General features: G+C 42.6%; 6 protein-coding genes and 3 long non-coding RNA genes across 13 annotated transcripts; 4 read left to right on the top strand and 5 right to left on the bottom strand.

Moving 5' to 3' along the window:
* Window positions 1–2,856: 2,856 nt before the first annotated feature.
* LOC115409813 (uncharacterized) lies at window positions 2,857–10,891 on the bottom strand. Its single transcript, XM_030121091.1, has 16 exons — window positions 10,770–10,891; window positions 9,492–9,612; window positions 9,289–9,411; window positions 8,290–8,442; window positions 7,955–8,179; window positions 6,936–7,101; window positions 6,406–6,511; window positions 6,236–6,331; window positions 4,575–4,675; window positions 4,214–4,341; window positions 3,962–4,084; window positions 3,740–3,886; window positions 3,449–3,673; window positions 3,203–3,368; window positions 3,030–3,132; window positions 2,857–2,956 (listed from the first exon to the last, which is right to left on the bottom strand). Exons 2-16 carry the CDS (start codon window positions 9,609–9,611, stop codon window positions 2,857–2,859), a joined length of 2,082 nt encoding a protein of 693 aa, XP_029976951.1. The 5' UTR covers window position 9,612; window positions 10,770–10,891.
* A 3,274-nt stretch (window positions 10,892–14,165) lies between these two features.
* LOC115409771 (leucine-rich repeat and immunoglobulin-like domain-containing nogo receptor-interacting protein 1) lies at window positions 14,166–19,460 on the top strand. Of its 2 annotated transcripts, XM_030121050.1 has the most exons (2): window positions 14,166–14,297; window positions 17,149–19,460. In XM_030121050.1, the coding sequence occupies exon 2, from the start codon at window positions 17,161–17,163 to the stop codon at window positions 18,982–18,984; it is 1,824 nt and encodes a 607-aa protein (XP_029976910.1). In that variant the 5' UTR covers window positions 14,166–14,297; window positions 17,149–17,160; the 3' UTR covers window positions 18,985–19,460. The 2 variants fall into 2 exon arrangements, with proteins under 2 accessions (XP_029976910.1, XP_029976908.1); XM_030121048.1 differs by lacking the exon at window positions 14,166–14,297 and having other exon boundaries at window positions 17,143–19,460.
* On the bottom strand, window positions 17,646–35,188 carry LOC115409774 (uncharacterized). Its single transcript, XR_003934019.1, has 4 exons — window positions 35,033–35,188; window positions 32,195–32,198; window positions 29,519–29,540; window positions 17,646–17,656 (listed from the first exon to the last, which is right to left on the bottom strand). It is a non-coding gene; the product is annotated as an uncharacterized LOC115409774 (long non-coding RNA).
* vps72a (vacuolar protein sorting 72 homolog a) lies at window positions 21,137–39,975 on the top strand. 2 transcript variants are annotated; one of them, XR_003934017.1, is made up of 7 exons: window positions 21,137–21,486; window positions 23,741–23,893; window positions 24,501–24,621; window positions 24,710–24,886; window positions 25,063–25,207; window positions 25,462–26,109; window positions 39,965–39,975. XR_003934017.1 is itself a non-coding variant. In XM_030121051.1 (6 exons), the coding sequence occupies exons 1-6, from the start codon at window positions 21,370–21,372 to the stop codon at window positions 25,850–25,852; spliced, it is 1,104 nt and encodes a 367-aa protein (XP_029976911.1). In that variant the 5' UTR covers window positions 21,137–21,369; the 3' UTR covers window positions 25,853–26,279. The 2 variants fall into 2 exon arrangements, 1 of the variants encoding a protein (XP_029976911.1); XM_030121051.1 differs by lacking the exon at window positions 39,965–39,975 and having other exon boundaries at window positions 25,462–26,279.
* On the top strand, window positions 33,529–72,724 carry LOC115409770 (ras/Rap GTPase-activating protein SynGAP-like). 3 transcript variants are annotated; one of them, XM_030121046.1, is made up of 21 exons: window positions 33,529–33,602; window positions 33,755–33,772; window positions 36,860–36,963; window positions 46,093–46,181; window positions 46,341–46,462; window positions 52,850–53,003; window positions 54,722–54,820; window positions 54,963–55,202; window positions 55,297–55,632; window positions 55,767–55,911; window positions 56,540–56,684; window positions 57,229–57,465; window positions 59,185–59,386; window positions 60,743–60,933; window positions 61,634–61,838; window positions 62,620–63,195; window positions 66,309–66,818; window positions 66,902–67,063; window positions 68,458–68,669; window positions 70,429–70,501; window positions 72,607–72,724. In XM_030121046.1, the coding sequence occupies exons 1-21, from the start codon at window positions 33,553–33,555 to the stop codon at window positions 72,643–72,645; spliced, it is 3,909 nt and encodes a 1,302-aa protein (XP_029976906.1). In that variant the 5' UTR covers window positions 33,529–33,552; the 3' UTR covers window positions 72,646–72,724. The 3 variants fall into 3 exon arrangements, with proteins under 3 accessions (XP_029976906.1, XP_029976905.1, XP_029976907.1); XM_030121045.1 differs by having other exon boundaries at window positions 54,942–55,202; XM_030121047.1 differs by lacking the exon at window positions 70,429–70,501 and having other exon boundaries at window positions 54,942–55,202.
* LOC115409773 (uncharacterized) lies at window positions 63,780–73,320 on the bottom strand. The gene is made up of 3 exons (XR_003934018.1): window positions 73,182–73,320; window positions 73,085–73,092; window positions 63,780–63,795 (listed from the first exon to the last, which is right to left on the bottom strand). It is a non-coding gene; the product is annotated as an uncharacterized LOC115409773 (long non-coding RNA).
* Window positions 73,321–83,216: 9,896 nt separating this feature from the next.
* LOC115409811 (relaxin-3 receptor 1-like) lies at window positions 83,217–84,404 on the bottom strand. The gene has a single exon (XM_030121089.1). The coding sequence runs from the start codon at window positions 84,402–84,404 to the stop codon at window positions 83,217–83,219; it is 1,188 nt and encodes a 395-aa protein (XP_029976949.1).
* Window positions 84,405–90,924: 6,520 nt separating this feature from the next.
* On the top strand, window positions 90,925–105,827 carry LOC115409810 (zinc finger protein 516-like). The gene is made up of 5 exons (XM_030121088.1): window positions 90,925–90,976; window positions 100,684–102,185; window positions 102,837–104,114; window positions 104,204–104,268; window positions 105,461–105,827. Exons 2-5 carry the CDS (start codon window positions 100,829–100,831, stop codon window positions 105,509–105,511), a joined length of 2,751 nt encoding a protein of 916 aa, XP_029976948.1. The 5' UTR covers window positions 90,925–90,976; window positions 100,684–100,828; the 3' UTR covers window positions 105,512–105,827.
* A 163-nt stretch (window positions 105,828–105,990) lies between these two features.
* On the bottom strand, window positions 105,991–108,974 carry LOC115409573 (uncharacterized). The gene is made up of 3 exons (XR_003933989.1): window positions 108,963–108,974; window positions 108,506–108,507; window positions 105,991–106,106 (listed from the first exon to the last, which is right to left on the bottom strand). It is a non-coding gene; the product is annotated as an uncharacterized LOC115409573 (long non-coding RNA).
* Window positions 108,975–114,075: the final 5,101 nt, after the last annotated feature.

Raw genomic sequence — 114,075 nt, 5'->3', positions numbered from 1 at the left:
ATTCGACACACTCGTCCACGTCTGTCCTCGGTTTCAGTCCCAGAAAGCAGACAGCTCGGCTCCGCTGCTGCTCTCTTGAAGCTGATCTAACTTCGTGTTCACTGTCCGGCAGCTTCTCGATTACTCTTGACAGGAAAGCAAAATGAGAATAGTTTCACTTCTTCAGTTTTTTTTTGTCACACGTGCGGTGCGCTCCAGTTGTCCCAGAGCTCAGAATGTCGCATCCTTCAAAGAACTGGGCTGTAGTTTTCCACAGGATCAGAAAACAAGATGTTCTCTTCCAGTAAAGCCGTTCTTCCCCTGGCTGGTCTAAAGGATGCCGTGCTTTTAGCTTATATTTCGAAAACCAACGAGGAATTCCGACATCTGAAAACAACTGGAACGCGCATTTAAATCCTGGGGATCAGATCTCTATTAAGCCGTTTGTGCACAAAGCCATGCACATTTTGGAAAACAAACAAACAAACAAACAATTGGCCCATCTTGTTTGTGTGGGAAAGACTGCGAGAAAGGTGTGTGTGTGTGTGTGTAAGCTGACTAAATTGTCTGTCACATATTTTTCTACTCTTTTCTGTTGCAAAGTCTTCATCCCAGTGATGAACACAGCTCAACTGGGGACCATGGAGTATATTTACACTCTGAAGAGGAGGGAAGGAAAACCCTAATACAATATATGCAGTGTAGAATACGACTTTCTGTTCTTCATGGTCGACTTGGGTGCTCTTTTGCTGACGAGTCTTCAGTCTTTGAAACAAAACCCCAACGAAAGATAAGGATCCCGTCTCAAAATTAACAGAGAAGACTTCGCCCCACCCCCCTTCCCCCAACGCCCCGAACAGTTTGTATTCAACCGATCGTGACGCATGTTTGTATTGTATTGTCTGACTTCTTGGACGTCCTGTATGCCAGCTGTTTTTGTCCAAAAGCAAGAAACTGGTGTTCTCATTGTTGTATGATGACATAGATTTGTTGCTTGCAGTGATTGTTCTTAATCAAAGTGGGGTTAAAAATTGGTGAAACTTGAGTATGTGTTCTGGAAGTAAGTTAGTGGTGACTGTGCTCTCCTCGTTTACCTTGGACCCAGGTAACTTTTTTTATACACAAATAAATCTATATATAGAAATAATATATAAATATACAGATATATGCCTGATCCTCCGAGGAGGATGCTTGTAATCATGCAGTTCGTCTTGTCACAGAAGTGCAAGATCCTTTTGGCCGGAAAAGGGCAATATACTTGAGCAAAGGGAGCCAAAAACCGTGCATAAAAATGTACAATTTGACATGAACTTGACATGAAGGGGGAAGTTTAGGCAATACAGAGGATGCTCTCCCCTCCACCAGCCTGTGAGCAAACCCAAAGAAGGCTCTGAATCTGAAAGGACCGTGGTTTGTCAACTCATCAAAAGAGCGCCCTTTGTCAAATTGAAGCTCCTGTCCAAACTGTAAAAGTTTACTATCAATGTTACTGTGTGTGGACTCCTCATTCTATAAATATACATGTATAAGCTATCACAAAAAGGTCGCTGGTTTGAGTTTTTGTCTGTGATACTGGCAGTGAAAAAAAACAAGACGAACACCAGCTGAAAGAGACTCCCCCCCCCCCCCCCCCCCCCCTACCAGCGGCGGTGTGTTGAAGGTGTGCAGGACTTTTTCCTCTTTTTGTTCATGGCATGATTTCTGTCTATTCAACTCCCGAGAGCACACAGATCAGTCCCGAGCGAATCCTGAAACACGGACCGAGCCACGCCAGAAAACAACCCCGCCTCGTCAAACTGCGAGATTCCGCAGGGAGTTTCTGTTTGTGTTCTCTTCAGTTCCACTCTGACCTGTTTATTAACTGACAAAACGTTCTACTCTTAATGTGAGTTCAATTAAAAAAAAAAAAAAAAATACTCAGTGTACCGTGTGTAGAAAACTGTAGATGTTTGTATGTGCAAGTATGGAGTTTGTGCAACAAAAAGATCAAGAAAAACTGTTCCAAAAAAAGAAAAAGTTCAATATGACACAAAAAAAAATCTATTGTGCGTTGTCCTTGTGTTTTGTAAATGAAAACTGAAAATCTTGGTAAATTCAGTATTTATTACTTCTGGATATTGAGAATATTTTAGTGATGCTGAAAAGGTGCTGTATTTTATGTGAGAGTTGTTCATTATGCTGGGATTTGCACGCTCGTGCCATTTCTCCAGTTCTATGAAGAAAATGAATCATAACAGAAATAAAACTTGGAGAAAGAAAACCAATGTCATGGATTGCATTCCACTTCAGAGGATTTTTTTTCCCAGTTAGACTGATTTCAGTGACAAATACAGTTTGTTAGTTGATCCACAAAGTATAAATGTCTTAATCTGCAGTTTTGCACAAAAGCAGATTTGGTCTGTTATACTGACAATGAAGTTGGCTCTGAAAATGTAAGTTTCTTTAAAAGTTATGCTGGGGAAATATTTGATTTTAAATTCTTATATCAAGGTCTCCAAGCAAAATTTACTTGCTGCATGGACGGCTCATTTCACTAGTTTTGAGAGTAATTTTCTTTAATTTAGCGTTTCTTGTATTTGGGTGACCCTTTTTTGCGATGCATGAAAACCAACATTTAATATGTAAAGCTCAATCCAGTTCAGCCTAAAGTCTAGTTTCTTTGAGGCATGTTAATATTTTTGTACAAACTTTTGCAGGACGAGACTTGGAATGCTTAAAAACTATATATACATATTCTGCAGCTAATCATCCTGTATAGTGGATTTAATTCTTTTGAGCCAAGAGAAATTACATTTTCAGTCGAAGAACTTCAATGATCCGACTTCAGAGATCAGAAAAAAGGACAAACTTTATTCAAAAACAAATTAAATACTCCAGTCACATGATGGGAAAACAAGAGTAAAGGCCGATGCCACACTGGTTGCGTTTGTTCCGGGCCATTTTGATGTATCCTTTGTCTCCGTACTTCACACCCCAGCTAAAAATAAAACAGTCAAGTTAAATCCAGACGATGCTCGACTCAACATTTCTCACCGAGAGGCTGATCCGACCTGTTTTTGATGATCCAGTAGTCCTGTCCTCCCTCAGTGCCGTAGCCCACAGCCAGCACGCCGTGGTTGACATTGTGGGTGCAGGTGCGGTCCCGGTACACACCTGTTGGCCAGCACCAGGTGAGTGGAGTTCATGTCTTCCATTTTACGAGTATTAAGAACCAACCGCTCACCGTTACGGTAGAAGAGAAATTTATGGCTAGAAGCGTCAATCGCGACAGAGATGGGTCCAACGGAAGCCAGAGCCATTTTCAGAGCGTCCTCGTCCCCCTTTGGTAAGAGGTAATACCCTGAGCAGTTGGCGGCCCGGTACTCCGGGCTGTACTTGCAGTGACCACGCTGAAAGAGGATGGAATGAGCTGAATGACTGGGTTTCAGCTTTCACTCAAATAGATTTGCCTCGGATATTTGTAACCCACCTTCCCATCGTAGGGGTAAGCCGCGTCCGAGTCGATGCCTTCGTTTTTCATGACGTATTTAAACGCACTCGACATGAAGCCACCCTTGCACCCGTCATTGCCAAACTTGGAGGAGCAGTCCACGAGATTCTGGGGGCTGAGGGACATCAGGTACCCTTTGACCTTCTTCAGCTGTCCCTCCAGAGCGCCGACGGCACTGAAGGCCCAACAGGCGCCACAAGAACCCTACAGGAGAGGGCCTCGTCAGCACAAGAAGCAAGGCGGCGTTGCAAGCGGACGCCGGGACCTCACCTGCATCTTGACCGGAGTCACGAAGCCTTTTTCCCTCCAGTCCAGCGATTCTGGCAAAGAGATGTTTTCCACGACGAAGCTTGAATCCATGTCGAGGTCAGCTGGTATTCTGGTGTTGGTCAGAGTGCTGGTGATCTCCTCGTAGGTCTGCACACAGATTACGTCAGTGGGAAATGCATTTATCCACATGTATTTAATCTGCGTTTGAGAAAAACCGCCCACCAGGTCTCCCAGGTGGTTCATGGCCAAGTCAAAAGAGTGTAAACCCAGGGACATCTCCAGGTTGTGGACATTAATCATTTCCAAATTCTCCTCCCATATCCGTCTGCGGCCCGACTCCTCAATCTGGAACACAAACAGAAAACCACGATTAAACTGATGACTCCAGGGACTCATTCTTGGCCTTTTCGGTATTTATACCTACAAAATCAAATGTCTTCGGAGTCTCAACAGGTTCAAAGCCAGGGATTTTACCTGATGAGAATACGCTTTGTTGTGCATTTTCTTCCACAGCTCCCAGTGTCGATCCCTTCCTGAACTGCTGACGGCCACTGCTAGTCCACACATGAGCGTGAGAAGCAGGCTCCGAGACATTTCAGCTCCTGTGATGAAGGAGAAGCTGAAAGTTCACCATCAGATCAGACATTTTTTCTGACCGCAGGCCTGTAACCTTAGACTGGACATCTACAAGATCAAAAAACACATATAGGAAAAGAAAATCTAATGTTGGAGTGAACTCAGTATTTGGAGGCGTTTATTCGTGGGAATAATACACTGCCATAGTCACACAGCACTGTAAAACAAAGCTACAACAGCTCCAGGAAGTGACTCTCACCTCGATGACCGGGACCAAGAAACACTGCCGACCTCAGAACCCTGACCTGACCGTGAGAGCGCCTCCCATCACATCTATTTATCCTGGCTCTCTCTGCACACCTGGAACTCATTACAGCCTGATTTCCGCCAGGAGGTGGCGCCACAAACAAGCCGTGAACGCATCACGACAACTGCTGGGAAATCTGCTTCAGACTTTTTGTTGATTTTTTTTTTTTTGTTAAAGCTCTGAATTGTGTCCCCGGAACTCAAGCTGCTCGATGCTGCTCTATATTAAACCCTGTTTGGTGCTCAGCAGGTAAGAAGGTTTCAAAATAATTAACTCGGGAAACTTTTAATGGAGATTCATTAATGTCGTTTTTCCATATTATGAAACTCACTAAATCCCGTCAGTTTGAGGCTGAGATTCAAGTTTCTTTGTCTCGCTGCTCGTCTGAGATAATCCATAGTTTATTCAATGCTTTTCCATTTATTCCTTTTGCTTTGACACTTCACACTGACAAACTGTTTCTTTTAACACGTGCTGCTGCCTCCTGTAAGACTGGGTTGAGTTTCACAGTTTACTTTAATATGATTTTTATTTTCATTTTGTTTTGTTAGTTGATTAAAATGAACGTCACCCAGTTCATTGTACAAATATAATTTGTTTAAGTTGACAGATTATCAATCCTTTTGTCAATAATTGATCTGGGTAAATCTTATCATTCCCATCTTGCCCTGTAAATGTAAATGTGAGACATATTCATGGAGAGATTAATTTAAATATAAAGCCGAGCTACTTCTTGATAGTACTGCACACCATGGGGACAGTGATGCAACTAACTGACCTATCAGGTGTATTTATTGAAAGGAGATGAAGAAAATGCTAAAGGGAAACAAAATTCCACGCAGAAAGATGTTTGTTGTTGCAGTGAGGTAACAGCTACAAAATTATTTAGTAAATCAATGCAGCATCAACTTACCAAGTGGAAGAAATGAGTAACTGTAGCTAATTAAAGCACCAGAAAGCATGTTTTCCATAACTTTAATGATTTAGCCTCTCAAAAATGAGGTTCACAAAGTGCTTGGACAGACACACTCTTTTACAGCCCATAGCAAACAATAAGTGAGAGAATTCAGATGCAAATGAATGAAATCAGAGAGAGAGAGAGAGAGAGAGAGAGAGAGAGAGAGAGAGAGAGAGAGAGAGAGAGAGAAATGAAATTAACACAAAATGGCAAATGCATGACATTTGGTTATTATAGTCACTTCACAGAGGAATGTTCACTTGAAAACACTTTTTACACTGCACAGACATAACCTGTCTGCTATTTTAAGAAGTCCTCATCTATTGACATTATTTAGATGTGTCTAAAGCAAGAAAAATATATTATCACAGTACAAAAGGAACTCGTTTGAAGCTAAGAAGGCTTTATGGTTTGTGTTGAACTCATTAACACATTACAGCACATTATTGCTTAAATAAATAGAAACTGACAGAGCTCACTATGACAAATATTCAAAGTACCTGACAAGAAAAGCAAGCGTACTAATAAAGAAGAACAAAAAAAATATTTTCAGCATATTTGACTCTCATGTGCAGCTTAGACAGTAAAGATATATAAAAAAAGGAAAAAAAAAACCCACAAACAAGCTGTGTTCAGGCTGCGTGAGGTTTCTCACAGGGTTGGGTAAACTGCAAAGCTGGCAATGCCACACATGTTCTTCTTGTTCCTTGCGATCCGGATGTAGCCCTGCTCTCCCCACGCCGTCCCCCAGCTGAAACCAGAGAAACGCTCCCATCAGGCTAAAACTCCAGGCTGGACACGTTAAAGAAGGAGACATGAGTTCACCTGTTTTTCACCAGCCAGTAGTCTTGTCCCGCATCCGTGCCATAACCCACCACCAGAACGGCGTGATTTATTAACTTCGGGTTGCAGCTGGGGACGTTGTATAAACCTAGAAGAAGTAGAGTCACTGAGAGACTCAGTATGAAATATTTAAAGTCATCACTTCAGTTGGGGAAGTGCCAGATTGCAGTGTGATAATACCTGCCAAAATGACTATAACTGTGTATAATTTCACAGATTAGATTTATCACTTTAGAAATTTGTCGGGGAGTTAAATGCTTTATCTGTTGAACTTGTGAGGGAACAATTTTTCCAAATACTAAGTCATGAATTAGGACAATCTGGTGTGAAAATGTGTTCATATAGACTTGAAAAAAACAGGAAATGGAAAACTGACAGTGTGTTACTCTTTACCCACAAATGTCACACAAGTGATTCTGTACATACACACAGGAGCCAAACATGACAGCTCTGAGCTCCTCATTAGGAATATGATGATAGAATTCACATATTTGAGAAGGTTTTGGCCTCACCTCCTCTGTAAAAATGGAAAGACGACAGCCTGGCATTGACAGCCACGGCAACCGGTCCCACCGACGCCACCACAGCCTGCAGCTCGTCCTCGTCTCCTCGAGGAAGGACGTGGAAATTAGAGCAGTATGCAGCTTTCCCCTTGACGGAATAGCGGCATTTCCCATTCTGCAAACAGGGAAAATCAGACTTCTTCCATCATATCATCAAGCAATCATCACACTAGAATATGAGATTTGATGATTAGGTGGAACAAAATTGAAGCAAAACGTGAAGACATTTTGCATTTTGACTTGTGTGTGCTGATTGATTTGAGGGGCTGCTCAGATAAACCTGCTGCTCTGCTAAACAGGATCGTTAAGAAACAACCATGCTTGGCAGAGCAGCAATCACAAGTATGTTACTCTAACTAAGCATTTCTACTTCTGCTAAATGTTGCTCGTAGCTGTTATTGCTGTGGTGAAAATATTGCTGAAGGTTGTTGTTGCCCTGCTGCATGTGTTGCTGCTATGTGGCGTCGTTGCTGAACACGAGCTTCAGGCTCTTGAAGCCGCTTGACTTTTCACATAAGAAAAACCTGTCTGCAGATTTCATTCTCTATATTTGAACTATAATGGCACTGATGTAGATTGTACTGTTTAAACACGTGTGATGGAAAATCGAGCTTAATACACTAAAATATTAATCCGAATGCAAATATCCTGCAGAATACTGTGTGCATTTCACATGTGCAGTGGCACTGAATATGTAGAGTGCAAATGGCGTTATGCAAATTCTCACACCGCCGCTGATAAAAATGGATACGTTTGACACATGTTGTGACACATTTGTCTTAACATGCAGATTTGTGGGATTCAGTTATTGTGCAATCATTAACAGTTCATACCAAGGCTGGAATAATATTCCCAGTCACAAAGAGGGGGAAAAAATCATTACAGAAATCAAAAAAAGAGGAGGGAGCAGCGTAATAATTTAACAGGATATGCTCAGCCAGTCTGTGTGCGTTGTTCTTCAGCCTCACCTTGTGTTCGTAGGGGTAGAACTCCTCCGAGTCCACGCCTCTGTTGCGGATGATGTAGGTGTAGGATTTGGAGATGTAGCCTCCTCTGCAGCCCAGGTTCCCCTCGCTGGTGCTGCAGTCCACCAGGTTCTGTGGACTCAGAGGCACCAGGACGCCTGTCCTCTTCTTCATCTGACCCTCCAGAGCTCCCAGAGAGCTGAAGGCCCAGCACGACCCACACTGCCCCTTTAAAAAGCAAGTTAACAAAAACATGTTTGCTGATTTTTTTTTTATTTATTTATTTTTTTTTTGGACAGATTGGACTAATTTTCATTTTTTTAAATGTTGGTTCTTACTTGGTTCCTGACTGGACTGACCAGGCCCTTCTTCCTCCAGTCCAGACTCTGCGGTATCTTCAAACCACTCTCTTTCCAAAGCGTGCCATTTATGAAGGGAAGAGGCTCCTCCTGCTTCAACCCGTTGAGCTCCTCATTAATCTCCTCGACTGTCTTAACAGAAAAGAATAAGCTCCCGTGAATAAAGTAAAGTTAGTAAAAGCGTCTGCATCGCAGTGCTTCTTGGACCCTCTTGACACTGAAAGTTTACAGAAACAGCATGCCTCTACATGTTTGTGTATCGAAGGCCATCTTGATTTAAGTAGTCCTCTTCAGTAAACTCAGCTCGTATGGAAACGGCTTCACTGAGACGTACAAGAGCTCCCGATCGTCCTTCCACCACAAAATCTTTTCTTTGACGCAGTGAATTTCGCATTCTTCTCTGCTTTGACTTTGGAGTTGTAGTATTCTTTTTGCAGGTTTGTTTATCTTACATAATGACTCCTAAATGCAACCGTAGGACTAACCATTGCATGTCTGAAGGTAGAATATTCTTTTTCATATCATTTCGGTCACAAAAACTTGAGCTGCAGTAGAAAACTGTCCGAGGCAACACGAGGTAACGCACTGTGTCCTCTGACTGCAGGCCAAGAGCTTGTGTGAGTCCCAGACATCTCTGCCAGCGTCCTGCGGGGTCGTGCTCGTCACGCCCATCCTCGCCTCGCTGCTCGGGCTTCCTCTTGTGAAAACTCTCCTCCTCGTGACACCTCAGAAACGCCCTTCCACTCTCAGGCTTATCCGTCTCTCTAATGACGACCTCTAGCTGAAACTGCACTGTGCTGTGAATAAATCTTGCTTTTTGCCGAGTCGTCTGGTTTCAGCTCACGACCGAGGGAAATCGTTCCAGGTGTTTGTGATGAATTCCTCCAGAACGAGGCTGAAGACGCCTGAGATCTCGGAATTCTCCGAAGTTTACCCTTTTCCCTTACGGGGAGCCTTAAACACAAACGGCTATATTACCATGTCTGCCAGGTGGTTGAGTCCCAGTGTGAAGCTGTGTTTTCCTGCTGAGGCCTCCAGGTTGTGTTTCAACACAAAACGCACGTTCCTCTCCCAAACCGCTCGCCTGAAGACGATCTCCGTCTGAAACACAAAGACAGAGTGATCTGAACTCTATATGTGACACAGAGAGGAGTTTTTTGTTGTTTTTTTCTGTCTTGCACCTCATTATTGTAAATTTTGTGGTGTTTAAAAGTCCAGTCTTCCCAGGCTTTGTTTGAGAGAGGTGAAGAACGACAGAGAGCCAGAAGGGCTAAAAGCAGCACGGCAGATGAAACCTTCATCCTGTAACAGAAGAAAAATAAACCCATCACTTCATCTGGTCAGAGGATTCATCTAGTTCTAGTTCGGATCAGAGGGTTTGCTTCAGTTTTGTGACAGTAAATCCAACATATTTGGATTGTTGAGAGTAAGTGAGCAGTTTTCAGGAAGTTCATGCACAATTTGTTGACCTGACAACTACATAGAGAGAAGACCGTATAATTTTGAAGGATGTGATGCAGATCAAATACTTCATATATTAACTCAGTTATTAAAATTTTTATGTACTTCAAGGAAGAGAAACAAAACTAATGATTTTTTTAAAGTGTGCCAGAAAAAAGACTAGTAAAGTTTTTATTATTATTATTATTATTTTCCAATTAATCCTATTTATCAACAGTTATTAAATCAAGACTTTTTTTAGTACATTATGGCCCTTTCATGTATGGAAATGGAGCTGAAACTATGCACAATAAAGCGTTCTGGCACAACAGCACAGCAAAACTACAAGTTTAAAATATATTTTTAGTTAATTTCACCTCATTTGTTTATATTATTACATTACATTATACATTTTGTAAAGGCAGGATTTTGTGCCTGTTAAAAAAGCAGCAGGTGAGTAGGAATATGACTCAGCCAATATGTGTGCGTATTTTAACAATCCTGACGGCTTTAAATACGTCACTTCAGTTTTCATCATGAAAGTTTTAATCTGATGCAAAACACGATATTCTTTAACATCTCAAAAAAGTCAAGAACTTGCCAGAATTTTATGAATGTAAAAAGCAGAAACAGTATAAATGCGCACAAGTTTAGTTTTTGAAAGTATACTTCCAGAGAAATCACACAAAAATAATATTTGAATATTTTTTTTTTGTGATGGGGGAACTGATCTGATGCGTGTACGCCTAAAATAAAACTGGTTTCAGCCACAACACAACACAGTTCCACTCGGTCTTGTTGGCACTGAGCATGACAGAGCAGATGGTGAGTGATGAATTAATTTTAGCACTACGTTAGAACGGGAAACATAAGTTTGTGATTTTCTCATATCACAAATGAGAAGTTAAAACGTTTTACTGTTATCTTCAATCTTCTTCCTCCACTAATCTCTTCTCATTCACACATCAATGGAAAGCCTAAACTAAAAAAATAATTGCAAAAACAAATGAGGGTTTCACCTTGTTTCAGAATGACAATTCTTCTTATTCTGTCCGAGGAGGAAAGTGCGCCCGTTTTCTCTCGGACCAGCAGATCTTCAGACTTTAAAGAGGAAGTTTAGTTTCCTGACTCTCGCATTTCTTTTCTCTGTTCTCGACTCGTCATGTGAACCTAATTTAGAGGCAGCAGCTGTGGCTCAGAATGCCCCTCCAGTACGAGACGCGACAGAGAGGAGTTTGATTATGAAAATATGTTCTAACCCAACTGTCTGCATCGAAAATACTGGAGAAATGAAAAGTTTAGCAGCAAACTGACCTTTGTTTTAGCTCCGAATCAACTTCTTCAGTGAATCACAGCAGTTTCAACTTCAAACTGAACCAAAACAAGCGCAATCCACTGTGTACTGCCAATAGTGGTAATTTGATTTAGGGTGACTTTAAACATGCTGATGATTCACTGATGACTAATATGTATCATTTTTTGAGAGCGAGATGGGAGCCTTGTACAGTCTGAGGCTTTCAGCTTGCTTCTATAGCTGCACTGCAGATCTCTTCTCATCACTGACTAACCTCCAGATAAATATAGATTCATTCATTCATTCATTATTGTTAATATTGTTATTATTAGATAGGTTTGAAAGTCAAGGTGAAAGTTCAGTTTTCAGATTCTAAAGTTTGTATGTATTTCATATAATATTTAAATCATGAGTAATATTTAAAGGGATCAAACCGCTTCTTTTTTTCATTGAAGTAACCTGAACTTGGCAGATTCATTGCAACACATTGTTCTGACAGGAGTGAAGAGGATCAATGCATCCATCTTCTGCCGCTTCATCCAGTCAGTAATAGGATGCAGAGCAGGTTTCCTTCCATGTGAGACATTGTCCTTTCTCTGTGTGTAAATATTGATAGCTAGTCCTGTTTTATCAATCCAGAAGGATGTTAGGTGACCATCTAAATCTGGAATTTCTCAGCTTGAATATTCTGATCACTATTGGCTGATTTATGCTCTTATCATTTATGTATGATTATCTAAAGATCGCTCTCTCTCCAGTCATTAATGCAAACTATTACCTAATTATCTTTTATTTATTTTCATATGATAAAAGCAACAAAAAAGGCCCCCAAAATTTATTTGAAAAAGCAGAAATGCCCACATACTGTACATCATGTCAGTCCTTATAAGGAGCGAGGAGCCATGAACAGTATGACGACAAGCAAACAGGAGGTTATTATGTAATGTGGAACTTCGATCTGGCACTTCTCTATAATTAGAGTCCTCCTTTGACCTCTCCTCCTCCGAAATCCGGGTTTGGACTGAGTTCTGCTGATGAACGCAGCTTCTCGTTGGTACCAGATGGCAAGATCATGACTCAGCACATCCTCCGTTTTTCCTCCTATAGTGATCATACATGTCGAGCGCTGACGCACAGAAAGGGAAAACCCTGCTGAAACAATGGACTGCTGTTACTGTTTCTGCTTTTCTCTTCAACAGGTTGTGTTGAAAAAGAAGTGGGAGAGAAACATTTTCAATGCACCAGAGAAGATTTCTCAACTGACTCATTACACAAAAACCTGAATTAGTCACAAAGTCGACTCTGTTGAGAATCAGCAGGTATGCTCAGCTCGACCTGTTCCGTTATGTAATCATGAAAATAGGATGAGGGCAAACATGACTTCACAGAAGCAGAAACCGCTCCTGTCTTTACACAGAAAATATTCTCATTGGCGGTATTAACATGCAAATGTGATTATGCAGATTAACCCTCATAGATAAAATATGCTTGGATAATATTATACGATGCAAATACTGGACAAATGTATCCTGTGGTGACCAACATTGTATGCTTAAGCAGGCTTGAATTCGATTTTTTTTTTTTTTTTTAATCCAGGACCAGTTACCAATACAAAACATCCTGAAATGAAAAGATAAAGGAAGCCGTCAAGCAGCCATAATCATACACAAGACACATACTGCATACAACATGCGCTTTTTGTTGGTTGTTGAGGACTTCAGCTGGCGTTTAGGTGTGTGTTTGCCCGGTGACGGACAGAGAAGTGGCGGTTCTGAAACCACAATAGCAGAATGCATCTCAATGTGAGACACGTTTTACTGGATATGTCAAAACCAAGAGCTGGAAAGATTCTGTTCTATGTTTGGTCTTCTCTGTCTTCAGGAGTTGTCTTCTCGTCTCATGTCTTGTGACTCTGACCTTGTGCGTGGGTCACTCTCTGATTACCCATCAAGTGTTTCCACCTGTGTCCTGCCGAGCCCTGCCACCCCGTGTGTGTGTGTTTAAAGTAAACACACTCTGAGTTTCTGTTGGTCCATCTGTGCAGTTTCTGGGTTTCCTGTCCGTCAGCCTGAGTTGTCTTATGAAGACTCCGTGCCCTGTGTCTCGTCTGTTCATCCACTGGGTTTCTTTTGTTCCTCTGGAGTAGTTTTTGGCATTTTGGTCCTGCCACAGAAGTACATATTTCACTTTCACATCTTTTTCTGCTTTCATTTCTTGCTGGTTATTCGTTGTAGCTTGCAGCAGCCGTCACAGAGTGCAGTGTAGTCAGATGGAAAGCTTGAAATGTCAGTTGGAGTTACAGATGATCTGTGCGGCACGATTGTGAGGACAACCGTCTGCAACCCCCCCTCACTGTACAATTTAATCAAAGTGTACAATTTCTCCGCCTTTAATCTGAGATCTTAGCTGTCTTTAAATTTGCTTGAAACTGATTGTTATGATAAGGTTCAGATTCAAAAATTGACAGTTTGATTATTTTCCTAAATTGATACAACTACCGTATTTCTAGCTGTGATGGGGGTCACAAAAAGACCCATTGTTTGAGAACAACAAGAAAAAAATCACAGGCTACAGAAAAAAACACTGCCAGACATATTTGTTTAACAAGTCCATCTATATATATATGTTTTTCACCTTTTCCAAATTCGACAAATTGCACCAGTCGGTGTATTTTCAGTAGCATCAAACTTCCAAATGGCTCGGTGAAAAGAAGAATCTCCTTTTATTTGGAAGTGTCAGTGTTTCAGTTGCTTCCCATCTGCTGTTGCTCCTAAATCTCGGCGTTTGGCTGACCTGCGCCTGCCTCCTGCCTCCCGCCTCATCCAGTGCAGCTCTCTGGATGCCGTCCAGGATCGAGTGCATATAATCCCCCAGCATGCACCGAGCTCCCGCGCATCCATCCATCCATCCATCCATCCGTCCGTCCGTCCGCGGCCAGGTTGTTGTTGCCATGAGGACGGAGGAGCAACACGCGAGCCGAAGCCGTGCAGCATCGCGCTCTTCCCTCCCGAGTTTGGGGGTGTTCAGGATGGGACCGCGCAGCTTCCTCACTCCTGCTCGCTCTCAGAGGTATTTTTGGAAATGTTTTTGAGCTCGATGGTTTTTTTTTTTTTTTTTTTTTTCCAGGCGGCGCTGATGGAGCCGTGCTCTCAGCTGTTTGAATCATCTCAGACAGTTTATCAAGGCAGTTTAAAAAGAAAAACAAAGAAGTGCATCTGCATCACAATGACAAGCGCTTCAGTCTGAGGAGAAGGTGAGTTTTGACTCCCGGGTTTGTTTTATTTTTTTCTTTTCCTTTTGCTTTCAGCGAGAATCTCTCTGGTAATTATGTGGCTTTTATACAATCCTCCTTTGTGCCGGCGCTCTCGAAGCTGTTGAGGCAACCCTAAAGACTGCAATATCACCTTTTGTACACTATTTACACTTCCAGGCTCGTGCACTCCCCAGGGGTGTTCTGGAGGAGGCGTCCTCCATCACTCGCTGCCGTCGGCACCGGCAGGCGGACTCTGTCCCACCGTGAAATCTCTGCCTGAAAAGTATTATCTCAGACATTTCAGCCCGCTGCCCCCCCAGCATGTCTGTTTGCTGTTTTTTTGTTAAGTGTTTGAGGCTATCACCATGTTTTTTTGTGGAAAGTCTCCGAGGCGGAAAAAGTAAGTGTTATGTAAAAGTCAGGTAAAAATAAATCGGCTCACAGGAAGAGGAGCAGGTAAACATGTGTGATCTCACCTGTTTCTTCCACTAATTCAAACATCCTGTTGCAGTCTCTCATGTTGTGTGTGGAGTCGCGACCTTCAGAACAACAATGTGTGAGCGAAGCTGCCAAACCCGAGGGTGGCATCACACTTCCAAGGTGTTATTGTGTTTTCTGTCACTCTAAGTGCAATTTAAACCAGCATGTCTCAGCAAATCACACATTTTATGATGAGTTGATCCCCCGCTCAGTTTTTCTGGACAGATCTACAGTTTGATAAATAAGATGTTGTGGCTTTATGGGTTTTTTTTTTTCTAATGTTTTCACATGTTCACACACATCACACTGAAGATGCACGTGTTCTCATGGAGGTGCTTTTTCCTCTAATGAATACATTATTAGAGTTTGCTTTTGTCTCCTCCTACTGGAGAGTGTGGTGACAATGGAAAGAGCTTATGGGTGGATTGAGATTGGTAACAATCTGCAGTTATATCCTTCCAGTCATGCATTTATCTGTCATGAGATCAAAGTTTTAGCAACGTCAAGTCCACAGCCTTTGAACTTCTGGAATCTACCAGCTCTGTTTTTCATTATCTTTTTTCTATGGTTGAATCTTTTTTTGATAATCTGAGCCAGGAAATCACCTGTTGTGTTCCACTGTTGTCATCAGGCACAGACGACACAGAGGTTTAAATTGTCAGAAACCCTGCGTCGTTTCACGGTGGATGAAGCCAAGGTTCTGGCTCAGGAAAGATAAGATGCACATCTTCTTCTTCTTCACCCGAAGCGAAAGTAGAAACTTTCATGCGTGTTGCATCATCCAGGAACAGATAGAAATCAATAAGATCTCTGCCTCGGTGGGTTTGAACACCTTTGCCGAATAAACAAATAAACCCTGAAGTGAGCCTGGAAAAACCTCCCGCCTTCTCCTGTTGCTCTTCTTTTTGAATTTCTCTCATGATAAATTTATGTCGGTTGGCTCAAAATACAGAACGTACAGATAAATGCCAGATATTTTTAATTTTTTAAGAAACGAGCTACAAGCTACTCCCACAGAAACGGCCGCATCAGAGTGAGCAGTAACACCTCAGATGTAATATCTGTGGAGGAATAGCTGTTCTTTTCACATTACTTTTTGCCCCCGAGAGAGAGAGAGAGAGAGAAAGAAAGATGATATTTGCAGGAGCTGCAGCCCTGCAGATAATTCGGTGTCTAAGTCCTCCATGTGATGCCTCATGTGGAGCAGGTTTACACTTTCTCCCACTGTCTGCTGTCAGTCTGTATAAATTAAACAAAAGCAGAGTGAGTATACAACCTGCTGCTCTTATTTTGGGATTTATTGAGTCCTGCTTGAGATGTCAGGCTGAAATGAAACTGTCCGCAAGCCTGCAGACGGTGCTTTCAGCGTCCGGGGTGATGCTTTATGTTGAGCTGCGAGGAACATATGGGTTATTTAATGATGGAAGAAATGACTGCATCCTGAGGGGTGACACTAATTTCTGTTTTTCTCCTCACTAATGGACCCAAGTAGATGAATGAGAGGAGGCGACAGCTGATCTACAAAGTTATATAGGATGAGTTAAGCTCTGCTGACTGAGTGCCAGTTTCATTTGGCCTCATAGAGAATCAGAGATCCACTTAATAGTGGTTTGATTGTGTAATTTATGGCGCTTACGTCAGGACAAACACAAACAAGTGCTAAAGTTAGACCCTTAATTAAAATGATATGGCTTATGCCACTATACCCCGAGTGGTTAGAAATCTTGGCTCGAAGCAAAAAGGTTCCAGTTTGAATCCGGGTTTGGGTGATTTTTGTGTGTAGGTTTCATATTTTCCATCAGTAGGAATTGAAGTGTCTCTCGGTTCCTCCTCAGTCTAATGCTGCACAAGCGCTGTATTGTGAGTTCCGTTATTTGTCTTTCAAGTGAAAGAAAGATTCCAACACGACTGTCCGTTTCATTTATCCCTTCGGGAACCGTATGTGCAGAAAAACAAGTCGAGATGAATTGTTCACGTACGTGCTACTCTGAACCTTGTGCTGCCCATCTTCCAGAGCGAATCAAGGTGAATCAGGTGTGAAACTGTCAGGTTAATAACGGCCATGAACCAAATCCGTGATGGGATGAATACACGGGACAGAAGGTCAGAAGAGTCAAGATTCAGAGTCTCGATTTGAAACGTTGATAGAGAATCGACTATATGAATAACTAATAAGTTCAAACAAGTGAGAAGACAAACGTGCCTCTTAACCAAGGTGTGTGACCTTGTAGCAAAATAGGAAAGAGAGATGCAAATACTGCATAAAGAAATAGAAAATGAGTACAAGAGACACAAAAAACAGAAGATTTAGTTTTTACAGAACATGATAACACTGTTTTTACAGCTGTTTTTTTTTTTCTCGCACATGCAGGCAGGCCACCAGATGTTTGAGAGGTCTGTCGTCCACCAAAGGCTATGCTGGGGAGCTCTCTACCTGCTGGCGGCAGGCGTGGCGTTAACATCTGAATCCCGCTGGCTGTGCCCACCGTCCTGCCGCTGCAATGCCGCGCTGCTGGAGGCCAGCTGCTCCAGCGGTCAACTCCCGTCCGTACCCGATGATCTCCCGCAAGAGGCGAAGCTACTTAACTTGACCAACAATACGATCAAGACTCTGGAGCGTCGGCAGTTCCACACGTCAACACAGCTGCTGGACTTGGATCTGAGTGACAATCTGTTGGCAATCCTCGAAGCTGAAGCCTTTCTCGGCCTGCAGAGCCTGTTGAGGCTGCGTCTTAATCACAACCGCCTGAAGATTATTCCAGTGGGAGCGTTCGCCGGTTTGGCAAACCTGCAGTTGTTGGATATAAGCAGCAATCAGATCCTAGTTTTTCTAGACTTCACTTTCAGTGACTTGGCGAGCCTCCAGTTTCTTAAAGCAACTGAGAACGACTTAGTTTTTATCTCTCGTCAGGCTTTTACTGGACTGGGCAGCCTGCAGGAGCTGTACCTGGATGGCGGGAACCTGACCGCTGTGCCGACAGAGGCCCTCGCACAGCTGAGGGTGCTGAGACGGCTGCATTGTTACCGACTGGGCCTCAACACGCTGCCGAACTACTCCTACCGCCCCCTGGTGCACCTTAAAGAACTGGTCATTTCTCATTGCCTCTGGCTTGAGGCGCTGTCAGGAAACAGCCTCTTTGGTCTAAATCTCACATCTCTAAGCATCACGCACTGCAACCTGAGCGCTGTGCCCTACATCCCTTTACATCATCTCGTATATCTCGTATACCTTGATCTCTCTTTCAACCCTATCACCTACATTCACGGGAACCTTCTGGGAGACCTTCTCCGGCTCCAGGAGCTGCATCTCATCGGGGGCTCGTTGCTCCGGATTGAGCTTGGAGCGTTCGGGGGATTGGTGCATTTCAGATCGCTGAATGTGTCCGGAAACCTTCTCACCACACTGGAGGGAGGAGCCTTCCATTCAGTGGACGCCCTGAAAACTCTCGGGCTCGATAACAATCCGCTGGCGTGTGACTGCCGTTTGCTCTGGATGGTGCGAAGGCAGCCGTACGTGGACTTCGGCGGACGCCGGCCGACTTGTGCTACCTCGGTTCAGCTGCAGAGCTGGGACTTCCTGGAGTTCTCCCGGGACGAGCTCCAGACTCTGCTCACCTGTCGACAGCCCCGAATCCTAAACCGCAAACCTCAAGAAGTGCGGGTGGACCAGGGACACACGGTGGAGTTCCACTGCAGTGCGGACGGTGATCCCGTGCCTTCCGTCAGCTGGCTCAACCCGCAGCTCAGACTTTTATCGCCCGATGGCAGAATACGAGCTCTCTCCAACGGCACGCTGGAGGTTCGTTACGCTCAGCCTCAAGACAGCGGTACTTACCTGTGCGTGGCGTTGAACGCAGCGGGAAACGACAGCCTGACAGTCAGCCTTCTTGTCCGAGCATTCACCTCCACATCAAGGACCCCCTTCCGTCTCAAAGGCTGGCCCGTGCTACCGTCGTCCCCTCCGGACAGGGCCGCCAACGAAAAGCTCCCGTTCGATGTCAAGACTCTGCTGATCGCAGCAACCATTGGCTTCTTCTCATTTTTCAGCTCTGTGAGCTTGTGTTTTGTTTTCATGTTGTTTTGGAGTAAGAGCAAAGGCCAAATTAAACACACAGCCACCATCGCATACGTGCCCCGAAGCGCCGTGTCGAATGGAGGGACCAGCAACAGGCAGGAGACGAGCCGGTTCACCATGAAACTCATATGAGTGAACTGATAACACTCATATTTTCTCTCGATATGACTGCACTCAAGGCTTATTTTCATTTCACTACATGGACTGAAATGATTGCATTTTATTGTTTATTGCTCTTTCAGATTATGTTTTATAAGGTTTGAAAATATTTGCATGTTCTGTAACATTAAGTTAAATCAAGCAGAAGACAAAGAACGATTAACGTTTGCCCAAAATGAGATTGTAAGTAATGTAAACCGTTGCAATTGTCGTTAAACACAAAAACTGCACTGTAGGATGTAAAACAGACAAGTGATTGTATTTAATGCATGTGAATGTGGAAAAGTAAGATTCTTAGTTGATAATGTATTACTTATAATTACTTATTTGCTGTCACGAATCTTCTAATTTGCTTTTATTTGTTTTCTAAAAAGCAAGCCACCTTATATTGTATTATATTAACATGTTATTTCTTAATCCGACTTTACTTTTTTGGTGGTATTTTCATAGTACAACAGTTATTCTTCTTCCGCTGTTAATACTTTTAAAATAATGAAAAGTTTATCTTTTTTTGTGGGGTATCCTTTCTAAACCTTGTTTTTGTTGAGTACAATAAAATTATTTTTTTCTTTTGTATGATTTTTTTGTGGTGTTTGTTCTTTTGTTTTTCGAACTTTATACAATAATCATCTTCAGCCTGTAAACTACTACAGCACAAAAATGCAGTTTATCAAAATTTTTAAGCTTACTGAAATTAAGGACAAATGTTTCACAACTGAATTATTAGCATATTTCAATAACTTATTTAATGTTTATTTTAAGTATATCTTCTGATTAATCTTTTTTTTCACTTCACTTTTTAATTTTACATACGACATGCACTATTGAAATATTAGCAATGACAATGAATGGCAAGGACAGTGAATTTATAAAATTTTACACAAATGTTGCTTGAGTTCCGAACAGTGAAAAGATTAGATATATTCAAAGATGTTTATCACAGATTGCAACAAAATATCGTGCAAACTAGGAATAGTTACATTTGAAAAGTTGTTTTACACTACTTGGGCCACCAGAAAACTGTGGTCTGTGCCCTGATACAGTTCATTGATGGATTTTTACAACAGATAAATAATTCCTCTTTACTACCACAGTCATTATTAATATAGATTAATCAATTCTGTTCATTCATCAGTGATTATAACCTCATGGAACCTGGTGAGTATAACTTGTTCATTTCACGTTATAAGAAAGTTGTACTAGTTTTCCTAAAGTTCGTTTTTGCAGTGTCTTTGAAATTCTGACCCAAGACTAAAATCAGCCCATAGTAAACAAAACACTAACATCTTTGTCCAAATGAGTTTGAAAAAAAAAAATCTCCCTAACACCCAGTAAAACCATTGTGTTTCAGCCATAAAGCAAGAAAAAATGTGCACCTTTTGTTGTCTGGGCTTCGTTTGAGAGATGTAGTCGATATACATTTTCAACCAGACCCTCTTTTTCTTCCTCCATATTTGCAAGAGAGGAAATAGTAACACATGCCTCTTGCGGAGGAATATTTAATCTAGGACCAAAAATAGTTATGCAAATGAAAACACGTAGCTATCAATCATATGTCAGGATGCAAATGCATTTTGAAAAAAGTTATTTTTCTGCTTGAAAAATGGCAAACTATGTAACTCAATATTATGATTCAAATATGAATTGTAAATGAAATATAGATACATATAAATATATATATCAATAAATGTAGTTGGAGTATAAAATGAATTGGTGTTTATATATGACCCCATAATTAGTCGTGGTTATTGTGTGAGCATTTAATGCAACCACAGTGATAAATGTGAGCATAATAATGCAAAGTTACAAACGCTGCTGTTTGTCTTTGGTATATAGAACATGCAAATAGATAAAAATAAATAACTCAATATTCAGTAACATTTTATTGTGACCGTCAGTGGTCTTTTCTGGCTCATATTGATGAAATGAAAAATTATGATTTTGAATTTAAAAAATAAACTATCTTTTGGAAAATAATCCTCATGAAAAAGGAGCTCTTTAAATGGAAGGTTAAATAAAATCGAGGACACGTTTTCAAAACACTCGCAGTTTTATTCTGAACACCCGGAAGTACATCCGCTGCCCCGGAAGTGATTCTTCAGAAACAAATCCTGTATGATGTTGTTAGCCATTAGCTGCTAGCGCCTCGCTAAAATCGCTTTAACTACAGCCTAAACTCAGCGTGATATTTCACAGCGGAGTAGTGGTAACTGATACCACTGAAATTAAAGCGAGCTACAACAAACCACCGAGTCAGTGCGCCGAAAAACAGGCAGTTATTCCAGCTTCACCGTGCAGTCGATAGCGGCTGAAGTACCAGAGCTAGCCAGCGTTAGCTGTGTTTTCTAACATCCAGCCATGAGTCTGGCGGGGAGCCGTGAACCCAGAAAGACTGCGGGGAACCGCATGTCCAAACTACTGGATGCTGAAGAAGAGGACGAGTTCTACAAAACAACTTATGGAGGCTTCAATGACGTGAGTGACCAAACTGACACTACTGCAAGTTGTAATGAATGAAATGGAGACCTGCTGAATGGGTGTGCTGTGGACTGGTCATGAAGAGAAGCAGTCATTTATTTTTCTGTTAGGCTTCACGGGAGACATACAGTGATCTTTAATCAGTAATTTTACAGATCTGACAGCGGAGCTGCTCATCTTTCTGTTTATTATTTTGTTTGTGACCATTCCTCTTTTAAGAATTTAAATATGTTTTGAGAGGTAAAACGCAAAGAAAAAAGGATTGATCGCTCTTATCTCAGATTTATTGAATTTCTGTCTTGAAATGAAATGTCCTGAAGTAGGACTGTCGACTATTTTACTAAAGTAGCTCAAAATATTTTAATGCACGCGATTTCTTTTCTCTTTTATTGCACAATTTGATTCAAGTAGGAACACGTGAAGTGAAATGTTATGACAACTTTTTGAACAATTTGACGCATGTCAAAATGTAATATTTCTTGCGATATTTATTTTTACTTTTTTGCCTTTAGGCCCCAAGCTTCACAATTAAGACACAAATAACGCTTCAAACTTTTTAATTTGAATGTGTAAAGTAAATAAATAATCCAGTTTTCAGTCATGTTCAAATCTCATTTAACTGATAAAATGTGGAAAAATCCAGACATTTATTTGTAGGTTTTTTTTGAACGGTTTTCTCTAACTTCTGCAGTAGTTATTATCAGTTCATGATAAATGTATTCATTCTGCTGCTGTTGTTTCTTTGGCTGCAATATTAAAGTCCTTTAAGTGAGTTTTATGTAATCCTCAAAATAGATTCTTAATTATGTGCTGAAGCCTTTAATTAAAGCTGTAATGAGACACTTGTTGGATCAGCTGTCTTAAATCATTATCATTATTGTCAGTGCTTTGAGGTCTGTCTTTGGCTTTAAATTTGGCCCTGGGCAGGAGACGTCTGTTTTGTTAGACATTATATAAAACGAGCAAAAACACATCTGTGAAATGTTTAAATTTCTAATGGAATTGCACAAAGGTCAGATGTATAGCTGAGTTGATAACCTAAATGAGTACAAGTTGATTGCTCATTTTACTGTTATGATGATACACGGAAGAGCTCCTGTGTTAGACCGCATAAGCTGTGTACCCAGTATCTTCTTCAGTATGTTCATCTCAAAGTCCCACCACTGATAAATGTTATCCCCTGTACCCAGATTTACTTGCATAATCCCTGCAGTTAATGCAAACAGCTTAGTGCGGAGCTTTAAAAAGCTATCTCTGACTTAAGGTTTTGAAATTTGAGATATCAAAGCAAATTCACATTAACACAACCTGAAATGTGTGTGGGGAAAATAGTCTGCAGAAATGTGTTATATGAAATTATTCCATTGTCATCTAAAACAAAGAAGCCACATCTACTCAATTTTATTCTGGTTTCTTAAACTCTGAGTTATGTTACACTTTGGACAGATCACCAGTCCACACTGATAAGCCTCCATGGTCCAACTGGACTTCTGTCATTGTATTTTTTGTATTTTAATTTAAAAAGATGAGATGACTGTAAAGATTTTCTCAGCTGTAAAGATGAGCAGGATGTGACTGGATACCAACCTTTACTGTTTCACACCCAGAGAGAGAAGAAAAGCCCACACTGCACTGTGTGGCAGAACACACCACACAGCCTGCATTTACATTTTGTGACTTACATTTTAAATTACTAATATTGCTTCCTCAATTTACAGCCTTGCTTATTTTCATGAAACAGCTGCTGGTTCAAAGGTCAACTTGTGTGGGGGGATTTGGCAGCGGCTGCTCTGGCAGTTCTGACAAGAGTGGTTGGATTTATTAAAAAAAAAAAAAAAAAATCATCTCAGAATCCGTGGATCCTGAGACGCCTTCGTCATCTCTGCTGAGACTCCGATGAAACGGTGTGACCGTGTCTGTGGACATTCTCATACTTGAAGGACAGTCTGTTCTCCAGCATTTTCAACTTGTGGCCCGTTCTGCTGTTTCCTATCACAGTAGATCTCACGTGCACGTGCTGTCAGAATTTCCTCGCCACTTTTGTTCGTTCACCTCATTTAGTTTTTACACAGCCCTCACATTTAAACTTTGTACCTTCAGAAAAAACAACAACAACAACAACAACAAAATATTGCAGTATTCATGACTGCTAGCTTGAAGGATAAAAACAATGTATATACACCTGAATCCAGTATATATCTTGTAGGGTCTTGTGCTAACATCTTCGGTCCTGCACGTGTTTCCTTTTCAGGAATCGGGAGACGACGAGTACCACGGAGAACACTCGGATACGGAGGACGAGGTGGACAGTGACTTTGACATCGACGAGGGCGACGAGCCAGACAGCGACCAGGAGGAGGACGCCCCGCGGAGGAAGAGCCGCGTCGTCACTAAAGCTTACAAGGTAACGTTCACGTATATGAGAAGCAACGACAGCAGAAAATCAATTAAACTAATGAGGGCCGCGCTTCTACCTGAGAACTCTCTGAATAACAAGCAGGCCGTCTTTGTTGCACTCTTGTATTCCTCTCCACATATTTGCAGCCTGAACATGGAAACTGTGTGTTTTTCTCTCCAACAATCAAATTTAGCAGCCGCCAGCTTGTTTTCATCCCTTTGTTGCTCTCCAAAGTCTTTTTAGCACATGTGCACCTTTTCAGCTTGATACAGCTCCACACACACACACAGAGCCCTGAAAGCTGCGTCTTACAGTCGGCGCTCTGCAGCCCCTCTGGAGCCGCCATGAAATCCTCTCAAACAGCAGCTGATAGAACAGACAGCGCAACAGATTTCACGACACATTTTTATAGGATTTTCACATCCTTTTGGGGGGGAAAAGTGCTTATTTTGCCGATTAGTCATTAGCGACTGAACACAGGCTTGTTCCGATGTCTTATTTGCTCCAATGGTGGGAAGGAAGCGCGCAGACGACGCGGGGACTGTGCTCACAACTGTTCAGTGACGAGGCAGATTTGTAATTAATAGGCTTTCTTTTTAAAATTCAATTTAAGGAGCCTATTAAGGTGGCAAAACCCAAACCCAAGAAACCCCACGAGGAGCAGAAGAAGACGGAAAAAAGCAAAGTGGAGCTAAAGAGGAGGATCCCTCAAGAATTCCAGGATTTTGCTGAAAGTAAGATCTTATTTACATTCTAGTAACACATCAATGAATTGTGCCTTTGCGTTCTCTTGTTAAACTGCACTTTTTTGCTTCGCTGTAGCTCGTAAGTCCGTGCGTCAGTCCACCAGCGAGCACACGCGCAAGACCAACCTGCGGCTTCAAGAGCGTCAGGACGCCCCCCGGAGGCGGCGGGGCGCTCACCGCGACAGACCCCTGACCCAGGAGGAACTGCTGGCCGAGGCGAAAATAACAGCCGAGGTCAACATCCGATCCCTCGGTAGGAGAGCGCTTCAACCAGTTCAGCAGAAAATCAACAGAAATATGACAGTAGATACGCTAAGGGGGTTCTGTGTGTTTGTGCTGAGGGCTGCAGTGTTAAAATTCCTCGATTAAAAAAAAAAACTCAAAATGTAATAATTTAGTCTGAAAGTGATCTCCACTTCGTGTCCGTAGAAAACTATGAGCGTCTTGAAGCGGACAAGAAGAAACAAGTCCATAAAAAGCGGCGTTTTGAGGGGCCGACGATCCGGTACCACTCGGTGCTCATGCCCCTCGTCTCCCACTCAGTCCTGAAGGAAGAAAACGTCGACGTGGAGGGGTATGTACGGCCCGCGCTCAGCCACTTGGCTTTAAAAGCAACCTGCCAGATGTTTTGTTGACCTTTCTGCTGCTCTGTATAATCTGGCTCGTAAGTGTTTAATCCCGTTTCCGTGGTGTCGGCAGTGAATCTCATGAGTTTGATTGACAGCAGGTAAAACCAGTGAGGAAGTCACTGCAGAGACGAATCCTCTGGAGACAAAATTTCACGGCGTGCGTCTGTCTAATGCGTGTCGTTTTGACCTTGTTCCAAAGTCTGGATCAGGACGTTCCTCAGACGGCTCCTCAGAATCCCGCCACGCCCTCCCAGCAGCCCGCCGGGGGCCTGTGCTCCCGCACCTACATCACCTTCAGCGACGACGAGGCCTTCGAGGCGGCCTTCCCGCACGGCGCCCGCTCCAGCCCGCAGCTGCCCGTCCAGGAGGTGTGTCCCGTCACCCACAAGGCCGCGCTGTACCGCGACCCGGTCACCGACATACCGTACGCCAACACGCGCGCCTTCCGCATCATCCGGGAGGCGTACCGCAAATACGTGGCCGCCCACGGCTTCCCGAACACGTCGGGAGGCTCGACGGGACTGGAGTCCTCGGCGGCGAAGGGCGCGCGGCAGAAAATGGTGGTCAAGCAGAGCGCCGCTGCGACATAAAGGACTTCAAAACAGGCACAGACGTATGTTTTTTGTTTTTTTTGTTTTTTTTTTAATCTGGAAAATGCCCGCCGGTCTGGACCTTTCGTTGTTTCTTCCCTCAGTCTCGTCTCAGCGTAACAAACTGCAGAGTTCTGGGGGTTGAACAGCCTGCCACACTTGGATTTAAGAACATTAAAAAGTACAGCAAACATGAACACAACCAAGTCCTCCGAACTGCACACGGCCTTATTCTGGAAGCACCTGTCTGTGTGTTTGTCGGAGATAAAGACGACCCAGGTGCAGTGGAAGAGACGCCGCCACTGTCTGGGATCCAGGATCAGGGCGGATCTGCACGTTGGCAGCTTTTCTTTTCCTCAAGATGACTTGTATTTTATACTCGTTAAATGTGTTTGTTTCTACAGTTGTACAACAGGAAAAAAATAAATGATTGAATTTTGAAATGATTAAGCTTCACTAATTCCTTGTCGTTAAAGTACACCTCACAATAGCAACAGCTGAGAGAAACGAAACATTTTAGCTGATCTGATAAAAACAAATTAATTTTTTTACTAACCCAAACTGTTCTTGGAGTTGCTGAAGAACATGAAGCAGTTTTAGGCCCAAGCAGCTCCAGTTTTTTGTGTGTCTGACGCATCATTGTGACAGTTTCAGCTGATCAAAGCCTTCGCCGCTTTAATTCCTTCCTTTTGTAACATATTGCCAAAACATGCGTGAAATACCCCTCTGTTCTGCGATAGTGCCAAAAAAAAAAAAAAAAAAAAGACCCGTCTGCTTTCCCGTCCTCGTTGCTTCTCTTGATGTTCGCTGCGGTGGTTTTTTGTGGATTTTTTTTTTTACTACTGCGCCCTCTTATCTGCTCACCGCTTCTCTGAACAGACACTGGAATCTAAATAAAGCAGATACTTTTACAAGCATTTTGAATATGTTCAATCTGGTTATGAAGCTTTTACAAAATGGGATTTTTTTTTCCCTCCTCCCTACATTCATTGTTAAGAGCAGAAAATTGTTTGGGCTTCAGTGGGCTTCATAATAAAGCCATGCTGATCCCTGTAGGACCCCAAATTAGATTTTCTATATTTATTCTAGTCGGTATACAATCACAGAGCACCAGAGTCACCCCTGCCGGTGTCCTTTTAGCCTCCGCTTCATAAAAAGGCACTGGGGAACAGAAATAATAAAACGTTATGAAATCGCAGGGCAGGAATTAGTCAGGGCTAAAAATCACACCAGCACAACAAATCCTTTCTGCCTTGTGTCTGCTAATAGAAACTACGAGTTCGGCCTTCAGATTCGCTGGCAGATTAAAGTATTTATACTTTAACGGGGAACGTGACGGTCATGCTGACCTTTCAGGCAGAAACTTCACCTTCACAGAAAAGCTCCCACATTTCTCAGTCCAGTGCCGAAAGGATCGCGCTTTCCTCCTGTTTTGCTGATGATGGTGAGGTCTCGTAAACAGTCAGTTCTGAGATACGAGTAACCGGGCTTCTGATGCTCCAGCTTCGTTTGAGCCTTTTTTCTTTTTTCACAAAAATGTCTGCAGGAATCTTTGATATTCAGGCCCAGCTACTGTACTTCTCAACCTTGTATGTTTTTTTTGAAAGCTGACAGAAAATGTTTTCTTTTTATAACTTAAAGGAAAAAACCTCGGTTGCCAGGAGGAACTGGATCTCACGTCTGCACCGACGAGCCATAACATTATGACCACGGCGTGATTACTGCTGATTTCATCGTGCCGCCCGTTGATTTGTGGGACACGTCAGACAGGAAGTGAACAGTTTGTCCTCAAACTTGGTGCAGCGGAAGCTTAAAAAAATGTGCAAGTGCAATAATTTGTGAGAGTTTGAGAAGGGTCAGATTGTGATTGCCGGGTGACTCAGCCTGAACATCTTCAGAGCCGCGGCGGCTCTTGTGGGGTGTTCTCAATCAGTATCAGAGAAAAGTGGTCCGGGGAAGGAGAAGCAACGAGTCCGTGTTCAGCCAACACTCTCTGATACATCGAGACTCCATTTTTGCTCAGGATTTTAAAGGATCCACTGCATAGTTATTTTATTTCTGCCCTTTCAGGACACCCGAGGTGAATTTATGTCAGAAACATCAAAGCTGCAACAGTCTGACTCATTTACATTGAGGTTGAATGGTGGGACTGGGCAGAGGTTTGCAGAGAAAATAAAAAGGGGGAAAGAGTCATAATGAGATGGTGAGATAGACGCCGTATAAACCATAAGGAGCTTTTAATGCTAAGAGGATTTTGAATCGTATACGCAGTTTTGACCGGGAGCCAGTTCGACCGGAAAAGAAGAGGAGTAAACATGTCGTGTGTATTTGTTTATGTGATGATCCCGGCCACTGCACACACATCATTGTCACATTTTCACATTTCATCAGCTGTGATGCTCTCAGACCGCAGGAAGATTATTTATAGTCAAGGGAAATGTTGAGTTTTTACCTGTGTACTCACACTTTTTAAGTTTCGAGCCTCTTCTGATTGCTTGTGCTTTTGTTGAAGGTGTCAGTGGATGAGGACCTTTTCAAAATACTGTCACTTGACACTGTTGCTGATAGGCAACACATTTATTAAAAACAGTGATCTGGGAGGAAAAAAAAAACAAGTGAATAATCTCTTACATAAAGCCTATTAGCATAATTATGAATATTGATTTAATGCCGCCATTAATAGTAAAAATGCCACATTTTAAAAGGGGTTGTGAAGGCATCATAACAAAACGGGTGGCTCGCATGACAGCAGCGGCAAAAAAATAAACTTTCCGTCTCCGTTCAGGTGTTTTCTTTTTTTAATGCAGGCGACACTGCAGTGCTGCAGGAGGAGTGACGTCTGCAGGACGTCCCGACGGGCCGTCCCACGGCCTGCCCGGCTCACGAGAGCCCCGAAGGCTGAGTTACTTTCAAATAAATGTGAGAAATCTGCTGAGTAAATTCACATGGAATGACAAGAGAACCGGAGAAAGACAATCAGAAGATCCTCACACTGGTGTGATGTAATCCCGTCAGAGACAAACTGTGCTGCTTTGGCAGCTCGAGGAGGTTTGAGAGGAAAAAAAAAAAAAAAAAATCCAAGATATGATTAAAGATTCAAGGAAATATGGATTAAAAAGAAAGTCAGTGGGTGTAGCAGCAAGTAATATCCCTCATTTTATGGCTAAACCCAAGTTCTAATTCAGCACACACTGCTCATTGTCATCTGCATGTTGTTGACTCAAGTTTCACAGTGACACCCCGAGCCAGACTGTAATCCACACAGTGGATCCAATCCTTCACTTCAGGAGGATGCAGATTGGAAAGAACACGCTGCACGGAGCGACGCCGTCACGGTGTCACTTCACATTCATGCCAAACGGCCGCAGCCGCTCTGGAAGGGGGAGAAAATAGTTTTCTTCTGCCTTTTCTTATCTATCATCCTCAATGCTTGTTCTTTGAAAGCACCTGCTGCCCACACACACACACACACACACTGTGCCACTTGCTTTTGGTGAGGCGAGATAAACTCACGCATTAATTCAAAAATAAGTTATCCCTCAAAGCCATTATGATGTCGGGCTGCGACGACGTCCCTGGTGGATAGATGAACATGAAATATGCAGCTGAAATATTTAGCCAGCAGTGTTTTTAGATGAATTATACTTTAATGCTTCCTTAAAAAACAACAACAAAAAAAAAAAAACAACTTCTCATATCCTGCAACATCAGAATGGGGAAAGCTTTGTCTCCCACATACTGCTCGGTGCATATGGTACCAATTGAACAGTTTTCAGAATAGGAAGAGAGGGAACTGCATTATCACCCGTTCTCGTGTGGTAGTTGCCATGGAGACGAGTGTAGGTGGTGTACTGTGCTGTACTCTGTGCTGTACTCCTTCCCTTGTCCTCTCCCCTCTTCTGTAGCCCACCCTCTCTCCTCTGCTATCTGCAACATCCGCACAACTTTAATTCCTCCGCTTTATCTCACATTCTTCTGCTTGTTCTCCTTCCCATGTCTATTATTGGATGTGGAATTTTGCCGTTTTAGCTGCGTCGAGCTGCGGTCAAGTTTAAAAATTTGCACTCAAATAGCACGGAGAGCTCGGATTTAGACGGAGCACAGCAAGTTAATTTGGGATCAGCTCGCCGGTTTGTAAATGTAAACAGTGCAGATCACTACCACACCATGTTCACCTCATTTTTGGAGTGAAAATTCTACATTTCCAGCTGACATCTTTGCTCGTCTTCCTTTGAAGTTTCACAGCATTTTGCTGCTGTGCTCCTCTTCCTCAGCACCTCTTTTCGTTGTCATTCATCCTATATGTTTGTTTGTTGCTGACTGCTCAAGTTCTTACATATGTTATGCTTTGTCAATCGCTTCTTTTTTGCAGGCCGGCTATTCTTTTATCAGTTTCCATGGTGATCCGTGTGTGACTGAGTGAGCGTTGAGAGTGAAACTGTAAGGATGTGTCGTTTCCAGGTTTTCTTCTTGCTGCATTTGATTTTTTTTTCCTTTCCTTCCCTAGGACTGCATGTGCCGTCCAGAGTCCTGAAATAAGACTTTCTCCTGATGTAATTTCAAATCTTCTTCTGCTCGCCGCACTTGTTGTTTGGCGAAGATGGATTACACTTTAGATCCTCATAAAACAATCCCGGTAGACCCTGAATGTGCTCCAGTTTATTCTTGGAATATAGAAGAATGTAAGAAAAATGACTGGCATGTAAACACAGGCCAAAAGTAGCAACACACACACACACACACACACACACTGCAAAACCCTTCTCATTCAGTGCATTTCTAACAGATCAAACGTTTCAACGTTCAGTCATTGATTTTTTGCCATTCATGAAATGGTGATCATGATGTTGAAATTATCCCAAAAGGCTGATGTTTGTAATGTAAAGGATTAAAAACCTTACTGGGATTTCCGGGGTTTACATAACAGCCTTTATACATTCCCACAAAATAATCTATGACACATGCAGCAACAATTACCATTAGATCCTTATGTAACATGTTTACATCGCAGATATCAAAAATGAAATCCTTTGAAGCACAACAATAGCTCTGGCCCCCACATCTCTGGACCTATATGGACATTTCTTTTTTCTTTTTTTGTTGTTTTTTTTTTGGCACATTCACAGTCACAAGAATGAAATCCAATTACAGACTATTACAAACCAAATGAGTCACCCACAGGCGCCGATCCGCCCTGTGTTTTTTGGGGGGCTATTTGAGTTCTCTGAACACAAAAAGCCTCACTTGGTACCAGAAAGGAACATTTCACATTTTATAGCAAGTCTTTCTTAAATAACCCTCTGCGGCCCAAATGCACATCGAAGGTCTTCGGCTGAGAAAATACTTTCTGATTATTCAAAATAAAGAACAAACTCTAGTAGGAACATTGTGCAAAAACCTTCTACCGTTGACCAAGAAGATTATCCAAGGATTAAAGCAGTTAGTCAAATCAATTGTGTATTTTTGGAAGCTATATTTTGTGTGAGTCAATTTTGATTTAGCAAGGAATCACTGTTTTTACACAAGATGAAAATCCATTTATTTTAAACACCGGCTCAGGCTCTGAATACATTAAATCTTCACTGTTCCAGGCTAAATAAATAGTTTCGCATCAGACTGGTGGGAAAGACCTCAAGCTTCACAGTGTTATGTTATGTTACTGCTCAGGTTAGAGAAGCCAACAGACTGGGTTAAAATCACAATAAAGCTTCACAACATGCCAACATAAGCTTTGTTAAATGCTTTTCCACTGGATATGAACAGTTATCTCAAGTTCTCCTTGCCCCGTTTCCTCCATTGCTTTGATCCTTTTAAGTAGTAAAAAAATGAACACTATGATTTCTACAACTCCTAGAAATGCACTTACTGTTACCCTGTGATTAATGTTACCTTCCGAGCAAGTTCAAAAAAACACTAAATATTTCAAAATGTCCTGGATGAAAAACCATCCATCCAGCTTGCTTTGTCCAGCTCACTGGAGGTGATCCCAGCTCAACACCCTGAATAGCTGTGGATGATTTTTATCAGACCAGGTAATGTCAAAGACATAAAGATAACATGCAAACTCAACTTGGACTCAAAATGTAGACGGATTAGACGTTATAGGATTGCTCACCAGCCTTATTCATTTGGCTTCGTCAGTTTCTTCTTTGAATATGCAACAGAAACGGACTTGGCCAGTAAGGATGGAGGAGAAGATTTTTAGACCCAACTCCTCTTTTAATTTGCATTACGTGCACTGAAGCTTTGTGAGCAGACCCCCTGATCCATGTAATCTGAAATAGGCACACTCATAACTGATGCATTTACCAGAGGAGCCTTCATTATGTTCAGACTCACCACACACCTGTGGCCCTGCAAGACTTTGAGGACTGTTATCACCAGAAAGCTGCAGTGACACAGAAAGAGATGTTTGATTGTTTCTCATCCACTTTTGCAGATGAAGACACAAATATGCAGGATAAAAATAAAGCCTGGAGATGTTTGGATGCCAACCTTTTGTATTAACGCCCACGCTTCCCATACTACAGCCTCCATGAGACATCTGCATATGGAAGAAGTAACTTAGATGAACTTTGTAACTCCCCTGTCTCATTTCCATTGTAATTACTGGACGCAGTGGGCGCCATTGCTTCCTCTTTTTTTTTTTTATTTATTATTATTTTTTTATTTCTGCTCCTCCAAACTCCGGATAGATAGATAGATGCTCCATCGCAGGGCGGACTCTGCTGCCATTGGAGGCGTCGGTTTGTGTTTGTGTCTATCTTCCACTCCATCTCCGCCCTCCAGGGAAGAGACTTTAGCCTCCACCTCCGTGCACAGCCGCTAAATGAAGACGAAGGTGTGACGGACGGGGAAGCGCGCAGAGGACACGGCGACAGGTTATTTTTTTTTCTTTTCTTTCTTCTTCTTCTTTTTTAAAACCTTCCTTTCCCTCTCTTGGATTATGAGGACGTCGCCACGGCACAGAGGCTGAACTACAGACGCTTTCCAAGACTGAACCTCGCCGGCTGGAAACAAGCAGCGCGTCAAAAAAAAAAAAAAAAAAAAAAGAGAGAGAGATGTGCACGAATCAGATTGTGTTGAATTGCTGCAGCGCGCCTCGGTCCGTGAACGCCGCGGGACGCTTCGTGTTTTCCGGACGCGCTCGCGGGTCCAGCGCGCGCAGCGTGCGGTGAGGCTGTCCGCGGCTCGGAGTTGGCTCAGCCCGCAGGCTTCACCCGCACCGCCGCGTTCATATCGGCGTCAGTAGTATCTGGAGCCACGCAGGGTCGAGAGACCGGACTGAATGCGCCAACAGGAGTTCGTCTTATTCTCAGATTAAAACGCAACGCAGGAAAGAGAGGAGGAGAGGAGAGGGGGAGGTTTACTGTTTTAGAGTCACACGCGTCCAGAACAAATAATTAAGATGACAAAAAGCGTCCCCAGAAGAGATTGTTTCTGTTTCCGAGGAAGCTGCGTCGGGATCACATCACGGTTCCTGGATTGCGACGGAGTTGGAGGAGAAGGAGCCGCGGAGCAGCAGAGGAGAGCCGCTCAGAGGCGAGCCGGGGCTCCAGTGATGGACTGAGCTGCAGGTTTGACAAGTCGAGAAGCAAACCACCCCCCCCAACACACACTGCAGCACAGGTGGGGAAGAAGCGCAGCTGCCCCCCCACCCCCACCCCCAGCCCCCCGTTTGGACACCACAGGTCGGCCTAATGTTTCAGAGAGGACGGCACTGGCCTTTAATTTGGAAACCTTCTCTCAGGTCTGCACAAACTGTTTCTACCTTGGTCCCAAAAAGCAAGTAATCCTGGAACCTCACCTCCCTCCCCCCCTCTCCCCAAGTGCCCTGAAAAGCCCTGCAGGATTCAGTCTGCACCCACAGATGTAACTAATCTGTCAATATTTCTTCACCAGGAAGTCCCGAGATTTAGGGTAAGTGGAGTGTTGGATGTGTGATGCGGAGAGGGGAGACTTGCATGAATCCCCCTCGATTTCAAGTGTCTCATTGAAGTCTAGTGTTCACCTGGTATCAGTGACAGCTGACTGTAGGGAATCCTCGCCAGTCCAGGTGTTGCAGGTGCTCATCCACCTCTCGGAAGGGGGTCTACATCAGCTGGTAATACCTGTGTGAAACTCGGCAGAGCCGCACACAGAGAGGAGGCGTCCACCATCTGTGTCTGTGACGAAGACTTGCAGGCTGCATGACCTCCCATGACACGGTGACGGGTTCAGGCAAAGTGGGACACGGATCAAGGTAGCGAGGATGTGAAATCGGCCGCACGGCGGACAGGAATTTAAGATGTCTTCTCGTTAAGATGCAGCGATTCAGGAAGCGACCAGCTCTCTGTGGAGGAATTCTCCTCAAGACTCCATGTTGCTTAGGTGATTTGGCAGAAAACCACATCTGAACCACTGTAAGGATTTGTTGGCTGTAACCAGAGGCCGCCCCCTCCTTCAGCTTCAGCGGCATGAAGGCTTTTTGATAAGAGTTTCCACAGATGCAGTTCTCTGCATGCACCATTCCAGGATACGAGGCCCCGAGTAGCACATCCTGCATTATAACCGCATTCTGCATGAGGTGCCCGCAAATCCTTACAAAGGGGAATCTACGGAGCGAATAGTGGCGTGGAAAACGCGTCGCATCCCGTTATACACTTTGTAGCTGACGTAGAATTAGACGTGGATGTTCAGTTTGTGTGACGCTTGATCCCTGCACAGACCCGCTGCTCTGCTCCTGTCACGTCTTGACTGCTGCAGTGGGGATCGGTTGCGTTTGAATAAGTTAGACTTCCACGCCATTTCCATGCGCTAATTGCACTGGTGCCTGCAGGTAGCTAATTGGCTCTGAGTGTTGCACATTGAGCACCTGCATGGTCAATAGGGGGGCCTCTGGGAGCTGCTGAACCATTTAAGGCCTTGTCAGGTTACCAGGCATTCCTCCACTGGGTTCGGATCAGGTAGAATCTGATGTTTACCATGAAGTGTCCCAGTTTTTCTGAACCTTTGCACTGGGGTCTCTGCAATTTAGAGGAACAGGGAACATATGTGTGATGTTATTTAGTTTTCTTCCTCTCAGCTGGTAGCCGACAGCCATCATCTCCATGGTCTATAATAATATCACACTTATTGCTCACTGTGGGCCCTCCTCTGTCACACACATCCCCATCTTGAGGCAAAGAAATAAAATAAAACATAATGCAGCGGAAATAGAAGCCCTTCACTTAATGAAATGTCTAAGGCTGCACACTTGACGAAACAAGATAAGTCCGGTTCAGTCTGAGTCATTTGCCCTCTCTGGGTTTCCTCATCCTCCTCCACGTGAAATGGCTATCCCAGTAAGACAGGACAATCTCATACCATCTCTGTATGGAATTATTCTGTTAGCCGAAATTGAAAAGCTGTGAATCACCGACGTCTATTAATCTCTCTCAATTCCCTCTGAATTGTTGAAAATTTGGACTCCTGGCACGCTCGGTCACAGTTGTCAGCCGGGAGCCTGACAGCCGGCAGAGAGCCGCCTCTGCTCCAACACCAAGTTCCCCTCGTAATTCTGCTGTTCTTCAGCCATCTTCAATGCGCCACACGGAGGAAGCTTCTTCTTCCTGCCAAGGACAGAAAGGCTTTGTCAGTCTGTTTGAATGTTCTCCACAAAAAAAATTAATTATTAAAAAAAAAATAAAAATACGAGGAGCTCCTGTCAAAGCTCCTGTCCTGCAATTTTCTCAAATTGTTTCCTTTAGCTGCAGGCCATAAAGCCTTTCCTCAGCCTCATTTTTTTTTAAAGAGAAACTAGTAAAGAAAAAAAAAAGGAAACTAAAGCCAGAAGATAGTTTTACCCTTCTGGTAACTATCCCCCATCCTGATCTCCTGATATGACAACTACAGTCAACCATGCTCGATTTCTGTGTGCAGCTCAACTAGTTACCATCTCCTCCAGCTGGGGCGCACGCTTAAAGAGTCCAGCAAATGTCACAGACGGGCCAACCTGAACCGATTCGCACAGACTGAAGACACATCAATAGACGCTCTCAGCCTTCACGTCACATCTGTGTGGTTTTCAGCCTTCGCTGTGGAGAATAAAGGATGTCCAGAGTTTGACACTACAAAGGCTTATTGCACGTCCGTCTGCTTCAAGTGAAAACTTTCTAAAGTTGCTCAAAATCTGACAAGTGTGGAGATCAAGCGTAATCAAATGGGACGCTTACTGTCGATTTGAAGCTGCTCTCGACAGAACGCGCATCTCATGTTTACTCGTTAAACTTTAAAGATAAAAAATATGAGCATATTTATTCATTCTGCGTCTTGCCATGAGGCAAAAGGCCTGTCAGTGTCGTTTTTATTATTATTTGTGAACAGACAATTAAATCTTTTAATGGGAAAATTTTGGCCGACACAAATTATTATTCAGAACAGAGTATTTTGTTTTATTCTATTTTTTTTTTTAACACATCTTTCAGTGTGCCTGGAGGGGATCTTTAAATGCCGGTGATGTCTGTAGAAATGCTTATCAATTAATCATAGTAGCAGCTTGAGGTTGAGCACTGTTGTGACATTTAGCTTGCGACTCTATAAAGGGCAGCTGTGATCGGCGGAGGAGCCTCTTCCCGTTGTTCCGCAGCACAGAAACTGACATGTTTCATGACAAGTTTGTGAGTCTGTGCACATGCTCCTCACTGTGCCTCATTACATTTGAGTCACGTTTGTTTTCAGAAAGCTCAGTCCCTGCTGGAAGACCTGCTATCTCCAGAATCCTCACACACTTATTATAAGGGAAAGAAATTCAGCTGATTGCATTTTTTTGGATGGTTTAATTTGTGCAGCATGACCCAACATTGTTTGTTTTCTTTAATTTTCTTCCATTATATCATCTCTGTTAATGTTATTTTATCTGTTATTCTCATGTTCATGTTTTTGCTGTCCAAAACTTTTCCGTTGTTGTCGTCATTCTCATGATTGTCGGTCTGCAGATGTCAGTAACCAAAAGAGAAGAAACCCTTGACTTGTGTCTGTGCCATATAGCTGCATGGACACATCTTCAAAGACGTGGCTGCCGCATCAGAGTCAGTTTGGGTTGGTTGGTCAAGCGGAGGTCTGCTGTGGCGGACCTGGAGTTTTAACCCCAAGTGAGTCGGTTTAGTCCGGACCCGGTCACGGTGCGCTCGTCTCCACCCTCGGCTTTGCCCCCGCTGTCATTCCTTCAGCTCTCTCCTCCCATCTGTTGTGATCTAACAAGATTTTTTTCTTTATCTGTTCTATATGTTTGTTTTTTCTTTTTTTTTTATATGTGCCCTTTAGTCCGCTGTTCTCTCTGAAAACCCTGCTGTTGCCAACGGTGAATGAAAGGTTTAACATGCGCTCTAACCTCGACCACACAACACAGCCACACACCTCTGCTTTTCTCTGCTTCGCCTTCTCAGTCCTTTTCAGCGCTATAAAACCCTACAAAGGTACCTCAGTATATTGAGGATTTTTTTTTTTTTTTTTTTTTTACCACTCACTCCTCCGCTGGAGCATCACTCACCCTCCGAGCCCTGCTTTGTCACACTCCTGGAGTTTTATTTTGACATCCTCGAGGTTTGATAGCGCCATTTGCCTTTTACACCAGCTTTGAGTCCTCCTCCCTCCTCTGTGTGTTCTCTTCTACTTCCCCCACATGAAAGCAGCCATTCCTGCTCCCTCTAGGGACAGGGGGGGGGGGGGGGTGAAATAATTCACCATTAGTTAGTGCTCTGTATAAAGCAGTTGTTTGAGTTGAGGCGACCGCAGCGGTGTTTTAGCGGCGATATGAGGAAACAAACGAGGTGGCTGGAGCTGTGGGGGGGACTTCTCAGCGGCGAGACGAGGCAGAAACATCAGAGCGCCGTTGCCGTTGAGGGCTTCCAATTGCCGCTTGATCTCTTTGATTTCGTTCTCAGTTCTTTAATTTGGGTCTTGCTCATTTACAAGCATCGCTGTAATGCCTCTAAATGCATTAGTAAAAATGAAGGTAGTTTGGTGGAGAGCGGTGCACAAGCTGCAAACACGTTCCTATGGTAACTAGGCCACACTCCTCTTGGCTGCTACACACACACACACACACACACACACACACACACAGCAGAAGGACAAGCAGTGGAGAAACAGGCATCATGCTGGAAAACACACATGATGGGCTGCAACTTCCCCGTGTTTATGGAGGTTGCTGCTTTCACGCCGTCCTTTATTTAGCGGTCATGTATATTTGGAAGCGGCGGCGGCTACCTATAGCTCGACGCCGGAGGTGGCTTCCGTGTTTCGCCCCCTCTGCGCTGCTCCAGAAATATCCGTCAGATTTCCAGCCGACGGCAGGTTGTTTCCCCGTGGCTCCTGTGGCGCCCACTCCGGCCCCTCCGCCCACCGCCCCTCCAAAGCCTGCACCTCTGCCTCTTCTGTGCACTTTGCGTTCACTTGATTACAGTGCTGTTTCTAAACATAGCAGCGGCTCTGAACCAGGCACAGTCAGAGGTGTCACTCAGCAGGAACCCACCAGCCTCAGAGTTTAAAAAAATGGATTTCTCATTACGTAATTAAGCGTTATTAACTTTTTAGTGCCCTAAACGTTGGAGTGCACGTACCAGGTTTATATTAAAAGAGCTGTTTTAATCCCTCCGTGTTTGGGTGTGGAGGAAGCATTAAACAGCTGTAATATCTCTTGGCTTTGCATCTGAACGCCGGCAGTGTACATCTCCAGTGCCTTTTCCTGTTTTGGGAATCACGGCTCGCGCTCACACCGTGTCGAAGCTCCCGGGGCTCCCGCCGCCGGCCTGTCAAAGAGCCATGCAGTTGATGAAATGAGGTTTTGCTCCTGTCAGTCATGCCGGCTGATTGTTTGGACGGCGCAGCGCTAACAAGTGTCCTCAACTTTCTGCACACATTGACAGAGTCTGCGGCATTTCAGCAGCTCCAGGTCACGATAGGAGAGGAAGCGTCTTTAATCCAGAGCTTCTGAAGAGTTGCTTATATCCTGTAATGAACATTTATAGAGGTGTGCATGAGAATGGCTGAAAATCTACGTACCTGCCTCCTGTGTTATCTTGAAACGTCGTCTTTTTTGCTCTTCAAATAGTGTTGGAATTCATACTACATAACTTTGTACAATTTCTTTAAAGCTTTTTACACAACATTAAATTGCGTAAAAATAAAAAGCTGCTGCTGGCACTGTAGCCTGGGGTGGTACACAATGTCATAAATCAACAGCAGAAGTTAATTCTCTCCATTTCACTCAATATAGTAGAAAGACTTCTAAAATGATATGGAAAGAGCCAAATTTTATAGTATTTGGGAGAAATTTGACTGTTTTTAGACCCAAACAAGCACATAAATTAGAGCTGTTTGAACTTTCTTGCGGCGTGTTGTTGCCTTCAAATTCAAAATGAGCAAAACTTGATCAGATGATTGTCCAGTATAGTTCATCTAACATTTTTATTCTGTGCTTGTTTACAAAAATAGAGTTGTTGGTTTGGCTACGGGAGGACAAAACATGGAATATATCAGTTATGCAGCATGTAAAAGGATAATGGATAATTTGACCCTTCAAAGGCCACTTCAATGAAAAGAAAACCACCTTACACATAACTGAGCTACAAAACGAAGCATTGCGTGAACAACACACATAACACGAGCTGTTGCTATGAACTGGGTTGAGGAAACAAAAATATCACATTGAATTTATGGTGAGAATAGACAAATCATTAATATATAAAATTGCCCAGGAATTGTGATGTTAACATGTCGTATGTCTGCAGAAAATATTAGTTTTAGACATATATCCATTCATCCATTACTGCTTTATCAAACTCGGGGTAGCGGAGCCCGACGTGGACATTACATGAGGATAACAGACAAAATCCACACACACATGCAAACATAAATATCAGTTACAAATATTATGTGTTCATTAAATATTGAAGTCTGTGTAAAACTAAAGAATAGTCTTTATTTCCTCATTTTTATGAGGATTTGGCAACAAATCAAACCAATTGATTGTCAAATTCTATTAAATGTGTTCGGCTGCTTGTAAATACCATTTAACGACAAATTAAATGTGAATCATGGCTGCACAGGCATGCAGAACACACATATAGTAAATGACTGAAGTGCAGTAAGGTGTGTTTCTGCGCACTGACAGGATTTAAAATCTGAAATAAAAGTGAAATTAACTGATTCATTCACAAAAAAATTGAGATCATCGTCAACTGGAAACCAATTTAGAGCCCTAATTTTCACAGCAGCTGTGGAAGTAAGAAGCACAGAAATCAAGACATTTAACCAAAAACACGAAAGCCAGCAAACTAAACGATGCCGCTGCTTTTTCTAATGGAAAACATGAAGAAAGAAAAACAACATTGTGAACTATTTACGTACACTTATTGCAAACTGTGTACTTTTTACACGTTTAATATCATGCAGTATTGATGCAAATTTGCAAAATATCTGTGTTAAAAAGTAAAAGTCAGAACGACAAATTAGAAATTGAATTGTATTGAACTTGGATTAGTTGGATGGAATTTAGCTTTTTGTTGTGAATTCTCCCGTTTGGTGAAAATTGTGCGTTGAAAAGTAGCAGTTAATCATGAGTCAGGTTCTGCTGACATATTTACATCGTGGACAGTGGGAGCTGTCAGAACAAGAGCAGATTCCCGGGTTGTAATTAGCAGCTGGTTGTTCACATGAACAGTGTTTACTAGTTGGAATATGGCAATTACGCAGACAACATGAATGCGACATGAATGAATCCGCCCCAGCTGGCCCGTCTGTGAGTCACTGGAGGCTCCAGACCAGATGTAACGAGATCCTGCGAGCGTGACTGGAAGCGCTGTCACAAACTGGACCGCACCATCACTACTACCAGCAATCACAACGATGTGAAGCCCACTCAGTTTGTCTGCAGAAAATTTGGCCTCCCACGTTAATGCAGTGAATTAAAGCCACTGTGACTCTGAAATGTGTTGCACACGCGCAGACGGCACCTCAGAGGTGCTTTTATTCTTCTTTTAAAGATGTTTTTCTTTAGGTTTCAGCGTGTCAGTAACAAAAAATCACTCACTCTGGCTTGTAAATGCATCTATTATTTAAATATGTCAAAATGTGACTCTGACTCATTCTGCACTGTACAAGTAGTGACTTTATTTCACCTGTTCAGATGCTAAAAAAGCATAAAACATGCACATTATGCCTTCTGAATTCATACCACCCTGAAGCCTGTATTGTCCCTTATTGAATCTGCACCACTTTCTTATTTTTCTGAGTCATAGTTGTTTCCTCCAGACGACACAGGCATTATTTGGGAATCTGATCTGCTTTTATAATATATGTGGAAATCTACTTGTTTTGTATCTTTGAATTTGTTTATTTAAAGTTTAGCTAAAGTTAGGCAACATCACCTTCCAGAGAATAAGTAATTTAAAGAATCCAATGTTGCTTGCTAATATTGTGAATCAGTGCGGCTTTGTCTGTTGCCGCCTTTTTTTTTTCATAGGATCAAATCACAAAACAAAACCAAACTCTCTGAAGCGTTTGAACAAACATGCTCGTGACAGTCAAGTTTATTTGACATTCATTTTGATGTGTTTCCTTTTTTTTTTTTAGTTTTGCATGGTGGGAGAAGGCTTCATGTTATTTCCAGCAACAGAAAGGAATATCGTGACGCTTTCAAGCCGCTCTGTCATCCACCTTCACAAAGACGTCAGATCTCTGAGAATGACTTATCTTTGTCAGTGAACCTGAAAGTTAGCGTGAAGAGGAGCGACTGCTCACATGTTGCAGCCTGTATTAGCATGTCTAAAACAAATCTCTAAAGTGTTCACTTATTTTGTGTAATTGTATTTTCTATAAAAATACTTCATCTGAGAGATTTCCCTGAGGATAATTTAAACTTAACAGACCATTTTAGAATAGTAAAAGTGTATCTTCAAGGTCAGATTTGCAGCAGCCGATAATCTAATGATTGCCAGCAACATAATTTTTTCCATTTTGAATGTAATAAATTCAATGATTATAATAAGTTGTTAATATTTTAATAACATAGTAAAAGAAAAAATCAACCATAATTGAGAGAGTGTGCATCTAAATTAATGAATATGACGACTATCTTAATATGTATGTATTATTTCAACATTATTGGAAAGTTATTTCATTATTGATTTAATTATACATTTAAAATGGATGGAGTTGTTATTGGACGTCTTTACTGGTTCTCTCACTTCTATTAGCTGCTGTTTTTCTGAAGCTATGGAAAAGCTCAAAGTTACTGTTACCAGATAAAACATGAAATCCACTGAGCGCCTGTTAAACACATGCACGGCTTCAGTCACACACGACTTCAGTGTGAAATAAAACAGAAAACTGCAGACTCTGGACGTTGCATCGTCCATGATGTTGATGTTAGAAGGTTGCTGTGACAACGCCGGTGCTGCCGTTGAGCTCCGAGCAGCGCAGCCCGAGTGAGCTTCCAGCAGCTCTCGTCTCACTGACCTCGAGTAGATCTGTGTGAGGAGGGTTTTTTTTTTTTTTTTTTTCCCCTCCCGAGCGTGGTGCTGTTATGTAAGTTAGCACGGAAGCAGGAATCAGCGGCGCTGCTTGTTGCGATTGAATGAAGTGAACTAATACGACAGATTTGCTCAGGGTGAGCGATCAATGAAAGAAACTTGATGGATTCTTGCAGATTTGGAATTAAGTATATCTTGGATTAAATTTACATCTGCATACGTCATGGAAAATAAATAGAGTAAGATTTCATGATTATTGGAATTCAGTTTTATATTTCTTATGTTAGTATTTTGGGACGTTCGGTTTATGTGCTTCAGAGACAGCACTTTATGTCCTTTTGCGTTATCTATTTTTATAATCCTCAACAGGGGGAAAAAAAATCCCCACCATCTTGTCTAAAAGGTCATGATTTTTATTCAGTTTATTAAAAAAAAAAAGCCAAGTTTCCAAATATGTATTAATAGAGCTATCCATGCTTAAAGGTTGAGTATGTTTCTGCAACACCCACTCACAGTCTTACTCTCTTGTCTTTCTCTCCCTCCATCGCAGTTCGCTGGAGGCTGCTGCCGCCCACACACTCCGTCCTGACAGCCATTTACATTCAGAATAGCCCATGTGAACACATGCATGCCTTCTGATTTGTCACATTTGCTCAGATCACTGCGTGTTTGCGGGAGACTGCTCTTAGTGGCAGGTGGAAATATGCCCAACGTCCCCCCCACTTCCCCGCGGGGGTCGGGGTTCGATCCGTGTCGTCCTGAAAACGTTCCCCCCCCCCCCCCCCCCCCTCACCCCCCCGGGTCGAGGAGCGACTCCCGATCTCGGCGGGCCGACGCGTTTTTCACCTCCTCGCTCACGCGCGGCGTTACTTTGCGTTTCTTCCTCGCTCTCGTCATTATTGTGCAGTTTTATGCCAACATCTTCCACAGTTCAAGTAGGAGCCCTTGGAGTTGTTTCCATGGATACCAAACAATTAGCTAGGATTGAGAATAGAACCTGGAGAGAAGCCTATTTACAGGCTTTGGGAGCAGGGAAATCATCGGATGACAGAGTGTCTTCATTCTCTGCTGCAAAGAGGGGGAAAAAACAGCTCCTTTGGGTAATAGGTAATTTAAAAAAAGCCTCGACAGATCAATCACACGCGAAGATGAAACAGCCGAGTGAGGACCGGCGTGCCGCTTGATCACGCTCAGAAGTGTCACGTGTGGCTGTTGTTGTCATCTGAGCGTCTATTATACCTGCTTTATTCACGGGCATGGTGGGGTAGTGGTTAGCAGTCCCTCCGCACTGTGAGAGGACCCTCGGTTTGAGTCCAGTTTTCCCGTGTGGAATCCCCTTGTATGTGTGATGAAGTGCTGCCAACGTGTCACCGGTTCATCACAGGACACACACACACACACACACACACACACATAGTAGTACCCATTGTAAACGGAACCTAATAAATATCTTTATAATATACACAAAATCCACTAAAAGCAAACTTTTCCGGTGTTTAGCTGTGGTTATTTGTTTCCCTGCAGACATATCAGCTTCATATCTATAAATTAGGTCTAAGACAACGGCCACAAGCTGCTGGGCTTCGTTCTGGCTGAAACACTTGAAAAAGGCCAGTAGGACTGTATCATGAGCAGGTAACGTAATGCACCATCCAGCTTCCCTGAAGTTCACAGACTGAGGTGGTGCGTCATGCTTTTATCCATAAATTCAGTCAGATATAAAAAAATCACACAGTGTACCTGTATTTGTTCATTTCGTAGGCATCTATTTGCATTTTAATCCACATATACTTTCTGTTCTTTCTGAAGTCACCTCGGAGTTTCACCAGTTTCACACCCTCCAAGTTATACATGCTTTACCAAAGCCAGAAGTAAAATCATGAACGTTTATCCTACTTACTCCACTCAGCCAGAGTGTCGTTGCTCCTTTAACTGCTCGTATCTGTAACACTTGGCCATCACGTCGTGCAATATAGACCTGAAAATACTAAGTGCTGCTCCGGCGCAGCGAAGTGCACCGCGCAGAAAACTAGCACTCAAGACGATTATTGAAATACGCACAAATGGTGAAATAATTCGTCTAATATAGAGGCCTGAGTACATATCAAATGCAGTCACACATATCATCTAATGTTGTGTTTCGCCTCTCCTGCTCATAAGATGGGAAAGTAAAGAAAAAAATAAAAGTGAGGTTTCTGCTTCCTGACCCTGAACGACTGTACGAGATTCCTTCTACAGATAACTTCATCTTCTTTGAACTTCCATTCCTCAGAATGAGCTGACAGTAAAGGCCCCAGTTTGAACTGAACAAGTGACAGTTTTAAAGTATAATCTTTCTTTGTGCCGCGGTTCAGAAGGAGACTTGTTGGCATTTCATGGCCTTTTGCACACGGGGCAGCGTTTCCACTGTGAAGAAACCAGCTGTCCGCTAATGCTTCATCCTTTCATCCATAATCTATGCTCGCTTCATTAGAGTTGCAGGAACATGAAGCAGACCATGTCGAGGTAGCGTATACACTGAGAAAACATGCAAACTCCGCACAGAAATGGAGTGGCGGCTGCTTCTGCGCCTTAATAAAACTCGTCTTACATCTCTGCAGCTGGCACACAGAGGTAAAGATTACAGGGTAATATAAGACTCTTGTTGCAGTGGCTCCATCGCCGGTGGTCAATACGCAGCCATGGAAAGGAATCATAAGATACAATTCCCTGAAGATAGTTGCTCATACTTTTATAGATCCGTGTTCTTTTTCAGAGTTTGTACTCAGCTGAAGTCAGACTAAGACCGTCGGTTTCCACATGACTCATTAAAGTCTTCCTTCCAAAATAGCCTCCCGTCAGCTTCCTCCGGCCCCGGATGCGAAAAACTTTCCCCAGTGGCGGCTGCTGAAAAGTGGCCGCATTTAACAGAGAACATACAGATGTCTTTCACTCTGTCACAGCGTCATTGTTGTTGGTGGGGTTTTTTGGGAGCTGTCGCTGTTTGTTCTCGTCGGTGTCAATCTTCAGCTTGAGCTTCATTGTCCTGGTTTTCCTGCTTGTGAAAAGTGTTTGTGATTCCTGATTCTGTCCCCCCCCCCCCCCCCCCCCCCCCCCTTCTTATATGTGACCGAGGCAGCAGTTGCATGGTGACGACACACGCTGTGAGTTGGCTTTAACTGTGTGTTGCGACCTTGTCCAGAGGGCAGAGTCCTAAGATTCCAAGTGATAATGCAAAAATGTGACAATTCAAATGTTACCCAGCATCTTTAGTTACAGTATCTGTCAAGCCGTTTGCTCTCTTTATGTAATAATTACACAATCCTGTTTCATTCTTCTTTGGAGCTGTTGTTTAAATTCTCGGCAGTGTGTGAGCACTTTGTGTTTTGAGCCAACACACAGTTAATTGTCAGTCACACCTCTTTCCAACTGTAATAAATTGAATCTGTTTTGGCACCAGATTCAATACGTTAAATATTTGGATAAGCCTGACAAAACGACATAATTAATTTGATTTTCTGTATTTTGTTCATCTTGTAATTGGCTGCCTGATTAATGGAGCTGCGGTTTATTGACATATGCCGCGTTGTGAAACGTGATTGCATTTATATAGCAGCGACATGATGAATTAAAATGGCCATAGCAGTGAAGCTAATAAATCTGGCTCTCATGCTGAGCTTGTGTAAAAACAAAAAACAAAACCATAGTGTGACCATGTTGCTTTCTTTTTTTTTTACTGTGTACTTATTTGCCACTTTTTCCTCATAGACCAATCTCGCAGGGCAAGTTTTGCCTCTGTAAGACAGTCAAGCATGGAGACACCTCCGAACGCGACCCCGCAGCCCTTCAGACAGCCGGTGAGTACGGTCCAGTCACACCGGGGCCACAAGGTCCGCCACAAGAGCTTTCAAAGTGCAGGGTTATTTTTAGCCCCGCTGTAAACAGCCCGTGGACTAATATCACTGCGCTGGCCTGAAATAATGACCTTTTTTTTCTTTAATTTGTGTAATTTTCAGAGTTTTCTCAATCGGCGGCTGAAGGGCTCCATCAAGAGGGCGAAAAGCCAACCCAAACTGGACCGGACCAGCAGCTTCAAGCAGATGATCCTGCCCCGGTTCCGCAGTGCTGACCAGGAGAGGTGAGTGACCCGAGAGCAGCCGCAGCATGTCCGCAGGTCAGACAGCTCTGTTTGCTGAATTCATTTCTAAATGATTGTCACCGGATTCCTGCACAAGGAAAAATATTATACATTTATCTGTGGACGCTTTGGTGTTCACAAATCATGGTAATCTTTTGTAATCCATTGAAATAAGGTCATCTGTCTCCTTTTCATTGTGCAGTTTGAATGTGCTCGGATAATTCTTCAGTGTTATCTGTTAAAAACGCACCATAGCATCGATTTCTGAGTGGAGTGGGAGGTTTGATGGTGCAGAGACGGCATCGGTACGTGGATAACGTGAGCAAGAGAGGCCTTTTCCTTTTCTGTCAGCTGAACTAGACCTCGCTGGAGAGAGGGTGCATGAGTGTGTGCATGCATGCGTGTGTGTGAGAGAAGGAGGAATGGGTAGACGAGTGTGACATTCAGCAAACTTCCCCAGCTGGAGGTGAATCACGAACGCTGCGGTTGGCTTGAGTGTTAGCAGTCTTGAGATGGAGAGTGCTTCCAGCAGATTTATGCCGTTAAAAATCATGACAATTAAGGACGGTTGTTTTTTGCAGTGGTTGACTTGAAATCAGATCTATTCCCAGCATGTTGAGGACATTTGAAGATTCTCCTGCAGAGCGGCTCCACCGTGCTGGGATGATGCCGACGTTTCTTTCAAAGGTCATTCACACACATGGCTGCTCTTAATTTTTCCTCAACATTTTTTGTCCAACTCTTAACAACTTTGTCAACCTTGTGTGCGAACATTTGGACTTTTTTTTTTTTTTTTTTGTCAGTTTTAATAGGTTGTCATTAAAATTTGGTCATCAGCAGCTGTGGCTGAGCTGCAGGAGTCAGAGTTGGTAGTTCAATGTCGATTCGCTCATGTGTCAGGGTCCCAAATGGCTCCCGATGGAGGTTTAGCACTTTGCATGACAGCCGTCACCAGCGATGTGTGTGTGTGTGTGTGTGTGTAGGTGTGTGTGTGTGTGTGTGTGTGTGTGTGTGTGTGTGTGTGTGTGTGTGTGTGTGTGTGTGTGTGTGTGTGTGTGAATGTGACAGTTTAAGTCGCTTTGAGAGTGCTGAAGCAGCACCCATCTGTCTTCTACACGGCTTTATCCAGGGTAGCAGGGCTGCAGCCGTCCCAGCTGACTTTGGGAAAAGGGCAAGATGCTCCCTGGACAGGTTGTCAGTCCATCACAGGGGACACACACACACACACACACACACACACACACACACACACACACTCCAAGAGCAATTGAGAGTCAGAATTTTGCCTCAAACGCATGTTTTTGGAGAGGAAGCCCGGAGTTCTTGGACGCATATAGAAGAGAAACATACAAAGTCTGCACAGAAATCTGTCTGTGGGGTGAAAACACAAACCACTTCACCACCGTGCCGCCCTTCATCACCTCAAAGCGCTCTGCGAAAGGTTGCAGCCATCCTTTTCAGTGGGTTTACTGCTGCTTTGGTACAGCAGTAAATCGTTGTTTCTTGAAAAGAGACGCTGGGACCAAACACAAGTGTTCTTTTGAGGGTATTGAATTTCACTGATGATGAGAAGTTCAAAGAAAAGGGGGCAACCAGAGGTGTTGTAAAGCCAGAACTGGATTTCAGCACCACAGCGGTAGATTTTAAAGACAGTGAACAAAACACGTACATGGCTTCTTCTTCGGTGTTTTTCCAATGCTTGCTGAACCGCACAGCTTTCACTGCACGTTTTGATCATCCTTCATCTGAAGATATTCCACAGGATGTTCAAGGCCAGCGCAAGCGACGTATTGTTTGATAGAATTTAGATCACACTGTTCAATGATGAGCGCACGAGAAGGTACTAGAAAATATAAAACACACGGGTTAGAATTCTGGTTTACAGAATGACCCAAACTGTTTTCAGAAAGTTAAATATGAGGAATATTATAAAAACCCTTATACTCAAAAAACAGACCAATCTTTAAATTGAGCCTGATCCCACACAGAGCAAAAACAAAGATTGCTGCTTGTCTTCCTGGGCTCGATACGGCGGGAGTGACACCAGCTCTCGCACTCGATAACGGATCGTTGGCTCAGCACCAACAGCTCAGTCTTTTCAACGATCCAACGGTTAAAAAGTGATTGTGGATGTCTTTATGCTTTTATGGTGCTGTCAGCACAAAAAGCCAAGTACCAGACCATTGTACTTTGTTGAGAAAAAAAAAGAAAGTGTGATTGGAGAACTCTGTACTCGGTGTAATATATTGCGCAGCATCCTTTCATTCAGTTATTCATGTGTGAACTGTAGTTCCAAAACCGGTGAACTTGCCAGCTTTCAGGATTAGTCAATGCACTTCTGTTGCTCTTGGCTCATCCCTCTAGCTGTAGTAAACCTGCCCTATATATGGCTAATTGATCATCGTCACGATATCGACGTTCACAAATAAAACGCCGTGAAAAACTGACTGAACCACGATAAGTCATGTATTCATGCTCCGTGTAGTCACGTCAACGCATTTGACCGATTTGACCTCGATTGTCTTGACAGTTCATCTTATTTCAAGTCATTATTTTAGCATTACGTAATACCTGCAGGCTAAAAAGGCAGGAGTCAGAGGACCAGAAATGAAGCAAAAAGGACTGTTGTGCTTCTGAAACGCTGCTAGTTTGGACTTCAGTTGCGGATCTGTGATGACAGGAAAAGAAAAACGAACCTGGCTCAGTTGTGTTCTTTTTTTAATTGGGTCCAAGAAGACAAAGAGCACTGTTTATGCATGTCATGTTGCGATAACAGTCTTCAACAACATTATATTAACATCTCACATGTTTAATATCGTGCATTTCCCACCGGCTCTGACTGACAGACACAGTTGCAGCGTGACTGGAACTTTCTTCGCCGTTGAATTCTGTTTACAGAAACGTGTCTAATAAGCCTACAATTGCTGCTATTTGGTTGCTCTGTGATTTTTGGCCTCTAATTGGCTCACGCAGTTTGCTGTCCTCACCAATGTGGCGCTCTCGGCAGCTGCCAAATCCTCCTCTGCGGCTGTGCCAGCGCTGTCTGTTCTTTATAACCGAGATTCTCGCACGAGCATTGTTTTACGTTTTTCTTGGGGAGACTGTTTCCTCAATTTTTTGAGTTGAAATCGTGGCGTAGCGTCGGGAGCCGCCGAAGCAGAGCGAGGACGCCGCTTCCACCCTCCGCCCTGACGGAAAGCAGAGCCTCGACGAGTGAGGGACGCTGCCTTTAGTGGTACCTTCACAGATGGCTCCGGGCTGCTTTCAGGCACCGACTGAAGATATTCATTAGAGCGATATTAATAGCAGCATTACAAAACAGTTTCTCCAGCCGCTGCAAGGCTGCCATCAGAGCTGTGACGTGTTGCAAATGAAGGGATGAGGTGCAGGCGAGTAAAAAAGCTCATTGAATGTGGAGCACGTATCCTCTCTGCTTAGAGAAGAGGAGTTAGGTCTGTCTGCACAAAAGATTAAACAATACCGGCCTGATTGTGTGCACATTTACACTCCTACCTTCTGGATTCATGCATTTTTGATCAAGTTTTCATTTTGTAGTGCCTGGATTGTTGTAAGCTGGTTTAGTCAGGGCGGATTAGAGCTCCGGAAAAACACATGAATTAGGTAAAATATATATTTTTAACAGGAATGCATTTGGATTAAAATCTAAGATGGACCCTAAGTAATCCAGTTAAACGTGTTCTTTATCATAGTTATTTAAAGACACTTGATATTTTGAATGTTTCTTTGGTGTTGCAGTTTCACAAGCATCGTTAGAGAAATTAACAAATCCGTCTTTGATATCAACAAGCTCCATTAGATGAGAGATCGTACGCGCACGTCGCCACTGCTCAGTATCCCGGTGCAAAGCGTTCAATCGTCAGTGATCTACAATTCATTCAGGTTGAATATAAACAGGACAATCTGCTCACTCAGTCAGAAAGAATTCAAACGGATCAAAAAAAAAGTGTCTGTAAACGCAGCGGCTCTCTTTTGTAATTGGTGTTAGTCGGTTTAATAATGCAAACATACCAATTAAAGGCGCCTCCTGTAAGAGAAGGTTGGTACCTAAAACCCTCCTGATGGAAGCAGCGGAGCTGCTCGACACCGCTGTGATTTCCATGGAGATGCAGAGACGATGGCTCGCAGCACCGGAGGCTCTCCTGACAGCTGTTTCTTGTTTTGTATTCTGAAGTGAGGTCAGATCCCGGCGGAGTCCTGCTTGCATTGTGATCAAAATTTTATGCAGTCCTTGCAACAGGCCAGTCACGAAGCGCGTATGGAAGAGACGCAGACGGAGAAAGAGAGAAAAAAAAACAAAAAAAAAACGTACTGCTGACAGAACACTTTTCCTGCAGCCACAGGAGAGGCCTAACAGACGTTTCCAGGGCAGGTGCGGACGTCAAACGCACGGAGAGACGAAGACGAAGAGCGCATCATTTAGCACGGGACGTAAAAACACCCTCGTTTTTTAGAAATGATTGATGAACCCGAATGCAGGAGGCTGCTTCCGATGTGTAAACGAATCAAACCGAGACCTAAAGGTGTCGGAGTTAAAGAGGCGCTCGTCCTCTTTCCCCCCCGAACCGAAGCCGCTCGCCGCTGCCTCAGACAGCTGCCTTCACAGCCTGCTCTGAGTTCTGCCCACACACACTTAATTCACTCAGTAGTGTTAAGTTGACTTTGCTATAAACCCGCAGCATCCAACTTCACACTCTAGCTTTCCAGCGCAGCTGCTCTACCTCTGCTGCCAAGTTGCTTTAGCAGAGTATTTTTTTTTTCTTCTTTTTTGCGAGTGCTGCCCTCTGCCAGCGCCGGCGCCTCACGCCGGATGATTCACTGCAGATCAACATTAAAGCTGCCCTTAAATTAGCGTTCCCTATTTCCTGTATGATTAACATGTATTTCTTCTCTAACCCTCCTTTATTTTTGTCTCCTATATTTAAACCCAGCGTGCAAATCTTCGTGCGGATGAGCGGCACATGCTAAGCTTTTTAGAGACGGTTTAACGTTTAACTGGCTCGCTTGCTAGAAATAGATGTTTAAAATGCGATAAAATGTTTGCTGTCACAACATCGAGCAGCTGAGTCACCTTTCGATGTCTTGGTACGTCGGCGGTCTCTCACACAAACCCTCACAATCTACATTCTTCGTTTGATGCGAGTGTTACACTCTGAATTTAGTACTGAAGCTTATTTTCATCCCCCTGAACACCTGATTTTTCCCCCTGCTTCAAGTCGTCTATTGCCCCCACCGATCTGTTCGCTGCTGCACTGAAGTGAGCCGAACCTGACAACCTAAACACACCCCGAGGCGAGCGTAAACACACCCCAGGTGCATTTAACGCAGATTTAAAGGAAGTCTGCCTGTTCATGCTGCGCACCCTGTAATGGGTGACAACATCTCGAGCTGGAAACACTCATATCTCTTAATGAATTCAAAGGAATCATCAGGAATTACTGTGTTTTTATTGTTCTTCCATATACATATATTTTTTAACAAGTTTAAATAACTTGATGAAATTCAAGACATTTGAGCACTTCTGACCCCATGGCCTGAAGGACAAGATCAGAATTAATAATAATAATAATAATAATAGTAAAAAAAAAAAAAGGATTTCATCAAATCAACATAACTTGAGAAGTGTATTTTTGGCGTACCTTGATCTTTGCGATCCATATCTCACATCTCCTGCAAAGCGATTTACTGGATCACAGTGTAAAGCTTCAGCTGCACTTAAAGGGCAGGCACCCACTCAGCTGCTGAGACACACACACACACACACACACACACACACACACACACACACACGCATGCACACACCGTGTACGTTGTACCGATAAAGGGTTTAATTTTGTTCCCCTGCTTTTCCCTCCGCTCTCAGCCGCAGAATGGTTTTCCTCGCTACATTTTTTTTTTCATTGGACACACTGACCCCGCTTCACCTTCCTGCTTCCAAATCCACCACTTTTCTGGTATTTGATAGAACTGCCCTCTTCCAAAGGTCACTCTATGATCAGGCCATTTTCCATCCCTCCACTTCTATACCGCTGAGCCGTGCTTGTGCTTCAGGTCAGGGCAACGTTACGTACGTTTCTGGTGTTTTTGGTGGATTTTTTTTGTGACTGTGAGGAGTTGCTTTGTCAGATCTGAGCCCCTGCAGGCCTCAACTCAACAACAGACCAAACTGCAAACACAACAAATGAAAATCTGGAAGCTTTAACTTTTCCCTCACTCCTAATAAACGGCACGGAGCGAACACAGATCACTCTGAAGTGACACTCGAGCACTTTTTAAAGCCGCAGCGATGTGGGATACATGAAATGAAAACAGCAGAATAATTATATCTGACTTCTGAAAGTGAGTTTCTCTCTCTTCTTCCCCCACTAGGACACGCTTGATGCAGAGCTTCAAAGAATCCCACTCCCATGAGTCCCTGCTGTCTCCCAGCAGTGCAGCAGAGGCTCTGGACCTCGTTCTGGATGAAGATGCCATAATCAAACCTGTCCACTCTAGCATTTTAGGACAAGAATACTGCTTTGAGGTCTGTTGAGTGGTTTCATCATATTAATTTATTCACCCTGTGATGGCGGTGTTGCAGTTTAAGGGCCATCTTGTATCTTTTCTTTCTTTGTTTTTAAAAATTAGATCAAAATATTTGTTATTGAATTTGACTCTTAGACCTGGGGGGACTTTTGTGTACATCTCCCTTTGTTAGGTGTGTACAAACTGATTTTTAGAACGATCTCGGACTGAAAAACAAATACGGCAAGTCTTATTATTGGTAATCATAATCAAAGGTTGATGGTAGAGTTCACCTGAAGTGAACCTTGCGATCATCAGTAACATCAAAACCAGCGAGGACGGTCGTCTCGACGTCCTCCTGCTTCTTAATAACCAGAGAAACAGAAAATGACACAGTGATCAACGGAACACTGCTTCTTTACCCGTGTAGCTAAAACACAAGACCTGAATTGCTTCCCCTCGCGGGATCGCTGTTAGTGAAACCACCGCAGCAAAATAGCGAGTTTAAAAATGATTGATTTACCCAGAGAGGCCTAAAAAGCACCACCAATTGACCCTAATGTGCCGTAAAAATTAGGTGATGCATTACTTGCTTCGCAGTTGCTTCTAGTTGCTTAGCTCCGGGTCCCCTGATTTATCCACCCCGGAGTGTGACAAATAATACAATTAACTCAAAAAGGGTGAATAAAATAGCTTGATGTGTCTGTAGTTTCGTAGAATAAGAGATGCAGGTGTTCAGGGTAGAGAGAGCACACGATGCAAGTCCAAAGAAAGTGTCTACAGTGTCTGATACCTAAATTTTATCAATATACGGACACTTTGATATCAAGTTCTGTTAAATCCATAATCCACGTCACTTTAAATTCATGCATTCCAATGAGGGAGATGCAGTTCTCTGCAGTGACGTATATCGACACGCTGTCTGTCATTGCGGTTGACGTTGAGCAGTGAGCTTTAAATCTCACTCGACGTGAGTTCAAGTTCATCAGAGACTCGCGTGTAATAGAAGATAAATCGGCCGACCGCAGGCTCCATTATAGTAATTCTTCCCTTAAAGGCAACTGCTGTTTCTGATTTGTTCACGAGAAATGACAGCGTTCTGAGAGATCTCACATGCGTGCTGAGGGCTGCACAAGCCATCCGCCTTGAGACGCGGCCGGCGCTGTGGCGGAGAAGATTTCACGTCTCTCAGCTGATTTTCCAAATTAAAGTTGAAGGGAAGTCATTTTGTTGTAGCTTTGAAAAAAAAAAAAAAAGACACAGGCTGCAAATGGACAGTTTTGGTGCAGTTTTACTGTAATATCCACAACTTTTGAAAATAGACTCATGTTTAAATTGTGCTTTTCTATCTTTTGAAATGTTTTCAAGCTTTCTAAAAAGTAACTGCCTCTAAAATAAAGGTAAAAATTTATTTGCAAATATGACTTCAATTAACAGGACAGGCCCACTGGACGTCAGATATGTGGTCCTGATTTAAGATTGATTTTACTCTGCAGCGTTAGACGGGGCCATTGTCTTGATCTGGATCCAGTCTTGGACTGTTTTTAGTTTGCTGTCGTTTGTAGATTTCCATGAGAAAAATACTTGAGGTGAAAGATGTAAAGAGTTGTATGGCTTAAAGAGGGAGATGCACACAAAAACTGTTATCATTTTCTGAATAGCATTGTTGATCGTTGCCTCCGCAAACGTTTCATTTTCTGACCATGACTATACTATAATGAGGAGTTTTGTCTGCAGGTAACCACCAATTCAGGGACAAAATGTTTTGCCTGCCGTTCAGCTTCAGAAAGAGACAAATGGATTGAAAACCTACAACGAGCGGTCAAACCGAACAAGGTAGATTCAGTTCCGTGCTCACGTTCCACGAGCGCCTGGGTGGACCTTCATCCTTCTCCATGAGCTCTACATCCATCTCATGAAGGGTGGGACATTAAGAACAGTTATAATCCAGTAACAGAATTCGCCGTTTCAATTTCAGGATAACAGCAGACGGGTGGACAACGTGCTCAAGCTGTGGATCATCGAAGCTCGGGACCTCCCGGCCAAGAAACGCTACTACTGCGAGCTGTGTCTGGACGACATGCTGTACGCGCGCACCACCAGCAAACCCCGGACCGACACCGTCTTCTGGGGCGAGCACTTTGAGTTCAACAACCTGCCTACCATTCGTAGCCTTCGCTTGCACCTCTACAAGGAGACGGACAAGAAGAGACGCAAGGTGAGCGCTTGGTGTTTCACTTGCGATCGATCGTCGAAGTCATGTTTGGAAATGCGTATGAGATGGCATGAAAACGATGATGTTGGTTGTCCAGGAGAAAAGCACATACCTTGGCCTTGTCAGCATCCCCATATCCAGCATCACGGGCCGGCAGTTTGTGGAGCAGTGGTACCCGGTCATACAGTCCAGCGTGTTGGCCAAGAGCGGCGGTGTGGGAAGCACCAAGGTCATCAACGCGTCGCTGCGGGTCAAATCCCGCTACCAGACCATGAACATCCTCCCCATGGAGCTCTACAAGGAGTTCGCCGAGTACATCACCAACAACTACCGAACACTGTGTGCCGTCCTGGAGCCGCTGCTGAGCGTGAAGAGCAAGGAGGAGGTGGCGTTCGCCCTGGTGCACATCCTTCAGAGCACAGGGAAGACTAAGGTAAAGCAGTGGAGCCCGATTCAGGGTTATTTCTGCTCGCAACTCCCACTTCTAATCATCGCTGTGGTGTTGATTACAAAAAGAAAGTATGTTTGTTCATGCCGCACTGAACTGCGAGTGTAATCTCTTCTCAGGAGTTCCTGTCAGACATGGCGATGTGCGAGGTGGATCGATTCATGGACCGTGAGCACTTGATCTTTCGGGAGAACACACTTGCTACAAAGGCTGTGGAAGAGTACCTCAAACTGATCGGTCACAGATACCTCAAGGAAGCTATAGGTAACCTTCCCTTTCTCTGTGCTTGCGCCTTGAACGTGAAGCGACTCGGTGCCTATATCACCGTGTGTGTTTGTGCGAACGGGTGTGTAGAGGCTGACGAAATGCGAATCATCAGTGTCAGAATAGTGCAAAGGTCACATCAGCATCTAAGAATAATGTTTTCTTAATTTGGTCACTTCACATGCTAAATGCAAAGTTCATCTTCTGCTTCTTTTCCCAGAAAAATGACTTCCTGAATGATTGCAAGACTTTGGAGCCTCCTGCAAAAAATTCTGGCTTGATTACCTCATTTGATGTTGATCTGGATGCAGTTCATTTTCATTTTTTCTTCATTTGAGTGTGTGTGTGTGCATTAGCATCTCATGATTGCAGCATTATATACAGTATATCTAATAATAAAACTTACTAAAATACATGAATGTGCATTTTTGAAAAATGTTTTCTTCTAAAATGAATTTCTTACCAGTTTTTGCTGCTGCTGCTAAAAATGTAAGTTGGGTATGAATTGTGTAAGAAATGAAGTTCTCCACAGATTTCCCAGAACATGTGGTTTGCCGCTCGACTTCTTTTATATTAGTGTATATTTTCTGAAACAGTGCTTGATGGCCGTGTGGCCTTGGGCTTTCAGGTGACTTCATTCGAGCCTTATACGAGTCTGAGGAGAACTGTGAGGTGGACCCCATGCGCGTCCCGCCGTCAGTCCTCGCCGACCACCAAGCCAACCTTCGCATGTGCTGTGAGCTGCTACTCTGCAAGATCATTAACTCCCTCTGGTCAGTTTTGCCTCCGAACACTGTATTTGTGGATGACTTATTGGTGTTTGTGTGTGTGTGATGAAGAGCCTGAGGAATGTGCAGACGTTGTGTCTGTGATTTATTGGTTATGTGCATGAAACTATAAGATGTGCATTTCTGACATGGTTTAGTGAAAGTGTGATGAAGAAAAAAACCTATAAGGTACATCAGAAAATGCAATTTATTCAAAGTAATTACAGAAAAACTGAAAATCTTCTGACACATTCACTCTGTTTTCATTCAATAAACCCTCATACATTCAATTTGACAAAACATTTACCTCACTTGTTTTGTCTGTCGAAGCGCCATCGATTTAGCTGTCAACAGCTGTGAGAATCTTTATTTGACAGCTGACCTTCATCACTTGTCTGCTCCTCCTCCTCCTGCGGTCGGTCTTGTCCTTTACGTCGGCGCTCGATCACTATAATCACCAGCGTGGAGCGCCTCTTAGAACGGTGATGAAGATCTTATTGCCAAGTTTTCCTCAGCAGTTGTTCAAAAATGAAACTTGCTTCCGTCGCAGCATCTTCCCCCGGGAGCTGAAGGAGGTCTTCGCCTCGTGGAGAGCGCGGTGCGCGGAGCGCGGGCGGGAGGACCTCGCCGACACCCTCATCAGCTCCTCCCTGTTCCTGCGCTTCATGTGCCCGGCCATCATGTCGCCGTCCCTCTTCAACCTGATGCAGGAGTACCCCGCCGAGCGCACGTCCCGCACGCTCACGCTCATCGCCAAAGTCATGCAGAACCTGGCCAGCTTCAGCAAGTCAGTTGTCCCGCTTCTCCAACCTGTCGATCCTACGACGTAAACAAAGTGTGTTCAGACTAAGACATCAAGTCGTGTGGCAGTTAGTGAAATATCGTAATTTAGCTTGACTCCCAGAGTGTTTGATGAAATCCTCTCGCGGTCGCGCTGGTTCAGTGTTTCACTGGATGTCATCAGATACTCGCTGAACCGAGCTCCCTGCAAGGAACAGACAATTAGTCAGTGAGCTGAGAAAATAAAACCGTACACCGTCTTAATCAACCAGGTTGAAAAAAACCAACAAACTTTCAATTTCAATCATCAAATGTACCTTTAAAAAAAAATTAAAAAAAATAAATATGTTTTGGTTTTGGACAAACAAATAATCAGAAGCTACTTTGGCATTTGAGCAGTTTGTCTCCATTACCTGAACACTTCGGAGGGCAGCTGCACGCGTTTGGCTGAACGTCGTAGTGAGAGTGATGAACGAAGGAGATTTTTCTGTCTCTGAAATCACGAAGGTAAATGTGGTGAGTTCATGTCAGGAGAACTGAGTTTGAATTCTTGCTTCCATTTACGTTAAATTTGCATTTGTTTGATTTTTCTGTTGGTTTGATTGATTTTCTTTGCAGTCGATGTGTGTTAGTTTAAAATCCAGCCGTTAAATTGAAAAACGAAACAATGAAACAAGTATCAGATTAGTCCATCAGAAAAACCTCAATGTTTGCAGCCTAGTCCATCAAGTTAGATCTTTTTTTTTTTCAGAGCTTTTATCTGCAGCTGTCAGCTTTCTGTAGACAAGAAGATTAAAGAGGATTTTCACTTTTGATGGAAAAGATACAGTACCTTTAAAAATTGACCATGATGATTTTTTTTTCTTTTTTTCAGGTAAAGAAAGAACTGCAGTCAGAAGTATGAGTGTGGGATAGCATGCTTTGTTAAAACCAAAGCTGGTGTTAGTCAGCGTGGGGATCCTTTAATTAAAACACTTGAAAGCAGTAGACTCATATTTTCCCTGAAAGCCAAACAAAAAAAAAGAATGAAGTGCTATGAAAGGGATGCTTATTATGAAGAAATCAACTAAATCTGCTTGTATGTGTCATTAAAATAGTAAAATTTAACCAGTTAAATTTTTAAATCAGAAAAAAATGACAAGTTGAAATAAAAATAATCTCACTCTATAATATTTTCTTTGTGAAGATCTTAAAAAAGTAAATGTCGGAAGATCAGGCGACTCTGAAGGTAAAACACAAACAATTCAAATTCCTGGCAAATTATTGATGACTGTGTGTTTATGTGTTACGAACAGCTTCGGTTTACCTTAAATAACTCCCAACAGGCATTTTCCAGGACACCACAGAGATTTATTTTACCTTCATGATTCCGTCATTCAACTGAAACATAACTGTTAGTGTGTCAGGAGAAAAAAAATGCTCAAATATTTCTTTCTTCATGGCTCAATTTTCAGCTTCACTGAGCCCAGCGTCTGGTTTTCTTTCGTGGCGTCTACAGGCTGTAATTTTCAGGAAAAGGAACAACAGCAGTTATGAAGATGCTTTAACTCTGACGGTAAACACGGTAGAGTGTGCTGCCGCATTATCAGTCAGAGGGTTAACGTGGGGATCAGATGTCTACGATTCAGCACCAATATTTCTTTGGTTTCATAGATTATAGCTATCATTAAAAAAAAAAAAAAAAAAAGTTCCCATATGAACCTAAATTGGTCCCATTTGTGTGCAGATTTGGACCCAAGGAGGAGTACATGTATTTCATGAATGAGTTCCTGGAGATGGAGTGGGCCTCCATGCAGCAGTTTCTCTACGAGATCTCCAACATGGACGCCGGCGGGAACGCCGGCGGGTTCGAGGGCTACATCGACCTGGGCAGAGAGCTGTCCATGCTGCACAGCTTACTGTGGGAAGTGATGGGCCAGCTCAGCAAGGTGGGTGAAACCACTCTCCGCACGGAGAGTCAAGAGCATGAGAGAGAATCTCGCAGCCGCGGAATAAATATTCATCTTGATGGAATTTTATGTCACACTTAAGTGCTCTGCCTTGTAATTAACTACAGTCTCTCGGTTGTTTCAGTACAATGGAAGTTGTGACCATTTCAGGCTCAGCCGCGAATTGTCTTTTAGTTTAATCTGCCTCATCAATGACATTCATCTTTTCCTGAGTGGAAGACTCACCGACTAATGAATGAAAGGAGCGCGGGACTGCGGAACATTTTCTCCATTCATTCATGTCACAAGGATACAGAGAAGCGAGAGAGTCGTGCAGATTGGTTGACACCGAGGTGATGGAGTTTCATCAAATCTATCTACGTTATCTTAATACTGTTGCACAAAATAACGAACATAAGATATCTGCAAACTAATCCTCAACCAGCTGGCACAGTCTGCGCTTCATGGGTTCTGACCGCTGCCTGCCAAACAATTTTAATGCAAAAACAGATTGACTAATCAGATTTACTATTTTTATCCACATTCAGCTGGAATTACCTCTGTAACCAGATTACGCCATACTGTATTTTACTATGTTACTAGTATGATTATATAATATCAGATTAGCGTTATTGTTTGTATTGGTTTCGTCTTCAGAATCATGTTCTTTTTTTCTACAACCAGTATCATCACATTTAAACAGTTTAATACTTAATTTTTTTTCTTTAAAATGTGACATTTAGTCAATTATTATGAGTTCAGTCCAATTATTATCTATTATTATTAATTATTATGAATTTAGTCTGATGTTTTTTTTGGATTTTTCTGGACCTTCTGGAAGTTTTTGCTTCATGTTTACTCTGCAACGTGTTTTGACATCCAGAACTTTGATCACCAAATATCAGCTTTTTATAGCGTTTCTCAAATGCAGATGACCAAACAACCCTGGACTCTCCCAGAATGCACCTCAGGCTGTGTGCTCTGGTAAACAAGCTGCTTTCCACCACGTCGCACCGTTACACGGCACACGCTTTCAGCGGGGGATTCCTCAGGTCTTCTGAGCTGCGAGAAAAACACTTTCATTTCATTCACCTTCAGGCAAACTTGGCGCTACTAAGTAGCTGCTTTTAACTAATCTTGTCAATTGCTTCCGCTTCACAAGTTGCTTTACGGCGAAACAGGAACACAGGATGGAGGGAGGTTAAAGAGCAACACATATATCAAAATGTGATTTAGGAAGTGGCCATGCAGTATGTTATGGAGGTGGTGAATTCGCAGTGTGTATTTTTGGTTTATTGTCTTTTTATCCTATTTTTCGTGGATTTCCTGAAAATCAAAAACCCGTCTGTCCCGCAGGACGCCATCCTCAAGCTCGGCCCTCTGCCGCGGCTGCTGAACGACATCAGCGTGGCGCTGAGGAACCCGCAGCTCCACATGCCCACGAACCACCAACCCGACCGGCCAAAGGACCGACTCTTCTCCCGCCCGTCCTTCAACCGTCTCATGTCCTCTGACTTCCAAAGCCTTATGATGCGCGACTTGAACAGGTATCGTCCGGCTGGCTGGTTTCCCCTGCCGTTTATTTTCCTCTCCTTGTTGTTGCACATCCTCAAAGCGGAGCGGGTCCCTGCTGGGCGCCATGCATGGTCACGGGAGCCGACCGAACCCGCAGAAAGATGAGGAATGCCGTTTCACGCAGGTGCAATTAGCAGTAATGCATGAAAAAAAGGCCAAGGATACACAAGAAGTGAGAGTTCAGTCGCCCAGAACAACACGGGTTTACTTCTAAGAGCCCATAATGCCGATGCTGATGTACCTCTTTAGGCTTTTAAAGTATTTTATCAATCAGTAATTGCCGGTGCCATCTGTTCCCAGACTCCCTCACCCAAACCTCTTGCTCTGTGCTTTAATTCATGTCAGCACTCTGCTTATTGCCAAGAGACGGTTGCTCCATTACTGCCTGGTTAAAGAACTCTTTAAGTAAGATGAATCCCAGCAGCATTATCAAAGGACTCCACTGCACCTGCTTCGTGTTCGCGGCGATCCGCTCCTTCCAAATATATTTTGGGGAGAAAATCCGCAGCGGTACACATGCGATGGACTGAGAATGAGTGGAAAATGCTGCAGGCAGGACAGAGATGAAACATCTGGTGGTTTAAACCAACACCTGGGGTGTCACACCTCGAGTGACTGACAGGATGCAGTCGGAGTTTGTTGGTGAAGCCTCTCCCTGTTCGCTCGTTGCAGCTCCATCGACATCTCCCGCCTGCCGTCTCCCACGACCGGCGTGTCGGCGGTGGAGTCGCTCTCCTCCAACCTGAACATGAGGCGCCACGCCGAACGGGACCTCCGCTCATCCAGGGAAGTTTTCTACGTGACCCGGCCGCCGCTGGCCCGGTCGAGCCCCGCCTACTGCACCAGCAGCTCGGACATCACAGAGCCGGACCCCAAGGTACACACACACACACACACACACACACACACACACACACACACACACACACACACACACACACACACACACACACACACACACACACACACACACACACACTCAGGTGAATGATAAAGAATGGTGGAACTCTTGTAATTCTAATAGATGATGGCATATTGAAAAAAATAGAATAAGGAAAAAAGTAATTAGGTAGATAATTAAAACAATCAATCATAGGAACAACCAAAATGACAAAATGGTGAAATCCATTACATGAGTTAATATTTACTTCAGAGCTCCATCTGATCAAAACACTGCAGTTATATTTATCATTTGATGTTTTTTCTAATTTCCTCCCTGGTGCTGCACGGGGGTGTCCCAAATATTTTGAGAAGCATTTTGTAATAATGGATCCTGGGGGCGTTCACAGTTTTATACTTTGTGAGAAAAGGATATAAGATTTAGATGGTAGGAGAGCGATTCACACAAGAAAAAATAAAGTCAGATCAACATGAACTGACTGAGTTTAATGAAAGCCTCAGTCTTTTCAGATTAATGCTTTCTGTCCTGAGCCCCAGTCAGTCCAAATGGGAAATCCTCACATTCAAAATAAAGCTACTCAGTTTGAAAGGATATATTCCACATTACAGTTACAGTGCAGAAATGATTTTTTATTTCTTTTTGGGTGAGAATTGAAATAGTTATCCTCAAAAATCTTTCAGGAAAAATGCATTAAATTAACAAGTATTTGTGTATTTTATAAATGAGCCTCTTGGCTCTTACTCTCTTGCGTCCTCAGGTCCACAGTGTAAACAAAAGCGTGTCCATGATGGACCTCCAGGACTCTCGGATGAACAGCATCTCCAACCTGAACTCGGTGGGCGACATGCTCACCTCCTCTCAAGCCTCCATCGCCGGGCTGGGCCACAGCTTCGGGAACCTCGGCGCTCCTCTCCGCATGGGGGGCCATATGCCGGCAGGTTCGGCCGGCTCCGGCCTGAGACTGAGCCAGATGGGCCACGTCGGGGGGCCCACCGAGTCCATCTCCCAGCAACAGCAGCAGGCGGCGGCCGCCATGAACTTCCCCCTGTCTTTCCAGAACCCGCTATTCCATCTGGCCGCCCAGAACTCCCCGGCCCAGGCCCAGCCCCCGCCGCCCCTCCTCCTCGCCCCCGAGCCTGAGAATGGCCACCACGACTACGCGCCGGCCTTTGGCAACAGCGCCTTCTCCCGCAGCGAGGACTTGTCCGCCCTGCGGTCGCAGAGCAGCCTGGTGCAGCCCAGCATCGTCCACTCGCACAGCTACAGCGACGACTTCACCCGGCAGAACCAGAGCAACGACTACGCCTGGCACCAGCTGTCCCTGCAGGTGCAGGTAGGGGTCTCTCTCTCCCATCAGGAACATAAGATCTGCTTCAAAGTATTTTTTTTTTTTTTTGCAAAGGATTAATTTACTGTTCAGAGACGTGTGACTGCTGTGGTGAACCGGCAGCATTTAAGCACCGACAGCCTTCATCCTGAAGATGGCTGCTCCTCATCACGGTACCTGATGGAGCCTGGGGCTTCTCTCACAGCTGCGCCGGTTCATTTCCTCTCTTTTAGCGGCACTCAGAGGGGTATTTAGCGTCCCAGAAATAATCCGGGCTTAACCCGATCGGTCGTCTTGCTTCAAATTTATCATATTTTTGTGTGTGAGTCAACTTGTAAAAACGCTTCCGTCCCCGGCTTCTTTCACACTGCCAAAAGTGTGGTTAGAATCAAAGTGTGGTGACGCCTGTCCTAATTGGGAAGACTAATGAAGCCGATGAAGTCCACTGTCTCTTTATCTCCTATTGATCCATTTAGTGCCTCATTTCACAATAAGCTGAAGGAGCAGCGACTTTTTAAATTAACTCAACTCAAAGCCAAGGTGATTTCCATTAATCACAGATATTGCATTGATTTTATCTTTTGTAAATGTGGAAAAAAAAAAAATCTCTATGTTGAAAGTGCACCACTTCTATGGGAATTTAGATCATCGTCGTTATCTATTCAACTCCATGTTGAACCATTCGACCATGAGTCAGGCAGAGTGATTAATACAGTCCTAATGAGCTAAACTGAACCACAGAGAAGCGGAATGTTTTCAGAACGTTTTTAGTCTTATTTTACCTTCATTCTAACGCTCAAACAGAATCACACACATCTCAGACCATCATTTAAAACTCACAAGCTGGGTCAGCTGTTGTCAGTGCGTTATTGTTCGCGTTGCTGAATATAAAGTGGGATTTCTCAGATACAACCGGAAAGAAATCCCAACAAACTGAATGGATTTGTAGAAAACAGAAGTGAAGATCTTCCCTCCATGGCTCCATGAACAGATACTGGTTTATCGATCGATTGCGATCGCGACAGTAAATTTCATTAATTTTAAATTTCATCATCGTTGCGTCCTTCCTGCAGCGTTGTATTGATCGATACGCAGGTAAAGAAAGAAATGAAATGTTTACAAAAATCATCCTCAGCTGCATGATATGCAAATGCATGACACGGCCTCTTGTTATCCGACACATAAATTGCTCGTCGTTTCAACATGCCGTCGGTCAAAAGGCCAGAAAGAAGAGTCAGGGCCGCTGAGGATGATGGTCAGACTGAATCATCCGAGTTTTAACTGTCGAGTAGAGGAGAAGATACTTTATTTGTTCCCCGGGGGGGGGAAGATTCAAGGTGTCCAGCAGCTCACAGTCTAATAATAAAATCACAGTTACATCATGATAGCAGCTCAAGATGAATAAGTAACTAATATGCAATTTAAAAAACAAGGGATTCAGTAATAACTTAAATGAGTAGCAAGAATATTGAACTAAGTGAAGCATAAGACGTGACTGTCTGACGGCCGGGGGACAGTATGTCATTTTTAGAGCGTCCAAACTGAAGATAGTCAATCAAGCCTTTTAACCACAGGAAGAAGTCTGTCCTCTTAAACTTCAGTTCAATCATATATTTTATCTAAATGACATTTTTGCTTATTTGAGAAACAAAATTAGAATTTTGCGTAACTTTTTATTTGAGACAGCGTATAATGAATTTTCACTGAACCTTTTCACTGAAGCTGCACATCTACTGCTCAATAAATTCAATTTGCCTGGTTAAATCGTGCTGTCAAGTAGCCTTCAGCTATTTCTGTCGGTCTGCGTGGGACCTAATGGAACAAACATCACACTCCTGCCTCAGACAGGACGGTCCTTTACGAATTAATTATCAGCCTATCTGTCTGTACATTTATGCGAACAGACGCAGCCGAATGTTTGTTTCTGACCGGTGCAGCGCCGTCAGGCTGACAGAGGCCGCTCTGCTGAAACCCGCAAACATGTAACTGCAAAAACATGGTGGGAGGGAGGGAGAAGGAGGTGGGCTGCTTCCTTGAATATCTGGTTGATGTTCACACATATGGAGCACATATTAAGAGCATTAAAATAAAAAGAAATCACCTTTTGTGCTCAGAACCTGTGTATCTTCACCGCTTTTTATCCCTCAGCGTTTAGTTTTTAGAGCAAACCTAAAGAGGCAGATTATCCTCTGTGGTGACACCTGAAGGGAGCAGCAGAGCGATATTGAAAGCCGCCGCTCATAAAATCTGCATGCCTCATGTATTTTAATGTGAGAACACCTCTCAGTGTAACTATGACACTGAAAACCATTTCTGACGCTTTCGCCTGAGCATGTCAGGATGGAAGGCACAACTCTGCAAACGTACATTTTGCAAACGTTCAGCACGTTTGCACGGCGTTTCATTGCAGGACAACTTCATCAAAATGTTGCATTTATCATGTCAGCCTCTCTCCGCACACTGACATTCACAGCGACGGGCTATTTGTGGACTGTGGGTGGAAGCTAAAGTCGGCAGGAATACACATATGGAGAACATGCAAACTTGGCACAGGAAGATAAGAACTGGGGATTTCTTCACACTGACCTGGAAGTGCTTCCCACTGCTCCACTGTGCAGATTAAGAAGCTTCAATTTTGACTGATAAAACGTCAACGTCAGAGTTTCTGCAGGTGGATTTTGTCGCGAGTTCTCTTGCAACTTCAGTGCATCGTAAGCTCACAGGCGGCTCAGTTTGATTCCAAGTTATTGTGTCTGTATTTTCTGCATTTTTCACAGTTTTGTGTCTCAAATTAACTGCAAGTCTTCGGTGTCCCAGTGGGACCGGGGCTTACTCACTGTCAGGCATCTGTTTCTTATAATTCAAGTCACTGCATGTAGAATTCCTGTGATTCTAATCACATCAAACAATCCAGATGATACATTTTCTTGTTTGAAGAAGTAGAGAACTGTACAAATCTGGTGGAATTTATTCAGAGCCGTGCATGTTGCTGTCGTTGGTCTCAGTGGGGAAGTCTTGTCTGCCTGTGTGTCTAATTGGATTTTGCTGGTGGGGGCATCAGAGTGGGGGTGTCGCTGGCTTTCAGTAAATGTTTGCTTTATTTCCCCTCCTCCTCTCAGGAGTCTCTCCAGAATCAGCACCTGATGGGAGTCACCTCCCAGACCGGCACGGGCACGGGCACGCCCGCCTCCCTCGCCACGCCGCCGACCACCGTCCACCCCGTGCGCCAGGCGTCCATGGCCGCGGCGCACCTCAAGTCCCAGCGCTCCATCAACATCCCGGCCACCGCCACCCCGCCGAAGGCTCGCCCGCAGAGCAGGAACCTCCTCCTCGGCTCCTCCGACGCCAGCTTCGGCGGCGGCCAGTCCAAACTGCGCCAGGCTCAGCAGGCGTCGCAGCAGCACGCCCAGCCGCCGCCGCCGCCGCAGCAGCAGGACGGTCAGACGTCGGTGACCGACAGTCCGGCTCCGGGGCTCCCGTACCAGACCAGCTCCGCCAAAGAGAACCAGGGCCCCAACGCCGCGGCGGAGGAGTCGACGGACACCCCCACCAAGAGCACCAAGAAGTCCCAGCAGGCGCAGCTGCAGCCGCCGCAGCAGCATCTGCTCAAACCAGTCGTCAATAAACAGGTCGGTCCAGCTGAGTGGAGGAACCGTGTAAAAAAAAAAAGAAAGAAAAAAAGACTGAAACCACTCGTCTGCTGCTGTTTCAGGGTTCTCAGTCGACTCTGAGCACCCCGGCCATGAACGAGCGGACGGTGGCCTGGGTGTCCAACATGCCGCATCTCTCTGCGGACATCGAGAGCCTCCGGCCGGACCGCGAGGGCCAGCTGAAGGAGTACTCCAAGAGTATGGACGAGTCACGGCTGGAAAGGGTCAGTACTCTTTTTACATCCTCACACACAGACAATATGCAAGGAGGACTTTCTGTGTCTAGATTTCGCCTTTCAGTGGATGAATTTGAATGCAAGCCGTGAAAACGGAACTCCATATAGATGCAGATTCAACCCTCAGCGTGTTGTTTAAATAACGAGAAATAATTGCAGTTATTTTATTCTAATATGAGGTTTTAACCGAAACACACTCATGTGTTCCAAACGCCCATTAATGCAGACAGCTGTACGTCCATCTGCCCGGATACATACATACAGCTCATCTCCCCATCTGCAGTTATGTTACCCTCTCAAACCACTTCAGCTTTAATGCACAGCAAGTGCTGATTATAACGTCCTGGAAAAAAAAAAAACAGCTAAACATACATGTTCCGCTTGGTCTGTTTATTGTACAAACTATTCATCAGCTTCATTTCCTCATCCTATACCAGGAGTATTGAAGCACAGCCACTTTTTTTTTTTAAAAATCTGTATACCGAGCGCAGTCTTCATCATGCAAAGCTTTTCTCTGCTGGATCTGTGCTGCAGTAATACCAGTTCATCTGCTTTATCCATCCATTATGCCGGGACTCCCAACAAAATTGTCAGGCAGAGCCTGCTTGCATTTTCTCTAATAATTCACTCCCACTCTCCCTGGTAAGGAGCGGTTAAGTGCTTATTAGAAATGAAATAGGTGTTTGCACATTTAAGCTGAACTCAGACGGGATGCTGCTCGGTCTGCACTCTTTTCCAAGTAGCTGCCTGGCTGTGCAGGGGAATGTTATCCACTCCAGAGTTTTTGTGAACTTCTGTTTTGGTGGCAGTTCGGGGTCAAACAATTGATGTCAGTGCAGTATTCATTCAATATACTAAAAAAAAAAAAAAAAAAAAACTAAAAAGAAAATATGTTTGCAAAGCACATTGACTTTTAACCTACAGCAAAGAAAACTCCTTTAAATTCAATTTGAAAACTATTATGGAAAAGTTATGCGTGCACAGAAGCAAAAGCAACAGAGGAGCGCTTCGACAAAAACCAGTTATTTTGACCGATTTTCAATTAGCCTGTATGTGGATTGCAATTGTTGTTACAATTATGGTTTTGCACTAATGACTGTCTTATAAATTCCATTATTTTGTTTTGACCTGGAATGTCCCCAATGAATGAATATTTAATCCAATTTAATCTTTATGTGCAAGAGCTTAAAAACAAATGTACTCGCATGAACTAAAAAGACACATTTTTTTGAAAATCTTGTAATCTTGCATGTGTGCATGTAGACATGCCTGCACGCTCGACGCTCTCTGCACAAACACTGACATGCCTCCACCAGAGGCGGATTATGCATGCAGCCCAGAGACGACGAGAATAAAGTGACTTTCTCAAATTCCCCATTCAGGTAAAAGAATACGAAGAAGAGATTCATTCGTTGAAGGAGCGCCTGAAGATGTCGCACCGTAAGCTTGAGGAGTACGAGCAGAGACTTATGACGCAGGAGCAGCAGACTAACAAGATCCTGCAGCAGTACCAGAACCGACTGGAGGACAGCGAGCGCCGCCTCAAGCAGCAGCAGCTGGAAAAAGACACCCAAATCAAAGGCATCATCAACAGGTGATTAGAGTTCAGGCTGGAGACCCGGCGCAGACGAGGCCCACGCCTCTGCTCGCGCTGCAAACGTGCTTTGAAAGTTGCAGTCCGGTTCATGAATAACGCTGTTGTTTTTAAATCCATGCCTTTTAATCATGACGACATCTCATCTGTAATGAGCTACGGTTTTAAATAGGTTGCATTTTGCGGTTGCATGAAAATTTTGCAGCTGCAAAAGCAAAAAAAAAAAAAAATGAAATTCAGACAAATATTTAGCACACAGGAGAATAAAAATGTGCAGCAGATTCACTAACTTTCAAAAAATTACCTGAATTTAACAAGATTTGTGCTGAAACCAGGATGCATTGTGCACCGGATCAGTATTTGTGTGTAGAAACCAAACGGAACTCTCACCTGAAAGCCTCGGTCCCAAATATTTGAACACAGATAAACCAGGAACTGTGTGCCCGTTATTATGCTAAGCTGTTGACTTTCTGGCTGTAGCTTATTGCAAAAAGGAAAAAGTCTATTCTGAAAATAACAAAATTCCATCCATCTTAATTCACAAATCGGAAAAAAAAATCCACCTGTGAATTACGACTGATCGCACACAGATTTAGACAGAATAAATAAAGTCACCGGTCCAAAATTCTGTTGTCCTACTGCAGCGCTGGGTGACAAATCTGACTTCTAGCCCTCTGCAGTTTTAAAAGCTAAAGAAAATCACGACAGTGCTAATTTTTAATCGTTGAAGTTTAATACTGTGCAGTAAACATACGCTTAGAAAACAAACCATTCCATATGTCTTGTGTATCATTTTTTCCATAGATTAAAGAAAACAGCAGACAAGTTTCAGTAAATCACTTTTATTTCTATCATCTTGTTTCACTTTCTTCTTAGTTTAAAAATTACAGAATTTCTGCCCTTCCAAAGTAAAAACTAAGAAGTTGCTGCACTCATCAATACATCAGTCACCCACAGCAGCAGAAACGGCAGTTTAACATGATGTAAAACAGAAATGAAAGTGAAAATGTGTCCTCCTTCTTCCAGTACATGCAGTTTTAAAATCATAAAACTGTGCATTTTCAAGTAAGTAACACTATAAAAATAACACTGTAAAAACTCATTTCCTAGCGATAATTTTTTTTCTTTTTTCTTTTTATCAAGCTGATTAGATTTGTATAAATCTGAAGAGAGGACGATTGTTTTTAAAGATCCCAAGTAAATCAAAAGTCCGTCATCCTGTGAGAGGCTGAAAACTGGCCGGTCAGATGTGGACTCAGGAGACCTGAATCATAGAAGACACTTCACGGATATAAATGCCAAAGTCATCAGCACTTAATCAGCCCTTTTTTTTTTAAAAAAGAATATTTTAAATATTTGGAGAAAAAAAAACAGAGGCAGAAGAGGTAGCACTTGAAGGAAATGTCAATTGGAACGCAGTGGGGTTTCTACCTGATGAAGAGATTCTCATTTCTTTCCGCAGTCGAATCTCATTCTGCCCGGTAGAAATCCTGCTGAACGACGGGCGCAACACTCCACTATCCTGCACACACTCATTTCACAGACTTCCTTGTTCCCAGAGAGCTGAATGTGAACTTCTGACGGCAGTTCCCATCCAGCCTCTGGGCGCTCTGAGAGTAGCTCAGTGCGCCCGCCAACACGCCAGGACCTTAATATCATCGTATGGCCGCATAATCCTACAGTCAATCTGGAAGAACACCGGCTTCATTAATTCTATTTTTGTCAACCGGTATGTTTGTTTCTATTTCCCTGTTGTCAGACTCATGGCTGTGGAAGATGAGCTGAGAGGGGGTGCCATTCCTGATATTAAGCCTCGAATCCTCACAGACCAGGTTTGTGCCTGTGTCTACATCTTTTATCATCCCTATTCGCTAAGCCAGTCATGTCCTAAAACAGTTTGCTTCATTCTTGCATCACATCCAGAGCAGGGGCTTGGAGGTTGGGGGGGTGGAGGAGGGTGGTGGTGGGGTGGGGTGGGGGTGGTGGGGGTGGGGGGGGGGGGGGGGGGGGGGGGGGAGTATGCAGCTTTCATACACATCACCAGCTCCCATCTTTCAAAAACTACATTTATGTCACGTCTGAAATCGCATTCTGCACCATTCACCGCACACGATAGATATTTAAAAATAAGGAGCTGGATCTGTGTGCAGAGGCTAATCCGGGTCTGTCTCTGTGAAGGAATAGCAAGACCTCAACACGGAAACCGAGCGTTATTTATCACCGAGAGCTTTTCATTATGCCATAGGAGGCATTCGGCATTAGAAAAACCTTGACTGTGACTCACCGGCAGCGTCACAGTAATTCTTCGGGGCTCGGGCTCCATGAATGCACCATGTGGGCTGAATTGTGACGCAGGTGAAGAGGCTGCGCCGAAATAACTCGGGAGAAACATTTGCTATCCTTGAGCTGTGCCGTCGCCTCCTTCTTCTCCCACCACAGACTCTCAGAATCTGGAGTGAAAGAGCCTCGTAAAAACACACTGACCATATATAGAAATGTCTCGAGACTGTAACTGTTGTTGCACCAGACTTCACAAACAAACGGGCGAGTGATGAGAATAAGAGTCCCGCCGCGTCTGAGCGGGATTATTCTGCAAGCTGCAGTTTTTGGCTCAGAGAACCCGAAACGCTCTCACGCCGAGTGTTACAGTTGTTGAGGCTGAGGAGCGTCAAAGTGTTGAGAAATGTTATTCCTTCAGAGATGAACGGCGTTGTTGATTACTGCATCTCCTCCAGACGAATCAAGCTAAGGCGATAATTGAGCGCAGTTATTTGCCTTCTTGCCAGGATTTAAGGAGCAGATTGTAAAGTCTGTGCAGTAAATGTGAAGCTGCAGCCCGGATGACGCTCTGTTTGCTTTTTTTGCACGATCTGCCAGGGAAAAAAAAAAAAAGCTACAACAGCTGATCAGGCTGTGTTTTAAAGGTAATAACAGCCGCTGTCCTGCCCCTGATTCTTATCCCAGTTGTGGTTCAGTTCTGACAAAGGAACCGAATTGAGGGTTTTGTGTCGGACTATTTTTCAGAGCTGTCATCTTCTTAACTGGTCGCTTTGCAGAGGCTTTCAGCTAATAGTGTCCAGTTTTGCCCAAATTCAGGACTGAATCCTCTGAAGATGCACTTTATTACATTGTGGCCTTTAAAATAATAACACAGGTCCTATTTTTAAATTGCCCACTATAAAAAAATCAGAAGCTGCATTGGGCAGGATGCACTTTACGTTTATCTGCAGTAATATATTTAGAGTACTTATATAACATTCACTTTGGTTAAATATCTTTGTATTTTATCAAAAGATTTCCTGAATTGAACAGACTGTGATGCTGCTTTTATTTATGAGATGCAGCATGAAACCAGCCGACCATGCATCGCTGCATCCTCCTGCATCTGCCGTCTGCCAGACGTGCAAGAACACAGTCCATTTAAATATTCGGCATCCAGCATATTCAGCTTCTAGTTTTGGAGCGCTGCGTTACATGCAGTACTTTGGCCAGATTTGTATGCACAGCCAGTATTTTGAATATATCCATTGTTTGGATTTACTATTGCATCATGAAATACTGCTCGTGTTGCTTAGCAACCTTGAAAGCAGCTTCGCATGACACAGGAGGAACCTGACAAAAAAAAAAGAAAAAAAAAAGATTAGATCTCGTTCCACTCTCCTTTTCTGAACATTTATATTGTTACGGTGGAGATAACGGCGAACGCAGCACACGCTGGGATGGATTTGGCTGCAGATCACCAGAAATGGTGCGTTCGTACAGGTGGAAACTCCCACTCCTGAGTTCTGAGAATTCGAATGAATGCAAGTGCATCCCTGGAAAAGTTGCAAAACCTACGCGGCTACTCAGCTTCACATTTACTACACAGATCTGAAAAGTGGCGACTGACTTCTAAATGGAGAAAAGAAGTAATTCCGGCTATTTTCTCTCCCTGTAGTCGATCAGCCAGGGCTACGGCGCCCTCCCGGGATCCTGACTGCGGTTTCCCAAGTGACCAGAATTCATGATGGTCACTCGGGTGTGATCCAACAGATTCAGATCTTTCTACAAAAACAAAACGTCCATCGAGGCAAATCTACAGTGGATCCAGCTGGACTACTGGAGGTGCCATCTCACCACCCCAAAAAACATAAAAAACTTTGCACATATTCAAACTTAGCCTGTACCAGAACTTGACAATCAGCTTAGCGCGAGGACCAATGTGTGACGTGAATCTCCTGCACATGCTGACTGAAACACGAGCCAGTGCCACCAGGAGTGGCCTGATGGGTTTCTCTCATCGATTGGAAACAGTGACATGAGGTGCTGTCGTGACTTTTCCCTGCTATAAGCAGCAGAATTGCTCCTCACCTAAACGGCTGCAAACAAATGTTTAAAAAAAAGAAGAAGAAGAAAAAGGCTTTGTTAAAAAGCACAAAATCCCCTCATGGCATCGGTGGCGCCTGATAACCATCCGCCGCAGCCGCCTGTGTCAAAGGGCCAAAGCGAAGGTTTCACCATTTCACTCTTGACTCAGTCACACATTCACACCGTCAAGATGTAGGATTTTTACATCTTTTCTACTTCAGCCATCTCATCTGAGAAGATGCCAAACGAGTTTTACAATCAACTTCCGAGTACAATCTGACTCCTGCGGTTGGTGTTCCCTCTTCCTTCGGCACACAGTGTAGAGGTTTGACTTGGAGTGTATAGAAGAATTTCCTACATCTACCAAGCCTTTTTTTTTTTTTTTTTAACAATGGAAAACTCTTTTCAAAAATAAACTTAACATTCAAATATGTTTTCTTGACTTTGTAACGATATTAATAATGGAAATATTTATGATCATTTGAGTCACATTTCAAAACAGTGATACAAAGTGCTTCTTCAGTAACATTAAAACGACATTAAAGAACAACATCAGGGAAATAAATGTTGAGAACGATCGGAAGGGGCCACTCCATCAATTTCTGCTTATAAACTCTGTTTTCTGCAGCACAGGATTTGATACTGAAACATATTTTTTATCTTTTAAGTGGAATTCCGTGGTGCATCCAAAGCCAGATGAACAGAAGAAGAATACTCTCAGGGCTTTTAACTTCTTCGCTATGTACAGACAAACATTAGCAGAGTGTCTGCAAAGAGGCGTTCAAGTGCAGCGATTACCGTGGGTGAGTGCAGCGACGTCAAACGGGGGGGAAACAGACTTGGTGCTTTCAGCAGTCTGGCTGTCTTTTAACAGTTAATAAAGCACGTGATAGAAAAACAAACAAACAGATAATATGATCAGGACAGTCGCAGGGAGGTACAGGCGGACTAAGTAGAGACAGCAGCGTTCCCCTCCCACATTCAGACGCTTCCTTTCTTTCTTCTATTCGGTTAGTCTTGAACTTTTCACAACAGATAATACAGAAATATCACAACATGTTTTTTATACGTCCCCTAAAATCTGAGCAGATCTAAAACGCAGATGACACTAGTTCATTAAAAAATAAGTAATTTATCACTGATATCTATCAAACATCATATATTTAATTATTATTTGTTTGTTAGACCTTTTCTACAAGAAAAAAAAAATCAGATTGCAAATCAATACAAAACTTAGTGAAACTGAAACTGAAAGGAGATTTTATCACACTTGATGTCCTGAAAGTCTCTGCACATCAGGCGCATTTACCAAACTAAGCTGCTGGAGTGTTTCTCTCTTCTGCTTTTATTTCACTCAGCCGCCACAAATTTGTGAAGCAATTTCCAAAATATGTCACAACATAAGCAGGGGTCTGCAATTTTCTCCCTTTTTTTCTGTTAAAAAGAAAAAATGATGTGCAGGAGTACCAAACCCATCTTGTAGCTTCTCCACTCGGTTTCTGTGAATTATAAAATGTGATGAACAGAGAAAAGAAGCTAAAGCATGTCGGTCTGCGCTTTTTCCAGATCTGAGTCCTGATCCACTCTGATTTTTTGAATTCCATTTTAGTGTTTGTTTTCACAAGTCTTGCACATTTTGACCAAATGTCAGGCCAACTTCAGGTGATTTTTGATCCAAAATTCCTGTGATGTTCCTGCAAAATACTGAAAATACAAATTCAGTGTGAGTCCAAGTTACATTTTCAGATAATCTTCAAAATTTTGCCACATTTATCCATCTCTAACATAAAGTTATAGCAGCCCCATGAAATGCAGACTTAATGGGAGACATGGAATTGCATTTTATTTCAAGTAAATTAAAAAAAAAATCTGTGTTTCTGACAGCTGAGGAATGAACACTACAAGCTAGAGGTATAGAGATTGTTAATTTTAATAATCACACATGAAAAATGCCAAAAAAGTTAGTTGGGTGGAATTTAATAACCAAAAAAAACCTTATAAGCATGGCCATTGTGAATGTAATAAAGCCCATACTTGCCAATGATGTGATGAAATGAAGTGATAAAGACTTTTTACAACACTGATTGAGAGTGTTGCAGTATGTGTAAACATTACATGCCAACTTTCCCATCCACCAATCTTATTTTTCATAAGGAAACTGCATAAATCTTCCTAAAAAATACTTAATTTACAAGAAATGCCTCAATGTTTACATTCTTTCAACAATATTTGCTTTCATTTTTGATATTCAAAGGAATTTTTCATGACACTTCAATAACTTAATAACTTAAGATGTTGAAAAAGGCCAAAATTGATAGATTAATTTGTTACAGGGTTCAAGCTCTTATATGAGTGTACATCATAGAAACCAAAAATAATATTGTAAGAAAAAATATTTAGTTAAATGTCCAGTAAAAGTTATTCTAATGTGTGAGAGCGGTCTATATTAACTACCGAAACGCCAGATCAATCACGGAAACGATTTTTTTCCCTGTTGTCTTCTGTGCTGTTACATCTGAGGGACGATGTTGGCTACAAAGAATAAACTCTAAAAGCTGCAAAAGTAATGAATTGAACCCAAAATCTGAATAAACAGGCCCTTTTTCTTCCTGTTTTCCCAGCATTTCCATCACTTTCTGTGCAGCACTTTGTTCCACTGCTTTGAAAAGTGTTATATAAATACATTTTGATAACTACGATTGAAAACAACTTGTGCACCTGCAAACAAATCCTATTATAGCAAGTAGTTAATTACTCATCTGTTGTGTTTAATGTTTCCGAAGCGTAGATGTGCATCAGTTCTGCATGAGCTTTTTAACCGCGAGGACGAGTAACTCAGTTTGCTGGTATTATAGAAATGTACAAAACGACAACAACGAACTCGGCTTTCTTGCTGGGAGCCGTCTTTTTCTAAACAACTTGCTGACTCTTCAGTTTTGTTTTTTTTGGTTTTTTTTTTTCGTTTTGCAGAAGAGTGTGGCATTCAGCCTTTTGCATTATACCACATGAGAGTTGAAGCGACAAATGGACGAGTACGGAAGAAAAGTGGAGCGACAGTGACAACAGCAGAACAATAGGGAGTGTACTAACAGGGATATGATATGTAGTATATGTGCATAGGATTTGACTGCCTTACAGTCTGTGCCACAGGGCCCTAAAACAACCGTGACAATACAAAAAAAAAAAATATTTAAAAACCCTGTAAAAATTTGTATGATAAATGTCTTTTTTTGTAGTCAGGTGATGAATTAATAAGCAGTGTGTTGGTTAACTTTGTATGTTGGTCAGAATCATTTACATAACCAATTTCATGGTTGATATAATTTATCTTAACCTCTTGCCTTTAAAAAGACATTTTTTTTTTCTTTTTAAGATGAATATAGATGATACAAAGTTAAATGTTTATGTTTACCAGAAATGTATAAAATAGCTTAATGTATATCTATTCTTATATGTAAAATGTATTCAAATCAAGGGTAGGCCTTCAGGCATGTTGAAGTTGTGGTTCAAAACTGACTCTTATATTATCGCGACTCTTAACGCTGCAATCCAGAGGCTGCTCCAGCGGCCGACGCCGATGAGCAAGGCACACTTCCGTTCAAGGGGACGCGACACGCCACGCCCCTACGAATAGCTCAGCTACGTCGCGTGGCGCCGGTTTCGGCCACGCTGGATTGCAGTTTTGAGGAGTCTTATTTTGAAATATGCGTTTTTATTTATTTGGCCTGCATTGCAATACAGTATTTTGAGATGTTATATCGCACTTCTGTGTTCATTTAACAAGAAGCTGCACTCCGTTAACCTATAAAAAGATGTTTTTAAAGACATAAAAATGTATAATCTACCCATGTATTATTGAAACCTTCTCTGTATTAGCTGCAGTGGTACAGTGTGCTACCTCTGAAATCAGTCTGCTTTATACCACGACCTGAGAGGACGCTTTATTCCACTAGGCAAGAAAAGTGACAGTGCTAACAGACGTCTTTATATATTTTGCTTTCAAACCACATGAAGAAACCAGGTTGAAGTTTAGTTTGCTTGTTTATTGCTACTTTTTGGGATTTTTTTTTTTGGGGTTCACCCTCTCCACTCTGTCCTGGTCAATAGTGTATTTAAGTGCCGTTACCATCACGCTCATACGAAATCTCCTTTTACCCAGTGGGATGAGATCGATTGTGTTCCAGCTGTTCGTCAGACTCTCAGGTGTTACAAGGAACACGCAGATCACTTTGGACTATCTCTGAAGCCAAATGCACAAAATATGAAAACGCTAGTTGATTTTTGTTTTTTCTTTTTTGTTAAAAACAGTTCAAAGAGCACATGAAGCGACGGGTCTGTGCGCCGAGACACCTGCTCTGCTTTCATTTGGGTCGCCTCTCATCCTACAGATACTTTCCGTTACTCTTTTATTATATTTAATAGGAACAAGAGTATATTTTTTTTCCTTGATCTAAATGATAAAAACGTGACGAATGCCCTTACTGTATGAGAAATATTATCATAGATACTATTGAAGAAGTGCTTTATGTTTACAGAATCATGACATTATAGACGATGTATGAACCTTTGTTGACTCAAGGGGGGGAAGAACTGCCGCTTTGCTGCAGCTAAAGCAGGACCTGATATATGAAATTATATATATCTTGTATATTCAATCCACATATTTATGTTTCTAAAAAAATGGATGTGTTACATTTTGGAATGAAACTAAATATTTTGTTCTTGGCAGCTATTATTCTGCACAATTGACCTACTGTGTCACAAATATATAGTTGATGGGATTTTCTGACTTGAATTAGGCCTACTGGATGTAATACCTTAATTTACTTGAGATTTCTTTTGAAATAAGCCATGCCCCATTGATAAGCCATACCCTCCAGTCCCCTGATGTTGTATGGTGAATGTTTAATGTTGGTAGTTTTATTTATAATGGTAGTTATTGTAGGTATGATTGCGCTTGTAATTATTATTATTAGTGTAAGTATACTTGATTGATATGATTTGTTTTGTTTCATTTGAACAAAGGGAATGTATTCATTTTTCAGGTGATTTTTTTTTCTGAGTGATTTAAATAAATTAATAAATCCCTAATTTAGAGTTTTGTTCTTTAAGTATCCAAGCAAGTGTATATACGAGGGTTTTAATCTCGATCAGAGGAATAACAAAGATGTGGTCACTGGGATCTGATGTGCTGAAGGTCAAGACAACAACTGGAGGTTAAATTTGGTAAAAGAAGTTGAACGGTTGTGTTTGAATTGTTGTGAATGAAGTTTGAAAATGTTGCTAAAAAAGAGAGAGGTTGCATGAAGATGAAAACCTGTCAATAAAGTTCAAGTGCTGCACAAAAAAAGTTGAAAGGCAGAAGAAACTGGCAGAAGAACTCACCAATGCGTATTAGTGATTGTCTTTGTAGATCTTCAAAAAGCATTTGACAACTTAGACCAGAAAATATTATTGAATAAATTGTATACATACGCTATAAGAGGTGTTGCTCATCAATGGGTCACAAGTTATTTAAAAGACAGAAAACAGTTTGTTCAAATCAACAACATAAAATCTAAAGATAGTAATGTAACTTGTGGAGTTCCTCAAGGATCGGTTCTAGGACCAATATTTTTCCTGCTCTATGTGAATGATATCGTAACTGTTTCTAATTTACTAAAATGTGTCTTGTTTGCGGATGACACCACTTTATTTTATACTGGTGAAAATGTAAATGAAGTATTGTAGCATTGTAGAGAATGAGTTTTAGAATATTAAGAGATGGTTCAACGCTAACAAACCGTCTTCAGATATTTTTAAGACAAAATGTATGATTTTTAGTTGTAGAAGCAAAGATGTCGACACAACATTGACTGTACAGGGTACTGCAATCGAAAGGACAAATGAAATCAAGTTTTTAGGTGTTTTCTTTGATGAACATCTCACTTTTAAATCTCATATAGAACATGTTAAAGCAAAGCGTTCACTAACCATTGCATAAGGTCAAACAATCAGTTAATATGAATGCTTTGATTGTATTGTACAACTCATTGATTGTTCCATATCTGACCTATTGTGTTGAAATATGGGGAAGTGCCTGTAAAACTTACATTGAACCACTTTTCCTTATACAAAAATGAGCCATTCGTGTAGTAAATGGAAGTGGATACAGGGATCACAAAATTCAATATTTAAACAATTGAAATCTTTAAAACTCAAAGAATTGGTAGAACTCAACCTCCTTAAAACTGTGTATAAAGCTCAACAAATAATATTACCAGATAATTTGCAAAAAAGATTTAAAAAGAGAGAAAGTCAATATGAATTACGAGGAACTGAAGTCTTTTCATTACCAGAGTCAAGAACCAAACAAAAAGAAAGATGTGTCACAATCCAAGGAATCAGTCTATGGAACAATCTTGACTGTAAAATTAAAATGTCTCAGTCCATTTATAGCTTCAAGAAATGCTTAAAAGAACAATTATTAAAAAGATATAATACCATACTTCTGTATAATGACAAATTATAATATTTTGATTTTGTAAATGTCTTGTGAAATGGTTATGTTTATAAGCAAACCTTGACGTAAACTGTTGTTTTGTCAATTATTTTATGTTTTTATGTTGGTAGGGGCAGACACTATAAGTTTTACTTCTTTCTGCTCCTTTTCATTTTTTTTTTAAAGAATGAAATAAACAATGAATGAATGAATGAAAGGCTGTGACTAAAATCAACATATTGGAAAAATAAGTGAACATTTTCCATCTAACAAATGTAGAACTAAAAGTTTCTAAAGTTGAAAGATTGTAGATAAGATTAAAATGTTCAATGTTAAGTGGTTTTATTCGAAGCAAAAAGCTGCAAATAATAAATTACTGGAAAGTTCACAAAGAAAGATTGTGAGTGAAGTTCAAATGCTGCAACAAAGAGATGAAAACTTCATGAAAATTAGAACCAGTAGGAAATCTGGAAGCGGTCAAAATTCAAAAAGGTGAACTGAAAGGTGCCTGTCAAGTGAAAAAAAACCTGTAGAGTTGAAATGTAAAAAAAAAAAAAAAAAGTTGAAAATTTTAGATATAACAAATGTTGAAAAATGTAAAGACTGTTTTAAAAGGTTTATTGATTGTGTATAAGATACAAGAGGTTATGCCTTTGCAAATCAGATGTAAAGATTGGTAGAAAAAAAATACAAAACGGTGAAAAGAAGAGGAAAAATTTGTCCATTAAGTTATGAGAAACTATATGATGTTTAAAGATTGAAAATGAAGTCCAAAGGTATGAGGATAACTGAAACGTATGCAAAACTGAGAAGTTCTTTGTCTTTTTAATGGGAATATGTTCAAAATGTTGTGGAAAAAGTTTATATAGATTGTATATGAAGTGGAAAACCTGTGAATGAAGTCAAAATGTTGCAAGACGGAAAAAAAAACAGTTTATAAAGTAGAAACTTTCTGTATGATGTTTTGAAATTCAAATGTTCACTTTAAAATTGAAAGGTCATAAAGTTCAAATGTTGCCTGTAAATGAAGTTGAAAGGTTGCCTGTAAAGCAAAACGTCTCGATAAAATCAAAATGGATGAAATGAAAATGCAAAAGATTACTTTAAATGTAAAAAAAAGGAACGTTTTTTTCAAGAATAAGATAAGTTCAAGTAGAACATTTTCAGATTTGCATTGTGTTTGAACAGAGCCAAAATGTTGCACTAAAAGTTAAAGTCATTTAAAGTCAAAATTGTGAAATTAAAGTGAACAGTGTGAACAGTTTCTGAAGGTGGAAAAATGGGGACATTTTACATGAAGTCAAAGCAACAAGTTTGTGAATGAATCTGAAAATTTAAGAAAAAAAATTTAAATTGAAAAGTCCAAATACATAAAAGTTAAGACATGGTGGTAAATAAGGTTCAAATGCTGCTAAACAACAACAACGAAAAAACTATTTGTGACGGTAATAGGAATAAAATTCAAATTTCCTGAAACAAAAGAGCAGAACGTTTGAAAAGTTTTATAATGAGAAAAATGCAAATGTTGCTTCAAAACAAGCTGAAGAAAAAGTGTGAATCAGACTTCTTCAAATTGACGTAACAACTGTTATAAAGCCAGTTGGCAGAGTTGCAGATTAAAGAGCTGATATCTGAAGAGTAAACGGCGGCCTCCTGCTCTCAGATTTGTTGAGTGCCTCATCTCCTCCTCCCCTGGTGCCACTTGGGGTTTAATGGGATGTCAGCGTCTCCATCAGAGACCTCCACCCTGCCACAGGACTGCAGGCGCCAGGCTACCTGTAAGGAAATGAAGGTGAATCATTTCCAAACTCCCACAGCTCCTCCAGCCTCCTCTCTACCGCTCTCCTTCACCAGGCCGCCTTTCACAAGGCTGCAGCACATCTTGTCTGCTCCTCCTCTTCAGTTTCATCGCTTTCTAGTCTGAATTTGAACTGGCATTAATGCAACTTTGTGATTTGTGTATCAAAATCCCTGTATTTGTATTTCCATTGATTGCAAATGATTTAAAAAAAAGCTTTCATTTCTATTTAATTTCATTCGTCAGGATTCTTTTCTACCCAGTAAACGTTTTTACGTGACCTGTGCGTGATTTAATGGATCTGTATCCAACGTGTGTGTTAGGTTAAGCACTGTTTACTTTTGACTTACTGATGCAGCACTTTTTTTTTGTTGCTGTTTTTCACCTTCACACAGTTCAGCAGCAGTAAGAAGCACTATAATCGAACAGGAGAGGATTTGTTTCCTTTAAATTCTGGGATTAAAAGAAAAAAATGTCAAAGAACATTAAGCTACAGTTTAAGTTTGTCATTGTAAATAAACTGCTTAAAACTGTTCCAGGTTGACAGCGTTACAGAAAAACTACAGATTTAGGCAGTAATAAAAGTGAAAATAATTTGAGATTGAAACAGTTGTAGTAGTACAGATGTGCACATTAAACTCCATTTTCACACATGCATGCATTAACCTGCATATGGACTCAGGACCTGAGTATTTGTGGAATAGGTTGTGGGTTTTATTAAGTTTCAAACATTAACCATGAGCGCCATCTTGTGGCAGACTTGCGTTACAGAATAAGGAGCAACTAACAGCTTGTTTCTGCAGCATTAACATGAAATATGAGACATTTATCAAATTTCTGCATTTTTCATGCAACATTTTTTTTTTTTTTAAATGAAGCAGAAAACTCATCGCCTCTTGCCCTGTTTATGTGTCCGATACCCTTCTTGGTCCTTCACACTCCACTGTACCAAGATAACTAATGCTTAAATTTATTCCTGTTATTCCTAGTAAGTGTGTGCAGTTGATGGTCCAGTGGAAAGCATCAGCAACAAACTAGCCTCGATAAAGAGCGCTCACTGAACAAAGTCAGTTTTATTTACAACATTAAGAGACCAAAACTGTAGCTGTGGCTCAGGTTGTGTTCCTCACCCAAAGTCGACAACAAAGCATCAAACTCCAGATGCCTCCCAGCGGCCGCTGAGCGAGTTCCAGGACATGAACGTGTGGGAAGGAGACTGTGTGTGAAACGCTGTGAGACTGCTGAAGAGGTGGCGAGGGGAAAATAAACACACGCATTATTAACAATGGCAATTTACTGAGAGCTGAAAGTTTTTTGAAATGTGATCAGACCTTGGTTGTTGAACGTTTTGACACACATGAGCCATTACTTTGTTACAACATAGATTTCTTTCTTGGGGAAAACAAAAAACTTCTTCATGAACTTAGTATTGATTCACAAACGGGGCTGGAAAACAAACAGACAAACAAAAATAATCATGGAGTGAAATTTAGAGTTGATTTTAGGTTTTTTTATTCAAAAAAATGACAGAAGTGACTTCTTGAACACCTCATAACCAAGACGACCACAGTTTGACCAACAGCGCAACAATATTTACTCCATTAGGGTTATACAGGATTTCAAACGGCAGTAAACAGCTGCATCATCTCAACAGTACAAACAATAAGAAGGACATTAGATAAGATGCTGGAGGAGGTATGACACATGGTGGAAGGCTCACTTCTAGGCTCTAGGCTCACGGCAATAAGAAGTTAATCACTGATCGGTTTAGGACGCTGTCATTGAAAGTCATGCAGACCAACACAAGCTTTGGTACACAAGAAATCTAAACAAATTCAATAACATATGCTGTACAGGGTGAGAGGAAAACGGCTCTAAAAACTCCTCCTTTTGTGGCTTTTTTTCTGATCGCTGCGCGGCTCTACAGCGTGGACGCCACCGTTGGCAGGGCAGACAGCGGGACGTATCTTCTGGAGTTGCTCTGAGACGTCTCCTTGTACATGTGGTTCAGTGGAATGGCCAGCTGGCCGGTCTGCCCCGACCCGTCCTCGGAGGTGATGCCGTAGGGCATCTTGGACATGATGGCCAGGCTCAGCTTGAAGAGCACGTTGTGCAGCGCCAGGCGGTACTCCTTCCTCACCAGGCAGTAGATGACCGGGTTGAAGCAGCTGCTGGTGAAGGCCAGGCAGTTGGCCAGAGGGAAGAAGTACGTCTGCGCCTGGTAGAAGGAGGGGCTGATGTCCACGACGTCCAGCTGGATCAGGACGCCCCAGAGCGTGAGGACGTTGTACGGGAACCAGCAGGCGCAGAAGGACAGCACCACCACCGCCACCGACTTGGAGATGTCGGCCTTCCGCCGGGAGCCGCTGCCTTTGAGCTTGTGTCGGCAGAGGAAGCGCAGCAGCAGCAGGTAGGAGAGGATGATGGTGGCGTACGGCAGCAGGAACCCCAGCACCACCCTCAGCAGTTGGTTCAGGCCCAGCCAGGCCGTGCCGTCCGGGAAGCGGAGGAGGCACGCCGTGTCGTTGGCGCTGCCCACGAGTCTCAGGTCCGCGAACACGGCGCGGGGCGCCGCCGCGATCAGCGCCGCGGCCCAGATGAAAGCCGTGACCAGAGGAGGGGCGCACGGCCGGCTGCACGGAGACATGCCGGGCTTCAGCGCCGTCGCCACGTAGCAGTACCGCATCAGGCTCATGGCCGTCAGGAAGAAGCAGCTGGCGAAGACGTTGAGTCCAGTGAGCAGGGACACGGCCTTGCACGTGGCCAGACCGAAGGGCCAGCTGTAGTCCAGCGCGATGTCCACGGCCCAGAAGGGCAAGGCCAGCGAGAAGAGCAGGTGGGCCAGCGCCAGGTTGAAAACAAAGAAATTGATGGTGCCCGTGGTGATGGTGTGAGTGTTATACAGCAGGAACATCACCAGCAGGTTACCCAGCACTCCGGCCGTAGCCACAAGGAAGTACACCACCGACACCAGTATTCTCAGCCAGGGGGATCCGTCGTCAGGAAGCTCCAGCCCATAATCGCCGCTCGCGTTGTGAAAAATCAGCTGAGAGCTGTTACAGGACTTCCCAACACTGCAACTCCTCAAGATGCTGTCGATGTTTGACATTTTTCGCGGCCCTGAGGGTTTCCTCGATGAAGACGGCGATCGTCCTTAAGATCCTGTGATGCTTCCCCCTTTCTCCTCCTTACGGCAACAACTAATTAAAAATGTACTGCAAGTTCTGGATGTCAGTTTATTAGATGACAGTGTGTCCCTGCAAGGAAAGAGGAAGTTATTATTGCATAATAGGCACTGTAGTTCATGAGTGAATAAGTGGATTAGCTTTGTCAGATAAACAAATTACACTGAAGTGTTACCCACAGAGTTAGATAATCTAATTTAGGCCCCAAAGAATCAAAGAGGAAATAGAAATTCAGCTTAGAGCTATTAAAGCTAATTTCGCCCATTTGAAGTGTAGAGGCCGGTCAGCAGTTTCCCAGAAGCTCTTTTTGATAATGCAATCATACATGTATCTGCAGATAATCAAGTGTGCAACCAAACATGGTGAATGTTCATGCTGATACGGACACACACCAGTGTGTTGATCGTAATTCTGAGAAGCGAGATATGATACTTTGCTAATGAAACAGCTCAGCAATGATTCCTGAGGAAAAAAAAAAAACTGATTTATTAGAGTTTTTTTTTTAGCTTTAACAGGATTGTGAAATTTTCACTTGAAAAACTCTGGCATTCATGAAATGATCAAAATGACCATGAATCACTTCGTCTCTGGGGGAATTTTGACACTTTAGTTGTTGCTTTCATGAGCCAGGGTTACTAATCATTCAGCGGATCACTTCAACGAATGTTTTCTGTGAATAAGGCAAATAATTTGATTTAGAGCTACCAATTAAAACAGGTGTTTTTAATTGACAACGTTCAGATTTCATAAATTTGCTTTGACAAACTAAGCATTCAAAATCAATTTTCAAATCAGACTTGAGGCATTGTACAAAACAGAATAACAGTTTATCATCATATGTCGTAATGTTTAAGAGCATGATTTAAAGCTATCCAGTTCTCCTTTCACTTCCTATCCTTAAACAGCATGATCAACAATAAACTCTTTAAACCCCCCCTTAAAAATGACTGAGGCCCAGACTGCTGTTTGTGAAATCTGGTATTATTCATAATAACTGTCAGGTATACAAACAGTAACTGAATATAATACATACTGAACTGCTTTCCTGAATGATTTGTATTTCAATCAACATCCTATGGACATGCTCAAGGGCCAAGAGCAAAGAATAAATCTTACCTGCACATGCAAAGGTAGGAAATCCTCAGCGGTTTGTTTTGGTAGTCACACGCTCCGCTTTGCAGCACCGACAACAACAACAACAACAATGTGGACGAAACCCACCCTGAAACGATGCCCCACCCCATCACGCTCTCCGCCTGCACATCCAGAAGCACCGACAGCAGCAGGCCAGATGGAAGAGTCCAAAATCACAACATGTTTAAAATTTGAGAAATAAATCAAAGGTATTTTCAACCTTCATTGTTATAGACTCAATAACTTTTCTTTTCTTCCAGATTTGGAGAGATGATCTGACAAACTGTTGTCAGGTCTTATAGTATTTAATAATTTAAAATGTGTTCATACTTTATGAACTGGATTAGATTCATTCTAAGCTCTTGTAAAACATCCATCATACATTTAAAGAGGGATGCATCAGAGTGTAAGATACTTTTTTTAATCTTTTGTGGCACAGTGCATTTTACAGGTCCTTGTTCAGCTTCAAACTAAAAACAGTTCATCATCAGATATTCTGGGATCAAGCCATCTTTCTTTGACCTTATGTTTCATTAGCCAGATGTTTGTTTTTTTCACCTGTGTGGTCGATTGTTGTCTGTTTTTTGCTGTTGACATGCACAGAAACACAATACGACGGAGGTTTGACAAATTAAAAAAAAAAAAAAAAGAACTGTATCAATTTCATACCTTATTTTACTGATTTTAGATCAAAGGCAGAAAGGGCATTGATCATCATAGATTCATTTTTCTGACACTTACAGATTCTTTACCATTCTCTGCTAATGTGATAACTTCATCCAGAACACACAGCTCTTACATTAAGCCATAAAGTTCACAGCAAAACCATAAATGATCTTCGCACAGATCCAACAATGTCCTGACATTATGGATATGCTTTCAAAAAGTATTTGAACTGCTGCCAGGTTGCACAAAGACACTGACAAAGCCATAGGGAAGGCAATTTTTTTGTTTGGTTTGATTTTTTTTTTCTATTTATAACCAGAGCGTTGCATGAAGATTAGATTGAGCAGCAGAGATGACTCTTCATTACAAATCATTGATAGTGGAAAGAACATCAACTGTGACTGACAAAATGAGATTATGTGGGGAAAAGGCGGAAGAGTGGGGAAATGGATTTATGCTGATCTGTCCGAACTGAGGCATCATCATAAACTAGACGCGCAGGTCCCCGAGACGTGATGCTTTTACTGACAGGCACTGAGAGAACCTGCATGTAAGAGCAAAGAAAAGAGAATCGTACGCGTTTCTTGTGATGTTCAGATGATGTGCTGAGTTAAATGGTGACTGGATGGATGGATCCTGCATATAGTCTATATATTTTATCAATAACCAAAAATACTATTGATTGCTTACATTATAAATACTATTAAATCGATTTCACTGTGAGTGTGAACAGCGGTTAGCATTCAGAGCATGAAGATAAGGTTTTCTTCCAGGCCTTTCTGTGTGTAGCTTTTATATTCTCCCTCTGTAAGTGTGTGTTTTATTCTGGTATTCACTCAACAACCTGAAGATTTCTTCTCTTCTTCTGCTTAGTTGGTGACTATATTTAGTGAAAACGTAAATTTTTTTCTGTAGTTATCTGTCAAACTTTCCCAATGTTCACTGGGATAGGCTTCAGCCTCCTGCAACACTTTAAGATGAAGTTCACTCAACATCCATGGGGGTTGTTCTAGGTTACACTTTGAAGCAAATTGATTTTTTTGGTTGAAATTAAGAGAGGACGTTCAGCATTTCTCATCGAGCCAGATATACTGTGGAGGTCTGATCCTGCTACGAAGGGATGAGAGAAAAGAAGCAAATGTATCAAATCACAAACAATAAACAGTCAAAATGTAAGAATTTCACATATGATGTGAGTGTGTGTGTGTGTGTGTGTGTGTGTGTGTGTGTGTGTGTGTGTGTATTTGTCTGCATGTGTGTCAGATGAGTTGTGCCTCAGGGGTCTGAGGGTCTGTGGGCAGAGTGAATCTAGGCCTCTTCAAGACACATGACTTTGTCGCCACCGTTTGTAAGGACGAGAAAACAACAGTTCACTGTGTGATAAGAGGGGGGAGGGAGAGAACCAGAGAGTGAGAGAGAGAGAGAGAGAGAGAGAGAGAGAGAGAGCCCTCTGGTGTTAATTTTGAGCCAACAGCCAGCAGTCTGAGGCCATTTGCTCGGAGATGGAGAGGGAAGTTGCTCCTCAAGGAAGAGATGCATTATGCAGAAAGAAGTGCAAACACACACAAAGCCTCGATTTAGAAAAATGTGAAATTTTTTCCCTTGTTGTGATATTTCAGCATTCAAAAATAGAAAAATGGGATCACTTTAGACAACTTGAATCGTTTGATCCAACAGCAAGCAAAGATCCAATCAAAAACTACATTTCTGCTTTTTGTAGCACCTTGACTTGGACAGTCGGAAATGAAATCTGATAACATAAAAAGCACATCTCAAAGCGGTTAAATGTTCACAACAGGAACAAATGAAAACTGTCTTGTTTTTAAAAAAAAAAGCTGAATTACACAGTCACTGCGTAAATAAGGGAAAAACTCCTGGAATGAACATAGCTTAACACCAAAGCCTGCTTTAATGCCTGTGATTTTAACCTCGACACTAATAATTCAGCCGCATCATTTATATTGAATCTAATGTGTCACACTCAATAATGCATGCATTACTGTTACTCTGATGACATGCAAAACCCTTTAAGTTAACAATGAAGGCTGTTTAATAAATCTATTAATTTAATAAAAATTCTGTGTTATTGTCTGTCATTATACTGAGCTGTTGAACTTCATCTGGTTTTACTGATTTTTTTATTGCAATGAAAAGAGAAGCAGAATAGAGTAGCATAGAATAGACAGCAGTTCAGACCCTATCCTCACCTGTCAGACAAGCACAACTACCTAACCTGTTTCAACCTCACCAGCCTTCTCAGTTAGTCTGTGGAGCCTGATGGTGTCACACTGAGTGGCAAAGCTTGAAATGGGTCTGAGAGCAGTGACTAAACTCTGAGCCAAACTTGAGGAATCTGGAGTTCATCTGGTCAGGAATTTGTACAGTCTGATCAGCTGCCTTCCAACAGATGTCATCTAATCGGGTGGATAAAGTCCAACACAACAGGCTCAAAGACTGCCCCTTCACTTCAGGAAGCAAAGAAGGAAGAAAGACAGTGGAATTTGTCCACCAACACTAATATTACATTTCATTTCTCAAGAGCATCCGGCATAAAAACTGACTAAGTCTACAGTGTAAGATGCAAATGTTGACCGTCAATAGCTTATATGAAACCACGCGAAAGAAAAACACATTTAAAATCATTACATGTAAGTCAAATTTAGCAAAATAATGGAAATAATGTTGCAAAAAGTCAATATATAAGAACAGCTGTCCAGCATTTGTTTTATTTCCATGTTTTTATTTGAGGTTCGAGTTTGGATGCAAAAACACTACAAATCAATTTTACTTTTCGCCCCAGGTGTGAAGACCCCTGTCCTCAAACATTGGACAAGCACTTCATCTTTAACACATCTGATACAACTGAAAGCTGAAAACCAGCCTGAATTACATTTCCTAAATATAAACTGTTGACCTCATAGCATAATTGCCAAAGTCATGTTTTGGAATCACTTTGATATCTGCCAAACTTTACTCGCCTACCACTTCTGCGTCACACTTCCTTATTGCCTACGTTCTCAGAATACTTTTTAAAAGTTCAAAATCACTGTCTGTCTTCGTCATCTCTTTGACTCTGGCATTTCTGCTGGTGTTTTTCTTGTTTTCCTAAAATGTTCAAATATGACTTTGGCAGCTAGGCTAATAAAATGCAATATACGAAACTCTAGAAAGAACAAAATGATAGCTTTTTACTTTATTCCAAATAGAGGGAGGGAGACCACCAAACTCACATCCCCATTAACCAATACAGCAAATTCAAATAAAAAATAATCCAATCAAAAACTGAGCATGATTACTAAACTCTTGGGTTACATGGCGGTGGAGTGATGATGCATCTCAAAAAGAAGACCTGAATTGATCTTTTACGGACCTTACTGAAATGATCGAAAAGATGTGTGATTTTAATTGCACCCTTTCAGCTCCTTCTCACTCCTTTTGGAACGAGTATACGTATGTATGGGCAGTGGGGACCTGGAGGGAAGCAAGCTTGTGACTGAATGTTAAATGGCAATGAGACTCAGAGAAAGACCCTTAACCATGAACTGCTCAGAGTACATATTAAGGGCATTTGGCACTAAAACTTGTGCCAATTAATTATGTTTGTCACTTGATCCACTGTACCAGCTGAAAGACCCAGTAAAATCATATATGTGTATATGACGTGTATTTGTACAAGGCAAGTAAAAAGATTGTGTGTGTGTGTGTGTGTGTGTGTGTGTGTGTGTGTGTGTGTGTGTATGTGTGTATGTGTGTATATATATATATATATATATATATATATATATATATATATATATATATATATATATATATATATGAACAACAGTATTTCGGTCAATCTAACAATGTTTTGTGATATGTGATAGGTTTCAAAGTGTAACATAAAACAGGTGGGAAGGTTGTACTTGTACTTATGCCTGTATAGTTTATCTGAGGAAGAATTCTTTTTTAATGAAGACAATAATAATAATTTATCTTTCAATCATAACGTTCATGTCGTGAGTGATGCAGCAAAACTCCCCGAAATTTCCCACTTTCCAACTGGGAAGTTCCGAGTTTCATTCTGGAAGCTTTCTTCTCCCCCAGTTACCTATGAATAATAACATCACATGATGTGCAGTTTTTGAATCTACAGGTTTCCTTTAACAAAGAAAAAAAATTGCTTTTCAATGCAGAAATATATAATAATGCACGATTAAAAGACATTATTTGTGTTACTTTCTGGTCCAAGGCTGAAAACTCCTCAGGTGGCTTAACTCTATATTTTTGAAGATTGTGGCGCAGATGGTTTGATTTTTAGATGATTTTGTGAAGAAACCCTCTGTAGCAGGTCTCTGTGGCGTGTGCGTGTATATGTGTGTGTCACACAGTGTGCGTGAGGTGAGCGGCGGAGCGCGAGGCAGAGCCGCGCGCGGAGATCGCTCGCGCTGCTTCTTATTAACGTTAATAACGTTATCTCTCGCGTCACTCATGTCCCCGACGAGGACGGAGCTCCGCCGCTGCAGAGGAGCGGGAGGACGAACTACGGGCTCAGGTGCACCTCTGCTGTGACTGGAACAAGTTCCGAATAAAAGCGCGGACGGGACAGCGCCGCCGACGCCCCCGGTGAGGGACATCTCGCGCCGCTCGCCATTGTTTTTACGCGTGATGGGATTCCTCCAGGAGCGACCTGCCGCCGGACGTTAACCCCTCGGAGGTAAGGAGCGGAGCTTCACCCCCGGAAGGCGCTGTGCTCCGGCGGGATGCTGCTCGCAGCTGCCGCCCGCTGGTCGAGCCTCCTTCTCCGGGGTGATGCTCGGTGCTTTTTTTTTTCTTTTTTTTTGCGGGTTGTTTGTGTGAAAGTTAACTCCAACGTCCCGCCCGGCCGGCTCGCTCACTAATATGGATGTCAGGTTAGAGCCGCGCGTCTTTTGACACACGACCCCCAAAGCCCGTCCAACTCCTTAATTATCTTAATTCGCGAGGCGTTTTCTGCGCCTTTACTGCGGTTTTGGGCACAGCTGCGAGCGAACACGGCCAAGCGCACGCAAACTTGCGGTAAGTGAGTGCAAAACGGGACAGACAACAAGGCTGCCATTGTACCGGATCAGCGGCGGATTAACGGAATTCCTTTTCTCTGCACTGTCTGAATGGCCTCCAGCCTCTCTCTTTCTCTTTTCCTCCCTTCTTTCCGCCGCCCTCCGAGGCTTTTAACGTCTTGATTTCTCGTCGATTCCACCACCTGCACTTGTTTTTGACAGAATAAAGTAAACAGCAGCCTCAGGGCCGGGGAGATGTCCCACTGAGCGGTGCCTGAACATGTGGATGGGCCGGTGATGGCCACTAAATTGTCGTATTGTTGTTCGGGACATGGCTGAAAACTAGTGATTAGTACCACAAAAAGACTGCCACTTATGCTGCGTTTCAGTCTTGCTGAAGAGTTTAGTCTTCGTAAATCCTAAAATAAACGCTTTGCGACACTTTAATTGCATGTTTTGTCTGATTAAGAGAATAAGTATCAGTGACAAATGCAATTTGGCAAGATGAGCAAATTATGGCTCTTTTGGAAACTCACTTCAAAAGCAGACCCAGGTTTGATTAACCCTTGAAATTTTTTAAAGTGACATTTAACTCAGTTTTGTTCAAAAAGTAGTTGCTTGCACAAGCATAAAACATGAGAAATACTTCACATTTATTAACCTAAATTTGCTCAACTTTCTATTTCCAGCTGTGTTCAGTATAACTTTTTGAAAATACTTAGTACAATGTCACATCAACTACTGACTTTTCTATTTCTGACTGCCTTATTCTGTCAAACCTTAGATGTCAAAACAACAAACAGTTCATTTAGTGTTTGCTTCCATTTTTATTTTCAGTCTGACTGAAAATCCTAACCTCACCCTGTGCTTTTAACTGGCTTGTGTGGAGTTAATGAGCATGAAGGAACAAGTATTTGTTGGTTAAGTCTTTGGGGTGTTGTTTGTCTGCTCTCCTGAGAGAAAAAAGCTCTTGTCTCATGACTGATCATCAGCAGTATTCGCATTAAAAACTGTTGTGTAGGTTGCCAAGAGGTTTTAATTATATCCCTTAGACAATCGGACTGCCTCTGGCTCTTTTATGTTCTCCTGCTTACAGGCAATAAACAAACATAGGCCCAGATTTTCTATTTCTTACCCCTCCCTTCCTCCATACACTTGCACATCATGCACCATCCCAGCTCTCGCTCCCCTCCTCCCCCAGGGTATGTGGCCAACCAACATGTGGGGAGGTAATCCCAGCTATTAGGGTAATCTCCTCAGCATGACGATCAATAGGGGAGGGTGTGCGACAACTACCAGACAAGAGTAGTGGGGGGACAAAATTTGTGCTAAAGAAAAATGATTTAATCATCTAGATTAGGTCAGGAGACCGGGGTCTGGACAGGGGCTTGTTGCTGGTCAGGGGGGAGGGGTGCAGACAGCAGACAGGAGGATGTGAGGGGTAAGGCCATCTCTACTTAGGCAAGCTCTCTTGTGTGACAATAGGCTGACAACACGTTTTTGGGCTTTTTGTAATCTGAACCAAATAAAAATCGACGGCACAGTTTTACACGTAGGAGAATGCCACTGGACTGTTGTGAGGGTGTCACTGAAGTGAACAGGAAAAACAACGAAGCGTGTAGTTTCTTTCCAAAAACAACGACCTTTTGGAATAAAAATCAATGAGCTGATGAAATCAAAACTGAGCATCTGGATTCCTACGTTTCCTTATGAGGTCAAAGCCACAAAGCTGTTGTTCAACATGAATCCTATGTTAAGTAGTGAAACCATAACATGTTCTAAGAGGCTGTCTTCCAGTGAGGATCACTGTGGAAATGACAGGCAAGGCAGGGATTGCTGTGCAGCCATTGTTTACCGCTTCTGTGGTCACATTTTAGTTTACTTGTGACATCCCCCAGGGCAAAACATCTAACATTTCAGGCTTTTCCTCACAACATTCATGAGCATCTGTGGACTGTTACATTGCTGAAGGACAGTCTGATGAGTGTCAGCTCGTAGTTTTCCTTCACATACCTAGATCGAGCTTATGTTGACTAGTTGTAGCTGTCATCATTAGTGTAACTTATCGAAAACCAAGAAATCAAGACACTTGTTTTCTAAAAGCAAAGGCCTTTGCACAAAGAAAGGATTCATCTGCATGTGTTTCACTGATGGCATGTTAAATAAATAACTAAAAACTAGTCTTCACGCTGGTTGTTTCTTAAAGATGAGACGAATGAACAATTGTTTTGCATCACGAGTATTCAAACATGTAGTGATGCAAATCTGTGATATATCTTGTGTGGGCTCAAACAGATTGGCTTCTTTTTAATTCTATGAAAAAAATAACCAATTAAAGATTGAGTGATGGGACTGTGCAGAAAAATTTCAATTTTAGAAACTAATTTTACAGAGTACAAAAAAAAGAAGCTGGAGTCAGACAGTTAAAGCTTCACCATGAAACATGAACTTAATTTATAGGAACACTCGGTTGTGTACAAAAAGGACTAGAAGAAAAAAAACAGTTTGTAGCATGAAGACCCTTCCAGCAAAACCAGACCGAGCTGTGTCGTCCGACCTCTTCCTGTTTTGCGACGACAAAGAGAACTCAGCAGCACAATAAGATGTCTGTAGGACAGAGTCAGCTGCTTCTGAGGATGGCAGTGCTGCATATGAGGAAGACATAAATCATCAACAGGTTTGCACAGTTTTTATAAGTATAGTTCGTTTCACACTCAAAATCCTGATCAAGCTTTTTGCGACGTTCATGTTCTGTCTGAAAGCGCTTATGAGGAAAAAAACAATGCAGTTTGAAAATACATTGTCTTGGGGGAAAAAGGTGTTTAAATTCGACTGATACATTCACAAAATAGATCAGACTGAAACCCACTCCTCCATAGATCAATGACAAAATGCTGACATATCCTTACGTAACTGAGCTACAATTCTGTTAAATATGCTAATCTGCTTCTGAAATAACAGACTTTATGCTGAGCAAACAGTCTCCCCTATTTTGTAATATCTCAAGTTACTTTGCCTGTCCTTTTGTAATTCTACTCTTTTTGTAAGTTGTAATTATAATAGCAAGTAACTAATTAGGGGCATATAACACAAAAGCTTTTTAGATATTCCTAATTTCCATTGTGCAGTAACAATAGGTAAACAGTTGTCATTCCACCAAAGGCACAAAGCTGCTTTGCTTTATTAACATTACCCCCCCAAAACAAATTACTGGAACAACAGATTGGAGGAGATTTCCAGTTTGTGGTCACACAGGTTCAAGGGTTAACAAAAAAAGGTGAGCTTGCCCTTTAAGTCTCCAGTGGAGGAACTGGAGTGCAAACACTGGCAAAATGTCCAGATGGAATATGGGAGGGATGAGTAAGGCGTTCACAGATCCCTTCTGTTTGGTCCCATTGAGACAGAGGGAGACGAGATTGGATGGGTCTGAGGGAATCAGGTTACTACCGGCCCATTCTACTCCAAAGAAGCTCTGGTGTAAAAATGCAATACCCCTATGGGAAACCTAATCCAGACCCTCCTGCCAGCTGTCATTCTTTTGCGCCACGGTAAAATCGCAAAGCAGGTATCACCTTACCCTTCTTCAATCCTTACTTTAATCATAGCAAGAAATGGGAAATTACACACATGTCGTTTCACTTGAACATCGACTGAGTAAGCTGAGAATTTTGATCTTTCGCACCGACAAAGAGAACTATTAAGAGGAAACAAAGCCAAAATTCAGGTCAGTTTGTAAAACCGCTGTAAAGTATTCATCACAATAGTGAGATTTTTCCTCAAATATCAAAGTTTAGCGGATATTCAAACCCTTTAGTCTTTGTTCTTCATCTCTGCCCCCTAAAGATAAGCTCCAAAAGGCTAAAAGGGCTTAAATCTAATAGTGTTGAATAGATAACAGGCATTTAGTTTCAGAGACTATTGGGTAAATTTAATTTTACTCTGTAATTCTGTCAGTTCTAACTCATTAAATATTAATTTAGAGCAAGATTTCTCTCAAAGTTAACTCACTGAGGGGTCAGTCCCAAACTGGTGAGTGTGATTGGAATGAAAGCCTTTTTTAATCTTATTTTGTGGAACAGAACTAACAGTGAACATTACAGCCAAGAAGATGGATTAATTAGTTCATCAACCAGAAAGGTAAACGATGATGAGATCAGGAGTTAATTGTGAGAATGAATTATTAAACACAAGATAGATATTTAGAAAATTTTATGCCAATTTCACAAAAAAAAGGGTATAATACAACAAAGCTTTGATGAAGAAATGTAGCGTTTATATCACTTCCACTTAATTATAGAAAGCTACACACGTCTAGGGAGAGAAGGTAAGCGACGGGAGGAAACTGATACAGTAAAAGACAGAAAGCAGAGTGATAGGGAGACATAAAGGGAGACAGAGTGAGTGAGTTGACCTTGCCATGATAATCTAATCCCTGTCGAGAGTGCTTTTTTTAGAGAGCAAGTTAATGCCAGCAGATTATACTCCAGTGTCTCCCACACTGGCCAATCCACACTCAAAAGAGAGAGGGTCCCACTCTGGAACCTCAGAACCACCGCATCAGATAAATCAACATGGATTTTGTCACCTGAGAGTTGGAAACTGTCCAGAGGAATCACATTCCTTCATCTTTGCCTTCCGGCTTTCGAGAGCACTTTGTGGTGTCTCCGATAGGGCCCGCATGAGACCTCTTGATTTTCACAACAGGTACCAAACCTCTGAACTGAAGCTTCCTCGCCTCTGTGCCATGGCGTCGGTGCCTCATAACGCACTAAGGGGCATCTATGATAAAAGGCCACTCATTGAGCAGCTCATCTCATGCAATGAAGAGTAATCCCTGTATATGTTGTGTAACCGAGTGGAGAGTTGGCCAAGGAGGGGGATGGGCACCAATAGGCGCAACTTTGTCCGTGCTTGTGACTGTTGAGCTCATGGCTGTCTAATCTTTTAGGTACATTAGGCTGTTCGCCCACATCAGTGTGCTTCATCACGGTTTTTCTCCTGCAATTAAGTCATTTCTAGGAACACCATCAGCCTTGAGTGATAGCAGGAGTCAGTGGTAAGATAGAAAATGGAAAACCGGGCTTTGGTCAGATATGGAGACGTGCTAATCAACACACACAGGAAGGTGTTCCTGATGTGACTGACAGACTGCTTTATGTCAGATGAATTTTATTTTTGCTCCACATGTTCAGCTACATTTATCAGGACTTTTTCCAAGTGTGGTTGTCCCAAAGGCGATCGAGCTCCAATGTTGCAATGAGGTCATGTTGGCAGATGAGGTGACTTCTTAGCATTCATACATTATTCAGTAGATTCAGCCCTCTACCTCTGTCTTTCCAGTCACACCGAGCATGGGTAATGTAGAATAATACGAATAATAAGAATTCTTGTAATAAATATTTGCACTATTTTGTGAAAATTTACTGTAACTCATGCAGTTAAGCTCATGATGCTTTGCAGCTTCTTATAGTCTAGTTTGTGAACACATTTTTCATCCTGTGAAGTCTATGAAAACCTCGTGGCTTCAGGGTGTGGTATTATGCTGTTGAGCGCGCTACCTTGTGGTGGAGCGTCAGTTCACACAGACACCTGGGGGCCCGTGTTGAGTCCGCCACATCTGGAAGGAGTCGACACTTGAACTGCATCAGCAGTGACTCAGCAGAGGGTCGAGTTTTTGCATACTAATCTTAAGAAAACTATTCCTCTGTTTTGCTGGAGCATCATTCTGTACAGGTGTTCAATACGGCTGACTGGCTGTTTGCTCCACAGAGAGAACCACTCCTGTTTGACAGAGAAAAAGTGAACGTTGCAAATTTCAGGAAGTTGCTAATTTTAGGCAACATTCTTGTTTCATCGTGAGAAAGGTTCCCAGGTTTGAGTCTGGGGGGCTTTAGTTGCAGAGAGAGCATTTTTTGTGTGTGCGCGCCTGGTCTTTAATGACACTCGGGAGGTGTATGTATGTGAGACTGCGTTTCTCTGTGGGCTGGTAGCAGGTGTACCCTGCCTTTAAAACACAGTTAGCTGGGACTGGGTTCAGCACCCTTTGACACAAAAAGTTGGATAAAGTGTTTAAATAAATCTATAGAATATTAAAAAAACGCAGCCCAGTATTATTATTTGCTGTGCTAAAAGTCATGTTGCATAATCATGTCATCTGTTCTTTAAATCGATAAATAATCTACATGACTTTACTCCGAGATAATTCTTTTAAGAACACTTCAAAGCTTTTGCTTAGAATTCCAGTAGAATTTAAAGATCCTATTAAAATCTTGAATATGTCAAAGCTGATACTACTTCCAGTTTGATGTAAAATACTCTTTGTGCTGGATTTCAATTCTTTTAATTAGCTTAAAAAAATAAAACAAATGTTGGGGTTAAAATCATCTTGGTTGATACAAATGAAAATGTGGAATAAAAAAAACTAATTTACCGTAAATCTGAAATAATAAACATATAATCTTATGCTCCCATTGTGTTTGTGTTGTGCCTCTGTTTTGTTTGCAGTAGGTACAGACACAGGATTATTGGGCACAAAACAGTGGATGCGCGGTGAAGCTTAGCGAGTGGCTGTGGCTTTGAACACTAGCATAAGGACAGTCACATGCTATCTCCAGTCAGGGGTATATTGGCACACGCTTGTGGATGTGACTATTTGGATGACTTCAGCTCACATACACATACACACACACACACACACACAAAAACACACAAGCAGTCTTGGAGCATAAACATACATTTTCACACTTTCAATATTTTTTCACCTGCATTAACTCCCAAGTAGCTTTTTATGTATGTCAAGTCAGGCTTTTGAGGTGTTTAAGTACAACCTCTTCTAAATATTAGATGCTGTTTCCAGTCCACGGAAGCAGCCAGGCACACAGGCGGTGCACAAACATGCGACACACCGACAGTGGATATTTTCATGCGCACACACACACGGGCACACACACACATCACAGCACACAGGCTCTCAGCATCAGCGTCCTGACCATAGGGAGTTTGTGCTGAGCTGGTTGGGACGTCAGGATGAATCAATGTGAGGACAGCTGACTGGACATGCCTATTCATCTGCCAAAGAAAAGAGAGAGAAAAAGGGAGCGAGGGATTCTAAAAGAAATGAGCTGAGCCCCGGAGCAACATGTTTGGCTATCTGCATTACTTTACAGATCCTCCAAAGGGCTGAGTGTTCATGGGAAGAGGGCAAGAGAGGTGGAAAAGAGAGGAGAGAACAGGGCTGAAATAAAAAAGAAAGAAACTTGAGGATGTAAATGGTTTTTGCTTTTGAAAACAGAGAAGATAAATTCTCTGGTTAACACTAAAGAAATGCAACAATGTAAAATTGTAGATTTTAATATGTAGCGTATACTAAGAGCTTTGACAAAGACATAAGCCTCTACTGTAGAGACGGCAAACTCCATACTGATGGCCCGTTTATTCCCATCTGTTGCCCTCAGCTCCCTGACTTTATCCCCATTGTGTTAACTCATTACATTCGCCTTAACCTTAACCCCATAATTGCCGCACTCCAGTTTCTCTGGCACATCCTCCCCCTCTTGGAGACAGTGTGCTACATAGGCCATGCACTAATCTTACAGTGTCTGCCTACCAAACACCTGCCATGCCCCGAAAACCTCCTGAACACCCCCATCTTCCGGATCCGACACCCACTCAGCGAGCATACATACATGTGGCGAGATTCAACCACAGATGCAGATCCAGATAATTAGACAGAGAACTTCATTCCCTGGAAATCATACCAGAGTCAGACTCTTTTTCTTTCCTTTTTGTGCAAGCACATCGAGTTCTTCTTCACATTTATAGACTGGCGAGGCAAACAAGACTCGTCCTTTGTCCCGCCTCTTCACCCAGACATGCATTCGAAGACAGTGATGTGTAGGCCCAGGCCCTCTTTGGGTTAACAATAACTCTCTCGACCTCCTAATGAGGGGTGGAGAGCCAGACATGAGGCGATGTGACAGTTCTGGTGCGGCCAACACAATAGCAGGTTTTTCTTTTGACTGCCTGGCCAGTTCTATAAGCGCAGACCACCTTCTTTCACTGGGCCTGTCGAACAAATGGTCATGTTTGCCTGAGGAACATGTTTGTACTATATACTCTTTTTCATATGGAGTACTGCAGTTGTGTTCCTGCTGGGTGATTTTGTGGTGATTTCAGACCTAATGGAAGCTCTCCTAACAAAGTCAAGAGACACATTAGTTTTACCTTACTGATCATCTGCCATTGCACTAGTATCCTATCAGCATGTGATGGTTTATCTCATAGTTATGAGGGTTAAATTGTATGTTAAAATGGGATTTCTTTACTTTTCAGTCATGAGTGAAGCTTCAGAAAAGAATAGATCTACACATAAACATTAATACACATTGTCAGTCTTGCTTTATTTCAGCAAAAATATACCTTTACTCACAACCTTACATCAGCACTTACCCCAGAATCAGGACTCTGTGTGTGCCAGTAAGTGCGTTTCTAAAATGAAGTTTGTTGATAATGGATTATTGATCGTGAATTAGACTGGATGGCCCCTCTGGGCTCATCCTGGTTGGCCAGGAATGAATACATCTCTTCATGCTTCACCTCACACACTCAATTTAGGCATAGGCAACCAAAGGACTGACAGACACATGCATGTTGAGACACTGACCCGCGGTCTAATGTGTACAGACAGGCGTCGTTCGTCCAGTGAGAGACAAAGATTAGTCCAAAATATGTGTGGTGCAAATTGTCTCTCACTCTTTGTGCAATGTGCCGGGGCTATTTGTCTTTGAACACGTATTCAAGTGAAACTGCCTCAAATGTAGCAACATCTGTTCACTGTTTTTCAACTTGAATTTTATTATTAAGCCATTTAGCTGTTTTTGATTTAGCAAAACACTTTTGACCCGTTCAAGATGCTTTCACATCGATTTGAATTCTAAACATGTCTTGATATATAACAAAAAGTAGAGATACTGTAGTCTGTTACATATTGAAGCTCATGAAATAAAAAAAAACAAAAAAAAAAACAATTTTGTCATGTGTTTCAGGATTTGCAAGCTGAGCTTTCCTCCAAAAGAGAGTTCATTTGACAATGAATAACATATTTATGTTAGCCTGGGGTGTGTAAAAAGCACCACAAACATGATATCCTTTACTGTGTACATAAACCATTCGGGTGTTTGCTGCTCTGGAGTAGTTAAAGGTATTTGAATTAAAGAGAAGTGGATTTGATTTCAGTACATATAACTATTTGTATCAGGCACAGTATGTCTGATTTTATAACATTCTTAAAAGATGAAAATTCAGCATCTTCAGGTTTCTGTTGTGATTTTTGATGATAAACACACTGACACATGTCTTACCTGCCTTTTTCTTCTTCTATTTTCAGGTGAAAAGAAGTTCTTCATGAAAATCTCAAATAAAAGAGCCTGGATGGATGGACGTTAAAGCTGTGATGTGTTACAGATTTTTACAGCCCGTTCTGAGAACTCAGTAGCCTAAAACATTAACTTTGCATATTCAGAGGAATTTGTATGTCTTCTGGAAGAGTGATGGAGACAGAAGACATGGAGGATGCCTCGCAGAAACACACGGCTCACATAAAGGCCGAGACAGAGGGGGACGCCACTTCGGGCCACACCTGTGGAGTGTGCGGTCGCAGCTTTCCTCTGCTCAGCTCTCTGTCGCAGCACATGAGAAGACACACTCGAGAGAAGCCGTATAAGTGTCCGTACTGTGAGCACCGGACTGCTCAGAAGGGCAGCCTGAAGGCCCACGTTCGAAGCCACAAACTGGGCCTCCTCAGCCATAACATCAGCGACAAGGAGGGCGACGCGCACCAGGGACAGGGAGACGATGCAGACGCACATGACCCCCCAGAAGTCACCTCTGGCAAAGCTCATAATGTCAATGGCAAGGTGAAAAAGAAAGGAACCAAGAAAAAAGTGAAGCGAAAAGGAGGCGGCGAGGACGGCGACGAGGCTGACGCCGCACCTTTTTCCTGCACCATTTGTGGCCAAGCTTTCCCTCAGGTACTGCTCCTAAAGACTCACATGAAAAGACACCGTGGCTCCCAAGATCACGGCTGTCGGATATGCGGACGGCGCTTCCGTCAAGCTTGGTTTCTCCAGAGTCACATGCGCATCCATCGGGTCAAAGGTCAGCTTTGTGGCAGCAAAAGCAACGATCTGCCCGCCACCATTAACGGGGTTCCTCAGGACCCAGCGTCACTGACGAACGAAGAGTGCCTCTACGAGCTCTGCGCAGGCTGCGGGAACTTCTTCTTTGACCGCAAAACCCTGCGCATTCACGAACTGCTACATAAACTGAACCACAGCAGTGGTCAGGATCAGAACGCGCCTAATGGAGATCCTCAGGCCTCTGAGCCGCACATGGATAAGAGGCGCTTCTTGGAAAGCTTGAACCTCACGTGTGCTGGACAAACAGACACCAGAGAGGAAAAAGGTCCGGGCAGGAGAATTCCAGAGCTGGATCCAGTTTGTAGTTACCAAGCATGGCAATTAGCCACAAGGGGACGACTAGCGGAGGCCTCCGAGAAATGCTTGGGGTGGGAAGAGAGGCTAGCGGACGCAGAAGTGGCCTACGACATGGAGAAAGGAGAGTATGTACCTCTGAAACAGGAGAAAAAGAGGAAGCAAATTGACACTGCCGCCCCCAGCATCAAGAAGAGGAAGGCAGACCCGAGCTTTGATCACACTCCCAACAGTGTGGCTCACACTAAAGGTGTTGACAAGAAGATGGGCCACAAGGACCGTATTCTGCTCAATGGACTTGGACATGCGTTTTATGAGGCGCTGCAAGCCAAGAAGGTCAAAGAGGTTCATTTCTCTTCAAAACAGACCAAGAACATCAGGAGCCAAGACCAGCAAGGTGAGCTTTAAAGCACCTCACACAATTACAAGGCGTTTTTATAAGTACTTGTTTGTAGACATGCAGAAGGTAAATTGTCACCATGTTTTTTAAATTTACAAGGTTATTAATGTTGATGTTCACTAATAGCTCATGTAGGAATGAGTTTCACATCCCTGTGGAAAAGGAGGACCTCTAGTGAATTTTTAATTGAATTACAACAACTGTGGTGCTACTTTTGTGCAAACGTAATTTAAAAATGCACAGAGGTTTTTTCACCTGGGCTTTTAAAATGCATCCATCAGTCATTTTATGAGGTACATTTCTGAAATGTGATGTGTCCCTGAGATTGTCAAAGAGTTTTTAATACAACTGCATTCTTGTGATTTTGGTGTGCCGTGGTAATGAGCTGCAACACCTTATCTAGTAAGACGTTTCTATTATTCAGCAACCCTCTCATGTTTGTCGGTAAGGTGGTTACAATATTAGAAATGCCCTGATTCTAATGAGATCTAAGTAATTGTGAAATCATTTCTGTGGTTTGGATTGACCTTGCAATTCAGTGTTTATACTGAATTGTTCATATTGGGTTTTTTTTATGCTGGAACAGATGTCTGAAGAAACAGAATTAATGAGTTTTATCCTCCTTACACCCTGTGTTCTTTCCTCCAGATAACAAATCCTACTTCTGCGATCACTGTGACTTCCACACGGTCGATGCCTCACTACTCAGGTCTCACTTGCTCCGGCAGCACCAGGATTTCCTGGGACCCTTCAGCAAACAGACCGTTGTTGTGGACAGTGTCGGCAAAATTGGCTCTAAAGCCTCCAGATACATGGACTACCTCAGGAGCAGGAGTGCGTTGCTCAGTCAGCCATACTGGAATCCCTACACATGTCCTCCGAGCCAGTTAGTAGACTCAAATATTAAACTAGAAAAGTCAAATGGCACCGAGGTCAAAGGTCAGGGACATGCTGCTGTTGAGGCTGGCAGCCTCCTCAATCTGTCTTCGTTACCCATAGCTGATAAAGACGGCGATGTGAGTTTCTCAGTAAAGACAGAGGGCCTGGTGAGGCATCAGTGCCCATACTGCTCACACACCACCACCTACCCAGAAGTGCTGTGGATTCACCAGCGAGTTGCTCACAGAGTCGACAGCAGCAGCTCCGCCGCCCCCAAGTGGGCGCCCTCTTTAAACCCCCTCAAAAGCTTAAAGGCAGGCGCCTCTCAGTGGCGACGCACCGGCCCGCCACCTTTCCTGGAAGGTAAGGACTGTCCAGCTTTACACGCTCCACGAGCGCAGCGCACGCAGCCTCCGGGCTGCACAGTCCCCGGCAGCAGCAAGCAGCCCACCCCCAAGACTCAGTCAGGCACCCTCAAGTCCAAGCACCACTCCAAGGACCCGCGGTCTTCAGACAGGACGCAGTCCAGTACAAAGGCTGGACTTCAACCCCAAAAGAAGTCTGGTGAACACCGAGCGGCTGAGTGTGGAAGTAAAAGTAGCAGCGTGCAGCCGACGTCGTCACATAGCGTCTCGCACAGCAAGAGCCTCCAGAGTACTACAATCAGCCCCAAACAGCAAAGCAGCAACAGAGTGACGGTGGAGGGGAACTTCCCACAGGAGGGGTTGGGCTTCATGTTGTCAAGAAACCACGGCGCAACTTCCTCCAGCGCTGCTGCTGCAGACAGACTGCATCCCCGCAGGCAGTCATCAGACTTCTCTTCAGGTCCCAAGGGTCCTGATCTCTGGGCGGCCATTAACATGTGGGGGCTTCACGGCAGCAAAGCCTTTTTAGACCCGCTACTGTTCGCTCAGGGAAAGAGCGGATCGGCAGGAGAAATGCCAATGGACATTGATATTTTGAGCCTCTTGAAGAACTACAGTCCCCACGAACTGGCGGCTCTCTATCAGCACTGGGGGTTTGTTGACCCCAGACTGGACCCACAAGGTGAGCTGAAAGTTTTTTTTTTGTTTTGTTTTCTGATGCTTTAAAAAAATAATGCACATTTATGTTAAAATGTTTGTCCATCTTTACAGCAACGTTCCAGATAAATGGAAGCTTTGGAAATGAAGTCCATTCCTCCACTGAGGCTTCCAAACAAGTACGTTGTCTTTTGCAGCATCTAGTGGTACTTTGTGGGATTGTATCTGATCCGCAGAAGTGAGGATGATCATAACTACCAGAAAATTCCCTAAAAGCCTTTTTCTTTAATGATCATCAAAATGTTAAAATGAATACTTGCCAATATAGATTTGAAGTGAAAAGAAGTTTGCAGTCGTCTGCCTTGAGAGTTACGACATAACAATAGGACAAACTGTACCCTCAGCAGTACATCCAGTAGGTCTTTTCCCACTGTGTGTGTTTGCTCTCTGTCTGCACCTCGTCTGTCTCTGTCATTTCTCTGCACATGTGCTTCTGTGTGTTTGCATGTGTGCTTGTCAGCTCCCACAACCTGGCTGTCTTTTTCTTTTTTGCTTCCATGAGAGAAACTGACAGGGATGAGGGTAACAAATATTAAAAAAAAAAGGCAGTCGTTCCCCCCTCAGGGTAAATTTGGCCCAGCGTCTCCATATGGTGTGTCATCAGCCCGTCAGTCAGGCCCACCCCGATGCCACCTGCAACTGTTCTCGCTTCCTCCGCCTCCCCCGACAGCAATGTGTGGGGACCTTTTTAAAAACTGGTGATGGGAAATGCCTCTGTATGAAGGAGGTGAGGAGTTAAACCTTTTTTTTAAATTGGCCTGGATGCCAGAGTCAGAGTACACATCTATTGCCATAATAACTACAAATACTGACATTTTTGACATTTTTTTTTAAGTTTCGAAAGTCTACTTGTCCATGTCAGTTGGTAAAGTACCAAAAAAAAAGGGGAAATGTTTAAGGCTAAAAATATGAAATGCATTCGTGAAAAAGTCACCTAAAGTTCATTTATATGGTCATGGTGGTGATATTTTATCACTGGAGTGCAGTAGGAGGAAGTCCTCTTCTTCAGATAGAAACTGTAGCTCCTCTTTTAGACTGACGTCTTCATCTGGGTTGATGTTCAAGTCAAATGAAGTTTTCATTGGAAGCGGATTAGGAAGTCTTGGTCTGTTTGTTTTGCACCAGATTTCAGATGGCAGCTTCTAGTTCTATGAATTAGCTGCACTAATAGAGCAGTGTCGCTGGTGTTTGCTTTATTTGAACAAAAGCCTCATGATGTGTGAATTTAACATCTTGATTTATGATCCTTTCCCAAAGCGTGCGCACTCTCATCAGCGTCTGACCTGTGCTTGTCATGTCGGTCCTCTGCAGATGAGCAGCCGCTCCACGCCATCCTCAGGGTCCCTGCATAAAGGAACGTGAAGAAAGCTGTTGATTCCAGATTGCACAAAACTCCCCACTGAACAAAGAGGCCTGCTGTGCTGTGAAAGGAACCAGCCATAACTCCCGAGCAACACACAGGCACCGGAAACATGCACAACGTATGCAAAAGCAATGAGCCGGACTTTTATTTCCCGATACGGTTGTTTCATTTGAAGTGTTTTCGCATGCTTTTTTGTTTGTTAAGAGTGTAGATACGTTGATATTTCATAACATTGCACACAGAGATGTGGTTTTGAAATATTTGTGGAAATACGGTAGAATTACTCGAGCTTGTTGTTTAAAAAAAAAAAAAAAATAGAAAGACGTCGTAGAAGTACCACAACTCAGTTGGGAGTGAAATATGTAGTAAGAGTCACGTGGATAAAGATTCTCTTTTGGCTTCCAGTTCTACAAGTGGGTGTTTATAAACGAGTGAAAAACACATCCAGTATAAAATACCAAATCTAAAAATCTATGATGCCACTAAAAACTGTGATGCGAATGTATGTTCTTACCTGCTGTGTTCATATTGAGTTTCAGTTTGTTGTTTGGTTTCTTGTAAATGTCTTCAGTTGTTATTTCAATGTTTATTGTACTTTGAGAATTACAGATTAAATGCTGTCACGCCGGTTTTTCAGCCTGTAATTGCAGAGCGAGCTCTCATCCGATGCCCGATGATCAGGGTTTGAGTTAGCGCTGGTTTTTATCCATCAAGACACATTCTGTCCTGCTCAAAGCAGAAAGTTAGAGGAGAAATACAGCCGAGGGTGTTTCACAGTCTGAGTGATGATCAGAATTCCAGCTTCAGCACCATCCATCCTCCACGAACAACAACAATCTCAAAGGTCGGTAATCAACCGACCGCTCGTTCACTGTGTGTTTCTCCTGCTGGGGACTCAGTCAGAAAACTTGCATCATGCCAAATGCAGTTTTATGGCTTCTGTTTGAATATCGGAACGTAAACACGTGTTTTGTACTTGGAGCACAGCTGTAGAGAAAGAAGGGAATCAATGCAATGTGGTCAGTCACCAGCCGACCTCCACTCAGGCTGCAGGTCCAGAGTCTCAACTCAACCACTGAGGGGAGCTGTTCTCAAATATCAGGTCTAAATTCGACGGCGGTTCGGTAGTTCTGTTCATGTTTACTAAAGACACGTGTGCCCAAAGCCAAATGTAAAGTCCAGAATGTGACGTAGCCATTTCAAGCTGTGACGTTTAGAGGTAGGACCTGTAGCGATTCTACTGACGTGGCCCCCCCGCCCGTGTCCTGCTTCTCATCCACCTCAGCTCTGTTTGTTTTGATGTGCTCTCTGTTCTCAGACGTATTTAGAGTATGTTTACGGTTTAGTTTGCTTTTTATCGGTGTATTCTTCTCCCATAGAGAAATAGTCTATGCATTTGACGAAAAGCCATCAGCTCATGGATTCTCGGCAGACCTCGAGAAAACATAATTTATTATTAGAGTATTGATGTTGATCTGTGTGAGGAGAGTAACTTTTTTTTTTTTTTTTTGGATAAACATTGTAAATGATAGTTTTATTTAATGCTCTTTCTGTTTGTTTGCTGAGAGTGGAGCTTCACCGCTCAGACGTACTTGATATTTGTAGCAACAGGTTGTGTTAAAATGAGTTTGTTTGTATTTTTTTTTTTTTTCAGTGGCACACTTGTTTCAGGGTCAGGAGCAGCAGGCAGCGACACTCCTGCTGCAGGTGGAGAGCCGGAAAAATCTTCACTTTAACATGAAGTGAATGGAAACAGTGAGACTTTTATGCAAATCTAAAGCTTTGAGTTGAGCTCATTGTTGTGACTCTGTAAACACGTTTCACAGGTGATCATTTGATGGGTACCAGAATTTATATTTTCACCAGTTCTGCAATTTGTCTGACTGTAAAACGATTCCAATAAAGTTGGTAAATGTCGATTTGTATTTTAAAAAAAAAATAGTCTTGTTGTTATTACATCACGCTCAGGCTGGAATCCGCGTTCACCGGCTCTGAAATAAACTCATTTCATTGAGTTTAATCTCTGCAGCTTTGGGATTTACAGATTTATCAGTGTTTCACATTTCTTTTCTTAGCAAATAACTGTTAAAAGACCACATCTGGGAATCTCCAGCATCCTGCCAGTGACATAAAAACAATAGTAACCCACATTTTATAATGTAACCATGAGTGATTATAGAAGACAAACAGGTTAAACTCACAAATTAGAATATAAAGGGAAAGCTGATTGTAGCTTATATGATGAAACCGTCTTATTACAGAATTTATGCTCTAGTTCCATTTTTTAACCAAATGAACTAATTACCATGATTAAAATGCAGAAGTGTGGAATCAACTGAATTCACTTTTCAATCCACTCATTGGGATTTCTGTTTAGATGCAACTGACTGCAACAAAAGCTTCAGCAAATCTGAAATACTTCAGTGAGACGTTAGAGATATCTGTGGCTTTGACTGGCTGTTAATTTAATTTGTAGACTAAATTCTGAATAAAACACTGGGATCAGTGGGATCCTCTATGCTGCGGTTTACATTCTCTACCACCAGGAGGCAGAAAAGATCAACAAATAAAGGTGTCACGAGCTGCTTTGTCATAAATTCCTCCTCATTTGGTCATTTTTCTGACCCTGCCTGTGATTTCTTTAGAGGCTAACATCTCTTGACTTGTTTCAAACCAGCAGCACAGTAACATATTTATTTATGAGGCTTCCTCTGTGAATACAACTGAACCCAACTGCATTTTTAAGTCGTTGATGAGGCTATTCGACCCCTTTTCCCTCAATATTCTGGTTGAAACAAAATCAGATCATCTTAATTTTTCAGAAAAAAAACAAAACAAAACAACACTGAATCTACAGGCAGCATTTAATTATTGCATTGGAGTGGAAACAGCAGCAGCAGTAGGCTGATCATGATGCCAATGATCCTGTGTGCAGCCGACCTGATCTGGGTGCTGAAAACAAACCCTGAATGAAGAGTTGCTGCAGCTGTAACTGCTGTGCAGCATATTGACGGGCCCTGACAGCATATCCGACTCTGTGTGTGTGTGTGTGTGTGTGTGTGTGTGTGTGTGGACAGACTGGTATGCCTGTATGTCCTTGTCACAGCGTGTTTGTCACCGGCTCGCGTTATATCTTGGTGTAGTGACAGCATCAGTTGGCTGCCTGAGAGACATCAGAGATCATGTTCGCGGTGCCACCAGCAAGAGGGGCCGAGAGTCGGCCGGCGCTGGCCACGGGGTCCGGGAGTAGATAATGTCAGGCGGCTCGGAGCGGGAGAAGCGCGCTGGCATATGTTGTCTGACAGGGAAACGCCTGGATGTTGTCGGGCAGAGAGGAGGGGGGACGGTCTGGTGGCCAATGGGAGTGACAGCTGTCAGGAGCCGCTCAGTGTGCAGTGTGTGTGTGTGTGTGTGTATGTATTTCTGGACTGCTGTCCTCATGAGAACTACTCATACTTTCAGGCTATGAAAACAGCATTTAAAAAAAAAAAAAAAAAAAAAAAAACTGGGAGGTGACCCTTGTCTTTCTGTTCTGGCTGGTTTAAAATCACACTTCAGGTTCTAGGGGTCAGTTTGGGTCAAGAATTTACTTTATATGAATTGAAATGTTCAAATAAACCCAGTCTGGAGATAAGGCTTTAATTAAAAAAAGAAAGTTGGACTCAAGCAGCTTTTAATTTCCCCTAGAAAAGAGCCTGTATCATAATTTCACAGGTAGAAAAAGACAAGTTTATATTTCATAACAAAAACATAAAGCTAGAAAAACCTAAATAATAAAACCAAAGGAAGATAATTCCCTTGAGCAGAATGACACACCGTTCTGAAATACAAGGTTTTGGGGATGGAGTGTGAATGAGAACGAGTGACAAGGTTAGATTTGGAGATTATCTGAAACAGATTTAATCTCATAAAGTTTATTTGTCTGCTCTCAGGTCTACATCTCAGACCACAATGTGCATAAGACAGAGACAGATTCTGGAATAGCATTTCAATTTATACCGTCTATCCTGAAATGGGCACAGTCTTCACTAATGAAGAGAAAGAAAGGGGTGAGACAGCGGTGCAGCAGAATGCAGGACATGTTTATAACAGCTTCAATTTTTGAGGATATTTTTTAAAAAAAGAAAACCTCACTGTGCAGTTCCCTGAATATAGTTTTAGTGGTTTGGAAAATGACTGCCATGAAATTATTTCAAATACAAAATATTAGCAAAAAATATTCTTTAAATTATTATTATTGATACACAAGGGAGTAGTGCTTTATTGCCACTGCATACACAAATCAGACACACAGAGAGACACGCAGTGTTCTCCCTGTTAACTGTTTCTCCATATGTTTGCTTGAACCATAAAAATTAAATTATTTCTTTTTGTTTTGTTTTTTTTGCTTACTTACATGTGTGCAACTGTTGGCCCGTGGACAATATGCGGCCCCTTTAATGTGGCTCATAAGTTCCAAGTTATCTGAACCTGATATCAATCAAATACTTAAAGATTCCTTTATTCTCATATTTCTCTGTGTGCTCAGTCACTGTTTGACCCTCTGTTTCGGAGGACGACCCTCTCACTGATCAGACTCGTGCTCCTGTGGTAAAACGACTTTCACTGAACAGACCCGATCGGATGTGATCAGGACGCCTAAAGATGAACGCTGATCTTATCCTTTCAACAAACAGGCCTGTTGCATCTCTTTCTGCTCTCATGTCTTGTTTTCTATTCTGACATTCACCTCAGGAGGGCCTGTATTTCTTTAACCTCATATCTCCATATAAAAGTATGTTTTCGTCTGTTTCAAGTCCTCAGAGTCCGGCGCCGTGTCGCCGGGTTTTTTTTGATACTGAAACCCCGCTGTGACAGTAATGACTAGACAGCGGGCTGAAATACGGAGCGCCGCCTCAGACAGGTGGACACTTGTGATAAGGAGATTTCCCAGCAGCCACAGCAGGTGCTTGTAAACGCTGTTCTGTGCGCCACAATTGTCAGAGGCGGCCATTGAAGTTCCTCAGGTTAGTAACGCGTGCTCTATATGATACTGCGCAGTTTCCTTTAAATGTTATTTATTCACAGCGGCTGGAAAGACTAAGTGAAAACCTTAAATCTGCTTTAATGCACAAACCCAATCTTTTTCCATCAGTATGCACGCTCGTTCTTTCCTCTGAATTTACTGCAAGAAATGGATGTGAAACGTCACACTAAGGACGGATAAGATGATAAAGAGCCGATTCTTCTCACTCCTACATACAGTCTTCAAGTCACCTTTGTTGTTTTTAAAAGTTTCCATCTTAATCAACAGGCGGATCCTCGGCTGTCAGCGGGTAATGATACTTTAAATAAAGTGAAAAGAGAAGTTTGTCAAACGCCGGCGAGGCGGCTGCTCTCTATGCAGCAGAGATGAAGGCAGAGTCCAGGTAGAGACACGCCGGAAGAGGTGGAAGGCATATCCATCAGATTAACACACAGTAATGTCTTCCTGGTCTGGCTCCCAGCATCAGTGATTTATCAATGCAAAGCTAATAGCATCAATATGAATCTAACTAAAAATCAATATTTCATTATCTAATTGTTAGTGGGAATGAAGAAGGATGATTGCGGGAGATGGTGTCTGAGAGCATCTGGAGTTCACAGAGACATCTGGAGGACAAACTCCGGCAGGAGCCGCACACTCACTTATGACACACTTCTGAGGAAGAAAGGGAGAAAAAAAATCAATGTGCTCGTTTTTAATGCGGCGAAACACCAACAACAAAACGGACAAAAATACCATGATTTGTTGCATCATGCTTCTGCAAGGTTAAAACTGTGTCACAACCCAACACTTTAGCAAAGAGACGCTCGACTCAACCACACACACACACACACACACACACACACACTTGAAGCAGCGATGCTCATAGTTATCAAGCCAACACAATCCTCCCAGACCTCCCACATCCATCACTCACACAGCCGCAGAAGTGCTGGCAAAAGTAAGCCTGATGCAATTTGGTAACAAAGCCGCATAAAGCAAATTCCCTTCACCTCTCAGCTGCTCTGACATGAAGCCATCACATCATTCAACATCTGCTGTTCCTCCACTTGGAGATCGCCCAAAAAACACCTACATTTTAACTCACAGGAGTCTGTTTTCGTGCCGCCCGCTGCGCCGGACTTCGCTCCGCTTGTTCCTGCTAATCAGGTCACACTCTGAGCGGCGGTACAAGGTGAACAAAGGTTAATGCAGCCATCAAGTCAGTCCACAAAGAGTTGGACCAATTCTGGCTCCACCACAGGATAAAACTGTCAGATAATATCATTGTGGAGAAAATGCTGAACGACCCCATTAGCCCATGTTTTAATAGTTTTCTGCACTGTGATGCTGAGCAGTGCTCATCTTTAGCGAGGACTTCTGCCTGCAGCGCAGGACGACGACGACGAGTCAGGAACAGATGGAAAAGTTCGAACTGAGCTGAGCGTCGAGTTCAAACTACTGACAATATTTGAGTATCTTTTGAGAAGAACTTACATGTGTATTGTTGTTTTGTTTTACTTTTACATGCAACTGAATGCAATCAAAGGAGTGTCACTAGTCCTGGAGTTCACAATTTAAATACTGTTAGACGTATATGTGCATGCATGAACATCCACACGACGCAGTGAAAGCTCAGGACTGACTTTTTAAATGACTTTTAAATCATTGTGAAACAGAAATAATCTTGTTTCAGGAACACGTCTTAATCAGGACAATGCTGACTTTTCCCAACTAGTCCTGCTGTTGTATTTTCTGAATTTAATTTAGAAATGAAACTGCTTTAAAAAGTACCAGAAGAATATCCTTCTCCAGAGTCAGCATTTTGAAATTTGATATGGTTATTCGTTTAGTTGGATTTTTTTTTTCTTTTTTAAATACATACTGTATACATTTCAGGATTTTTGCAGCTGAAAACTTGTAAAAGTTACCATTTGGAAATTGGGGAAGTTCCATTTCTGTAAAAAAAAAAATTTGACTGAAAGGTCACTTCATCGATTAAGACTTTTAGAATCACATCATGTCGGCCCAAAGTGCTCCGAGGTATAAAGTTTTGAATTTGACTGCACCCAGACGGGGGAGATTTATATTATACAAAAAATATTCACTTCACCCTTCAGCTGCTCTTTTTATTGGACATTGGTGGTGGAGAAAAAAATGGAGAAGCGCAATAACACCCAACAAAAGCAAAGCTATAAACTTAAATCAACCCATTGAAAAAAACCCAGAAATTAACCCATCATTGTCTGTAGTATGGATTTATAGGTGATCTTCTAAAGGAAGCTGGCTACTGTCCTCCAGTTCTTAACATTTTTATTTCTCAATATAACAAATTAACCAAATTTGTGATATTACCAGACCTTCTTATCTTATTCACTGTTTAGTATTCTCATCAATAAAGATCAACTCCAGCAGCTTCCAAAAAGCTGATGATATAAACATGTATTTTAATTTCATTCATGTTATGCAAAGAACTTGAACGCACATTTTAATTCATCACAGGAAAAGACCTCTAAAGTAGTTACATAATAAATGTAAGCTGACAGGATAACCAGTGTGTAATTAAACCTTTGGCTGCACCTCTGTGCTGTGAAGGTGCCTTGGCCTGGCCTGACCATAAACAGGCTTGAAAATGAATTTTTTATCATGATCTTGAACCGTGTTGCTGCCTAATCCACCATGTTGCTCCGCGTCGCAGTCCTGCTCTCCTCAGCACTTTCTGCTCAGGTGAGGCGGCGGACGAGCGGCAGGAATTTCTTCAAGTCAGGGACAAAAGCAAAACCGAACGAGCGCTGAGTTTGGAAAAGTGAATATCATTTGCTCCGCCACGGTTTCTGCGGTTATAAATGGACAAGAGATTGCAGACAAATAGTTTTTGCTTTCATCCGATACAGCAGATTTCCAAATGTCAGTTTTCTTCATAATTTGCATTCAGCCTGATTGTAACGTGTTCTAAAACTTATATTTTAATGCAGTTTCTTTAACTTCTCAGCCAAAAAGTGTTAAAGACCAGATCATTTTGAACAAAACTGTTTTAAACCAGTCAAACAGAGCAGCGTTATGTGGATTTTATTCTGAGAATGTTACTTATTTATGTATTTTGGACATTATTGAAAGCAAATGTGTCTTTTTCCACCTACAGCAGAGCAACTGCACGGCACCCCCAACGTCTCGGTGTCATTCTCATTGAATCCTGGCCCCGTGCCGCAGCGGTTGTGCACCATTTGGCCCGAAAAGGAACAGTAGGAGGAGCAATAGCATCTGTCACCAAATAAAGAGTAACCTGCCCGTGAACATGAGGGAGTCCGTCTGCATTATGCGAGACCTTGAAGGTATCACAGCCGCACGCTGCAGCTGTTAAAGAGACTGAGAGGACATCATTTCTGTGCCGGTGGAATAAATCTCCGAGCTAAAGGTATTATTTGTTATGTCAAAGATCCAAACGTGTGCCGACACTTGTTAATGCTTTGAAATTTATGAAACGGTGATTTGCGGGCTTTGAATGCGTAGCACCGAGCGGAAAGCGGGGTTTTCGGTTTAATTGCTGCGGAGCAAAGT

Source organism: Salarias fasciatus, chromosome 22 (genome assembly GCF_902148845.1).
Source record: "Salarias fasciatus chromosome 22, fSalaFa1.1, whole genome shotgun sequence".
NCBI classification, from domain to species: Eukaryota; Metazoa; Chordata; class Actinopteri; order Blenniiformes; family Blenniidae; genus Salarias; species Salarias fasciatus.
The sequence above is the reverse complement of the archived record's forward strand: the minus strand, read 5'-3'. Positions and strand labels throughout refer to the sequence as shown.

Bases quoted from the DNA above. Each gene is read 5' to 3' on its own strand.
- LOC115409771 (XM_030121048.1), top strand. From the start codon at position 17,143: ATGCAGGCAGGCCACCAGATGTTTGAGAGGTCTGTCGTCCACCAAAGG.
- LOC115409813 (XM_030121091.1), bottom strand. From the start codon at position 9,611: ATGAAGGTTTCATCTGCCGTGCTGCTTTTAGCCCTTCTGGCTCTCTGT. The intron at 6,332-6,405 runs GTGAACTCATGT...CTCTGGTTTCAG, and splicing joins TACTGGCTGGTGAAAAACAG to CTGGGGGACGGCGTGGGGAG. The intron at 3,674-3,739 runs GTGAGGTCCCGG...CCTCTCCTGTAG, and splicing joins TGACTCCGGTCAAGATGCAG to GGTTCTTGTGGCGCCTGTTG.
- LOC115409811 (XM_030121089.1), bottom strand. From the start codon at position 84,404: ATGTCAAACATCGACAGCATCTTGAGGAGTTGCAGTGTTGGGAAGTCC.
- vps72a (XM_030121051.1), top strand. From the start codon at position 21,370: ATGAGTCTGGCGGGGAGCCGTGAACCCAGAAAGACTGCGGGGAACCGC. The intron at 21,487-23,740 runs GTGAGTGACCAA...TTTCCTTTTCAG, and splicing joins CTTATGGAGGCTTCAATGAC to GAATCGGGAGACGACGAGTA. The intron at 25,208-25,461 runs GTATGTACGGCC...CTTGTTCCAAAG, and splicing joins GAAAACGTCGACGTGGAGGG to TCTGGATCAGGACGTTCCTC.
- LOC115409770 (XM_030121045.1), top strand. From the start codon at position 33,553: ATGTTTCAGAGAGGACGGCACTGGCCTTTAATTTGGAAACCTTCTCTC. The intron at 46,182-46,340 runs GTGAGTACGGTC...TGTAATTTTCAG, and splicing joins CGCAGCCCTTCAGACAGCCG to AGTTTTCTCAATCGGCGGCT. The intron at 60,934-61,633 runs GTATCGTCCGGC...CGCTCGTTGCAG, and splicing joins ATGATGCGCGACTTGAACAG to CTCCATCGACATCTCCCGCC.
- LOC115409810 (XM_030121088.1), top strand. From the start codon at position 100,829: ATGTCTTCTGGAAGAGTGATGGAGACAGAAGACATGGAGGATGCCTCG. The intron at 104,115-104,203 runs GTGAGCTGAAAG...CCATCTTTACAG, and splicing joins CCCCAGACTGGACCCACAAG to CAACGTTCCAGATAAATGGA. The intron at 104,269-105,460 runs GTACGTTGTCTT...GGTCCTCTGCAG, and splicing joins CCACTGAGGCTTCCAAACAA to ATGAGCAGCCGCTCCACGCC.